The sequence below is a fragment of the Aulonocara sp. 'chitande type north' Nkhata Bay genome, linkage group LG17 (genome assembly GCF_057382095.1).
Source record: "Aulonocara sp. 'chitande type north' Nkhata Bay isolate Kocher_YH1m ecotype deep benthic linkage group LG17, A_spYH_male_GT1.1, whole genome shotgun sequence".
Lineage (NCBI taxonomy): Eukaryota > Metazoa > Chordata > Actinopteri > Cichliformes > Cichlidae > Aulonocara > Aulonocara sp. 'chitande type north' Nkhata Bay.
Window position 1 is genome coordinate 23,941,990 of NC_141360.1, and position 121,896 is coordinate 24,063,885.

At 40.1% G+C, this 121,896-nt stretch overlaps 4 protein-coding genes and 1 long non-coding RNA gene across 12 annotated transcripts; 2 read left to right on the forward strand and 3 right to left on the reverse strand.

The window, feature by feature from the left end:
* The first annotated feature begins 16,849 nt into the window (after positions 1-16,849).
* On the forward strand, positions 16,850-53,941 carry prkcq (protein kinase C, theta). 3 transcript variants are annotated; one of them, XM_086268980.1, is made up of 18 exons: positions 16,850-16,919; positions 25,419-25,796; positions 32,797-32,996; positions 35,638-35,698; positions 40,450-40,630; positions 40,726-40,757; positions 40,838-40,923; positions 41,268-41,397; positions 43,178-43,287; positions 43,907-44,036; positions 44,128-44,297; positions 45,260-45,433; positions 45,541-45,632; positions 46,754-46,816; positions 46,907-47,045; positions 48,099-48,287; positions 49,056-49,184; positions 51,494-53,941. In XM_086268980.1, the coding sequence occupies exons 2-18, from the start codon at positions 25,679-25,681 to the stop codon at positions 51,650-51,652; spliced, it is 2,163 nt and encodes a 720-aa protein (XP_086125106.1). In that variant the 5' UTR covers positions 16,850-16,919; positions 25,419-25,678; the 3' UTR covers positions 51,653-53,941. The 3 variants fall into 3 exon arrangements, with proteins under 3 accessions (XP_086125106.1, XP_086125108.1, XP_086125107.1); XM_086268982.1 differs by having other exon boundaries at positions 44,131-44,297; XM_086268981.1 differs by lacking the exon at positions 16,850-16,919 and adding an exon at positions 24,948-25,032.
* On the reverse strand, positions 43,905-56,575 carry LOC147310102 (uncharacterized). Its single transcript, XR_015125667.1, has 5 exons — positions 56,484-56,575; positions 55,846-55,997; positions 48,073-48,264; positions 44,115-44,311; positions 43,905-44,024 (listed from the first exon to the last, which is right to left on the reverse strand). It is a non-coding gene; the product is annotated as an uncharacterized LOC147310102 (long non-coding RNA).
* Positions 56,576-61,797: 5,222 nt separating this feature from the next.
* On the reverse strand, positions 61,798-89,149 carry tbc1d30 (TBC1 domain family, member 30). Of its 5 annotated transcripts, XM_086268622.1 has the most exons (15): positions 88,493-89,149; positions 83,219-83,383; positions 75,126-75,187; positions 74,509-74,574; positions 73,829-73,954; positions 72,397-72,582; positions 72,140-72,209; positions 71,229-71,327; positions 70,940-71,108; positions 69,402-69,507; positions 69,207-69,313; positions 68,594-68,733; positions 67,265-67,504; positions 66,140-66,229; positions 61,798-64,002 (listed from the first exon to the last, which is right to left on the reverse strand). In XM_086268622.1, exons 1-15 carry the CDS (start codon positions 89,004-89,006, stop codon positions 62,702-62,704), a joined length of 3,441 nt encoding a protein of 1,146 aa, XP_086124748.1. In that variant the 5' UTR covers positions 89,007-89,149; the 3' UTR covers positions 61,798-62,701. The 5 variants fall into 5 exon arrangements, with proteins under 5 accessions (XP_086124748.1, XP_086124749.1, XP_086124750.1 ...); XM_086268623.1 differs by lacking the exon at positions 66,140-66,229; XM_086268624.1 differs by lacking the exons at positions 83,219-83,383; positions 88,493-89,149 and adding an exon at positions 77,437-77,951.
* Positions 89,150-90,360: 1,211 nt separating this feature from the next.
* On the forward strand, positions 90,361-105,859 carry gnsa (glucosamine (N-acetyl)-6-sulfatase a). Its single transcript, XM_086268962.1, has 14 exons — positions 90,361-90,677; positions 93,369-93,428; positions 95,113-95,319; positions 96,548-96,613; positions 98,630-98,728; positions 99,138-99,305; positions 99,462-99,544; positions 100,170-100,288; positions 100,601-100,704; positions 101,564-101,665; positions 101,944-102,054; positions 102,168-102,278; positions 102,771-102,931; positions 103,311-105,859. The coding sequence occupies exons 1-14, from the start codon at positions 90,507-90,509 to the stop codon at positions 103,384-103,386; spliced, it is 1,638 nt and encodes a 545-aa protein (XP_086125088.1). The 5' UTR covers positions 90,361-90,506; the 3' UTR covers positions 103,387-105,859.
* A 513-nt stretch (positions 105,860-106,372) lies between these two features.
* LOC147310105 (adipocyte plasma membrane-associated protein) lies at positions 106,373-121,322 on the reverse strand. Of its 2 annotated transcripts, XR_015125760.1 has the most exons (10): positions 121,240-121,322; positions 114,851-114,940; positions 114,312-114,433; positions 114,122-114,223; positions 113,367-113,519; positions 113,173-113,288; positions 111,104-111,264; positions 110,767-110,962; positions 108,097-109,063; positions 106,373-107,972 (listed from the first exon to the last, which is right to left on the reverse strand). XR_015125760.1 is itself a non-coding variant. In XM_086269554.1 (9 exons), exons 2-9 carry the CDS (start codon positions 114,937-114,939, stop codon positions 108,854-108,856), a joined length of 1,149 nt encoding a protein of 382 aa, XP_086125680.1. In that variant the 5' UTR covers position 114,940; positions 121,240-121,322; the 3' UTR covers positions 106,373-108,853. The 2 variants fall into 2 exon arrangements, 1 of the variants encoding a protein (XP_086125680.1); XM_086269554.1 differs by having other exon boundaries at positions 106,373-109,063.
* Between the last annotated feature and the right edge of the window lie 574 nt (positions 121,323-121,896).

A 121,896-nucleotide genomic window follows, 5' to 3' on the forward strand; every position in this document is an offset into this window, starting at 1 on the left:
CCTCTGTTATTGCCAACAAAGGTTATGTTACAAAGTATTGAGTTGTATTTTTGTTATTGACCAAATACTTATTTTCCACCCTGATTTACGAATAGATTCTTTACAAATCCTACCATGTGGATTCATGGATTTTTTTTTCACATTCTGTCTCTCACAGTTGAATAATAATAATGGATTGGATTTATATAGCGCTTTTCAAGGCACCCAAAGCACTTTACAATACCACTATTCATTCACACACTGGTGGAGGGAAGCTACGGTTGTAGCCACAGCTGCCCTGATGCAGACTGACAGAAGCGAGGCTGCCATATCGCGCCATCGGCCCCTCTGGCCAACACCAGTAGGCAAGTAGGGTAAAGTGTCTTGCCCAAGGACACAACGACAAGGACAGAGAGCCCGGGGATCGAACCGGCGACCTTCCGGTTACAGATACGCTTCCCAACCCCCTGAGCCACGGTCGCCTCGTTGAAGTGTACCTCTGGTGCAAATTACTGACCTCTGTCATCATTTTAGGTGGGGGAACTTGCACAATCGGTGGCTGACTAAATACTTTTTTGCCCCACTGTATTCTGGCTTCTTGCTGGATTGTAGCCACAATCACCAACAAATTTTCTAGATTTAAAGCCATTAAACTGAGCATGGTGTTACTTCAGGTTCATGATGGTCTCTTTTCTGGGGTGCAAAATAGGGCAGATTTCCCAAAGGTGCCACCACTGCAGTTACACACAGACTGTACTTTAGCGGCTGTGTGACATGCCGGGTTTTGGCATTAGTCAGTCGGGGTTGTCACTTCCAACATGTCATGTTTCTGTGCGGTGGGCTACTGGTGTGACGAGTGAATTGAAACCAGCTCTAACCAAATAGTTTTTTTGTGCCTAAGCTGACAAACCAGGAATAAAAAGTTAACATTAGGTGGAGAAAAACAGCGAAACCAAATGTAATACCATTACTTTCTGGCTGATTAACCATCAGACTGACCACTGTCACTCCTCCAGCTTCTTTATGTAAAGTCTTCAAAACAGGACTGTTGGCTTTCCACACCAACGCCAAAAGACAAGACTCTCGTATGTGGGATGAAGACTGACCCGACTGGTTCATCTCCATTGGGGCGCACTTTTCATACACGTGTCAACCTGGTAAACCTGCCTTTATAAATGTGTTAACAGTCGCTGAGCATCTGCAAAGCTGGCGCCTCCTTTTCATTGACTCTCAGTGTAACCAGTGCCATCTCTGCTGTCATTTTTGCCTCCTGGCTCCATCCTGGGGGAGATCTTTGCTGCTGCTCTCTCTGCCTTAGGCTTTCCATGTGTGCACAGGAAGGGAGGTCCCAGAACAGAGCCACAACCCCCAAAAGATAAATTAGTGAAGGTGGAACTGACAACTCTCTTCTGGCTGTAATGGCGATGACTGGAACACATTTTTATGCATTTGCTGCCTGCTGCTTTTGATTTTTTTCATTTATGAGGGACCGCAGAAAGCCATTAAAGCTGCAGTTAAAAACACCAGCATATATTTGCTTTATCCAAACTCTCACCAAAGCTCTGCAGCATACTGTGATGAATTGTTTCTAACAAAAACAGCCTCGACCATAAGAGTTAGCTTAATATAAGATTGATGACTGTAAGAAACATGTTGCATGTATGCAATCAATCATCTGCCTCATAGCCATCATGTCAAATAATATTGACTGACAGACATCAGAATTTTAATCAAACACTTGATTGATTCCAGATACAGGACGGCCACCGCCTTCACTGAGCTGAAATTATTCATCGAAGGGGTCAGAGAGGTAATGCAAACCAGCAGAGAGGCGTTCATCCCTGGGTAAGAATATTTAAGTCAGAGGTATTGTAAATAAAAGAGGGAGCACAGTAAGAGTTAGCTGGACATGTTGAAATGCATCTTGCAAATATTAATTCATAAACCAGAAACCACCAGTTTGTTGATATTTTGTCCTTTTAGGAAGGATTACAGTTCACTGCAGGAATACAAGAAATACTCCGATCCTTTAATGACCATGTAAAAGGCCTCCGTTACATTCAGAACATACAAACTATTACCAGCCAATCTTCTGTTAGCAATGTTATATCATCTTGTTGAATGTTATGATGGCTCATTGGTTAAATTAGCATTTTAACATTACTACTTTCTACTGTGTGTTGAAAAGCCGGAGAGTCAAGATTTTTACCGACAGTAGGCATATTTTAGGAATCTCACACTCCTCCTGTGCAAAAAAAAAAAGGGAATTCTCAAATAAAAAATGTTTAAGTCCAGTGACTGCTGCTCACCCTTCTTCTCTTTTAATCATTTAACACCAAAGCAGCGGAACAATACAAACTATGAGGTGACGCCATCGGCCAGCTCGCTGGTTTGTAAAGAACAAAATTATCACATGCCTCAAATCTCCTTGGTGCCCTGTGCCGGTGACCTTGTCTCTGAGGTACTGGCAGTAACACGAGACCAAACCTGTGGTGATGCTCTGACAGGTCGATGTGTTACAGCTCTCCTTTTCCTCACTGTGTCAGGGAAATTCAATTCTCACCAACTAGAGTCACATTTGCAACAAAGCAACCTCTTTACAGTATTAGAAATTAGACCACCGGGTCTCCGCTGTAATAATAACAATAATAATAATATATAGGTATAGGTAAATTATTTAAAATAAAAACAAAACATTGTGAGTACTGATTATTTCCATTCTTTTTTATTATTTTAGTCATTATTTACTCTACAAAATGCCATAAAAATAAAAACATAAGCGTTCTAAGAATAGAGCATGGGTTAATTAAACTGTTGGAGTCCTTCAGGATAACACAAAAGATATTGAAGACCATTTCTAATAAAATAAAGCAAAGGCACATCATTCCATGGGAAGATCTGTGGTGCATAAAAGCAGCCCACTACATGACTAATTGATAATAAAATGAACAGACCATTTATTTTCAAGCTAATTGCTTCAGAACAACTAGAACTGCTCCATTTATAAGAAAAACTAAAAAATATTTAATTTTTTTCATATATATGCTGCATTTATTTCACACTGTAGGCATTCGTCGGTCCTTTTTAAAAAAAAAATAAAAATTGTGTTACACAATATTTTGTAAATTGTGGTGTGCCAATATTTTGGCTGGACTTTACTCCATTGTGGCCGATTGTGTTACATTGTATTAATTTTGCAGTGGCTAAATATTAAAAAAAAAACAAAATCTCTAAAATGAATTCGGTTTCGTGTTGCTCTTTTTGTACAAGAGGAAATAATTAATAATCATCCACAACAGCACATCTGTTTAGACAGCAGTAACGTAACAACACTGTAATCAAGTGTTTTATCTGAGCATTTGCTTATTGTGTTGCTTTATATTGCTACTTCACAAGATTTCAAACCTTTTAACATTATTACACTTATTCAGCAGCTGTGGGTGCTACACGTAGCAGATTAAACATATGACCACAGTTAGAGGCATTTTTTGTGCAGCTGTAATTTCTGATATGAACAAAGTCCAATAAAAAGCTAAATTTTAACTAGAAACAATGTTAAACACTGTTCATGACTCTGTGCATCAATATCAATAAAAATCTTTATTGTGATGTCATTAACACACTGTTTTCTGCCTAATTTAGCTGCAGACCGTGATAAAGTTGATGTTTCTGTACACTGAGTGGGTACTCAGATGCTCAGCTGTTTGCAGTCATCATGCTTTGAAGACGTGCGTATCAGCTAATTTTGTTAAAAGTGGAAAACATCACTTCAATCCGTTTCTGCACTTTTACCGACATGTAAATGTTGTGGTTATCTTTTGCTCTTAAATGGCTGACTCATTTCCTGTTGTCTCTTTATTCTGCGTCTTCATCTGCTGCTGCAAGTAGCCATGCACCAGCTCGCTGCATTGCATTGTTTGCAAAGGTGTGTATGTGTGTGTGTGTTGTGGTCAGGTAGGAGGTGAATATACGTGTGTTTGTTGGTTTTGTCCCTTTTTTTCCCCCTTTAAACTGTAAAAATACCGAGTGGTCGGCTTATCATAATCCATGTGCTGGTATGCAATGGAAATGTGCAAGGAAGGTGGGGATGGAGGGAGGGAGGGTGGTGTAAGGACGGGTGGGAGAAGGGAGGGGGGCAGCAGCTGGTTGGCTGAGGGGCTGGTTTCCATGGCAATGTGTGTAAAAAGAGTACAGCCTCTGTCCCTCAGTCCCGTATCGATGCTCTGTACAAAAGAATAGCGTTTTACAGTGACATGCCCTCCACTCTGCCTTTCTCTTCACTGGTTTATCTGAACTATATCTTTAAATAAAACTCCTCACATTTAAATTATGGGTTTCATTAATAGCCAATTTGTGGACAGTCATGGCCAGTCTAAGAGTAAGTATTTCCAAACTAATCTCCTCAGCCAAATGCATATTCTCTGCAGAATTCATTAGATGGGGGTGAAAGGCCTTTGGTGGATTTACTGCAGATTCAGCTCTTGCAGGAGGATTAATTTAGCACAATGCATGGGAAAACCCACTAAATATCTCTTGTGGTTCTGCTTGCAAAAACCACCCACTAAAGGGACTCTCCGAGAAAACGATATCGAGTCCCCGTCAGACCTGCAGCAATGTAATATTATCTCTGTGGACAAACACAAATGCCGGATGATTCGTGCTGACGCAGGTGATTATACTGCTCAGACTCACTGACCTTTTAATGCACGTATAACAAAACATTTCATTCTGATAAGCTTTTAAATTGTTTAAAAGGAACAAATTAAAATAAAAACCTTCAAAAAACAGCAAAAGAAAAGCTGAAATCATGAAGAAAAATATGCAATTCAAGAGGAAATAAGATTTATTCATTCAGCCTTTGGCAAGAGACATGAAATTCTGGTTTATGCATATAAAAGTTAAAAACAGATAATTTTACAAGATTAAAGACATTTAAAAAAAAAAAAAAAAGCAAGATATTGTAATACTAAGCAGATCTTACAGATTAAATGTGGATGTAACGTCCAGATCTGAGCAGTGAAGTCAGTGGCCAACAGGGGGCAGATCCTTTACTTGGAGAAAGAAGTCTGTTCATATGGAAGTCTATGGAAAAATGGCAGTACTGTTCACTTGATCTGTGCTCTCAGGAAACACTTTTCCAATGAGCTTAAGGTCCCAGTCTCCCATTTCAGGCTTCATTTAGCAGATTATCAGGTTTTTCTTGTCGCTGTTAGAGTCAAAAAGGAAGTTTGCCTTCCAGCTGACAAGTTCCTAACATATTATACAAAGATGCCCTTTGGTATTTCAGTTCGATCCCCCTGCTTGTGAATTTTGGTTTCTAAAGCCAAAGATGGCTTCAAAACAGGACTTCTAAACCCACTGGTTGCCACTTCCATCTTTTATTTAAAGTCTATTAGCTGGACTAGTTAATATTCAATCCTACAGATGAAGGTAATATACTTGAAAGTTAAATATTTATATTTATATAGATATAGAAAGATGAAAAAAGTGGACAGAGAGTATAAAAAACTAATATGGAAGCAGAAATAACTTCTGGCAGGTGTTTTGCATTATTGCCCACAAGCCTGACATCAGCTTGCTGAAGTTGACCGCTCATCTTGCAACATTCCTTCCTTGTTTGAGTCTCATCTTGCATGTGCTGCCAGTTTCATATCCTCCCACAACATTTCAGTGGGATTCAAATTGCTTTGACAAGAATCTTAAACCCTTCATTTCTGCTTTTTGAGCCAGTCCCCGATGGGTTTGTGAGTGTGATCGGGATTATTATCCTGGTTCAGCTTGAAACCTTAGACGGATGACCTCACATAACTTCAAGCACTTTTCGACATTATGGAAGATTCATAGAAGAGTTGACCTCAAGTTGCCAAAACTACATCATTGCCATCTCCATGCTACACTGGTTTACATCTTCTGTATCAAACACTGTTGCTCTGTGTTTCAGTCATCTGTCCAGATCACATTATATTACAAAATGCTTGGTTTTTACAATGAACATAAACATAGTATATGGTTTTGTTAGAGTGAAAGGCATCCTTCCTAAACGGGCCAAATTTGTGCAATCATTGTAAACACACGCTCCCTTTTACATCACGGAAAAGTTCCCTGCAGATCCTGTGACAAAATCTGGGGGTTTCAGGAAAAAAAAATTAACAGTGCAGCTAACTGCTAATAGGGCTGAATTTGCTGGGATACACTGTGGAAAAAAGAAAAGTCCAGAAAGTTAAAAAAAAAAACCCCAGAAAGTGTCCTGGTCGTTTCCTGTCAATACACTTTGTGACTTTTTTTTTAAACAGAAATTCATTGGTACTTCCATAAATTATAAATAAATAAACAATTCAGCGTGTGAATAAAATTATTAGTTAGTTAGTTAGTTAGTTAGTTAGTTAGTTAGTTAGTTAGTTAGTTAGTTAGTTAGTTAGTTAGTTAGTTAGTTAGTTAGTTTGTTTGTTTGTTTGTTTTTTGGGGGGGGGTATCTGTTAAAATGTTATATGTAGAAATACCTTATGAAACAATAAGTTGCATTTTTAGTGATTGTTTTTTTATTGCGCAAACAACAACAAACTGGCAGTTGGTTGAATCCTACAGCAATTTCAAACAATTTCTAGACCGTAATAGACGATGTACTTCATGTCATAGTTTTACATAAAAGTGGTTGCACCTGCTAAAATTTTTGTGTTCAGCACTGAGAGCACACGAAGTCCTGCATATAAATCAGAGTATATAGTCCTTTTCCCACTGCACTCACAGCACTTTCAGTAAAAACTATAGTTCATCTTTTGGGACACTGCTCCACTTTTGCCATTTCTTATTAAATAATTAAAACCAAGAAGTGGTGTGATACTGTCACTGTCAGTTATTGAGTATTAAATGTTTGTTTTTATCAGTCTGCTAAAAATCAGCTCAGAGAAACACTCAGAAAACGACCCTGACAAAGACTAAAGAAGGTCAGTCTTTCATGTCGTTCATCTGTTGGCACAGTTTCAAAGAGGATCAAGTGTTTGCTGGAAAAGGTTGGTTTTCCACATGACCATGTGTGATTCTGTCAGATAATGTGGAAATAATTATTTTATTGTGAAAAGACCTCATCAAAAACACGCCTGTTGACTAAAAAGATCAGGAATCAAAAGCATTAGTGGATGCCTGTGTTAAAAATGAATTATGAATTCATTGGGTTTGAACCATTTTCTAGGATAAAATGTGTCTGCAAAGGGTTGATGTGTAGCAACAGACAAAGGTATGAAACAGAATAAAGATTTAGAGCTAAGAGAGTAAACTGGATGAGACTGTTGTAAAGATTAGTCAGCCTTGAACAATTCTTGTACCGAAGCAGGTTTGGCAGGAAATCTGATAATTGTGTGTGCTGATCTATGGAATAGAACAAAAAAGCTGGAGGTTCAGGACTTACAGGGAGAAATGACGAGAAAGGAGAAGAAGCAGAGATGCTGCGGGATTCATCAAAAAATGTCTTGATGTGTTTCTGAGAAGTGCAGCTTCACTGTTTTCAAAATAAAGAAGTTATTTAGTTTCTGTGTGTGGAAAGAATATATAAAGAATATATAAAACCTTGATATTGTGACAGCCCCCAGTTTATTGGCTTCCATTTAATGTGCATTCGTAAGTTTCTGCATCCAAAAAGAGGAATGATTTGTTTACTCAAAAAAGAAGGAGATTGTTTTCATGTTTAATTGAACACCAATTTAGAAAAGTTTTCTTCTGACAAAGTTTTCTTCCCTTTCAAAGTCAGTTTTTCCTTCCCACTGTTGCCAAGTGCTTTCTCAAAGTGGCTCATTTGATTGTGGAATCTTTGCCTTTACAATATATATAAAGCTGTGGCGGAGGTGTGGTCACTGGCAGCTGCAGCGGAGGGGTGGTGTAGTGAACTCAAGGTGCAGTGCCAGGGAGGTTGGTGGGACAGGTGTGTGCTGTTTAGTTATTGAGCTCTCTCTCCCTTTGTGATTTAGTGAAGCCGGAGCCAAGAGTGGAGAGTGTGTGTCAGAGTGCAGCTGGAAAACTGCACGCATGGGTGCCGAGCCAAAAACGAAAAAGAAACTATCAGAAGTGTGTCACTGCAGTAAAGAAAAATAAACACGGACAGTTGTGGTCCTTCTCACAAAAGCGTCTTGAGGCAACTGTATGTTGTGATTTGGTGCTATAAAATCAAATAGAATTTGAAATTTGAAATTTGATTAGGTAACACAGTGAATGGGTGGTAAAATTCAAAGTAACATGGGCAATATTGTCAAAAATATCAAGGCTAACATTAAATTTTGCAAGTAGCCAAACTGGAAAAAAATGCTTCTCAATCCACTGGTTGGATCCACTGGTTGGATTGAGAAGCATGTCAGTTTAAAAAAATTTGTCCTTGTGTCTGATGTGGGCCTGTCTGATCATTACTGTGTTTTCTTTGAAAGTAAAATCTCAGCCCACACAAATATATCAACAACAGTGATCACAAAACGGTGTATAACTGAACACAGTAGTGCAATTTTTAACCAGGTCTTCCCATTAACACCTGACCTGTCCAGAGGGTCAGTCAATGAGCTCGTCAATAGCTTCAATGCTAACATGTTAAATGTAATGGACACTATTGCTCCCATTAAGGTGAAGGTTATCTCTGGAAGGAAAAAGTCTCCATGGAGAAACTCCACACTGGTGAAAAATGAAAAAAGAGAGTGTAGGAAAGCTGAGCGCAGATGGAGAAAAACAAACCTCCAGGTTCATTATGACATCTATAAAGAGAAACTTCACAATTATAATTTACAACTGAGGAATGCAAGGAGGTCCTACTTCTCTGACATCATCACTAAAAACAGCCATAATGCTCGGGTCTTATTTTCTACAGTTGACAGGCTAACAAACCCTCCTGTGTCAGTGGCAGCTGAACTTCATTCGACCATGGCCTGCAATGACTTTGCCAAATTCTTCACTGAAAAAATCCAAAAAATTAGACAAGCAATTGGTACATCAACAGCAGATCCAGGATATGTACTGTGTCCACCGAAAAACTGTTTAAACACCATGAAACAGTTTCAACCTATTAACAGCAAAGACCTGGAGGACATCTTAGGTCAACTGAACTCCTCCTCCTGCTGTTTAGATGTCCTGCCAACAAGTTTTTTCAAAAAGGTCTCAAAGACTTTAGAGTCAGACCTGTTACAGATCGTCAACTTTTCTTTATTATCAGGTGTGTTTCCAGAATCACTAAAAACTGCTGTAATAAAACCTATACTGAAAAAGGACAATCTTGACAAGACACAAATGAACAACTACAGGCCGATCTCAAATCTCCCGTTTTTAAGTAAGATCATTGAAAAAGCAGTTTCTCAACAGCTCAGTTACTTCTTAAAACAGAATAATTGCTACGATGCCTTCCAGTCAGGTTTTAGACAGAACCACAGCACTGAAACCGCTCTGACCAAAGTGTTTAATGACATATGTCTGAATACAGACAGTGGAAAAATGTCAGTCCTAGTTTTACTGGATCTCAGTGCAGCATTTGATACAGTTGACCACAACATATTACTCAAACGACTGGAGAACTGGACAGGTCTTTCAGGAACTGTACTAAACTGGTTCAAAACATACGTAGAAAACAGGAAATACTTTGTATCAATAGGTAACTTCACATCTGAGCAGACAAGTATCACATGTGGAGTTCCCCAAGGTTCCATCTTGGGACCCCTTCTGTTTAACATCTACATGCTCCCACTGGCACAGATTATAAACAACAACAAAATAAACTACCACAGCTATGCAGATGACACACAAATATATATCACAATGTCACCAGGAGACCGAGGCCCTGTACAGGCTCTTGGTAAATGCATTGAGGAAATCAATGACTGGTTGTGCCACAATTTTCTCCAGCTAAACAAAAACAAAACTGAGGTAATAGTCTTTGGCGCCAAAGAAAAACGATTACAGGTCACCAGAGAACTTCAATCTATACATCTAAAAACCACAAACCAGGCGAGAAATTTGGGTGTAGTGATGGATGCAGACCTAAACTTAGAAAAACACATTAAGACAATAACAAAGTCAGCTTACTATCACCTCAAGAATATATCAAGGATAAAAGATCTGATGTCTCAACAGGACCTGGAAAAACTAGTCCATGCATTCATCTTTAGTAGGCTTGATTACTGTAACAGCATCTTTACAGGTCTACCTAAAAAATCAGTCAGACAACTACAGCTCATTCAGAACTCTGCTGCTCGAGTCCTCACTAAGACCAAAAAAGTGGACCACATCAGTCCAGCTCTGAGGTCTTTACACTGGCTGCCTGTCCGTCAGAGGATAGACTTTAAAGTTCTGATGCTGGCCTATAAAGCTCTGAATGGTTTAGGACCAAAATACATCAATGACCTCCTGACCCAGTATGAACCATCCAGATCCCTCAGGTCATCTGGATCCGGTCTTTTATCAGTTCCCAGAGTCAGAACCAGACACGGAGAAGCTGCATTCAGCTTTTATGCTCCTTATATCTGGAACAAACTCCCAGAAAGCCTCAGATCAGCTGAAACACTCAGTTTATTTAAATCCAGGTTGAAGACTCACCTGTTCTCAGCTGCATTTGAATAAAGCACCAAATCCACACTTTAAGCTTAAATTTCAAAACTTACATTTAACTACTGATTTTATCTACTGTTCTGATTTTATCTGTTTTGATTTTATATACTGTTGTTTGTTTGTTTGTTTGTTAGTTAGTTAGTTTATTTGCTTGTTTTAATCAATTTTAAATCATGCTTTTTATTTGTTCTTGTTTCTAATGTCTCTGTAAAGCACTTTGAATCACCTTGTTGTTGAATTGTGCTATACAAATAAACTTGCCTTGCCTTGCCTTGTGTTTTTGGCTACACCTGACACAACATTCACACTCATGTCTACAGTAAGGTGTAACTGTAGAGCATTTTTATTCTTTACAAAATCCCACATTTTATCTCGTTGTGCTGGAATAACTCTCAGTTTCATTCAGTGATATGAAGGCAATTTTTTATAATCTCATGCCACACAAGTCACGAAATGCTAAGATGCGGTTGCATAGGATGGAAACTGAAGCGGCAATATAGAGTTATTTTTAAATTTCACACAGAGGGAAAATATAGTGTGATGTGAGACGGTCTATGTGTTGTTATTGGATAAAAATTGCTAAAACTTGCAGATGTGTCTCAAAAAGTTATGTCAGTCTATGTCCTCAGTCATCCAGGTCATCGTAGTCTAAGGAGCTAGGAAAGAAAAGCATCAGGACTATTCCACTCTGAAGAATGAAATAAAAGAGAATATGGGAGCACATAAAACTATTGCTTGAGACCAAAAGAACAAACATAAGCTACATTTTAACTATTGTATTTGTTGCTAAATGGCAATATGGTGTCAGCAATAGATTTATTCTATTTTTATATTTAATTTCGACATGCTGATGCATCCCACTTTGTCCCACACAAACATGTTTTCCCTCATTTACTTTATTGGGACCAGTATAGATTCATCAATTAGCAAAGCAAGCTTTGGACTGAGCCGGAGAACTCGGAGTATCTAAAGTAAAAGCAACGACAGTGCAGAATTGCAGAGATTATATCAGTGGATCGGGATCGTTGATTCATTTCTATGTACATGACTTAAACGCCGCAGCTGGTGATTATTTAAAAAAAAATCTGGAGGTTCTGTTGAATTTAGAAAGATAAAAAGACTGAGAAAACGCTGGTGTTAAGACACGGTCGTCCACTGTGAAATGATACAAAAGAAGGCAAGGCAGACACAGTGAATTCAAGAGAAATGCCTTTGGGTATTGTTGAGAAATGCCACTGCATTAACATGAAACAGACTGCTAATAAGATTTTTGGGAAGTTAATTCTTTTAAGTTTGGCAAGCAATGCACATCCAACTATTGTGCTTTAGCAAAATGTAGTTTAAGGAAAATTTCATACTCACAGTAGATTTTTTTCAGGTAGAACCTTTATACTGTGTTTATTTTTATTATTATGATATACAGCATGCTCCTGTGACATCTGCATGCAGCTTAAACCACAAACAAGGGTAAATTCAAAGGTTTTGTTGCGTTGCCCAGCATCACAGCTAAATCCCACAGTGTTCTCTCAGCTCATAGTTGAGGTTATGGAATTTAAAGCAGCGCAGAGCTTAGTTTCCAAATCTACTGCACTATGGGCTGCAGGCCAAGAACAATATTTGGCTGTTTAAAGAACTACTGTTCTGTACCACGTACTCAAAAATGGCTCCTATGAAGCACTACTCCACTGATACAGTGGAGGACGGTTCAAGATAGGAAATTAAAAGGCAGTGGAGGCCATTAAGTGGCCCAAAGGAGGGGGGGTTGAAAGTGCAGTAGACAGCTGAACGTGATGGTACAGAGCAGTAGAAGCAGTAGAAGAAAGTGTAACACATTCAGGATGGTGGAGGACGTGTTGGGGTGTTTAGTCACATGGGTTCCGGATCCAAAAAAAAAAAGAAAAAAGAAGATTTAGCAGAACTGAAAATGAATAAATCCGTACGCCATGTAGAGCCTGTATTACCATTTTTATTCATTTTGTGAGTGCAAGGCTGTTTCTCATTTGCTATTCTCAGACTGGGTCATCTGAGGTTTAAATTTAGAGGCCTGCAGTGGTAAAAACTCTTCTGCCTCTTTAATCTCTTCTTAACACACAGGAGAGAAAATAAAAGACTGAAGAAAAAGAGCGTAGATGAAAGAAATGTCTTCCTTTTCTTTTCACAATCATTTCACAATCATTCTGATTCACCTTGCAACACCTCGAGCTGCACAAGGGCTAGAAACCGATGTAGCAAAAGGTAAGAAAAGGAGTGCTAGAGGTGCAGGAGATGCGACATGGAAAAGTGCAGGAAAAGCACAGCAGTTCAGTATGGATGATGCAAAAGAAAGCATGCATCTGTAGACAGAAATAAAATATGGAAAATAAAGTAAAAGTTCATTAAGAAAATCATTGCTGAAGAAGGAAGAAAATGTCTTTAGAAGACAATGAAAGACAGTGGAAATGTTCCAAAACACACTACAATTTGATCAAGGACTGTAAAGCTCAGTGTGGATAAGGATGCACAATAAATATCTTCACGTGAAGACAAAAGTGGCCATCTGGGGGTTTGAGTGTGGCACCCTTTTTATCTGTAAGAGCTGTAATTACAACTGTTTCTTCTGAGTGCATGTGTAGGATTGTCTGAACAATTATTACAGTCACCAGAAAGGGAAAAAAAACACTTTAAGGTGCTAAACGCTCTGAAGTTACAGGAAGGAAGTGTGACCTCATCAACACAATTAGCACACACAAACACACACACACAATGACCAACTCTGCTCTGCTTTGAGATTAAACATGAAGACTTGAGCTTCAGCAAGCTTGATGGATGTGATTTGTGAAATAAATAATTAAATAAAAGGGGAGTGGGTCCGTGTTTTTGGCAGCCAGGTAGTGCTGCGGTGTTATCTGCACTTAGGCTGTGTAATCTGATCAGTGATTGGCTGTGGAGGCTCTTCGTGACTCTGAATGGGATGGAATGAAGTGATAGATGGGGGGATATATAGAAGGATGGTCAAATACTGAGAAAACTATAAGTGGACTTGAATCAGTCTCATGTGTATGATCACAAACATGTGATGAACCACCTATAAACATAAGAGTAACATGCTTTACCTTCAGTTTTATACATATTGGCATCTAACATGAAACTAATATGGTTTCTTTTTTTCACTAGTGAGTGATCATTTGTGCTTTCTCTAACGACATCCAAAATTTCCATGTATTTGCCTACAGACAGCCAAGGTCATTGCATGAACATTGGCACCTCCTGGTGGAGAAATTACAAATCGTGACGTTTTTATATTGCTGCAGAAATCTTCTTGTTTAAATGTAATGTCATCCATAGGTTGGTTTTAGACTTTAATAAAGCAATTTGCCTGTTTTTATTTTCACTGTACATCATTATAGAAAACAGAAACAGGACCTTTGTCTCATTTTGAGTTTTTATTTGGCAAAAAAAAGAAAAAAGAAAAAGAGAAAAACAGAAATCTGACATATTATTTTTTTAAATTTCTGTAGATTTCATGAGCCCTGTGATGTGGTGAAAATCTGATGTGATAATTTATTGGCTTGGATTTGATGTCCTTTTCTGTGTTCCTCCTTTACATTAATACATATTTTATTATATTTATTATTATTATTTTTAATAAGAAAGCACATCAACATAACCTTAACCTAATATAATGTACCCTTAACTTAATTAATCTAATTTGGGTGACATTATATTTGGGAGAAGTTTTGTTTTTGTTTTTGTTTCTTTGGTTTGTTTGTTTTTTTTTTGGGGGGGGGGGGGGGGGGGTTGTTAAATAAATGTGATGGCGTTGTGTTTGGTCGACTGTATGCATGAAACAAACTGCATTTCATATTTTAAGACTCATGATCCAAGTCAAACACGTTTTGCGTTTCATCGCATGCTGAATATGTCTGACAAAAAAACATTGATGTTTTTGCTTTCTAAAGTATTACATCCACGTTTCAGATTTGAGTTGTCACAGTGTTATGCCGTGCTAAAGTAAAATTAAAAAAAAATGTTTTAATAAAAATTGCATTCTTCATGTTTTTAAGAGGCTCTAAAACAGACATACAAACAATCATTCACACTCACGCTTAACAAGTTAAGCTACTGTAACATGCATGTCTTTGAACTGTGGGAAGAGCAGGTTTTCTGGGAATCCATCCTACCTGACAAACTATCCTACCCTTTGTGAACATTAGCTAGAAAAATACTTTGACAGGTAAAATTAAGGGCCAAACAATCCTACCTTTGTGAATGTAAGCATAATTTAACGGGTAAAATGAAGTGGCAAACCATCCTGGCTTTAAGAATATAAGCTACAAGCATACTCTGATGGGCAACGCTAAGTGGAAAACCGTCATACCTACTTTAATTTGTGCTGGAATTACTCTGTGACAGCAGAAATATGCAGAAACGACCTACAGTAGGACGTTTTGCCAAAGTAGGATGGTTTGTCAGAACACCGGAGCACCCAGAGAGGACCCACACAGGGAGAATATGAAGCCTGTCCAGGATGTAGCCTGCCCCTCACCCAACATCAGCTGCATTAGGGTCACCACATGGCCCTGAAATGGTAAGAGGGAGGGAGTGGAGGAGGGAGGAAGGATGGATGTCCTCCAGTTTCCATAAGTCACGCACACACAGCAAAATCTCCAGTGTTAAATTAACACTGGAGAGTGTCTATATGGGTCCACACCTCTGAGTGTTAAATACAACACTGTTGAGTGTTAAATTAACACTTTTGACAGTGTTATATGTTTAAAAGTAACCTAGTCAGTTTTAAAGATTAACAATGACTAACACTGAGCAGTGCTGATTTTCTAACACTGGAAAATTACTCAAAATGTTAGAAATAGTGTTAGTGTTAATTTAACACTGGAGATTTTGCTGTGCACACACACACACACACACACACACACACACACACACACCCACACACACACATATGACTTGCACCACTAATGTAAAGTAATATTGTTGAGTACTGATGATCAGTGTTTGCATCCTAAATATAATGACACAATCAGACAGCAACTGCACATAGAAATACTTTTAAGTACATTAAAAAATTGCAATCAGAAGTGTTGTGTGTTAAAGTACTGATCTAGTTTCACTCACTGGTCCTTTCTGACCCAGTGGTCTTGGGCACTTTAGTAATGAGCCCGGTCACCAGATTTTAAATTTAGTCTTCTTGAAAGTCTCAAATGGTATCATTTCCTTTTACTGAATCACTCAATGCAGAAATGAACCATGGTGGCATGGTGGAAATTATGAAGACATAAAATTCACGCTACTTAAACTCCAAATATATCCCTTTTTCTGACTTAATTACTACATTTCCTATAAATAAAGAAGCTTTTACGCTTGTAAGAACTCAAAAGTCTGAGGTTTGCTTTAATATATGTTTACCGTTACCACAATTTAAAGTGAGAAATGGTGAAAACAGACATGAAAAAATGACTACAGCACAACTTAAAAAATAAATACACTTGAATTTGTTTTCCAGTCATTGATACATTTCACAGAATAAATCTATTTGTCTTTTTCCTGTTTATCCACCAGGTAGCACCAGGTAACCACGTGATCTGGGTATTAATACTACTAACAACAGCATTTCTGTTTTTGTAGGATGTTCGCTCCTTTATCAACTCACCGAGCAGCCCAGCTTTACTCATAAAGGTTTCACAGTATATTAGGCAGTCAGCTGTACAAACCCACAACATATGAGCTACATGTGTATTAGAGTAGTCTCTCTGTTGACTTACAGGGAAAGCAGGCGAATAGCCCTGATATTTGGGTTTGATATTAAATATGCTAATTTGAGTGCTGCCTCGGAAACATTAGAAATAAAACTTTGCCATCAAAAATCTCTGAATGTGGCCTTGAAGTCAGGTTGTTTTTCTTTATGTAGTTTCACCAATAAGTTTCACTTCGTACTGCGCGCTGGGGTAGTTGCATTCACCGTCTGCTCGGAAATGTAACTTCTGCAAATAAATATTTCTAAGCGAATTGGAAAATCAGCTGAGACTAAAACTAGTGAAGGACAGAGTTGTGCTTAGATAGGTATTTGTTATGATGCATTTCATTTAATTGGTTATAGTATTTTAATTTTGACCACCTCTTTAAAACTATTTATTTATTAGTTCAAATGGGCAGTAAAACAGAAAAACTGAAACGTCATCTGTGCTGTTGTATCAAATTTGATTGATCACTTCAGACCGCTTTCATGAAGTGTGAATATTCTTACAGTCCGTGAACGCCACGTGATATCACGCTTAAAAGCGTCCACTGTGCTCCCTCCGGTCTACAAACGCTCGGATGGAGAGCAGCTTCAGCTGCAAGCTCTAAACTTCAGCGGGCATTGCTGTGTCTCTAAGGTCAGTACACTTTCCTTTGGTTTCCAGCCCGAGGTTTCTGAACTTTAGTCAATAACTAGAGAAAAGCATTTCTCCCTACTTTTTAGGTTTTAAGCGGCTGCTTTGCAATTTGCGAAACGCGTGTTTGCCATTAGGTGGTGATGTCATTTTTAGAAACACAGAACGGGTGAAAATAATCTACATTTATTCACTGACACGAAAACATCTGTATTTAGAGTATTATAAAGTTGTGTAAGTGTGTGGGTGTGCGTGGGGGGGGGGGGGGGTGAGTCACACTTAACACCTTTAGTAACTATACGTTTGTATGAACACAAATACACTAAAAATACACAAAAAAATACTAAACTAAAAATACTTACATGTAGGCATTTACTTGTGGATTAACTACTGTATTATTATTATTATTATTATTATTATTATTATTATTATTATTATTACTACTGTGTAAACAGGAAGCTGGTCTGGGGTTACCTAGTTTGGGCCATAATACTGTACAACAATATAAGGCATAATTTATTTATAGGTATCTTTCAAGACATAAAACTAACAAAATCATTCTATAAATAACAAACTCACAAGTAAAGGTGATAAAGTAAAGGTAAATACACTCACAGCATTTTACTGTCTGGAGCTGATTGAGTGCGAATTCATTTGAGCCAATTTACACAGTAAATCATAAGAACCTGATCAATACTGCTGGATTTTAGGGTCTGAAACTGAGAAGCTGGGGGAAAAATTTTATACTTATTCAGCTGCCCATTTTTTAATAGAAATATTCATGCAGTCTGATAGAGTTACATTGAAATTAAACAATTATGGTGTTATAGTTTAGTTTTGTCAGCGCTGAGTTCACAGTGCCACAATTTTTTCCATGATGTTATGCAGAAAGTTCCCAGAGTTCCTCCTTCACCACTATGTCTGTAATAGGCTGGTATTGGTCTGTAATGTGGGCCAGCACTGTGCAATATTGTGTCTGCATGCTAGCTGGTTTAGCCTCTAATGAAGGCATTAGTGTAGGTTGACCTTTAAAGGTTTTGAACTGTAGTCCCAGTGTCAAACTAAGCAGCTGACGTTAGCTGCTGAGGGTCAACTCTTTGTGTGTGCCTTTAAATGAGTGACCGCTTCAGGGATGCTTTGAGTGTCGAAGCAGCAGCTACTGTATGGTGAAAGGCCTTTGCCACACACGGACACCTGTCAGTAACAACAAAGCTCTCCAGCCTCCTCTTTTAGCTGCTTCAGAAAGCAAACACACGCTGTGCTTTGATGTTGCTGGGTACAGAGGGTCAGGTGGGAGGCTCGTTAGACTTTGTCCCCTCTCATGAAAGCTTTCTGAAAGGTCTCCAGCACCAGATCACTCGCACTTGACCTTCTTTGTACCTCCATGAGTGGGTTTGAGGATGGGCAGGGGCTAAAGGGGGGGGGGGGGGGGGTGGCATTTGAGCAACAACGGGTGGTGGCACCTCAGATGCCAGCACACATTGCAGTGTGCGCTATGAGAAAACACAATAAAGTCAAGTCTATTTATTCTGTATTTTGGTTGTTTGGAAGTAGATAAACATAAGCTGCACGAGTGCATCACAGAGATCTGACGGCTTCTGTTCGAAGACAAACACAAAAGTGTGTTTGTCTTCTTATATGTGAGGGAAAATAGTTCTAAGCAGTAATCGAAGGGATTGGGGCAGCTTATTTCAACAATGACCCCTGTGTTAGTCCTGTTTAAATCCACTTAGGTTTAGCCATAACGTGAGTGTTTCATGAGCATCACACCACAGAGGTGTAGGAAACACAAACATCTTCAAGCTTGAAGCCTTGAGGTTGTTAAAATCAGCCTTTTTCTGACTGACCGACAGCATCAGTTCGTTCCAACTCTTTCAATGCTGCCACTTTTTCCTGCAATTTTCTTCTCAAAAGGAAATACATTCGATGATTTCTGCATCATTGTCCATAAATTTCACAGCACTGGAGTTCAAGGTTTGCTCTTCTGGTTTGAAGAATGGGTTTAAGTTTGTAATGAGCTCCCCGGCTGCTTGTTATCGCTCGTCATGCAGATCAGTGTGCTTTAAAAAGAAAAACTACAGGTGGGGGTTCCTTCACTCTTCTTTTATCAGTAAAACAACAACAACTGGCTCGCTGCACCTGCAGTTGCAGAAACAGATAGATTACTGGGTGATTCCGTTGCAGAATTACATTTCCTATTAACATGCTTCTTTTCAGTCTAATACGACCCTGAATTTGCATTTTCAGTACAGCACTGCCTGGAAGATTTTGCTGGTAGGTGACTGACTCATATCACCAGGCCAGTAATTGGAAATGTGGCATATGTAAATTTAATCCGATCAAGTCAACTTGGCTCTCATTTCAAATCTGAAGTAACACCTCACAAATAACTTTCACAGCTATCAGATAAAGTTAAGAAGTACAAAACTTAGCAAAAACCTTATTTACGGTAGGTGTTATTAAAAGCAGGCTTTAGCTTTTAACAAAAATAATACATTTTGTTGATGAATTACAGTTATTTTTATACTTAGTCCCCTATTTTTATGTGTAAAAGAAAAATCTGATTTAAAAGCAGCCTGTGTGGACTTTCATCGGTTCTATAAATTAAGCAAGTAAAATATGACCTGTATTTACACCATAACATGGGGTCAATGGAGCCGGTAATGCAAGTGAAACAGGCTGCAAAAGCAAAACCATCCCTACTTCCACCATCAGAGGTGGAGCTTCAACTTTACAAGTAGAAAAATTTTTTTTTGATAAAATTAAAAATACATTTTATTGGGATTTTTTTTTAATATTTTGTGCTTGGCAACACAAATAAAGACTAGAAGACCACAGAGACAGCAAGGGTGGATGATCTCAGGATCGTTTCCACAGGGAAGAAAACAAGAGCCGACCACTACTCTGGAATAAGCCCGATCTTTATCCGAACGGCATTCTTATTTAGCTGGAAGCAACACTTTATGATCTGAAACGATATCCTCTGGAAAGCACAGCGGAAAGAGCGTGATGGCATGAACACGCATACCTTCCAAAGGCATTGGTCACAAGTGTTATTGATGATGACAGGAGACAGGAGCAGCCTGCTGAATTAGTGTCGAACCAACCCAGGAGCTTTTCTGCAGTGTCCACTCACACGGGCCTGGAGACTGCTCAGTGACCCCCTGACAATCACCTGGTCGCTGGGTAAAAATGCCTTTGCCATTGTGGTTGCTGGTGAAATTGGTCACAAAGAGTGCGCTGCACCAAAAACATTCTTGTAATTGCACCGAGGTTTTTGGTACAGCTGTGTAAACTTCACGAAAACCGATTTCAGCTAGCCAGTTTGCTGGCAGCCTGCAGCAGCCACTCAGAAAATAACCTGTGGTTGGCAGGGAGTCACTGACAACTCTCTAGACCTACTCGACTGTGGATTTAACAGTCAATTTCAAATTGACTGCCATCACCTCGCCAACTGGTCGGGTAATAGCCATGTTTACCTAGCAACCAGTGGTTGCCAACCGGTTTCTAGACCTGTGTGATTCAGGCCAATATCAGTCATTTGTTCTCAACCCAGCTGGGCTGCATTTCACTGAAGACAAGGCTAAAGGCCAGTAACCGCGTTTCACAGTTGTATTTATACCCGCCGTTACACGCAGGAAGCCGCCCCAGTATTGTTCTCAACGATAGATGTCGCCACTCAGACAATATCCCCAATCAGCGCTGATGTAGGAGGAGAAGAAGTGAAAACCGGAAGCCAAGACTTTGAGTTTGTTTTTTGGACAAACTCTAAAGTTTGCAAACTGTTCCAACACCTCCCTCTGTATACCTGTATGTCTCTGAGCTTCTGTACTGGGACATAATTAAAATGACAGTAAAAACCATCATGAGCGTACACTCACATCTTCAATCCAGCTGCGGTGGCCTTGGTTACGAGAATCGAGAGGTGCACGACCAACGCCACAAAGACCGTGTCCTTCAACAGATGATGTCACGCCAAAATTGGCACGCAAAACCCACGAAAGGGAGAGCATAATTGGGCCATTAGACAGGAAGACCCAGAAAGCACCACAAAGGAGGAAACTCGTTCTGTGGTGATAGACTAAAGGCCACCATTCCCTGCAGAGTGTTATTGGCAAATATTAAAAATTGCGATTTTATTTATTTTTAATCTGTTCACTTACATTTAAGCACCTGGAAATAAGTGACCTTGTATACGAATGGCTGTAATTTCTCAAAAGTTAAGGGAGTGCTTTTGTTGTATGACAGCTGCTTTCTAAATGATGCATTGCCATGACACCACCATACAGTATCAGCTCATTACAACAAAGGCTTTTCATTTGTACAGTTCTGAGAAAACATCATAAAACCTTTGGAACTGGAACTGGAATATTATCCGATGTTCATTGAAGTTACAGTTATATACAAACTCAATCTGACCACCCCAATAGTAAAAAAAAACAAAACAGTTTTGACCTTCTTTGTACCTCCTTGAGTGGTAGTGATAAACCCATCCAGCAATCTTTCACAGTCGTGCCTGGAAAAACCAAGTGAACCTCTGCTGCTAATTACCTTGACAAAAACAACAGTGGGAGTAAAAAGTGGAGGTTATACAGGTGCCCCTCCCTGTAATTTACTGACTGTCTGCACTTTAAAGGAGTTCGAACCAGTCCTCAGTCACAACAACTTTCACTGGACCTCAGAAGAGAAGGATCACAAAGACAAGAGTAGCACCACAACACCTGGAGACATTTCTGTGGCTAGATAACATCCTATAGTTTTAAAAGACCACCTGGATATTTCACAACACTTCTAGGACACTTTTCTGTGGACAGAAAATCCCTGGAGGAAAAAAACTGAAAGTAAAAGGGACTCTGCAGGCACATAACATAACCTCAGCTCAACTGTGAAGCAAGGCGGAGGGAGCAACATGGTTTCAGCTGCTTTCCTACCTCAGGGCCTGGATGGGTTTCAATCATTAGGAGAGCAATGAATTTAAAAAAAAATGTCGTTGGCAGGAGAGGTTTAGTGTTGCTGAACTAAACCAGTCACATAAAAGGGAGTGGTCCAGAAATGTGTCATCATTGTTGCCTAAGCCTCATAATCAGCTACAGGAAACGTCTGATTAAAGGTGTTTCTGGTAAAAAAAAAAAGGTTCTAGACATTACTAAATTCAGACGTTCACGTACTTTTTCCAGCTAAAGTTATTACATTATGTTCACATATTATTCAGTTATTATGTGTTTGTGTGTTTGACTGTTACTGCAACACCAATAACGATCAGTACTCAGACCACATTTTATTTTATGTGGTCTAATAGAAAACTTCTCGCAACTGTAGGTTTAATGCAGATGTTCCAAGATCAGTGTACAGCTTGCTTTGATGCAGTCAGGTTAAAGCTTTACATTTCACATTTATATGATAATCTACATATAGTTTCTAACCTAAATCTTCCAAACCCATCGCAAAGAAAACTTTCAGCTTCGCGTCGCTTTCTCTATCCTCCTCCCGCCTTTTTGAAAAATTTAGAGCAGCAGGGTTTTGGGTCTGATTTTGTTTTTCAATCTCAAATTTGCTACAGCCCCACCTGTCAGGCTTCAAAAACAAAAAATTAAACCGCTCAGAAACAGGAAGTGTGGTTGCACTGATGTAACAGAGCACCGGAAGTGTAACTCCTCCTGCTTGAACGCAGCCTTTTACAACAGGTTCAACCTACACGAAAAACTGCGAGGGAGGGCTGCTGCTCTGCATATTTCAAAAGTTTGAATCTGTGATGTTAGTCTTGTGTGGGAGTGTGTGAACGTAAGTGCTGGCATGCACTTGTGATACTAACATCAGGGCCAAGGATATACAGACGAAGCGCCGAATGTTACTGTGTGTATAGGGACGTAACTACTTATCAAAACATGCTACATTAAAGTAAAAAGTGAAGTCTAACCTTCACATCTTTCAGGCTTATTCAAATTGAGAGTCTATAAAGTTTTCATAAACGTATTAAAAACACAAGTATAACTGTGTCCTAGTTTCACATGCTTAGCATTATCAGTATTATAGTTCTCAGTATGTAAGAGTTCGGGAAAAAATGGCAACTTCAAGTAAAATGAAGATTATTCTCAAAAAGGATGAAAGAAATCGAAATTTATGTAGTAACAGCTCAAAAAAGTAAGTGGTTAGATAATTTCTACCCAATGGTCTATGATTCAGAAACTGCTGTATGTGTGATAGAGAAAGCTGTCAGGGATTAACATGTGGAATAACTGCTGGGTTTCTTCACCCTGTGTGATACCACGCTGACTAGTTCAGTGGTTTAAATGGAAATTTAATGGTATTGGTAATGGAATCTATACAGCCACTCAAACTAACGTAATGTGAACAAACCAAGCAAGTTCAAAGAGGCCACAACATTTCCGAGAGTAAAGTTATACCTGGTTTACTAAAAGTGTGCAGTATTTTAGTACCTGGTAAATCAGTTTTGTTTTTTGTTGTTGTTTTGTTTTTTTTAAGAAATGGCTCATGAAATACTGTAATTGTGGCTTCTGAGCTGCCAAATAGTTTGACATTTTGTGCATAACAAATTTATATTTTTGTTTCCCTCCATGATGATAAGCCTAATGTTTATTCTCCTTTTAGTTCGAACTGTCTGGGGAATATATATCTTTAGCTTCAGCATTATACTTTTATAATGCACAGACTTTGGGGGTGTAGATTTTCCCAGAAACTGGCTGCTTTTTTAATATTTTGCAATGGGAGTATTTTTACAAAAATGCACAATGGGGGGCACTGACGGAGGGGGCTTCACACTGGGAGTACCTGGAGTTTGGAAGAGTGTATTTGCGACAACAGCCACTTACTCAAAAGGCAAGTTAACATGGCTTGGATTAGCATGTGGTATGAGCCAAGGTAGCTGCATGCCATTAAACTGTGTTCGCATAGAGTAGCATTGTATCAAACATACCTCAAACATGCACTATTAAAAAGCTTTCATTCTTTTGTGTTGACTTTCACGTCTATTTTATTTATAGCCTAGCACTAGAGACGTGAAGGATGCCCACCTTGGTTTAAAACTAAAACTGCATTCATTACAGCTATCCGCTGACACTGGGGGAGGGGCGGGTCAAACACAGCAACCAAACAGAGAAAGCCCTCACGCTTTCAGCTGGTTTTATGTACAGTTTTTGAATCCTCCACCTGATGATGCCGGTCAGGTGTTAAGTTTGTAGTCCAGTGTGGTATTTAAGGACTGTGCTGAAAGCGATCAGCAGATGTGACCAAAGTACAAAACATTGGACAAAAGTTGCCTCTTAAAACAATGCGATAAGCTGAAAGATGCAAAAATGCCTTACTGTCGAGCTGAATGATAATTATATGATACACGGTTGATTAGAAATCAAACATTTTTTTGATTTGTTGAGTTAAAAGGACCCAACAGGAATGGATGTGCCATCTCTTCCATGTTGTCATTACTGTCCTACATCATACATAGCAGGAATTTATTCTGATCTTCAGTGACCGGACCTGTGAAACTGCATGATAAACCTGTTAAATTACAGAAAAAGTTATACAATGTTTTTGTTATTTTAATGCTGGTATTTAATTTTTTATGTCTCAGTTAACTTTTCGGGTGAAGTATGAAAATGTCAATTAAAAGTTCAAAATTTATACTGGTTCACATTTCTAAATCTGTCCAATGTCATCACCGGGCTGATTTTGGCCCACCGGGCTAAGCTTCCGTTAGCTAGTTCGATTTGTTCAACTCAAATTCTAATTCTGCATGAAACACCTCGTGCTTTACTTTGGGAGCTAAAAAGTTAAAAAATTCTCTTTGTTAAGATGTTGAACTACGCTGACGCAGTGTACACAAGTTCACATGACGCTACTTAAGCACAGTAAGCTTTACAGTAAAGAATGATGATGAATATTGCAGACTCAGGCGCATGCTGTCATATATTCCACATCTGCGTTTAGTATTTCAGCTCTATTAATAGTCCCTGTCTTCTCTCCACCACTGGGACTGATATTGACACACAAACACACACACACAAACACACACACAGAGCTCTTCAGCAGGCCTCAAATGTCACATCGGCCTTGACCGAGTCGAAGACACTGCAGCGGTCGCAGAGGAAGTGATTTATAGGTGTGTTACTGTGATTATTAGCATGGCTGATCGCACAAAGCAAAGAGATTATTTGTTTACAAGCCCTAAAGTTATGAGAGGTTGGGGTTTTTTTAGGTGCAGTTAGGTTTAGCAGGCTGCTTTTTTTTCATTGCTCGCAGTGCTTTATGTGTGAAACTCTGCAAAGCATGGCAGATGCGTTCCTGTCCTCTCATTAAATGTGTGGTTTGAGACATTTTATCAGGGGGAGAGTGTACGAGAAGAAGTTCTGTTGTTGATTTGATTTTAAAACTTGCTGTAACAGCCAGCTGGAGCAGATAAAAGTTACATGTTTGCAGGGAAAGAGCTTGTGGTTACGGCGTCACGGGTGATGAAATGTCTGTGTCTCTCTCTCTTCCTTTTTACAGGTTCTTTAAAGTGTCAGGGGTGGAAAGAAAAAACTCCCTGCCTCCTCCCCTCTGCTAGCCCATCTTTCCTGTGGAGGAAGAGGGGCAGTCGGTGCATGCTGCAGTGGAGGAGAGGTGGTTCACACCAGTGCACGAGCTCTCAAAGCTCACAAATCTCATCTATTTCTCATCTATTCAAACTAAGAGGACTTCATCCGGAGCGCATCTGTGGAGGCTGTTTGGATATTTGAGCAGCGGTCAGACGGTAAAAGTCTGCAGACATGTCGCCTTTCCTGCGGATCGGATTTTCCCACTTTGAGATTGATCCGGGTCTGGCTTATCATGAGGAGGTGCTGAACCCATACTGTGCTGTTTATATGAAGGAGGCCGTTGACACAGGTTAGTGACTATAAATAATAATCATTTTAATTTGAGTCCATTCAATCAAGTGAAAGTTGAGCATTTAATTGAACAGTGGTTACAGACACTGGAATTGTGGATCCACAAGACCCTGACTGTAACCCACTGAGGTCTAAGTGGTCGCTGGTGACCACCCCAAACCCTTTTTCTGCCCCTTGATGGCCAAAATTGGAAGAGCAACTTTAAAAAAGGACAAAAATGACATAATCTGATAGCACAGGGTTGGATTTAGGGTTACGGTTAGGATTAAAGTCCTCATCGATGACAGCTTAAACTTCAGAGGGTTAAATTACACAGTGAGGTGGAACATTTTGGCATGTGTAATTATGTTTTGGTTTTGGCGATTGCATCATCTTTGTTTGTTTGGGGGGGATTTTGTAGCCACACAAGCTCAGAATTGATTCAGTAATTTAGCTATTGATCCAGAAAAACACCAAACATTGACTGCTTTTATGTTCACAAATGTGACTTTGTTTCTTTTCTTTGACACGTATGATTGTAAAACTGTTCGCTTTAGATTTCTAACAAACAAACAGTTTGAAGACATTATCTTTACATGTGGTTGACTTAATCCTTTCTTTTTTAACTTTTTGAACAATTAGATATTTATATATAGGAATCAACTTCAGTAATAATCTCTGTGCATGTTTCCACAAAAACAAGTTTGGAACAGAATCTAATTATTTTCAACTCATTTTAACTTTGAATTTTGCAGAAATACCATAAAGACAGCTTGTCAAAAGCTAGAAATGTTAATTTTATTAAAAAGCTATCCTCATTTTGCTTCAGCTACCGTGGGAACATGGGCTTGGTTACCATTGTGCAATGTTGCTCACCACTTTTAACAGCAACACTCTGAGTGTAAGTGTTTGAGGCCTAGGGAGAGCAGTCGTTGCAGTGCCGACAGTGTTATAAGCTTGGTGTAGGTTTTAAGATGATCAGCAGCCTCGCTTTGGCTATTTTTTTAGTTTCAAAAACTGGTGAAATGTTTTTGAGGTGTGAGCTGCGGGCCCACCAGCTTACACCGGGACTCTTTTACATGCTGCTGTGCAGACTGATGCAAAATGTGATTTGGCACCATCTTACTGAATCTCCTCGGGAAACAAATGGTGTCACGATGGCAGCGTGTGTTGATGGTTCATCATTAGCGCTGCCTTCACAAATGTTAAGAACTAAATGTTACCCATGCCTCAAGCAACTATACTCCTCTTTATCCTCACTGACACGGACTTTTTAACTGAACAAGCCTTCAGCTCTGAAGAAACAGATATCTGTGATTTTCATGAATTCAAATTTCTAATCAGTCTGATGACAAGAAAGGTTTTTCCAGTCGCCTCAGTCCATCCTTAACGAGCTCGTGTCCAGAGAAAGTGATCTGGAATTTCAGGATCTTGTTGTAGTTTAATTTGTTTGTGTGGCAGAGTTAAAAATAAAGAGCTCCTGAGCCCAAGCAGTCATTTCCACTACATGGTCATGCTGTTTATATATTTACCATATATAATGAAATTCTCAGTTTTTTTAAACATTCACTTTTTTCCTTCTTAAAGACTCTTAAATACCTCTCTGGTATCTTTTTTCGTAAAAGAGAACACACAACTCCCATCCTCGCTTCACTCCATTGGCTGCCTGTATATCTTAGAGTTCATTTTAAAATTCTCATGTTTGTTTTTAAATGTTTAAACAGTCTTGCCCCAACTTACCTCTCTGAGCTTCTGCATCTTTACTCACCCCCCAGGTCTCTCAGGTCAGCTGACAAGCTGCTCCTGGAGGTACCCAGGTCCAAGAGAAAGCTCAGAGGGGACAGGGCCTTCTCTATTGCTGCTCCTAATCTCTGGAACAATCTGCCCCTGCGCATTAGAGAGGCCCCTTCACTGTCCACTTTTAAAACAAGTCTTAAAATCCATTTTTACTCCTTGACATATGACACAGTATGACCCTGATTTTATTGTTTTAAATCTAATGTGCTCATTTTATTGTTTTACATGTAATTCTAATGATCATTTTATACTATTTTATTTTTTGCTATTTGTGCTGATTTTATTATTTTAAATGTCATTTTAATTATCATCTTATTTTTTAAAATTTTTTATCTTTATTTTATTTTTTTTAACTTATTCAATGTATCATTTCTGGCATGTCAAGTGTACAACACTGTGTGTTCATCTGGGAGTTGTTCTGAAAGCGCTATATAAATAAATTGCCTGCTTATATGCAACTAAATCCTAACCTGATGAGGAAAGTCAAGCGTTACGTGACTTTTCTGGTCTGTATGTTGCTCACATTCAAATCGTAAGGATGACATTTCTTTTTATATGTCGTCTTTGTATTATTCTAGCTCACATATGGGTCATTCCATCTCACATTAGCATAGACTGACATTTTTGAATATATCTGTCCCAAATTACAGATCTTGGTTCATTTGGATGGGAACAAAAATCAGGGAGAATATTTGTTTGTTTGTTTTTAAATTCATGTTCGCACATGTTAATCAAAGGGGTAAAAGTGGGTTGACAAACCTTTTTCTTTTTAATATATGTTGTGCAACATATTTGCAGTCGTTAAACATCTGCAGACTTTTTTAAATGCAAATCTGAGACGGTCATGTTGAAGGCCCACGTTGATTTGCGATGGACTGACCCCTTTAGAATTGAAACATCTTGTAGATCACTCATTCTCACTAAGTTTATTATTAAATATTATTTAATATTTCACAGGATCGCAGCCCTTCTGTAGACAGGGTTGCCATAAAAACCCACACTATGCTCACTGGGTTTTTACCAGAAAAAAGAAAGAAAGAAAGGTTTTCCATGCAGCACAGGAAGTGATGCTCAGGAAGTTTTCAGTGAAGCAACAACAGTGTGTGTTGGGAACAGAAAATGTCGACTGTGACTGTGGTAGTAGGTTACAGCGTAGAACGCTTCACTGATTATCTGTAACTGTTTTCATAGTGAATCAGCTATGTTTACTTTCACTTTGAAGGACGCTGACATACAGTTCCAGCAAGTCTTTCCGGCTACGTCTGCAGAATCTGAGGTATTGGATGGCTCATATAGCAGGAATGTTCAAGGACTCAACAACATTTTTAAATAATAGAAATGTTAATGGGCTTATACTGTAAGCCCAGTATGCCCTTTAAGCTCTCTTTTGGGTTGTTGATTCACATCCAGTGTCACAACTGTGGGAAACTTCCCAGCGTGATATAGCCTCACAGCAGAAATCTTAGTTCTGCATCTGGCTAAGTTTAACCACTGCTGAGTATGAGTGCAGGATAAAGTTAAACACAGTGTGTGACTGAGAGGAAAGAGGAGGGTCCTTATGTTTCTTTTCCTCTTCAATGTAACCGCAACGCTCGTCCTACAGGGTAGCAGAGCGACACTCTGTGTGTGTGTTTCACTTACACTTTCACCGGGGAACTAAATGTAATTTAGTTTCGTTTCACTTTACTTTGGATTAAAAGTATATATTTTTAATGCATGAGTCATAACATTGTGAAGAAGCAAAGAGTGGACGCGTCATTGATCTTATGATGTGCTTAAACTGAAATACTCACATGAAGTGAAGACATCCACTACTTCATCACAAAGAGTACCCTTAAAAAGGGAAAAGCCGTTTATTACGTTAAACAGTGTTCCAGTGTTTATGAGGAGCATATGCTCGCTGGCAGCGTGAAATGAAGAGCTGATTAGAAAAAATAAAAAAACAGTAGATAGCTCCCATCAGGCCCCTTTTGGCTCACTGTGACTTATTTCATCTTCAAATAACAGTGACTGAAGTCGCCTTTAGTCGAGTGTGTTCAGGCTCTCTTTAGGTTTCTCCGTTTTCGACTCTGCCAAGCACAGCAAGTCGTCCACAAGTGCAACACTTTAAAGCCGCATGATTTTCTGTTCTTACAGTGCTGTTTTTTCAAAAGTAGCGTTGGCATGATGGCCAAATAACTCGTGTCTGTTCCTGTATAATGAAGTTTATAAGGCTTCCAATGATTCCACTTTTAGATTTCTTGTGTAATTTAGTCTGGAAAAGTTAAGCCCTTATTTAATTCTTATATGAACTATGTATGGTCTCAATCGCTGCTTTTAAGTCTTGCTGAACACAACAAGGGTACGACAAGGGTAGGTCCTAAGATCACTGGAAGCAAGATGCAGTGGCTACGTCCATTTTTTATATACAGTCTGTGATTATGGTAATCAAGGAGAATTTCTCATGTCACTGATGTGTTTTCAAAAGGCCTGGACAACAATAGGACTCTGTGGCATAGATATCAGTTCTTGGAAGCACAGACAGTACTGGTTAGTTAAATCAGCTCATTGTTGGTTTTGCTTTTCACAAACTACGCTGACAGCAAGACATGTATTCATGAAAACTCAACAGGTCGTTCAAACAGCGAATCATTTTTAGTGAATTCCACTTTAGAATTTTATTCAAATGAGGCAAACCTGATGAGCCAGGGATCTGAAGCTCAAACACAGCAGACAGATTTGCTTTATTGGATGGATTTCTTTCTCATTGTCCCATTCAGTGTTTCTGTGCGTTTTTACCGACAGTATATACAGAGAGGGAAATGTAAGCCCCTTCAAAAGAGCGAAGACATGAGAGCACAAACTCTAAATAGCACTTTGTGCTTTTTCAAAGAACACAGACTGACAACTGCATGGAGCCAAAACATCACCATGCTCTTTGCTTAATGCTGCAAGGAAACCTTTAAAATAAAAAAGACACCGTCTGATAAATCCTGTGCGTCTGGGGAGACAAACACACATTTTCCTCTCTTTGTGCTTTAATCAGCTCTGACAGCAGCTGGCAAAGGCGATGGACAGAAAGGCAATGAGCCGATGAGATGGAGAAGGCAGCGGCTCACTTTGGGAGTAAAAAGCTTAGAGGGCTTTATTGTTGAAGCAGCAGGATAGCATGTGGCTCTTATGTAAGTGGATGTATGAGATGTTATTGCAGAGAAAAATCAGCAGATGTGAATTACAAAGGCTTTCTTTCCCTCCCAGCCATATGATGCAATTGAAAATCTGTCAACATTCAGAGTGAATGGTAGATGGTCTGTATTTGTATAGCGCTTTACTTGGTCCTAAGGACCCCAAAGCGCTTCACACTACATTCAGTCATCCACCCATTCACACACACATTCACACACTGGTGATGGCAAGCTACAGTGTAGCCACAGCCGCCCTGGGGCGCACTGACAGAGGCGAGGCTGCCGGACACTGGCGCCACCGGGCCCTCTGAATGATGATATAATCTGCTTGCTGGGTGGTCAAATATTCAAACATAGTGCAATGTCTAACAGCACTAACAAGCACATGGGATCAAAGACGGTCATGAATCTGGCTTTAAAGAGCAGCTTGATACATAAACAAATAAATAACATTTTTTGTTTTTTCACTGTCTACTGTAGAAACTTGTGATTTTTCGCAGTGGGCCCAAAGTTTTTAAAAAAAGAATTTCTGTCAATTAACTAGAATTTTACATTTTATAATTAAAGGGCAGAATGTGCAATGAGCTTTTGATGAGTTTTTTTCTGTAATGTTAGACATTTATTTTTTTCCAATTCAAGCTCAAAGCACCTCTTTTTGTAAACTGAGATGTAATGTTTAAATTGCACTTTTTCTTATAATTAAATATCTCGGGAATAAAATATGTAGTTAAATCTCTCTACACTGACAAATACAAGAGTTTTAATTGTCCAGACCACTTAAGATTAACTTATTAATTTCCTTTTTCAGTGTCTGTAATGGTTAAAACAGTCAAAAACAGCAGTGTTTTCTTTTCTTTGTGGTATTTTCAAATTTGTTATGGGACAAAATCTCCAGAGCTTGTGATTTTGTGATGACATTTTCTCTAGTGGTCGAAGTGTAGGTAGCAAAAGACAGGTTAACCTGTCCCTGACACGCAATGTCATCATTCCCAGCAGATGTTCTAAAGTGCTGCAGGCATGACTTTTATTTTGTAGGTCAAACTGGAAGTTAGCATCACCCCACTTCCTTGGCTAAAAGCTAATGAGATTTGAGCAAGATAGCCTCGATGAACAGGTGTCTCTTTTATGTTTTTTGAAGCATGAATGCAATTGCAAGAAGCAAAACACTAACAGTGGGCTGTAAACAAAAACACCACCCCTGCAAAGTTCCCATGTTCACCTACGTAACAGTAAATTTTCCCAACAACTTCATCAGAACCATTTAGCCACTTGTTAGCAACCACATTTTGTGGGACTTCACCAACTAGCTTCAAAGATAATGAGTGGGGTACTTCATAAGAGGCTGCAGAACAAATCATGTAAAACATGTAATAACCAGAGACTGTATTTCAGTCTTCTAGCTAAAAAAAATAAATTAAAAAAATTCATTGTGATGTTGTAAGTAATTCATAGCAAATAATGCTAACTCAGTTCTGGATGTTTAGGAGTTATGCTTGTGGTACTCTTTTGGATAAAAGCCAGACTTTGGAAAACTGTATGCCACACAATATTTTAAAAGTAAATGTTGATCAAATGTCACATCATGAGCAAATGGATAAAAATACAGTCTGTCACCTGGCAGACATCTACCTAATGCTTTCCACCTTTCTTATTCTCATTCTCAGAAACATGCAGCCACTTATTCCAATTGAAAATGTAGGTGTTTGCAAAATCTACAAATAACTAATTTTTCATTTTGAAAATGAAGCTGAGCAATACACCAACAGCTGAGCGCTGTTTGCTTTTTATCTGCTCAAACAAGAGTAAATGTAGTCAGTATTTCTGGAAGCAGGACAGTGCGTGGAGGATAGAGTCGAAATATCCTTAGGAGTGTGTGTAGAAGTGTGCTTCATGTATCTGTTTCTTTAATAGTTTCTTGACAACACTGGAGCTCTGTGGTGTGGACTATGAAGTGATTTCTGCTGTCAAAAAGACTTCTGTGCAATGAAATAAGAGTCAATTTTATCTCATGTCCTACCTATAAAGAAGTGGACTTTATTTCTTTTTTTTTCGTTACAGAGAAGGGTCAAGTGTACAAGCAGAAGAAGCCCACCATGTATCCGCCCTGGAGCACCACATTCGATGCCCACGTCCACCGCGGGCGCATCATGCATGTGATGGTAAAAGACCGGACAGCCGAGCTCAAGTCTGAGGCCACAGTAGCTCTGGACTCGCTGGCAACACGGTGCAAAAAGGAGAACGGCAAGCTGGAGATTTGGGTTAGTGCATCAGGATGGATTGATGCGTGCGCTTGTTTGAAGTGACAGACCAGCTGTTTAGTTACGCAAGCAAAAAGAAATCCAGATGTGCAGATGCGTTTAAAGGGGTAATCCTCCTTTAAATTATTAAAAAAATAAGAGGTTTTTTTGTAATAAGCATCATCATATGCACTGAAACCAAAACACTAACGGCTTTTAGATCATAGCAAAAGAAGCCTCGGTTAAATTAATTACTTTAATGATGGCTCTAATCCACGTCCTAGTAAGCAAAGTCAATGAGCCAGTGCACACAACACCATCAACAAGCAACATCTGTGCTTCTCCTGCTGTGACCGTTTCAACGTACTGAGAACAAAGTTGTCCCATATTTTCATGGTAACTCATTTAGATTATTTTATATCATGTCTAAACAGAAAGCCAAACAAGAAAATCCTTTTATTTCTGTTTTATTACAACCGTTATTTTCTTATGATATGAAACACAGATCGTCTTACAATCAACACCCAGCACAACTTCAGTGTTTTTAACTAATTACCACAGATATTATTACATTTTTATTAACCTTTCTGGATCATATTATGATTGTGACATAATTATTGGCATCATAACTGCTCTCAATATGAGAAAAGAAGGCTACATCACAATGGTATCATTATAAGAAATAAACCCTTATCATGCAGCAAAATCCAGCTTCTTTTATGGAAAACATTAACAGGTTTAATCTCTTGGGAAATGTTTACAGGTTTCTACTGTAGACTATATATAGATATATGACTGATATAATCCACCATCACATTATCCGTTGGTTCCTGAATGCTGCTTTTTGTTAGCTTTGTGTTTGGGTCATAGGTGAGTTGTTTTTTGTTGTTGTTTTTTTTGTTTTGTTTTTTTTTTTGGGGGGGGGGGGGGGGGGGGTTAAGCCAGAAGCATCTATACTTGACCAAGAGGAGAAAGTGCTATATTATCAACTAACACAGCTAGCTTGGTTAGCAAACTGTATCCATAAACTTGCCCATCCCTTGGCCACACAGGCCTAGAGACAATTCAGTAACCTACTCAGGGGCAGCCTCCAGTTGTTAGGAAAAAATGTGTGTTTCCTGACCAGTTTGCATGTGGTTGTTGGAAGTTGATGTTTTTGGTGAAATCAGTTGAAAAGAGTCTCCTTGGGTTTCAGTTGCTAGCAGACTGGCACAGTCATCCATAGTCTGCATGGACGACACCAACTTGTCTGCAAACACTTGCTAACTAATCACTGAGTAGTAGAGAAACCTGAAAAAAACCCAAATGAAGACTGTTCACCTTCAAAGTAAAAGTTGTTTCATATTGCAAAAACCAACATGGTTCAAAGGGGTGCAGGCTTTACTTTGAACGTGAATGGTCTCAGTTTCTGGTTTGCATCACACTCTTCAAAGTTTAGCAACAGTTTACAGAGAAGCCACCAAACTTTGGGCACTGCTGCAATCTACTAGTGGCCAATATAAACACAAAATGTACCTTGCTGTGACCAATTTTACCTAGCAACAGCAGCCAAACTCTCACAACAACTGGTTGAATTTTTCACTACTTGGTTGCTGAGAGGTCATGTAATTGACGCTTAAGTGGGATTAATATGAATTATAATTTTTCACCAAACAAAACCTTGCTGGAGCCATGTTATTTGTGAGATAGTTTTATTTCATTTCCCCAATTGCATCAACCTGAATTCGCTGAGGTGTGGCCTGGGACGCAACACCATGCTGTTGACACGCACCTGTCATTCAAAGATGCTGCACCCCAAAGTTTAAGATTTAACAGCATCCAAATGACTGAGTTATAAAAAAGAAGTCACCATCTGTGCAGTTTTTATAAAGAAAGAAACCATCAATAGATGATATGGAGACTGGCTCACTTTTGGAGTGAGCCTCAAGTGGCCATTAGAGGGACCGCTTAGGTGGGTTTTTTTGTTTTTGTTCTTTTTACATACGTGTGTCTTTTTTCCCCAAGGTTGCTGCTTGATTTTCCCGCAGGCTTGTATCCAAATAGACTCTTTTGTTTAGCTGAGTACTACATCTGCCAACCAAAGGAAGCGTGAAGAACTAACATTACAGCTCAGCCGAGGCAGGACTTCATTAATGTCTTCATCTCGTCACAGCTGTCACAAGCATGATGCTTTTTTTCACGGGTAGATGCGCCCCTACGTCTTGTACTTCTGTAGTTAACTAGAAAGAAAATAGTTCCTCCAAGAAACTGTCCAACATAAGATTTGCTGATTGTTTTGGGGCCATGGATTTGGGCTAAGCTGTTCTTTTAATTAGATGCAGGTCATTCGGTGAAATCTGCTGAGTTTTTTTTTGTTAGAGAGAGCAAGAGATCACTTCCTGGACAGACTCGGTTGTGAGTGGCACTACACAACATTTCACGGCATGATCTCTTAAACCAAACTAATCAAATACGCTCCTTCAGCCTGTTCTTTATGCGTGTGTGTTGTTGCCAGACTGTCTGCATGTGTCACTGCCTCTAAGGAGCATGACGTATATGCATCATCCTCCTGAATTCACATCCTTCCCTTTTCATTTTGTCATTTTCTCATGAATTTCTTTCCTAAAATATCTCTTTTTGTGTGTTTCTGTCTCCCTTTGTTCTTCGTTTCTTTTTCTCTCAGTTGGAGCTGAAGCCGCAGGGACGCATGCTCATGGAGGCTAGATATTATCTGGAGAAAAGTGGTGAGTGAATCAGACCTTCAAACCTCAGCTTGCTGCCCCTCGGTAGTTATTTACTGAATTCGCAGCCAAATAAGAAGAACTGCCTCACAAAATCTGATAAAATTACAGTGAGAGCCACTTGTTCTTATGTGGTTTACATAATAGTCTCTGGCACACACACAGTGCTGTAGTCTCAGGAAGCAGCCTAACAGCAACTCCTCTGGTGTTGTGCACTAACAAGACAGGACAGAGAAACCAGAAGCACAAAGGACGAGCTTTAGAAGTGTTGCCTAGTATTGTCGCCTGTGGGTTTAATGCTTAAACTCAGATTTACATGTGACGTGGTTCGACTGTGTAGAAAGATTTAAACACGGGAAGAAAAACCATTTCAGCCCTTAAAGTCCAGGGATTTCAAAATCTGACTAATCTATAAGTGATGCGAAACATCTCATCCTCACCCCTGGGGCAATTAGTGCCCGTTTGTCAAAACCGCTAGTGTGGTTTGTTTACACAACCTGTCCTTAAGCGTCTGCCCCGACACGCTGGATTATATCAGTTGTGGTGAGTATGGTCACTACTAGCTCATCTTTTGTCAGTAAGCGGGGTGTGAAGAGACCAATTTTAAATTGTGACCTTTTCCTGACTCTAGTTTTTAGTTTCTGAATCTAACAGGTGAGTGGAAGCAAAAAAGGTTTTACATAGTCAGTCGTCTGTCGTTACAGAGACAGTGTGTTCAAACTGCGTGCCAACTAATGACTTAACAGGCTCAGTGCTTATAGATGCCCACATCTGTATTATGCAGGGTTTAAAATGGGAATCCCTTCAAATCATGGTTAATTATAGCTAATAAGCAACCTAGTGCATGAAATTAATGGCATCTCAGGACCGCTTACACGTAAAGGTCATGGTTTGTGTTATCCCTGTGATGCCTTCATAGTGGAGAGGCAAGATTGTGGTCGCAGTATCAAAGAATCTCACTAGTGGCAGAAGAAGCAGAGCCGTGAGCATTAATGGAGCTTGCGACTTTTCAAACAGCTCAACAAATATCAGCCGATAAACTGTTTTTGTGCAGTTTTCCACACAGCAATGTGTCTGTAAGCTAAAGACAGCGATGCTTTACTTCCTAGAGAGAGAGAAAAAATTTATGTGCAACACTGAAGGAAGGAAAAGTATATAAGAAAGAGAGGAAGGAAGAGTAAGATACAAGAATATTTTCAGAAATGAGGACTGCTCAGCAAGTGAAAGTTTATAAATGGGAAATGTAAATCCTGCATGATTGATGGAGACCGTACCAGATTTAAATACTGAGATACTGGATGTATTAATCATGTGCTGCTGAATTTTGTTTTCATTAAAAAAATAGAAGTTTCTTGCAGAAGAAGTTCTACTATTTTTTTGTTATTCAGTGGTTGCATGGAAACTGTTTAGCGCACGCTACACATGTTAGTTTGTGGTATTGTGGTAAAGCTTGCAGTGATGCACTATGTTGGACTGGTTACATTAAGGGTAGCAGACGTCAAGCTGTATTTAAGCTGATTAGATTCAGTCTCTGAACTCTACAGTTTATACAGTCTTGTGCAAAATTTTGAGCCACCCTTCATTTCTTGATCTTTTCCAACAAGCCAAACTTTTTTGTGATTTTTTTATATCGTTTTGAGTGATTGATCTGTAGTATTTCTGAAGGTCTTCCAAAGTTGGTCTTTAGCTACTTTTTCACTCTTTTTCAGTCCAATCCTTGTAACTTGACCATGCAGTACCACCTGGAAAGTGTCTGATTGGCAACAGCTTCATTTTTCAGCTTGACAATAGTCCCTAACACACTGCCAATGCAGTAAAAACACACCTGTTTTCCTATTACACTGTGTTGCCGTGTAGGTTTACACACATTTCAGTAAATCTCTACACCTATTTCCCGTTTTCATAGCAAAATATACAAAATGAAAGATGGCTCCAGACTGCTGCACGAGCTCACTCGTCTCTACGGGCTGGAAATCAGCCATATAGCTTCTGTAACATCTGCTTATATCTTGTTGAATTCAGTTGGTTATATCCACAAAGAGCATTGAGCTTGGGTGTAGCATCACAGAACAGCTGATCACAGTCTGTACAGACTGTTAATGTACCCCCACCTGCCAAATCCCAGTCTAAAACCTGTTCACACCGTTCCTTCTATGATCCACGAGGAAGAATAACAACAAAATCAAATCATTTTAACTTGTTACCCTGAAAAATATCTATTATTTTGAAAACCAAAAGTTAATTGCATATTTTTTCCATTTATGTCAGCATTATTCTGTAATTAACCACAACAAAAAGCAAGGAAAGTGGAAAACAAAGGGTGCCTGTGGGACACGAGACAAAGTCTCCTGGCTATTAAACCTGTAAATTACGCCTCTGTCAGCTGTGTAGGTCTCTAAAAAGGGACAGTTACCGTTTACCGGCTGTTGTGTGTGTCAGAGCACCAACTTTTGTATAAAAAAAGTGACAGGTAAGTTTGATCATGAAAGACCTAAAAGGAGCCTGATATCAGAAAAAACTCACCTTTTTAGTCTTTGCTTGTCTGAATGTAAGAGTGACGTGATAATATAAAATTAGAAACAATGAGAATGATCATTTTAAAATATACTGAATTCACAGAGAGCCTTCTTGCATTATTGTGAAATTCTCACCTGGTCCCTCTTTATGTGCTCCTCAGAGTTGATCAGCTTCACTTCTAGAATTATGCACATAGGTCCGCTAAACTTTAATATGCACTAAATTAGTATTTATTTGAAGGTTTTTATGAGTAAATAGGCAGGTGTGTTAAAAATACAGAAACCAGTTGTTTTATGTTTTGTTGTTTTAACTTCTGTCTTACCCTGTTTTTCCCTTTCTATTCTCAGTATTAATGAGATTCCTGTATAAATGCCGAAAGTGGCGTGCTCATCACTTTTGTGCGGCCAGACAAGTAGCTGGCAGCCAGCTACTGTGTCCTAGAGGATTATTAATAATCAAGTAGGTGTAAAAATACAGAAAAGTGACTGTGAATGTTCATTGTCGAAGGCGCACCCGTAAGTGTCTCATCATAATTAGATTTTCTTAAGCTAAAAATAAGAGTTTTGACCGTCTGCCCCCTGCTGGCTGTAAGCTGGTTGTGCGGGCGCTTTGTGCTTTCACTGGTGCCTTCCTGACATTAACACCATGCCAAGCACTGAGACTCAGAAGTAAGAAGCTGTCTCGTGTGTCTGTAAATATAGACCAAGCAAACAGGAAATCACTGCAGGGAACAACAGGTGGCATAGTGATGGGTACACTTCCTCCAACGAGCAAACACATACTGGTGTCTTCCTGTCTCTAACTGAAGGATAATGATAGAAATTTAACATTTTGAGCTGATTCAAAGTCACATGCAGTGTTTAAAGCAGTTTTAAAGGAATAATTCAACATTTTAGGATCATTTTCTGCATGTTTGCTCTCTTAGAACACATGAAAGTCATACTGAGCTTTGGTCAGTCAGTTTTTAGTCATACATGATGACTGTGCTTGATCTAATACCAAACACTATGATGGGTGATGACAGTAGAAACTGCAACACAAGCTGAGTGGAAAAGACAACAGAGGTCCCAACAGATCAGCGATTACAAAGCAAAAAAAATAACAGATTTATTGATAACAAAGAAATTAATGCACATTTTTTGTTTTTTTAATCCAACAACAATTTTATTTGCAACTAATTTGCTCACTCATTGACTGTTAATACAGTGTCCTGTCCATGTGCACAGACTGATCACCAGAACCAGTTTTTTAAATATAAGCAACAGTTTGAAGCCATTTACTCTGAGAAACGCATCTCAGAGGAGGACGTTTGTAACTCTTCCCTCGACGAATGTTTTCTGTAACACTTTTTTTTTTTGTAATCGCTAAAAAGATTTAAAAGAATTCTTAAACATGAAATGTATTCCCTGGAAACAATGTCCAGCCCGCTTCTCCGATGTTGTTAATAAAAACTAAAGTAAAGATTAACTGGACAATAAACAAACACTCACAAACTGAGCACCGAGCAGCAGTGAAACTTGAACAAGACACAAATCAGAAACAGAACGTGTTTCGCTCACAGCGACCAGCATGCTTCAAAAAATGCAAATGTAGGTGAAAGGTCCAGCTTGCATTGCACTTTTCACACCTTGACTAGCATTTAGTGGAGTAGTGGTCAGGTGCATGCCGGCAAGTCAGCATCTTGCACGCAAACTTCAGGTGACCACAGAAGGCTGCTAGCTAACCAAACCAAGTCTTTTCCTGACCCAAACCCAAAAGTTAGTTTGCAAACAACAACCGGTGTAAACCAAACACATAACGTCCACAATCTGCATTCACAAGCTACTAAAACAGCTGTTCCTACTCAGCTGTTCATAAACACAAATTGTATAATCAGTCAACTGAGGTGAAATTTTAAAAAATTCAACATGAAATTAATTTTCAACCAAAGCTAATGTCAACTCAGATAGGTGAGGCTGTCTGCTGTGGCGACCCCTTGTAACATGAGTGTAAGTGAAAGAAGCTTTAATGAAAGAAATCTAGGCTTTTAATGCTGAAAAGGAAAGATTTATTTTCAACATAAAATCTGCTGTTAGTAAGAAACACATCTCAGGAGGTGAGAAATTGAAACTTTGCTGTGAAATCCTGTGTTCTTAGCGGCGTCTCACCACTCTGTCCACAGAAGCCGAATAAAACTGTACCTTTTTCCATTGTTTTATTTTTCTTCTTTGAAATTAAAGTTGTAATACGTGTTTCAGATGCTGTGGGTCACACAGACGGAGACCCGGAGTCCGAGCGTGAGAGAGAGGGTCTGTTCACCCTCCACCAGCGACGCGGCGCCATAAAGCAGGCCAAAGTTCACGTGGTCAAGTGTCACGAGTTCAGCGCGACGTTCTTTCCTCAGCCAACCTTCTGCTCTGTATGCAAAGAGTTTGTTTGGTATGCAAAAGACCAAGAAGTCACAAATCTTCACATTAGTCTTGTTTTTTTCCCAATCGTATCAGTCATTTCATCTCTCTTTCTTTCCACTGCAGGGGTCTTAACAAGCAGGGTTACCAGTGCAGACGTGAGTGTCGGTTCATTGTCCTGTAATCTACCAATTAGCCTTCGTAACTCTTCCTCACGTGGTTATTCTCTGTCTTTTAGAGTGCAATGCAGCAATCCACAAAAAATGCATAGACAAAGTTATCGCCAAATGCACTGGTTCAGCCATAAACAGCAAGGAAACAATGGTGAGTGTCTGCTTCACATGATTTGCTTCATGACGCTGCACATCTCTTCCAGTCCGACAGAAATTCCACAAGTGGTGACACAGAGCGAAGTGTGTGAGCTGATGGTTCTGATGCTTACTAATGAAAGAGTTGCTTTGTGCCAAGGTATCACCACACCAGGCGCTCCGGTCTCATGTCATCTTCTCCCCCTCGTTTCACTTCTCCTCAGCTCCATGTCAGCGAGAGTTCATGTGTACGAAAGCATGAGAGAATTTAACGCCAATAAATAAATCTCGCCGTTTACATATGAGAGGTGTTTGGTTACTGACGCCTTCCGTGTCAATCTGTGTGCGATGTGTTTTTAGATCCACAAGGAGCGCTTCAAGATCGACATGCCTCACAGGTTTAAAGTCTACAACTACAAAAGTCCCACCTTCTGCGAGCACTGCGGGACTCTGCTGTGGGGGCTCGCCAAGCAGGGGCTCAAATGTGAGGGTGAGAGGCGGGAGTTTTTTGTTTTGGTTTGTTTGTTTTGTGTGATTTTATACTTTTTTTTTAATGTCTGCAGGGTAAGACAAAACACAGCAGTGACATCACAGACATAAAGCCACACATACAGTGTCATAACAGAAATTTTTCATAACGCAACACTACGCCATTAAATTTATTTCTAGCTCAGTTTAGGAACTGAAAGGTCCTGGTTTAAGAGTTAAGGAAAACTGATGCTGGCGTACCGTTAAAGACTAAGACTGATGGTCGTTTAAGAGTAGAGCCTCTACTCCTCCACATCAAAAGGAGCCAGTTGAGGTGGTTCAAGCGTCTGGCCAGGGTGCCTCCTGTTCCCCTCCTACGTGAGGCGTTTCAGGAATGTTATACTGGGAAGAGACCCTGCAGCGGTCCAGGACACGGTCAGGCTGGTTTGGGAATGTGTCAGTGTCTCCCCCTGGAAGAATTTAAGGCAGCCTGGACTTGGTTGCATGGATGGATCATTCAAAATAAAGCACTATAGCTCAGCTGAGTCTAGAGGACTCATTGCTCCGGCAACGCCCTGCTCCAGCATCCTAATGGTACGATCTCGGTCAGGTTGGCCCAGTCATGGCATTCTTACAGACGTCATTTCCTCCAAACTTCTTGTGCTTCGTTATACAGTTGAGTGTGTTTGACAGAGGAGTGGTTATGTGGGATTAGTTGGATGAAGGTATTTTGACTTCTTTACCAAAAATTGTGTTTTCAGACACAAGACTAAGTGACAAAAAGCAAATTAAAATGGCACAGTTTTGACTGAAGTTACAAGCTCTGTGGTATTCAGTCTTTTAATTCTTCACTCTAAAATTAGTCCCGTTTTTCTGGGAGCTGCCTTTCAGCACAGTTGATCAGATACCGCCGAGCAGCAGGGAAACCCCTTTGCCAAAAGATTAAATGTTCTAGACAACATTATGCAGATATCTGTGGGTTTTAAATGGCTTACGCTGCATTGCAAATGTTTCCTTATTTTGGACTTTTAAGGCCCGAATCATCGAGGAAGAAAGAGTCATTCGTCAAAGAATTTTGCAGCAGTGGCTTTCACAGGTTACCACGAAAGGGTTTCTTGGTTCGGCACAGCTATATTACTCCTTCACAACACCATCAACACACTCTGAAACACATGCAGCAAGCAAACTATGGAGCTCCCTTACCTTGATCTGAAAAATTCAACTTGACAAAATTTGATAAAACATGGTTTTCACCACATAGATATGATCATTTAATCCACAGCATTACTCAATATATTTCCAGTAGCTGAGACAACAGTGGGCGTTCAAACCTTTCCCAGCATAAATATGCGCTGCATGTGTTGGCCTGTTGAACAGAAACACAGCACAGCTGCCACAGCAGGTGCAAAGTATAAAGTTCTCCCTGTGAAATTAATCATATTTCCAGTACAAGCCAGCTGACTGAGGGGTTAGGAATGGGAAACATTATTATTGTAGATGTGTGAGAGTTTGCTAAGAAACAGCACAGTTATATAAGGAACATGTGCAAACATTAAAGAACGTGTGACATGAAAAAAAGGTATCAAGTGAAAAAGAAATTGGACTCTTTAGCAACATTTTTTACATATAAGTGCTTTTTTCTGTCATTGTCATTATAAATTTTAATATTGCCCCATTCTGAAGTAAAAGCTGATACATTACCTTTTGCATAACTAATAATAGTGTAAATATTGCCATCTTGCACTGCTTTAAATGTTCTTTATGTGTTCAACTGAGTTTACATTGTGTTTGATGTTGTGCAGAATGCAGCATGAACGTCCACCATAAATGCCAAAAGAAAGTGGCTAACCTCTGCGGGGTCAACCAGAAACTGATGGCTGAAGCTCTGGCAGTCATCGAGAGCAAGCAGCAGGTGAGACCAACAAACCTTCGGTACATGAAGCTGTGCAGTCTTTCAGAAATGCCTTCAACCAGTTCAATTGTTTCCTCGTTTTTATGCTGCTTTTAGTGACTTAAACACCTCTTAAAAGGGACGTGTTCTCCTCAGTTCCAGCTGAGTAACTTTGCATGATTAAATAATCTGATGAAATAATCTGGGGGTGACTGTAGCTCAGGAGGTAGAGCAGGTTACCCTACTGATCGGAAGGTCGATGGTTCGATCCCTGGCTCCTCCTTTACCAATCCCAATTGATCTGATACTGAGTTTTGGTGATGCACCTTAATTCATCCTTGATTAGAAGTTTTAACTTCTCCTCCTTTAAGCCAACTTTCTGATTGCTCCTTGCAAAGAGAAGACTTGAATAGCACGAGATATTCCATCTCTGTGACATCATGCACCTCTAACAGGAAGACTTCATTATATGAAACTTTGTTTAATGAGAAGATCTAACATAAGACTGTGTAACACTAGATAACATAAGAAAAAGTAAAGCAAATAAGAGAACATAATTGTCCCCTTTAATACTAGTAATTAAGGAATATTTTACTGTGGAAAACTTCATTTTGAAACTGGATCTACCTTTTGCTTTAAGGCGAGAAGTACCAGAGACAGTGACATTATTGGTCGGGAAGGTCCAGTAAGTGTTGCCCAGCCGGGAGTGGTGCGAGCACCATCCGGGCTAGTTATGGGTTTACCAGCCACAGCTACACCTGCAAGCAAAGGTATGCAACTTCTAAAATGTTCCTTTCCGTTAGGCAGGGATACATACTGCATACTTTATGTCATTTGTGTTTCTCAACCTGCTTCTTGTAGCAGATTATCAGGGTGTTTCATGGGAGGGACCAGGAGATGTCAGCAGGTCGGTCAGCGAGGTGCTTCCAGAAGAGCCTCTGTACGCTGTCCCGAGGAAAGAGCACCAACCCAAATTTACCATCGACGACTTCACCCTGCACAAGATGCTCGGGAAAGGCAGCTTTGGCAAGGTAGCAGAGGCGACCTGATTCAAAAGAGGAAAAGTAAAGCACGGAGCAGAGCATGCATGAAGATGTGGCATCTTTGTCATGTTACTTTATATATCAACATATTAACAAGAGCATTCAAAGTTGCACAACTCCCCCGAAGGGCAATGGCTGTAGAAAAACCTTTTATTACAACATGCAGATGTCTGATCTTTGACCTATGACCTTGGAGTATTACATACTAAAATGGTGTATTATCTTTACCCATATAAGTGGAGCAGAATTTGCTGAAATCATCTACAAGCGTGAGGTTTTAAGATATTTTGGTGCAGTGTGTGAATTTGTGAACTTTATGGCATTATTGTGACATCATAGGGCGTCGTATTAAAATGTAAAATTTGTTTTACAGCTCTCCACATGTTCTTTCATATGATATATTACTTGACATGGTTTAAAGTTTTCACTGACATTCACATTTGGTGTGATCTTGACCTTTTCATCAAAACTGAATGTGCCCGAGCTGTTTTTGGTATCTACCATCACAAAAAAATTAAACATGATATCTTGAAAACTGTGGATGCTTAACTGCTAACAAAGAGACAAACAAACAGAAGTGATTACACACTCCCTTCCCTTAAAAACTGCATGCAACAAAAACTAATTATTACCCTTTTCTTAGTGGAATTTCTATAAGAACACAGTGGGGGGGGGGGGGCGTTTTCTGCAAATGTGTCAAAGCATCATATTTTAGTCATTCTTGCCAGCAGCTTCACACAGCACGGAGGGCTTTACACAGCACTCTGAGGCTTGTGGTCAAATGTGTTGTGCAGCCAGTTTCCACTGAAAACCACCTACTTCTTGTTACTTCAAAGTCTTGCAACACAAAGAGCTAGCTATGGTAAATGACTGGGCAACAGGCTACAACTCTATATGTCCAAACTAAACCTGTTTTTTAAAGCTTTTTATTTGTCCTTCGTCTTCTCCAGGTGTTTCTAGCAGAGCTGAAAAGGAGCGGTGAATTTTTTGCAGTAAAAGCTCTGAAGAAAGACGTGGTGCTGATGGATGATGATGTTGAGTGCACCATGGTAGAGAGGAGGGTTTTGTCTCTAGCCTGGGAAAATCCCTTCCTTACACATCTTTACTGCACCTTCCAAACTAAGGTGATGACCCATGTACACTTGCACAGTCATTGCATGCAAGTAGGTAGCCACTGAAAATAATTCTCTGGAAACAAATATAGCCCTAACCTCTGTGTTTTCGCATCCAGGAAAACCTGTTCTTCGTCATGGAGTATCTGAATGGAGGGGATCTTATGTTCCACATCCAAAACTGCCACAAGTTTGACTTGCACAGAGCCACGTGAGTCAAAAGACGCAGCTCTCACAGTGACACACAACTGTAGTTTTGCACTGTTTGGGTCTGGATGTAACCGCCAGGTTTGAAAAGTGCCTTCACTGCAGATGTGCCTTTAACCTGCATGATTAATCATTACCAGCATGGGGGCAAAAAAAACATCCATATACCTCAGTAAACTATTTTCTAATTGAGTTTTTGGTTTCCATCACTAGTTTCACATCATAGAAAAATGACACTCATTTAGGAAATTACAGTCCAACTTAGTGGAAAATAGACAACAAAGCAAGAGTTGATTGACCCCTGAATACACCCGACGCCACATTTGTAAGCATCCCAGAAGCTGCTACACAGAGTAGGCGACGGGGGCAGGAAGTCAGATATAAAAGCAGCATGGAGAATGTGGTCAATTTTCAAAATAAAATACCCAATGCAGACTAAATGTTCTGCTTCTGACATGCCTGTGGTGTGACTTGATGCAGGACTGAGACATGCGTCAGACAAACATCTGGTGTACTTCAGTGGTTAGAGTGCGTCTAACCACTGAAGTACAAGTAACCACTTGAGAATTCGCTACCAAATGGCCGTGCATTGTCCTTGGTTTCTTGGTCTTGTTTTCTTGTTCGTCACATTAGGTTTTAATAGATCTAATCTCTATAAACATATTATCTGCAGTTATCTATAGATTGCCAGTGGTTTTCATTTTTAGTGCAAATTCTACATTTTAGCATCCTTTAGTTACACGTGGGTAAATAGTCTGTGTAGAGAGCAAATAAAGGGGCTTACAGATATACAATCTGGAAGCCACCGGTTATTTTTTTTTAAATCTATCTGCATTAGTAAAGCATGGCTATCAGTCCTGGAAAAATGACTACCCCAGAAGCTAAGGCCCCCCTCAGGCTTCAAACTTACAGTCTCTTATGGGGATTTTTATGGTGCTCATGTTAATTTCTATATACAGTCGACATGTGATCCTTATTTCTGTGACATAATTGTCTTTTAAGTTTGTTGATTTTTTTGGTTTGTCTATTTCAGAATTTCAACTAGATTGACCTAGTTTGGCCTAAATCTGATCACTCCTGTGAATTTTATCCTCTCTTCTCACATACATCTGTGTCTCTTTACAGCTTCTATGCAGCTGAGATCATCTGTGGGCTCCAGTTTCTGCACTCTAAAGGAATTATTTACAGGTAGGCGCTCAGTGAGAGCCAGAAACAGGACTGGAATTCATGACATGTAATATATAGTCCAAGAGGAATCATTTTCTTCCACCTCTGCAGAGATCTGAAACTGGACAACGTGCTGCTGGACTTAGATGGTCATATAAAGATAGCAGACTTTGGCATGTGTAAGGAGAACATGCAGGATGACGTACGGACCTCTACCTTCTGCGGGACCCCAGACTACATCGCCCCAGAGGTGACATCTTTTCCATGCTGTAGTAATGTAAATGTTGTAATAAACTGGTATCCTTTTGAATAAAAGAATCAATCAACAACAGCTGGCCACCAAGTGATACGCATAAAGGTCTAAATTCTAGAGACGTCTCAAAGAGGGCTTTTGATGCTAGGTCTGTACATTTATATTTGGACTCTGTTAGAGTAGCTTTTCTTATACAGGCTATTGTGCAGCCAATGAGTGAAATAAGCCTCTAAACTGCCCCTTTAAAATAACAAGTTAAACCACATTTTAAAATATTAAAGAGTAGAAAAAAACTGTAAGCTGATAATCTAGGACAGAGGTGTCAAACATATGGCCCCAGGGACCAGAATCAGCCACAAAAAGATTAAATCTAGCTCACTAGACAGTTTCGGAAAATGTGAATGAGCACATGCATTTTGGACTTTTAACAGTATTTGCAAGTTTTACAGATTTTCCTGCTGATAAAGACCTCCCCCACTACTCCAGCGTAACAAAGCAATAGATCAACAAAAAAAACATTTTTACCACAATCATCTTATTATTATTTTTTTATTATTATTATTATTATTACAGGATATTCTGGGCAGTGAGCTACTTTTTCTGCAGTTTTACACATTATTTAATTACAAATCAGTCCCAAAAAGTCGTGCTGACAGATACTGCAGCATTTCTCTGTCATATAGAAAAAACTGAGATATACTAAAATTACACTTCTTTTTTATATACAAAGATATCTAAGGCAATTAGTGTGTGGTTAGACTTATTTACACAGACAGAAAAGGGGAGTTTCCTTGGTCTAGCCCGCTTAAAGATCACAGTGGGCTGTCTGTGACCAAGGACGTAAAATTAGTTTGACATCTAGAGCAATCTGAAACCCAAGATCTGACTGATAAGGACTTATTTTCAAACGTTATTGACCTCATTCTTTAAAACTCTGGCCATTTAAATGTGAACATCTGCCACTGTAACAGTACGCGCATGACAGAAAATAAGAAAAACCCACACTTTAACTTGTTCATTTTACCAGTTTGTGTGATCTTTATGTATCAGATCCTGCTGGGTCAGAAGTACAACAGCTCTGTGGATTGGTGGTCATTCGGAGTGCTGCTGTACGAGATGCTGATCGGTCAGTCTCCGTTCCACGGCCGCGATGAAGAGGAGCTGTTTCAGTCCATACGGACAGACACCCCCATTTATCCCAACTGGCTCAGCAAAGCTGCAAAGGACATACTCATCAAGGTCAGACAAGTGCTTCAGTGGCCAGTTTAAATAAGATCAAGCAGGAAGAAAAGAAAGCAAGGATCTGGTCTTTAAATTGATGAAACTGATTCTTACTGTTTCCTACGGAGCCCCGCAGGGGACATGGGAGAAAAAAAATTAAGACGGACTTTTGCGAGATCTCGCAAAACTAACTCGGGATCTCGCAAAAGTTTTGCGAGATCTCACAAAACAAACTCAGGATCTCGCAAAAGTTTTGCGAGATCTCACAAAACAAACTCGGGATCTCGCAAAAGTTTTGCGAGATCTCGCAAAACTTTTAGCCGCATTCTTCGGATGCCGGCTTGAAGCCGACCGGGAGTTCGAGGCACGATGTGCCGGGAAAGCGGTGTTCCTCCCGGCTGTAGTGGGCCTCAACCTCCCGTTAGCTCGAAGCTAACGGGAGGTTGAGAATGCGGCTAAAACTTTTGCGAGATCTCGCAAAAGTTTTGCGAGATCCCGAGTTTGATTTGCGAGATCGCGCAAAAGTTTTGCGAGATCCCGAGTTTGTTTTGCGAGATCCCGAGTTTGTTTTGCGAGATCCCAAGTTTGTTTTGCGAGATCCCGAGTTTGTTTTGCGAGATCTCGCAAAACTTTTGCGAGATCCCGAGATAGTTTTGCGAGATCTCGCAAAAGTCCGTCTTAATTTTTTAAGACCTGCAGGGCTCCGTAGTTTCCTGTATGTTCATTAAATGCATACATATAGCTCTCAGGGCCCTATGGCTAAACCTCTGTGCGTTTGTGCCTCAGCTGTTTGTGAGGGAACCTGAGGAGCGGCTGGGAACCAAAGGCAACATCAGACATCACAGTTTCTTCAGCAGCACAGACTGGAACGCCTTAGAGCAACGGCAGGTGCCGGCACCCTTCACACCAACTATAGTAAGTACAACAGGGAACCACTTACTCAACATATCCACTAATTTTCTCAGTTAAAAACTGGTAGCTAGTAAAAGCTGTTTGGCTGATACGGCCGACGGGTGAAAGTAAATATCATCTAGAAAGTTGTCTACACAGTAATTGACTATAGTGGCTATTTTCAAACTTCAGACTGCTGTGCGTGTTTGCAGAGTGGAGTCTGCATCGATAGCCTTAGTGTCCTTACTTTAAGTTTGTTCGCAGCCCATTTGGGGACCACGGCCCAGCCTTTGAAAATCACTGTACTGCAGTATCCATCCATCCATCCATCCATCTTCATCCGCTTTGTCCGGGGCCGGGTCGCGGGGGCAGCAGCCTAAGCAAAGAGGCCCAGACCTCCCTCTCCCCAGCCACCTCCTCCAGCTTATCCGGGGGAATACCAAGGCGTTCCCAGGCCAGCCGAGAGATATAATCTCTCCAGCGTGTCCTGGGTCTGCCCCGGGGCTTCCTCCCGGTGGGACATGCCTGGAACACCTCACCCAGGAGGCGCCCAGGGGGCATCCTTGTCAGATGCCCGAACCACCTCAGCTGGCTCCTTTCGATGTGGAGCAGCAGCTGCTCTACTCTGAGCCCCTCCCGGATGGCCGAACTTCTCACCCTATCTCTAAGGGAGAGGCCAGCCACCCTTCGGAGGAAGCTCATTTCTGCCGCTTGTATCCGCGATCTCGTTCTTTCGGTCACTACCCACAGCTCATGGCCATAGGTGAGGGTAGGGACGTAGATCGACCGGTAAATTGAGAGCTTCGCTTTTACACTCAGCTCCCTCTTCACCACGACGGACCGGTGCAGCGTCCGCATTACTGCAGCTGCAGCCCCAATCCGTCTGTCGATCTCCGGCTCCCTTCTCCCATCACTCGCAAACAAGACCCCGAGATACTTGAACTCCTCCACTTGGGGCAGGAACTCATCCCCGACCCGGAGTGGGCACTCCACCCTTTTCCGGCTGAGAACCATGGCCTCAGATTTGGAGGTGCTGATCCTCATTCCCGCTGCTTCACACTCGGCTGCGAACCGTTCCAGTGCGAGCTGGAGGCCCTCACCCGATGAAGCCAACAGAACCACATCATCTGCAAAAATCAGAGATGAGATTCTGAGGCCACCAAAGCGAAAGCCCTCCGCCACTTGGCTGCGCCTAGAAATCCTGTCCATAAAAATTATGAACAGAACCGGAGACAAAGGGCAGCCCTGGCGGAGCCCATCACCCGCCAGGAACGAGTCCGACTTATTGCCGGCAATGCGAACCAAGCTCTTACAACGGTTGTATAGGGATCGAATGGCCCGTAGCAATGGGCCAGACACCCCATATTCCCGCAACACCTCCCACAGGACACCCCGAGGGACACGGTCGAATGCCTTCTCCAAGTCCACAAAACACATGTAGACTGGTTGGGCAAACTCCCATGAACCCTCAAGTATCCTGGAGAGGATAAAGAGCTGGTCCAGTGTTCCGCGACCAGGACGAAAACCGCATTGTTCCTCCTGTATCCGAGGTTCGACTAACGGACGAACTCTCCTTTCCAGCACCCTGGCATAGACTTTCCCAGGGAGGCTGAGGAGTGTGATCCCCCTGTAGTTGGAACACACCCTCCGGTCCCCTTTCTTAAAGATGGGGACCACCACCCCGGTCTGCCAGTCCACAGGTACTGCCCCTGATCTCCACGCAACATTGCAGAGGCGTGTCAACCAGGACAGCCCTACAACGTCCAGAGCCTTCAGGAACTCGGGGCGGACCTCATCAACACCAGGGGCTCTGCCACCAAGGAGTTGTTTAACTGCCTCAGTGACCTCGCCCCCGGAAATTGGCGGGTCATTCCCCTCATCCCCAGACTCTGCTTCCTCCTCGGAAGACGTGTCAGTGGGATTAAGGAGGTCCTCGAAGTATTCCTTCAAGCCGAGGGGATATTAGGATACCCACCCCAGCCCGCCGCCTCTCACCAGAGGCAACTCCAGACTGAGACAGAGTCCAGCCCCTCTCCAGGAGACTGGTTCCAGAGCCCAAGCCATGTGTAGAGGTGAGCCCGACTATATCTAGCCGGTACCTCTCAACCTCACGCACTAACTCAGGCTCCTTCCCCACCAGAGAGGTGACATTCCATGTCCCTATTGCCAGTCTTGGCAGCCGGGGGTCAGTCCTCCAGGGCCTCCGCTCCTGGCCGCCACCCGGCACACAATGCACAACAAGTAAATACTGTACTGCAGTATTTACTTGTTAATCTACTCGCTGGTGTATGAAATATTGCATGTAATTAAATATTTGCCCTTCATCCTCGCAGACCTCACCCAGCGACTGCAGTAATTTCGACAAAGAGTTTATCAACGAGAAGCCCAGACTATCGTGTGCCGACCGCACGCTTATCAACAGCGTAGACCAGACGATGTTCAGAAACTTCTCCTTCGTTAATCCTGGCATGGTTCGGATCGCAGCACGCTGACCACCGGACAAAAAATGGCTACAATCTACAAACAGGCTGCTCAGTCACAACCAGCAGTGACTGTAACTGGAACCTACTGTAGAACCCGAATGTGGCAAAACTCACATACATGATGATGCTAACCACTAAAGGGGTATAAACCGATACAACCAAACTGTGACCGGATCTTTAACTTTCAAACAAATACCTTTAAAATGTACCTGTAGTCAACTTTGATACTTTAGAGTTTAGTTGACTAAAGGCATACATTTTCTTACAGTGTTATTCTAACAGCATGTAGTTGGTTTGGTTTTATTCTGTCATAAAACTATTCACACATTGCACACTTGTGCAAATATGTGCAAATATTCAAAAAAAAAAAAAAGAAAGAAAGAGAGAAAGTGTACATCTTCCATGTCTCGAGGCATGTACTGTGAAGCTAGATTTGGGACTTAGCGAGGTAACTTCAGGCTTAAGTCTAGTTTATATGGAGTCAGGAAGCCAGTTCTCATCTTACCAAAGCCAGATGGTACAAACCTAACCTGCTCCGGAGCATGTTACATTTGGGACTCATCACTTCCTGAAAAAAAGCACCACTATTTCTGGAAGAGCCCTCGTACTAATTATTTTTACTCATATTTCTTGTCTTTCCACGACGAGCATCAATAAGAAAACCAGATCTTGAGGAACAATTTCATTCCTGCTTTTTTCTGCAAGCAATAGCGCACTAAATCCCTGTACTTAACGGCAGCTAAAGCTCGCTGAGGGAAAAATATGTAATCTCCAACCAACTGGGGAGGGGCTGCTTTGTGAATTTGGTTGCAAAGGTGTTGGATCAGAAATCTCCCTCTCGTTCTTTGTTCATCCGTAGTTTGCACTGAAGATGCTAACTTGTCTCCAAATGCTCAATGAGTGACATTGCACCTTAAACGTGTAACTTTTACTTTGAAGCAGAACTGTTTATATCACCCTTTTCAGAGAGTTTGTAGGCAAGTTGGTGTCCTTTATGCTAACTGGCAACAGTAATTACAAGGTTTTTAGTGCAACACCCTGTACCTCATTGCAACCACTTTCACCAGCCAGCAACTTCCAGCAAACCATCGCCAACTGGTCAGGGAATACATTTTTACCGAGTGACCTGTGGTTGCCGTGGGTGATGCTGACTGACCTCTAAGCCTGCCGGACTGAGGCCTAATTAATTCAGTCCGTTGGCCAGTAAACTGGGTTTATTAACCTTCAAGTGATTGCAAAGTCCAGCCGGATATTTATGTGCCATTGAGATTTTTTTAAATCTAAAAAATGTGTCCTACCGTGAATCATCTTCTCCTACAATTTTTCATATTTGTTTTTTTTTCCCCAACCTGAAATGGTAAGGATGAAAGTTGTATGGAAATATGTTTTGTTTAAAAAAACAAAACAAAAACATTATAGGCTTAATTTTATTGTAATTTTCAACTTTTAATTACTGCACGGTGATGTTTTGCCAACAGACCTAGAGCAGCAAGATTAACATCTTTTTGCACACAAATTATTTCATAATTAATTACATTGGAACATTTTAATACATCTATTGTTGGTAACGGAAACAGGGTAAATAGTAATAAGTAGAGCCTTTAACTCTCCAGACTTTTCTAACAGTATATTTTATTCTTCCTTAATAAATGGAAGAGTAAAAAAATAAATAAATGGAGTTTTGCTGCTGGTATAATGATCTTTTCAACTTTTTCAAAGTGGTAGATCTGTCCACATGTGTCATTGGTCATATGCTGTCCTGTGAAGATGCTAATAGCTACCTTGGGAAACCCTGAGTGGGCTTATCCAGTTTATAATTACCTTCGATTGCAGTGTTATTGTAAATGAAGACAGATACGGTAAGCTGAAGTTATTCGGTAGTACAGGCCTCCTACTTAATGGGCTGTGTGTTTAAATAGAAAATGTGCTTGTAGTGATTTTATGGTGCCTCAGAATAGTTTAATGAAGTTAACGTCTTCAAGTAAAGTAAACTGAGAAAGTCGCTTTAACCAAATGGAAACTTAGTTTTCTTGTCCTGTTCCTTTTTATTTTTTATTTTATTGTCTTTTTTTTTCTTATGTAAATAAATTATATAGTCCATCTGATATGCTGTGTTGTTACTTGGTTGTAGATCTGTTAATGTACTGAGGTTTAATAACTGGGTTATTGTTTACATGTGTTTTCCTGTTGTATCTCAGGAGTTTTGTTTTAATGATGAGCTACTCCCTGCATACTGTAGTTTTGATGTTCTCCTCATTGTGAATTCTGTTCATTAAAGTGTGCACATTGTGGGCTTTTTTTTTTTTTTTAATGTGTTTGTTTCGGTGAGGGACAACATGAAAACTGCTCGGTCGTGTAGCGTTACATCAGAATGACAGAGACCAGAGGTGGAGGTGTTAACAAAAATAGCCATCTCAGTTTTTCCACTTAATTTGAAACTTTACCATCTTTTCCACTGTTACAGACATTTACTCAACTGATGGCTGAATTATTTTAGCACTCAGTGTTAAATATAGACTACCTAAGAAAGAATGTCAGAGGCTCTTTTTTTCCATTAAGGTGCTACGGATGGCCCAGATGTAGGACTGACAGCCAAACAAATAATCGAAAACAAACCTTTAATTAAGTGTAGTAGTCCAAGTGAAACAACATCCAAACTTTAGAATATGTTTCTAAACAGACAAGGAACAGACAGACACTGACAAAAACTGAAGGAACACTAAAGCTTTAAATACACATGAAGTGATAGAAAACACCAGGGAAACAAGACACAGCTGAAACTAATTAGGACAAGACAAGGAAGCAAAACTAAATGCAAGGCACAAAAGACAACTATTAAAATAAAGCAGGAAATGAAGAACAACCACACTGAAACAAGTATTCACGACGCATACATGAACTGAACAGAAGGGGAAAAGACAGACTAATAACGCCACAAATGTAAAACATGACAAGTACTAAAGCCTCATAATGCTCAGGAATGAATGAAAACCAAAAATCCAAATCATAAACAACACAAAGAAGGAAATACAAAACAAGGATTAAATCTGGGAACCGTGACATAATGTTAACATGTTGAGAAAAGTGATAGTACTAATATTTATTATCACACTGTTTACCTGCAAAAACAGGAAAATATCCTTCACATTAAAACAAACTTAGGATTCCACCAATGCATCACCAGTCAAGCCCCAAGTTTGACATGACTTTCAAACTTATAGCTTTACTTTCCAATTTTAAACTTTATTCCCAAAATTTTGGCTTTACCCTCAAAGAAAAGTATTTTAATTTTTCTTCAAAATTTCCACTTTAGACTTTATCACTTTGTCATGGTACTGGGCCGGTGACCCAGCGTTTTGTGTTTCATTTTAGTAACATCTTCTGTTTTATGCCGATTCTTATTTTGTATTAGTTCTTAGAGTTTTAGTGTTCTCCCTTCTGTGCTTTGTTCGTGTCTCTGAGTTTGTTTGTAAAACTGTTTGTGAGTTTCCTGTTTTACTTTGAAGGTCTGTGTCTCGTCGTGTTTAATTGGGTTCAGCTGTGTTCCCCTCTGGTGTGTGATTCCCTCATTACCTTGTGTGTATTTATAGTGTGTGCCTGCCTGTGTTCCTCGTCGGTTCCTCTGTGTTATTCTGTGTAACTTGGTGACAGTCCGTCTCTCTGGTCTTCAGTCTCGACTCCTCATCCCCTGTGTTACCTCCATATGTTTTTCCCAGCGTTTTATTCTGTGAGTTATGGTTTTGGGTTTTGTTTGTTACTAGCTTTCCCAGTTTAGTTTATGTCTAGCTTGTTCCTCATTTCCTGTTTGCCACTTGCCACACTGTAAAGAAATTTCACTCGCATTACCGCCGCTGTCTGCAACTTGGGTCCTCCTTCAAACTGCTGCCCGAGCCTGAAATTTTTAATACCGACGCCTAACATTCCAGGTTCCTCAATTTTAAAAAATATTTAAAATAAAATGAAAATGACAAAGGAAAAAAAAACATTCGGATATTTTGTTAAACTCAATATTCTCAAAATGTAAAATGATTTTTTTCCTGCTATATACAATACTCCTTCAAACATACCAGCGTACTGCTGCTTTAACAATTATGGATTTGAGATCCCTGATACCAATCTTGGTTTGAATATATTGACAAATAATCTGAATATGCATGAGTAACACAACATTTGGGAGGGACAGGGTTAAGATTTACGCTGACCTTGCAAAAAGATTGGGTTGTTGTTTACTTGGCAACATGAAGGGGCTCTGTCTGCTCAGGGAGGATGACACTATTCTACATGGGATACAAGCAATATTTGGACTGGGGTCAGGTCGCCCTCTGCTGGAAAACCAATCACATTAGGGATGCTCCTGAAAAAGAAATTCCCACGTGATTACATAAAGAAGAGAAGAAAATAGAAGAACTCATACTAATCAATTTATTCAGAATAAGAAAATAGAAGAGTTGTTGTTTGTGTGTAAGAACCAATTAAAAGTGTTTATCACATTTTTCAGTAAGTCACTGATTACTGAAAGAAAAACTAATCATAAGAGCAAAGAAAGACATTTTGATGCTAGTAGTTTAGCTATGGATATGGGTCAGTTATTGGGTTTGTTTTACTGTATTTAGCTGTATTTTTTCTCTGATTTTTGAGAATATGAGTTTGAGTTGGGGGTTAGTTTTATGGGTTTTGCTTGTTTCCTTGTAAGTGATCATACATACCTGTCAAAAGTGTCACTATTTATTGCTCGTGATGCATGTTTATATGCAAGTCAGCCTAAATAACACGGATAATTTTGTAGGTCAGAATACCACAAAACCCCATGTCTTACCCAATTTGCTTGTTTAGAACTTACCATTAAACGGTGGTTGTTTTTGAGGGCTGCTGGCTGCCAAATATCTTAGCTCTGACGTGTCAAACTTATTTTAGTTTGTTTTTACGCACTGCGTCAGAGTTTAAAACAAAACAAAACATAGCAACAGTATCTGTTTTACATGTGCATTACAATTTATACTAGCTCTACAAAGATAAAACTGTCACATAGAGAAATGAATATTTTTGCTTTGCATTATTTATGATTAAAACAACTTCTCAAGACCTGGAAATACATGTATTTATTAATGCTGAAGCTTTTTGGCATCCAGTTTTGGCCCCATGTCATGTTTAACATCTGTGTCTTACATCTTTGGCAAACAGTTAACAGGTTGCTAAGGATGGCTAAGACAGCACATGAAAAACATATCTACGAGTCCCAAGCAGCCACATGAACCACTTCTTTAAAAAGATAATGTATTTATTATTATTTATTAATTTGACAACAAATGTGTCTTACTGCTTCCCCAGTAAGACTGACGTCTTGACTGCTCATGTAAGAGGTTGTTGTCAGGCTGGAGCCAATCATCTACAACTATTTTTTCACACCAGTCATAGCCAGATATTTGCATGTGACAGAGACAGAAATACAGAACAAAAAAATTATTTTTTGACACACACCAATATAGATGACATGATTACCTCCAATCATTGTCCTGAATCACATTTTATTTTAAAATGACCTTTCATTTTAGTGCAAAAGTCTAATATATATCTAATATATGTTCCAATATCTGTGATAGAATAGCTATATATTTACAGACACTTTTTTTAAATTAAACTTTCAAATATTCCATTCTGATCCTTTTTTATTTGATGGAAGATTCACTGATAAAAGTTTAAAGGTTTAAAAATTTAATATTTTTCTAAGTTGCTCATTAAATCTTTGAGAACATAAAAACCTGTCTGTTGTCCCCATCAACCAAACAATATCAGGTGCTCTGTAGCACCTGTGACCTAAATAAACTTCCTTTACAAAGAAATAGTACAGTATAATAAGTGGTATTGGGGTTTTTACTGTGTAGAGAAACTGTTGGTGGGCCCCAAAGAGGTTTTAACCAGAGCTGAATACCTTGTTCAAACAAGGTAACACAGATTCACTGTAAAGCTGTGACACCACGGGTGCAGTGGGTAGATGATGGTCCTTGTGTTGGCACAAGCAGCTGCACGCAATGCAACCGATGCTAATCTTGTAGTTGTTGTGCTGAGATCCATACTCGCTCACTCACTCACACACACAGTGTAAAATTACAAATTTTTTTTTTTTTTTAAAGTGCAACCAAATCAATTATACATGCAGGTTTGACAGTCAAAATCTATTTGTCTCATATTTCACCTTCAAGTACACACGAGACTGTTCTTCTGCTAAACCTTTTTTTCAGCAGGTAGCCACCTGGAAAGTTTAGCCAAAATTCACTTTGAGTGGGGAAAAAAAATCCCATTGTCATTCCAAGGACTTCAGTTAGTGGTGCTGTGTCAAGGCTGCTGGTGTGGCTCACTTGAGCTCTTAACATATTGTGTTCTGACCTGAGACAGACCTGGGACTCACCTTATTTTTGAGGGTGTTTTTTTTTAAAACCCTAAATCACAACCTCTTCTTAAACCTCATGAACAAGTGAAATCCTAAGTAATGATAAAGCAAATCCAAATGCAAAACACAGCTCAATGGCGTGATGAACCTCTGACTTATTTAGCCACCACTCCCCCAAACTCCTAGCACAGACGGTTGTCCTCTAAACAGGGAGCTGTTACCTCTCAGTGACCTCCATAGCTGCAGCCAGTGCAAAAACATAGCCTTACGGCCTGGCATGAGAATAATTGTCTGTTTAAATACTTTCTCAAAGGTTGAGAAATGACTGACTCACAGGAGCCAAGAATTAAACATAACCCATATGCAGTTTGAGAAAAACTAACTAACCCCTATGATTCAGTCTTGTAGAACCACCTTTATTGATAAGATCTTGAAATAATCCTTTTCTGTATAATTATCAGTCTTATTGTGGAGAAACTTTAGCTTGTTTTCGCTGCGGTTTGCAGCCATTCATTTATGCACAGCTGTTTTAAGGTCTGACCACAGCATTTCAATCAGGTTGAAGTCTGGACTTTGGCTTGGATATTGCAACACCTTGATTCTTTTCTTTTTCAGCCATTCTGTTATAGATTTGCTGCTGTACTTGGGATCACTGGCCTGCTGCATGACCCAGTTTAGGCCAAGCTTTAACTGTCAAGCAGATGACTGCATATTTGTCTCTAGAATAATTTGGTAAGAAGACTTTATGGGTGACTCAGTGGCTGTGAGGTGCACACTTCCTGTAAACGAGCATAAATCATCACCCTTCCACCACAGGTAGGCGGTGTTTGTGCTGATATGTTGTGTTTGGTTTTCACCAAACATAGCAGTGTGCATTATGGACATCTGTCATCTGTCCAAAGGACATTATTCCACAAGTCTTGTGGGTCTGTTCCATTGGCTTTGCACCCTACAGCTTGCAATACATTTTATTTTTAGACAGAGGCAGCTTTTTTTCTACAAAACTTTCCAAACAAGCCATACGTGTTCATAATCTTTAACATTTAACATGATAATTAATTTCTGAGATGCAGGTTTTACAGCTTTTTTTGAACAACACATGGCCTGACCTTGGTGTAAATCTGCTGGGCCATCCTCTCCTGAGAAGACTGTGGTATTTCATTAACACACACCTAAACACTCCAGACCACCAAGTGCAAAAGCTGCTCACACCTGCTGACGATTAGTTAATCAAGTCCATTTGATTAGCAGCACCTGGCTGCTCTTAACTTCTATGGAAGCCTTAGCTGTGTACTTGTTTTTCACAGCACTCTCTTTTTCTCAAGACAATAACATCCAATAAGGAAAAAAAATGTCTCAATAAAGCCGAGCCGCCTCTTGTTCTCGCAGTACTTCTTTATTTGGAGTGTGTAAATTACACTACATCAAAACTCTTTACAGTAACTGAGGATAGTTTGGTGTACAGTACGTGGTAACATATCCCTTTAACACATCATACACAACATACGACACAGCTGCTGCGTCACATGAAACCAAATACAGTGTTTTTGTTGGCAAGAGAATCAGGGGGAAAATGACATGCTATGCAGAAATGACAGATGTTTTCGTGATACTACGGCAAAGACTCATGATTTTAAAATGTGACCGTGGAAACCAGATACAGCAGCTGTGCCAAATGCTTTTTTCCCCCCCTTACACTTAAATGAGAAAATAAACTCAAATGAAGTTTTAAATGAGATAAAGAGAGATCATGGAGAGATCTCACTAGAAAGGATGTGAAGCAGGTTAGGATGAGGATAGAGACAGAAACATACTAAATGAATTAACTGATGAACTCTGGATCACACCTGTGGTCCCAGACAGGTGCTCAGACTTAAATTTCAGTAGGGAAAACAATCCATGCGTCTCCAGTGGATTACTGGATTTGCTTAACTATGCTAACAATTTCACAAATTTCTGCAACTATGGATAAAAACAGCAGCTGTGTGTGAGGCTGGACAATAAAGAAGGAGAAAAAGACTTTTACTTCTAGGCAGAGAGAGATCACACTAGAAAGGATATGCAGCAGGTTAGGATGAGGATCGAGACAGAAACATACTAAATGAATTAACAGTGTGTTAAGTTGGAAGGAGTACTTTAAGGAGCTGATTACTGAAGAAAATTAAAGAAGAAGATAGATGAAGGAAGAGGATTGGTAAGGAGGAAGTGAGGGGCTATAAAAGTGATGAAGATATGGGAACGTTGTTGGCAGAAGTGACAGAGACGTTCAAGATAGGCCCTTTTTGCTTCCAACAGTAATGGACGGGTTGACAGATGAGTTCAGGCAAGAGTATGCATGGTCTATGATGATTGCAGACAAGACTGATCTTTATTGAGAGTAGAGAACAGCTGTAAAAGAGGCTGAAGAGGTGGAGGTATGCGCTGGAATAAAGAGGAACATAAGTGAGACAGAATACATGTGTGTGAATGAGAGGTGGAATGATGAAGCTGCAAGGAGTAAAGACAGTGAAGGCAGATGAGTTTAAATTCCTAGTATCAACCACCCAATCCAAGAGATTGTGCACAAGATGGAGTGGGAATGCTAAAAACAGCTTGCTTTAATGGCTTTTTTCTTATCTGTCCCCCTGTGCAACGCACAACTTCCATCAATGAAGATTTAAAAATAAGAAAATGAGAGAAACCTAAAGCTCTAAAGCCAGCTCTTCTGCAGCTCAGCTTTAGACTGAGCTAAACGTATCACATTTAATGACGAATCCTTCTCCACATATTACATCATAGTGCAGCTGTTTGTCCTACATTCGTAACCAGCTCACTTTTTGTTCTTTTTGTTACATTTGAAATTAAATGCGTAGGCTTAGCTAAATTAAATGTTAGCTAAGCATAGCAAGCTATTTATTTAAAATCACAAAAGCAAAAGTTTATTTTTAAAGTTGCGCCATGAAAGAAAAAGTGTGCTCCTCTGGGCCAACTTGGATAATGCATGAAAAACAGAAGCACACAACATTCACCTGACTGCAAGCATACATCATTTCCTATTTTCCTGAATTCATGAGACAATTGGGGCATGTGAGTTTTATAGATGGTGCTGTTACAGGCTATTAGCTGGATAATGCAGTGTTTCTGAAGGCATCAGCTGAACTAATAATACCTCAGGATGCAAGCAGCAGCATCTAAAATGCATTCAGGCTGACAAACACGTCCGTCTCCCAATGTTTCCAATCTAAGCCACAATAAAACTCAGCCAATAAATCAGGCAGGGGGTAACAAATTCAAGCACTTAATAGATATATGCACTTCTGAACTCTGAATAAGTCTTGTGAAAGCCTCAATGAAAAATATTCCTCAGAAAATCCAAGATAAGAGATTCAGAACAACTGGATGTCTTTATGTCAAGTGAAGTGCAGTACACGCGTCTGTGAATTTGGCAGTTTTGTCATAAACCGATATAAAATGAATAATATGTGCATAAATACGTGAAAGGAACCAGAATCATTTCACAAGATAAACCAATTTCACAAAAACTGAGGATATTTTATAAGTTTTGGCTAAATTACAAATAAGCTATCAGAACCTTTTCTCTTTCAGATGCAGCATTATTAAGCGGTGTAATGATTGTCACACTGCAGTAAATGCTGTCTGGATTATTTGTATAAGTCTGACTTGTATCAACTTATCGGGTTGATTTCTGAGACTTGAACTGAATTAGAACTTCAAAATTCTCAAAGGTCATAAGCATACATCATAAGAACTGTACTGTGGCTTCTCATGCTGGAATCCTCATTTATTTAGGCAGCTGCATTGCAGTAAAAGCCCAGTGAAAAGCATTCCTGTGGTTGAATACTTGTACTGACAAAATTCAAAGTGCTGACACAATAAGTGTTTCTGCCTTTGCCTTATAAATCATCACATTTGGAACTACTGTAAAACAAGAGCTCATCAATTCCAGTAACCAGTTTCAGAACAAATGCTTTTTATATTTAGATTAATTTCATTTACACAGCCTTCAAAACAAACTAAGAAAAAATGCCCCTGATCTTCATTCATTCTTGATGACTGGTAGAAACAAACAAACACATGCACAGATTTTAACATTACAACAAAAATGTTAAGTGCTTCAGGACATCATTAGGCAGTTCTTTTCATTTCTCCATTACAGAAATTCTTAGGTATGTCATGTTTCGTGTGTACTTATTATTTTTAAATACTTGGCATAGAAACAACTGGATGGCTATTGTGCAAACTCATAGGAAAAGATACTCCACTGTATTGGTAAATATGGTCCAAGGAAGTCCAGAGGGAAGAATCTGACCACAGCATCTTCACGTTTCAGTCCAGGAGAACAAGCTGCTACTGAAGAGATGTGTATACACTTAACAGATGGAGCCTCTACCCATGGAAATCTTTTTTGTTGTTGTTTTTTTTTTTGTTTTTTTTTTAAATCCATTATGGTCAAGAATGACCTGCATAGGCCACAGTGAGGGTCTGGATGCTGTCCCAAGCTCCTCAAATGTACTAATGCAGTGGGAATCCCCCCCCCCCAACAAAAAAAGTTAACACTTAGTTACTTCTTAAACTACAGCTGAGTTTCAATCTTTTAGACCTTATACTGTCGGTTATTATTAAGTGTTTTCCCTAATATGCAGGAGGCAACATGGTTCAGTCAGGACTTTTCATCGCCTGCCAGTCAGTCCGGCTGCACTACTGCGGTTGAGGTTGCGGCTGAGCTGAGGGAAGTGGACGGTGGGAGTTCTGGAGGTGGGACCATAGAGGCCCAGGTTTCTGGCTGCGACAGACTTCCTGGGCTGCTTCACACAAGGGAACGGGGAGAAGACTTGCTGTTTAGGAATGGAGGAGAGCCCCGGGGTTGACGGGGAAGAGGAGAGCCCCGGGGTTGACGGGGAAGAGGAGACTTGGGATCTAGAAGATGAGGAGATAGAGGAGAGGGAGGGGGTAGAGGGGGAGGAGGTTTTGTAAAAGGTGGAAGAGGCAGGAGGAGAGAGCGCAGATAAGCAATTAGCTGATGAAGAAGGTGGTAAGGAGGAGGTGGAGTTGGGTTTTGGAGTGGAGGTTAGTGTAGGAGAATCTGAGGAAGATTGATCAAGAGAAGGAGGAGCTGTTGGAGAGTGGGGTGTGCTTGGTGTGGAAGGTGATGAAGAAGAGATGCAGGAGTTGGAGGAGTGGTGAGGTGGTGGAGTAGTAGGAGGAGAAAAGCATCTGACAGAGCCAGCGTGTCTTTCTGATGAGTCAGACTCTTTATGTCTGATGGAGGATGGCGGTGGAGGGAGGAGAGGGACTTGGGGTGCAGGTTTAAACTCTGGTAATTTGGGTACTGTATCTGGGTTTTGGTCGTTGGGAGAACTTTGATTTGATTCACTCTCTAGAGTCAGGGAGTCCAGCTGCACTACCACATCTGCAACTTCTGCTCCTTTAGTCTCATCTGAACCCTGTAAAGCCTCTTCACATGCTGACCCCGTACCAGAGGAGTCAGGAGACAGAGGTATAAAAGAGTCGCTCGCCTCTTTCTGCTCATCATCCCATTTATTTTCCTCACTCTGTTTCTCCTCCTGCTCCTCAGCCTCCAACTTTGCTGATTCTCTTTTTTCCTTCTCCTTTTCATCTTCCCTGTCCTCTGAATCTCCAAATCCCAGCTGAGCTCTAGCCCTAGCTATATTCCTCCGATGTTGCCGAACATGAGCGCGCCAAGGTGATCCTCCACCTCCTCTGGAGCTTCCTGGAGATCCAGTGCTATTTGAGGCCAGGGAGCTACAGCGCTGCCTGGCTGGGGAACCCGGAGGAACCGGACTCTGGAACAGAGAACTAGGTCGGGCCCCTGGTAAAATGGACGTTGTAGCAGAAGTGGGTCTGTAGCCTCGAGCACCTCCACGTGGTTTTCGGCCCAGGAGGAGATGGTTTATCACTGAACTGGAAGGGTTGAGCTGTGAGGCCAGGACACGGGTGGCAGGACACTTATCTGGAGGGGAGGTGACAGTTCAGAGAGAATAAAACAAAATGTATTAAAACAAGCTTACAACAGATGCTCTCTGAGCTTACCAAGAAGGCATAAAAATGACAGAATTCCATGAGACATTTTTACTTTGCCCTTTAACCAGAGAAACAATTTATTTAGCTGACCAAAGTAACTACTAAGGCATAAAATAAATTGTAAACATAATTTTGTTGTTGCTGTGCAAATCATGACTGCTGCATGCTATCATTATATGAACACCATTAAAATTAGGGGAGAGGATTAAAAAACAAACAAGATAACATGAGCAAAGATAACTAAAGCTAACTAGAGCCTGATTTTTGCTCCAGATAGTTATGTTAAGCTTTTGTTAGCCCTAGTTAGCTCTCTTTAGCTCTTAGTAACTCGTATAACCTCCAGATTAATTTAGCTAGCCACATTAAGATACCATCAACACCTGTTCATTCAAAATAATTGTTAGTTCTGAGTAGTTTCTTTTAGCTTCAATTAGCTCATGGTACCTTCAAACATACGCTTTTAGCTTCAGGTACCTACTGTTAGACATCTAGGTACAGTTGCTCTTTTAGGCTTTCATTTGTTGCCATTACTAATATTGAATACTATTAGGTTCAGATAAGTTCTGCTAGCTTCTTTTACCTATTTTCTGCTCACATTTGTTCCAATTAGCTACCATTAGCCCCTGTCAACCCCACTCAACCCTTTTTAGTTTTCCATTAGCCATGTTAGCTTTAGTTAGCTTCTGCTAGCTCTTCTAGATATCTAGTTTTCTCTCCTGTTAGGTTAAGACAGCTCCTGTTAGCTCAAAAAAATCTACTGTTAAGTCTTATTAGCTTATTTAGACCCAATTAAACCATTATTTGTTTTTATTTCCTCTAGATAACTAAACCTTCATTCAATTTTAACAACTTTTACTTTAATTTTTTATAATTATTTGATACAGAAACCATCAAGTAAAGCTTGATGTTTTAAAAATTGTATATAACTGCATGTTTTCTATTTTAATAATTTTTTAAACATTTTTTAAACACTTAGCTATTCCAAGCAGCAATATAAGATATCAAACACTAGGGGCATGCGGAGCTTTTGGTTTATGCAATAATGAGATTCAGAGAAGATGTGGACTAGAGTGAAAATTATTTTTCTCATATTACATAATATGTACAGTGTTAAGGCCCATTCCCAATGTAAATAAACCATATTACAGTACAAGCAGGACTTTTTAAAAACAGATTAAAGTGATTTACAGAGCGTGTTATGCACAAATGTTTACAGCTGCAGAGGGAAAACACCAAATGTGACTGTAATACTTTTGCACAAGCCTTATAAATCATGTGTGAATACGACATGGAAGGAGCTGCAGCTGCTCATCAAGGTTAGTGTCACGATTACCCAAAACAGAGAAATCCTCCAACATGCAGGCAAAGAATGTGAATCATTGACCAAATCAAGTGTAACTGGAAACATCTGTCACTACAGAGCATTTTGATAATGTATACTGTACACTTCATATAAGAATTAAAATATTTAAGAGCAGTTAAATGTATACAAATATTATTTATGCATGTAAAGGATATTATTTATACATAGCAGTGACAGGTGCCTCCAAATAAACATTCAGAATACATATATAGGTGATTGATTGTGTATGTCACCTGTAACCAGAGCAAAACCATCACCAGTTGTAGCTACAGTAGTTCATTTTCTACACTTATTTTTGATCCAATATCAGTTATATAAAAGTAGAGTGTGACACCTGTTTCCAAAAGGCTCTCAAAATACCAGACAACAGCTGTCAAATTTATAAATAAAAGCTTTCTTAGCACTGCAGACACATGTGTGCACTGCACAGCATTTTGAGAGCATCATCCATCTGCAAAACAGAGCCAACGAAAACCAGAATTTTGTCAAAAATCAATCATTTTTATAGATATACACCACTAGTAATCATTCAGTGGTCTTGCAAGATTTCCCCAGAAGAATTTAGTTCTCTACTTGTATTAGTTGTGTCTGTGGTAAGAATCTGTTGATTCCAATAAAGACCATTTCTAAAAAGTCGAACACCAAAGATTGCTCAAATAATCCCCAGAACACCCAATTTCAGAATGGCTGTTGACACAAGTACCGTCAGTGTGCTGCTCAGTAGTGCTGCCACTCTGTTTGCTGGAAGCCCCCTGAAGAACCCCTGGACTTGTGGGCGCTACAGGTCCAGGTCCTGTGAGTCACACGTCATAATCATCATCAACAGCTGGCTTTTTGGTTTCTTTATTCTCATCCATGTGTACCATTTCACTGGCATTTTATTTATTAAAGGGGACCCATTAGTCTCGTTTTCAGCTCCACATTTATCTTTTAAGTCTACTAGAGTAGCTTTGCATGATTAATATTTAAAAATTAGCCTCATCTATCTTACCATCCTGTCTGAAAGAAGCTAATTTAGCTCCTCTCCCTTTTAAGGCAGCCTTCTTCTGACTAGTTAAATATCTTTGCACTGATAAAACGAGGCGTTTCACTGGTCTTGCCCAAGATGTAAAATTAGTTTGAAATCCCTGCTCTAGATTTTCACGGTCTAGTGAGGTTGCTGTTGAAGTTCATTTCAGTCATCGATGTCATTTAGTCGTGTCAAGTCTCTCATCCCACGGTCAAACAGACCTCGGCTAGTGACAATTGATCTTTGGAGGAATATATATATGGTTTTTAATTTACTCTTTTATATTCTAACGCTTGGGTGTGTGCTTCCTTTGATATATGTGTATTCTCTCCTGCCTCCTTATAATGACAAATACTACATGAATCTGTGGGAAAAGCTGAGCTATATCCCTAAAATGACCATATTTAGGGATATCCCCTAAATATGACATCATAAAGACTAAGGAGTAGAAAAACAAAGTGTCTAAAACTGCTTAACTGAAGCCTGAGCTAGCATTTCACAGGTATTACTTGTACTTGCTGACATCATTACTTGAAACTTTGGTCATGTTTGATACAAGCATGCACAATTGTAACAGACAATAGGAAATGTATAATAGGTCCCCTTTAAGAAATGTTCTGGTGTGTCTCGACAGCAGAAACACACAAGATTTATGCACTGAAGAAAAAAAAAATGTAAAAACATCCTGAAAAAATAAATAATGAACATAATGAAACGCTTTTTTTTTATATGAGTGTCTTTGAGCAATACAAAAGCTCAAAGACATTCATCATCTTGGTAAACCAGCTGTGTGAATGCTGTTACTCATTTCTCACTTACCTGTGCGGATGTAGAGTTGCATAGCCTGTTGCTGCTGCCGTCGTTTGATGCGTGCGTATTGCTTCTTCAGGGCGTAGATGTCGGTGCTCATTCTCTCCATCATCATGCCGTTAATGGCTGCTTGATGCTCTGCCCTTGCACCTCCTCCTCCTCCTGATCCTCCACTACCAGCCCCTCCTCCTCCTCCTCCCACTGCTCCGGGGCTCAGCTCTGCAATGCTTCCCTGCTCGCCTCGTTGGTCTGAATGCAAGAATACATGTAAAACCAGAACACATGCTTTATTATTTCCACTTGTTTGGATCTATTTTATGACTGAACATGAAATAAAGTGATTAGAGTCAAATTAGCTGGTGGTTCAAAAAGGCAGATGGAGCAATTTAAGCAGAATATACAAAACAGGCCAAATCCAGCATGCCTTTTTGGCTCTTAAGCTCTTTTTCATACTTATTTACTTGCCCAGTTTGGCTTTAAATCAAAATCAGCTGTGCACTAGAAACATCAGATTTAGTACAAGCGAGAGAAAAAAAAAAAAAAGCTGCTTGATGCTATCGATAGATGATAACATCTGGAGCATTCACTTAAATGTACACAACATGCTGCATTGTCTGATAGTGTTTTGGAGACTAGAAGTTACAAGTTTCAAAGACTTTCAAAGTAAGCCCAGCGGGCTGAGTCACTCTTTCCTGTTTTCTTTGCCTCTGATGGCATCACAATCATGGCGCTTTTAGACAAGCAGCCTTTGAAGATGACATAAAATGCATTTTGTTGAGTGAATTATTGTTTGTTTTCTCTTCAGCTTCACTGAAAGTTGGAAGTTATTTTCCATCTCAGCTCTTCCAGCAGGACACAACGAAAAATCCCCGTCAAAGACAAGCAGCTCAGTTTGTTCACTGTAATTACTCTGCTGTCTCAGAGCCCCTGTGCAGGCGATTGATTGATGTTCTTTTCCTTCACATTGCTTCCAAATATAATGAGCAGAGTTTCCCTTTTGAAGTAGGTTAAGACAGTTGTACTGATATCTTCTTATGAGGTTAAAAGTTCAGCTCAGGTTTGGAAAACAGCTTTTACAGATCTTAACCAATGTTTTTAACTAAAGCCCCCTGGCTGGTTTCAGCTTTTTCATGCTTGTACGAGTCCTTGAAGAAGCAGGAAGTGGGGATTTGTCTGGAGGAAACGGATCAGAGTCTGTCAGTACTTAGAGTCATATTAAGGGCAGGACACGAGGATTTGGGGCAGCAGTCCATCTGGAACTGCTTGGCTCCTGACTGTACCCACACTGAGGGTCACCATTTAAATCCCGTGTGTGTGTGTGTGTGTGTGCGCGCTGACCTTTGAGATGTTTCTGGTATCTCTGCAGCTCGGGGGCCAGTAGGCCACCCAGGGGACCCAGACAGCCGAGCGCAGTCACCACAGAATCTTCATCGTCCATGTCGGCGTCATCATCGCTCTCCCAGCTGCCCAGACCACTACTGCAAGAAAACCATCACCACCACCACAAAATACACATATTTATCTGTACAAGAGGCGAGATGTCAGACAGACAGAAAAAAAGAGTGTAAACACACTTTTGGACTGAATGTTTTGGTTTTCTGAACATTTGCTGACGACCAACATTTTACTGTTAATGTTGAATATTAGTGTCAGTGAGCAGAGTTGCACTGCTTTAATTTACAATGAGTTAATTCTGTATTAAAATTATAGTTGGTGATTACAAAGAGGCTTTACTGCTTCCTATACCGCGCCATTTTCCTTCTGAAAGTAGTGACCATCAGTATAATACAAGCATCTGTCCCATGGTCACACCTCCAGGTCATCACTAGCGGTCACAGAGAACATAAAAATGTCTTTAAGAGTAGTAAAGTGGAAAAATATTGAGTTGTGTTTTTTTTTTTGTTTTTTTTTTTACACACAGCACTATTGATCTTCTGAGTTTAGAACAAACCTTCCATTGGATTTCACTGACGTAGGAAACGGAGTGATGTTGTAGGTGTATTTCTCTCTTAGCTCGGCTAGCTGAGGGAAGGGAAACACCGCCATGGAGTAAACCTCCTGACAGACACAGAAAGGAGACAGGTGAGGAAGCCATGATCACAACATGTACAGCATTAAAGTAGTGTGTGTGAAGTTTGCTCACTACCTGCATGAGCTCTGTAGGATCGATGAGGTTGTGCTCCAACATCTCTTGAGTGAGACAACCCATGGTGCTGTAAAACTCATCTGCTGTCTGACAGTACTCTATCCTCCTGAAGAAAGAGGAAGTGAGAGAACCAAGGATGGGTTTATAATTTGATTTAAACCATCAGAGATGTGGGATACACGTAAAAAGTTGATAAGCAATTTTTATTTATGTCAGAATTTATCAACAGTGTTAGCAGAATATTTTATCACTTTAAACACGCTTTTGCAAATGGTTGCCTTTTATTTTGAAAATTAACCAGATTAACTGTGCTGTTCCCATGTCTGACGTCCTGCCCTCTTCATCTTCTCTGTGAAGCTTCTGCAAAACAATAGACTTGAAGGCATTTTGAGGGACTCAAAACCATCAAAACCACTTTCCATCTGATATGTGGACTCACATCCTGTTTGGATGCAATCAGCTCCAGCAGCTGAAACCCCACAGGATGCATTTCCGGGGTAATTATTATTAATAAAATAGAATAGCAAGGGTGATATTCGCTTTCAGTGGATTTTTAATACCAAGGGAAATTAACTCATTCACTGCCAGCCATTGGCAGTGAATGAGTTAAATTCTCTTGCAAACACTGAAAAAAAAAAATTAGGTGGAGGTATGTAGCGCAAAGCTACATAACTCCCTGAGCACCATGCATGAACTGCAGTCCTGGACACAGACGAATATCTTGATTATTTTGTGATATTTTCTTGAGATGCATGGTGCTCAAGGAGGTATGTAGCTTTGAGCTACATACCTCCACCCAGTTTTTGTTTTTTTTTTATATTTGAGTTTATATTTTATATTATAATATTCAGTGCTTGCAAGAGAATTTAATTGCCCTTGCCATTAATAAGCAGCAGAAATTTGCTTCCTCTAAAGCAGGGGTGTTGAACTCCAGGCCTCAAGGGCTGGTGTCCTGCAGGTTTTAGATATTACCCTGGGTAAACACACCTGAATGAAATGATTAGTTCATTACGAAGCTTCAATAGGATATCTGGACTGGATAGCGTAAGGACCTCAGTCAGTTGGGAGGGGCCCGAAGCCTCTACTCTCTACACACCAAAAGAAGTAAGCTGAGCTCTGTGGTTCAGGCTTCTGACTGGAATTCCTCTAGGTGAGGTGTTTTGAAAATTTCCAAATGGGAGAACCTGGACTTCTCTCAGCTGGCTTAGGAATGCCTCAGTGTCCCACCAGAAGAGCTGGAGGTAGTGGCTAGGGAGAGCTACTGACCCAGATGCATGAATGGATGATGTGAAATGTCCAGTTTTCCCCTATCCTAAAGGGCTAAAAAAAATCTTGATATAAAATCTACTCCAGCAGCCAATCACTTTTTAGTTACACGTAAGCTACGCCCCACCTCTGTTCATAATGTGCATGCATGAGTAACACTGCAACCAAACAGCCAAGCCACACCTGATGTAACATCTGCAGCAGAATTACCAAAACATACGTGTTTGGGTGTGTTCTCTACACCAGGTGTGACTGCAGGTAGGTTCACTTACTCTCCCAGTCTCTCCCAGATGGCGAGACCAACTCGAAACAGCACCTCTGACCCCTCAAAGAAAACAGAGTCCCAGATCTTCAGCACGGTGGGTGCCGGCAGGCAGGTGGCAAACATGGTCAGAAACCACTGCATAGTGAAGACGTTGGTCAGCGGAGGCTCGTAGCTGCCTGCAGCAGAGAGACAAACAGATATTAAACATACATGAAAAAGTTCTTAGCCTCTCTGTAGGATGAACATCTAAATAGTTTACAGACTTTGTGACCAAATATCCCATATAGCAACTGTACCTCCAGCCTCTCGGTTGGCTGCTTTCTGAAGGTGGTGGAGGTGCTGGGAAAGCCTCGGCAGCTTTAGACGCAGCAGGTCTCTGAATACCGCCATGTCCACTGACAGGAGGAGACAACAGAGTAAGAAATCTAGCGTGATGAAAAGTTAATGGTATTCATTAATCCTCAGATTAGATCCCCAGATCCACAGTTTTTAAATTTACATAACTATTTTCATTTTTCACTGGAAAAATAAACCCAATTTGATATAAAATTTATTCTGTCAAGTCCATTAAATCACTAGTGTTTTCAAATCCAGGTAGGACCCATCTGCTGACTTAGACTCTGGGGGCGTCGGCCAGTTTTTGTAGGGCTTCAAGTGTTAGTGGATGAAAGAAATTCAGATTAAGCTTCTCTTTTTTCCCTATTTACAAATTTAAAAAAAAATTATGAAACAACCTTAATTTCAATCACACAATAGCCAACCCCCGGGGCCTGGCCCTGGATAAGAGGGTGGAGGGAGGGATGGATGATAGCCAATTACATTTCAGGAAATACAATATACGACTGAAGCTGAGACGTCACTACTCCAGGCCTACGTGTGGACTACAACATACAGGAATGCATTTATGGAGATTATTTCATCTCCAAATCAGATAAATGTACCCAAGGGAGTAAAAAAAAAACAATCAAAAACAAAACAGTCATGACTCTAAAATGCAGACAGATAATCTCCTGCATCTCTAATTGCTGCTGCTCTGTTAAGCACTCTGTATCTGCCCTGATGGAGTTCCTGCAATTTGGTGTCCACTTTCACATTTTTACATTTGGCACGACGATATTGTCATTAGCATCTTTTTAACACATAAGTGTGAAAATTAGATATTATGGCAGCCAGTAAAATCTTAGGTGTACTGTCATAGGCTGTTTACCTGATAACGCTCGCAAGTTGTTGGCAAAATAACTGTCAGGCAGCACTTTATCGATAAGATAGATCATCACCTGGATATGGATGAGTGGGGAAAAAAAGAACAGAAAATAAATAAAAAACATGGTTTAAGCATGGTTATGATCATTCAAAGCAAATTAAGCTACTTAAAAATGTTTTATTTTAAAATCCACCAGCATATGTAAGCAGACTAAACTCAATGACCTGAGTTTGATTATATGGTTAGATTTTGGTGTATACCTTCAGTGCATCACTTTCATTGCCTTCTGTAACCTCCAGTATAAGAGCAGCCAGTACATTGAATCCTTGGCAGTAACCCACAGTTTTATTCCAGCGGGCGTATGCCAGAAGCACCCTCTTCAGCACCACCCTGTCTTGTTCCCCTTCCTGGCCACAATAAGAGCTGCAGCCTGTCCTGTGTAGATCCTGTGGACGAAAAGGAACAACAGCTTGGATTATTTTATTACAAGGATGTGCATTAACATTAAACAGGATAAATGATGACTAGACTTTGCCCTGTTTACGGAAACAGCCGTTCCTCTGTTGAATCAATGAGTCAGTGAGAAACAGCAAAGATCTGCAACGACTCAGCTGACAGAGTCATCCTGTGTTCTGACGCACAAGTCATCAGCAAACAGCATCTAAGCAGGTACACCTTCCGAGAAACACATATTTTATTGGTAGCTCGAATAAACTGTTGAATGCACATAAACAGCCATTACGGATGTATGCACTCACAAAAACAGCTCATCATTTTTTCCTCAACAGGTTGAGGAAAAAATGGTCAGGGGAAAGATGGAATGTTAATAATTATAGGTCTTGAATCCAGTGTAGTACTAAAGTTTCAAACACAGACTACACTGAGTGGACTAAATGCTAGTTTGATGACATTCACACCCAGTCTGGAGGAATAATTTACCTTTAATATGCTGACGTCTACGTCATTGCTGACATAAGAACTAAGCCTAGCCCTTAGTTTTACAGAAAAAAAAAAAAAAACTTTACAGGAATAAATGAAATTTTTAAATTCGTATCAATCACAGCTTTTTAAGTTTTTAAGGCTTTTTTCTGTGATTGTCAGGAAACATTTCAAAACCGCATCATACATTCAGATATTCTCATAGCACAGGTTCAGGGGTTTTGTGTTAGGATTACTAGTCATCAACACTAATAATTTAAACAGATAAATGGATTAAATACATAATGAAAATTCTTGCCTTTGACAGCCTAGTTGCAGTTACAAGTTTAATTTGAAGTTGTAGATTATCCTGGACATTTCAATACAGGGGTGACGCGCTTTTAGCACCACAGAATGGCTGTATAAGACGGATGTAGCTTCAGGGTCTCCATCCATATACATCCTAGTGACAGCATCCATCTTTTATGTAAAATGTATGCTAGGAGCCAGCCTCAAGTGGCCAATTACAGAACTGCAGTTTTTGGCATTTCATTTATCAAAGCCAGGACCTTTCTTTTAAAGATACAGGATCCAAAATGTTTAGAATAAAAGAGCTTTATGAATGTTTGTATGTGAAGTGCTTTGAGTGCTCCGTGGAGTAGTACCATGCCCTGCATGTGACCCTGAACTATGTCTACATTACACTTCAAAAGGTATTCAGTGGTCTGCCTGTTCTGTATTTTATGCTATATTCTGCAAATACAATTTGGTTACCTTGACGATCTGGATCCCAAGGGAGTCATCATCTGGATTGCTGCGTTCATTAAAGGCAAAACGAAGAGTCTTCTCCCAGTCAATAGAGATACTGTGGAGGTACTGGTCTGCTAAGGTTAGCCAAACCTGGATAATGACAACAGCAGCCAATAAACAATGAGTCAGTCGGTGCTGTGGTTTTTGTAGAAATCCAGCCAACATTTAGACGGTACTTTTACTTCAATTAGGAGCCCCTGTTCACTGTGACTCCCATCGTTTTACATCCACGCAAGAGAAAAGCTTTTCATTTTCTGACAAAATGAAAGTAATTGCTTCCATTTCTTCATACTTGCATCAAAAAAGATAAAACTGGGATGTGTGTAAAGTATCTCTACACGCTGTTCTTTCATACTACGCTTTCTCTCTCATGACTGTAAAAACTTGGCCCGAAGGCTGACGACAACAAAGTGAACAGACGTTTCTTGCAATAGCACAGCTGGGCTCTCGCTTTTATTTGCTTAACACCCCGATGGCTTCAAAACACGACCAGAGAGGAAAAATGTGTAACGCTTTGTTTATCAAAACACCTTTTTATATGGAAGCAATTTTGTGCCCAAACAGAGAGAGTTTCTACTTTTTTTACTCACTGAGTATGACAAAGTTCTTACAAAGCTTATATTTGGGTGGTTAGAGCAACATACCCTGTTCCTCCATTCCTTTGGTATCCCAGTTGGAAGTCTTGCCACAGCTTTGAGGGCATCGTACCACTGTGGGGAAGAAAAAGCACTCAGTTTAATTGGTTTATCAATGAAAATACCCAGAATTATAATTTTTATATGCTTACTCTATTAAAGAAAAAGGAAAAAGCTATCCAGTCTCACTCACTATATGTCCATCTTCTACATAGAGTCTAAACATGCACGTAGTGGAATGTAAACATAATTTCAGACCAACAGCTTTAAAGTAGTAAAAAGAAGATGTATCAAGGAAGGATACTTGTGGTATCGAATAGAGTTACTGGCTTAATAGCATATAGATTATATTCAGTGCAATCACGTTCATCCAACTTTATATTTAGTGTGACGATTAATGTCACTGGTTGTCTAACTGGTTCAAGTGTGCTTAAAGATGTGTAGTTATTTTTATAATGAAGATGAACTGAAAAGAAAAAATATATATTCAGTATTCGTATGGTAGACATTTTTATTTTAACATGTCTATTTGTCTAAATTATGCATTGCTAATATGGGGGGAGGGGTATCTGCAGAATAATCTGAAGGTGTACTTAATATATGGGCAGTGTATCGTCACCCCTCACCTGCTGAAATCCATTCTTTCCCAGAGATGGTTCAATGGTAAACTTCAGCCTTGTGTCAACCCCTACAAACAAACAAACAGCTGGTTAGAGGCACCTTCTACTTGATGTTCAGACTTTTTCCAGATACAGAATTGTTTTTTTGTTTAAATGTGTACACATGCACAGAAATGTTATCTGGAAATCCCACACTTAAAACATAAGGTAGTTAATGAACCCAAGTTATTGATCTTCATAATTTAAAACCCACATTTATAAAAACGTTCCAGAGAAACATTTTTCCTCAAACACCTTTGTGTACTTCTCATTTCACTAAACAATCTGCTTAATGTTTAATGTTAAAGATCTCAAGTCTTTCTGCTAGTTTTAGTCAGATACACCCAATGGCAAAATGGCTACACATTTTCACGTGTATCCAAAGGAAAAATGGACATCTCATTTCCCGACTGTGATATTTTTTGGTTTGCTTTGGAGCTGTGAGTCGCTCTCCACTTCCTGGTAGTGCTGAATCCGCGTTTCAGTCTCCATTTCACTGATTAAATATCGTCTAAAACCTCATTTACAGCAGAATACAGCCCTACGAGAAGACTACCCGGAAGAGAAATTCTCATCTGAAGTTAAGAAGCCGTAAAGTCCTGACATGCCAGTTCTCTCGGCTCAACGCCAACAGCTCCGACTACGGCCATTTGCCTTCCCGTCCCCATCCAGCTCAGCCTCTGGAGGATTGGTGTCGCTCACGCGGGACACCTGCGTGGTTTTTCTCTACGATGAAACTCCGAACATAAGAAATAATGGCTTGTAACCTGAACGGTCCGCTTCTGCCGTTTTGTCGTGCGCCATTATGGATGAGCGCAGTTTTATTCTGCAGTGTCCTCTCGGGGCTTCGGGAGAGGATTAACGCGGAAAACCCTCCTACTTCCCCGTCACAGATTAGTCTAACGCAGCCGATTCAGTGTGGATACAGAACTGCAGCTAAGGCCGGCAGCAGCAAAGTTCAGAGGGCAAATTTAACCAGTTCTCCACAGTGTACGTGACATAACCACGGTAAACACGAACATAAACAAGGAGAGTGTGAAATGATGGGATAAAAGAGTCCACGATTCAAATCTTATTCTGAAAGTCTGTAATTTGATCGATTATCAAGGTAAAGGTAACGAACCTCCACCCAAATACAGCAGCGGTTTTAACAATCTCTTACACTGCCGCACATGTGCCAGAGAAACGTCTCAGTTTTATTTCAAACCTGGAATCTACTTATTCTTACTTTCACTGCGTCTCGTTTAGATTTCGACTTGCTCTGTTACCCCCTTTTCTATTTAAGTGATCTCGAGTATTTTTAAGGTTTTTGTCTTATTCCATTTTAATTGTCAATTCTACTTTAATGAGCTATGCTATAAAGTTTTTTCCAGCCTGTATCATAATGATTTCCACATTAACAAGATTCAAACTAAATGTGGGTCAAACAGTTTTAGTGGGACACATTCATGCCTGAAATTTTAATATATGTATCCAGCCATGACCTTTTGTCGCTTACATCACATTATTGGTATTTTCATTTACAATGTGCTACAGTTCACTACTGTAAACTGTACTGTAATATTTACATATTACAGCCATTTACTATTGGAATTACATTATAATAATGTTTAATGACAAAAATCAAACCCAGTGCATGGGGTTGACAAATATAAAAATATTTTACTCCCATTATAAGTAAATCCTATGAATGCAAATCAACAGCAACCCCAGCCACTAAAGATGTGCCCATTCATTTTAGCACCTGGTGTCTGCACAACACTTTCCCATGACCTCATATGCCATATATACCATTTCTTTGGAAATAAATAGCTTGTTTTATGTCACCTGCACATATTTGCTAACCACATGTCTGATGCATCAGACATCCGCAAATACACAGAAAATAAGCCAAGTCACTCATGACTGTTCGCTATGCTGGTTAATCATTTCTTAAAATGACTAACACACAAATTATTGTTTTAAACAGTCCTAAAGGATCCATTCTTAAAATGTTTGTAATACCACATTAATGCTTAACTGTGCCATTATTTTGATAATCATAATTGGAAACATATTTCTTGAATGTGATCTTTCTTGGCTTACGATATGTAAAGGAAAGTATGATTTTTTAAAATTGCTGCACCCACATGACCCAAAATCTCCAACAACAGCGTGGACTTTATTAATATTATTAGATATTTCAGCCCAACATTTCGTAGTATTTTGGCATGTATTCCTTTTTTAGCGCTGCTCTGCCTGCAGATGTTTAAAATAAGCCCATATACTCGAAGGTCACCTGGCTCTAAGGTGCACAGCAGCCGGGGTGCACTCCTGGATATCCCGTTGCGCTTCTTCAGGACGCTGCTGATGATGTTACCGACCCCTCCCGAGCTTTGCTGCCGCTGCTTCACGCCCGCTCTCGGCCTTCTGCCGGCGGCGGGGAGCCGTTCCTGTCTCATCCCGGAACCAGAGCTGTAAACGCGCTCAGTTACCTCATCGTTTGGTTCCGCTTTTACAGGCACTCCTTTGATGGGGGGCTAGAAGACATTCTGGCCGCTCCTCCAAACGCTCTCCTGTAAATCAATCGATTAAAATGATGTTTCAGCCTTCTTCCGGTGATGTCTCGTTCTTCTGATTTATTCCGGAGGAAACAACATATCTCCGACGTATCAGTAAGTGCGGTACTAAATCACCCAGCACGCCATGTTCAAAGGCTCCAAGTGATGCATTAAACATAAGAAAGGTAAAAAATAGCCGAAAGTAACCGTTTGTGCTCCTTTAGCGCCGCTGATGCTGCACGCCTCCTCATCCTCCTCCGATATGGCGTCACCGGGAGGAGGCGCACGGACGGAGGGATGCGGTAGGATGGAGAGACATGTGGGGCAAGATAAAAGGATGAGGTAATGGTGGAGGAGAGCGCATGGAAAGGGGAAGTGGAGATTCAGTTTTGTAACCCACTAAATCCTAGCGCACCTAATACAACAATGTCATCTCGCTGCTTACATCTATTTAGACAAAGTCACATTTCCTTTCACAGTGAACTGAGATGAGCAGACAGCAGTGGGCAGACTTTATCTGACAGCAGGGCACAACACTTCACACGAAGAGACAGAAGACCTGCAACCAAGTAAATGCCTTTCCTATACCTACAGCAAAGATTAATTCTCAGACAGGAAAACCCTTTCTGGGGTAAGGTCAAGTGTCAAAAAGGCAAGGCTCTTCCTTAAAGTAGCAGCTCATAGATACAAAGATACACAAGAGTTTTTTTCTTCCACAAAACTTTAAAGTACACAGTGAAAAGAACGATTACACCATTTTCCTAAAGATTTTCGGCATTGGGTAACTTATCCAAGTGTTTCCCAACCTTTTGGGGCCACGGAACATGTCACATTAGAAAAACCACACGGCACACCACCAAACAAAAAACATGTCACAAAAAGGATATTGATCTTTTGACACGCACCAGGCATAGCGGAATTGCCTCGGTTTGTCCCCAGTATACCCCCAGTACTTTTTGCTTTCATTACTCATGCTAGGGCCTTCATCTCGGTCGGAATTTTCTCCAGGACCAGGTCAGATTGACTACTTTTTCTTTTTAAATATTTATCCATTGCTATTTCGCGCTGCCTTGTCTCACTCGCAGCATGACTATTGTGTAATTTCTTCTGCGTCTTCTTCTGTTTTACTGGCAGTTGGCAATCCATTTGATTAGAGCAGGTAGTTGTACTGCCCTCTAGTAGAAAAAAAAAGGTAATTGTTCTGCCCGTTACTCACGCCTGTCGCTTAGATTACTAATCAGGTGGAACCAAATAATCTTCCATGGCACACCTGATCATTTCTCATGGCACACCTATGTGCCACGGCACAGTGGTTGGGAAACACTGACTTATCCTACAATTCAAACAGAAATCCTTTCCTAAAATGTGTATACTCTCCCTCCGTTTAGTTATCCATCTTCATAAACGTTCTAAAACAAAATGTGGCAAGCAATCAAAGAAATCTTTGCAATGAAAATCAATGATGCTGGCATTATGATTCAGCCCTAACAGGTGCAGGAAGTGCTTCCTGAGTGGAAAACATTTAGTCTAAATGAAATTACCTGCAACAGACTTTACATAAAAATAAATCAAGGCCTTTGTGGTGAAACTGTTCAGCCGGTAAAGCTTCATGATGAATTACCTCAGCTCTAGATGTTTATGTTCCAAGGACAGCACTAATAACAAATGTGTTTCTATCATGGAAATTATTTTGGGGCTGTACACATCTGCTCATGTACAGAAGCTGCTGTTACACAGCAGACAGACATCATTAAAAGATACTGTAAGATAAATAGTTAACTGATAAATCTTTAATGTCCCAGTTTGAAAAAGCTCTTTCCAGCCCTCAGGCAAACATGCCCAAATTAACTGAAATTTTAATTAGAGTCAGGAAAAGTACAATCAGACATTTTATGAACTAGTAAGATGCAGATGAAAAATTATACCACACATAATTCAACCTGATTACATTTTGACTGCATTTTTCCTGCTCTGCCTGCTGCTGCTGCTGTTGATGTTAATATTAATATAAAAATATTTACGCATTACCATAGCGACCAGAGAGCATTAAAGGGCTGAGAGGAGGATGTTACTCTCAATGTTGTTGCCGCATTTCAGGAGTACACTGCTAATAAAGTTACACAGTGAATTCGCATTTATTATTATATTTACAAAATACCAGTTTGTGTCTCGGTCGTATCATTTTATTTTGTTGTGTTTATCTGCGACACCTTAAAAGCCGGTCAGTGAAAATATTCTCTGACATTAAACGGGTCCATGGCGCAAAAAAGTATCAGGACTCTTTGGGGACCCTAGCATGAGTAGTGGTCAGAAGAAAGCAAAAAGGGTATACTGGGGACAAACCGAGCCAATTCGGCTATGCCTGGTGTGTGGGGAAAAATTAGCAATATCCATTTTGTGACATTTTTGTTTGGTGGTGTGCCGTGTGATTTTTCTAATGTGAAATATGTGCCGTGGCTCCAAAAGGTTGGGAAACACTGCTCTAATGCAGAGACACACACACACTCACACACATCCTGTAGTAACAGATGGTCTGTTTTTCCCCTGTAGGAACAATTAGATCATAAATTGCTATTTGTTATGAAGTCATAATCTTGATATAAACACGTTCATGTCATTTCATGCAATAAAAAGTAATAAAGCATTGACTGAAATTTATTGTTTAGTATTTTCTATGTCACCAGCAAAAACCATTCAGCCAAATCACAGCCTTTGCAGTGTTCAACAGGAGCCATATTACCATATTAATGTTCTGTGTTGTGCAACTGACCACCTAGTGTACGACTGGCCTGGTCATAAAGTCTGTAAATGGAAAGCAGCACTGGAAAGCTTATATTCTGTTATAGAGACCATGATGGGAGCCAATATGATGCACAGTGATGGAAAAGAACAGTCTCAGTAAATGCATAATAGCTATTCAGTGATATCTTCACTTCTCTGGCCAGGCCTGCCTCTAGGTGTCTGATAAGTGGAGTTAATCAGTGTTAAGGCCAAAATCTACAGTTCCTGTAGTGGCCACATGAGTATGGAAGCCCGTTTCTGCCACACACACACACAAAAAAAAAAAAAAAAAGTATTCATAACTCGAAATTTCAACTTATTAACTCAAACTTTTGAGAAAAGTAACTCGAAATTTCAAGTTAGCACTGCTAATCAGTAATCTACGTGAATTACATAATTTTCTTGTTACCCGGAAGCTGAATCCCTCAGCTACAAATGCTACAGCTAAGCTACCAGTATTACAGCCAGTCATTAATGCCCAAATTGCTGGATATTTTCAGCGTGGCTTTACACATGATGAAATCATTGTTTTATTAGCAGAATCACATGGCATTACTATCAACAAACGCACTTTCGAAAGCGTCAATTTGTTGTGATTCGGTTTTGAGTGCGCATTCCAGATTACTGATTGACAGAGCTAACTCGAAATTTTGAGTTATGGATACTTTTTTTTTAAAGTTGCAGAAACGGGCTTCCGTACATGAGGCTGTTACAGCATTTAAAAACTGCGTATTGCCTGGTATAGGAAGGTAAAACAGTTTTGGTCTCACCTACACTAATTAAATTAAATTAAATTAACTGGACATCTCCACTTTCATACATTTTAAAGATTATTATCATTACTTTTTTTGTTGTTTCGGCTTCTTTTTGGATCATAAATTGGCATGTTTTGGTTTAAACTCCATTTCTCCTGTTGTTTGACAAATCTGGTTTGGATCATGTCATCCACGATTTGTACCTCTCAGTTTTAAGTTGTTGCTCTAGTTTATTTGCGCCTCCAAAGACCAATGAACCCCTGAGACGTGCAGACACAATCCTTTCTGTACTTTCACTCTGAGAATTTCAGGGTGAATTATTTCACTCTGTCATTTCTGCTGTCAAACTTACTGTTTCCAAGATGTAAAAGATAATCAGTATAGTCAGGATATTCATGTTCATGCATCTACCATTTGCTTAATTCACAACCTGCTTCTTGAAAATATAAGAGTGTAATTTTGATACTTCAGGGAGTTTGACTACAAAGAAAAGGTCCCACAGGATGAGAAACCTCAACCATCTAAACCCCAAAAAGGCCACAGAAACAAGGCTGACATGTGACCATTTAAAAAAAACAAAATGGCTCTCATGTGTGTCTGCATCTGATTTGCAGAAAAGGACAGAAAAAAGTGAAATTAGTAACCATGTTTCATTTGCTGTGTTGTCTGGTAATTATTCAGGTTTCTGTAGGAACGCCTCCATTAGCTGCCATTTCTTTCTTTTTTTTCCTTTTTTTGAGCGACAGGCTTCTCATGATTCATAAATTGGTGGCAAAAACATGGAAACCTAAAGTTTCCTCTTAAAAGTGAATCTTTGACCTCTTTATTTTTTCAGTGAAATGAAATTTAAAAAACAAACAAACAAACAAACAAACAAACAAACAAACAAACAAACAAACAAACAAACAAACAGGGAATTGATTTTCAAACAAAGGGTTGCTCTGAAAGTCTAAATGTGAAATTCAATTAATGTACAGCGTTACACTAAAGCCAATCAAAATGCAGGATACTTTCTGAACAAAACACATAATATAACATATAATATGGACGAGTAGGACAAGGGAGACAAAAAATGGTGTGCAGGAGAGACACCTGAGCACCCTTACAAGACCTGTATAAATGCATTTTTGTTAAAATAAATTTAAAAAAAAAAACAAAAAACAAAAACACACACACACACACACGCGCACACACACACACACGCGCACACGCGCACACACACACGCGCACACACACACGCGCACACACAAAAAAACAAACAAACCAAATTCTACTTCATTTCTCTTTCATGATTTATGATATCGGACTAGGTGTCACAAAAATATTTTAGGTCCTTTCAGCACCCATCCATAATTATTTTGTTTCCTTTTTTTCCTATTCTCAGCTTGCATGGAATTGAAAAAGCCATCCTTAATATGGTCATCTCACCTTCTACCTACCTGCTGTTCAAACCTAGTGCTTACGATGGGCAACCAATAAGAACAAAGAACACCTTAACAATAGAGCAACTAAAATAGCCTCCTTCAAAAGACACCAAGATTCAGCATGAGATAAATACAGATGATTTTAAACCATGAATCACACAAAGCTACCCTAGATGAGTCCAAACAAACATCTGGAGCTGAAATGGACCATAATGACCAATAACTAAATAACACACCATAATGGAATTAGTGTTAACATGTAGATTTTTTAAGAAGTACACTGTGTTAATACACACTCCTGAATTCAGATGAAATAAACTCATGAGACTTTTCATAATTTATTCGAGAGAAAGAATGTGAATAATGATACACATAATTTGTGTTCATTTTCAGCCACTCATATTCATATAATTTTTTGAAGGATGGTGCAGATTTTGTGGCCTTCCCAGCTCAGTGCAGTCAGCTAAGAGGACCTCCACCTGTTGTTTCACACAGTTACATCTCCTGTGTCACCCTGCCTGGTTTGCTATTACATAAAAACAATGAGTGTATAGTCTTACGTCGTTTTTGTGACACGGCCTGAAGAAACGCTGTGATAATGTCGTAGTTCTTCTGCAGTTTGTGGCAAAGTCGGTCCCGTCTCTTCAGCTGGCGAATCAACTTGGCCGACTGAAGGCCTGTACGATATTTCACCTCCTGGATGATTGAATGCAGCTCCTCTGGGGCTGAAAACAAACACAGAAAATTGGTGGTACAAACTCCACACAAAAAAACCCTGGCTTGATGGTAGAATTGAACTCAGCACATTTTTATTGTGAGGCAATATTGCTAACCACTGCTCGACCTGTGCTGCCCTTACAGCATTTATTATTATTATTATTATCATCATTATTTTAAATGCCAGTAACAGCCCAAAATTACGTCATCTATTGATCTCTAACTTTTTCAGATGATCACATTTTAGGAACATGTGTCTTTCTTTAACCTACCGTATTTCCCGGACTACAAAGCGCACCTGAATATTAGCCGCACAAGCTAAAATCAGGGGAAAATCCTGTTTTGTACATACATTAGCCGCACCTGACCAAAAGCCGCAGGTGTTTCAATATTGACTTATCATATGTAAGAGAATATGCACAAAGCGAATTGTCAGGAAAGAGATGGCTGTTTGGAGACACACCCCTTTTATTAATATTTTGAAAATCAAGTTATGGGTACATATTTGCACATGTGCTGTGCTTCATAAATGAGTAACAAATGTAGTACATAACAGTAACCTACAGCACACCAGAAAAATAGATTCAGACTACCTTTTAGGCTCAGGTGCAGTGACATGGCTTTAACAAGAAGAAAAGTCAGTCATTCACCACCATCTTCCTGCGCACTAAACCCACCAAAGTCCTCTTCTCCAGTGTCGGATATGAACAGGCTCAGGATGGCTTCGTCATCCACTCTCAGCTTCTTTCCTTCGTTGTCACTTTCAAAACCAAAGATAATCCTCATTGTCAGTGTCGGAGTCGAACACCCTCTGAAGGGCCGTGGCGGTGTCCTCCTCTCCATCATGCAGCAGTCCAGCCCCTCGAAATCCGTTGGTGATCGTGGATGTTTGCACACTTTTCCACGCTGTCAGAATCCACCGGTAGAGTTGAGCACAACTTGCTTTTCGCAAGTTTATCGCCGCTCATCATCCACGCCTCCCGCTGAATGCGTAGCGCTACTTTGAAGTTTGTTTTTCGCGCTACTTGTACGGCACTATGTTGCCTGGCGGATGGACATGTGACCAACATACCACTCTTGAACCCCGATCCTTCCGCCAGGCAACGTAGTGCCGTACAACAGCGGAACAAACAAAACAAATCGTCTTATGATATCACAAAAATCATGGACAATCTATAGAAAAGCCGCACCTGACTAAAAGCCGCAGGGTTCAAAGCTTGTGCAAAAAGTAGCGGCTTATAGCCCGACAATTACGGTACATCTTTTTCAAACACATATTGTCCACAATAATATGTACTCAAAATAAAGCCGTGGCACAGTTTTGACACACCCGTGATATCTGCAGTCCTCTGATAAATCATAATCTCACACTCATTAGCCTGTTTTTCCAAGCTGCAGGCAAAGGAGGAAATGAAAACCAGATCAGCAGTGCCACATAAACACAAACCCTCCACCCATTAATGGAAACATGGCGTTTAAAATCTGATCACAGCAATAGATCTAAGGAAAAACAGGGGACACTTTTGGTTGTTTTTCTCATGTGTAAAATAAAACAGATACAAGAGCAGTTAAAAGTAGTTCTTACTTCATTGTGATATACATCTATTAAGGATCGAAGGATGGACGGACAAGCCATTCAAATAAATCAATAACTTTTTTTAAAAATTATTAATCCTGCTAACTACCACACAGACAAATCACATAAACTTTGGATGTTATGCATTTAGCTTTTTGGTGTGTGTATTATTTTTGCAAATACATTTGGATTAAAGCTAATAAAAATAATATATCCACAGACATTGTATCAATTTTCACAACTGTAAGAGTCTAATGCAGCCAGTCACTGGTTGCCAATTAGGGACGCACAAATCTGATATTTAGTTATTGGTCAGATCCCGACTCAAAATGGTGGATCTGGTATCAGTAAAATCTGTCCATCTACTTGATTCAATTATATGCTGTTCTGTGTTTGCTGTACCAGTAGTGCGCTGGTTGCTAACAGCAAAGAGTCAGCAGTTTGGTGGCACAACCGTTGATGACACTTGTGGCTTTTCTGCAGTAGTCTGCATAGAATGACTGAATGTAGTGTAAAGCGCTTTGGGGTCCTATGGACTAGAAAAGCGCTATACAAATGCAGGCCATTTACCATTTACCATTTAGTCTCATTTCATTCATCCTGATACCTGATCCTGAAACTATGCTCTGATTTCATTGAAATAGCCCCCACATCACCACGCTGATAACCAGAGTCGGCTTTGCTGTGTTGCAGATTTGAATGGCGAGTGGTAAAACACACACTGACGGCCTTCATGTATTCAAATGTCCAACTAACTGTTCAACAACACTGGTGAAGATGAAGCTTTTCTTTTTAAGGGGAATTCATAGTACTGTACTGTGCCAGCTTGAGTAGGTACACAGAATGAAATGATCTGAAACAAACCAGCGTGTCCAAAAAGCAAAATTAAGGTCTTGCAGTAACCTAGTCAAAGCCAGGACTTTGGTTAAATTGAGATGCTTTGGCATGACCTTAAACAGGCTGTTCTTGCTGGAAAACCCTCCAGTGTAACTGAATTAAAACAATTCTGCAAAGAAGAGTGGACCAAAATTCCTCCACAGCAACGTGAAAGACTCATCACCAGTTATCACAAATGCTTGATTGCAGTTCTTGCTGCCAATTTTCACACAAGTTCAGGTAGGTGTGGATAACTTTTTCCCCTTATAATTGAATTAACCTTTGAAAACCTGTGTATACTCAGGTCATCTTTGAAAAATAAAAAAAATTTGAATGATGGTTCAAATTTGCCCATTCTGGGTAAGGGACGAGACACTGCCCCAAGTGGAGGAGTTTAAGTATCTCGGGGTCTTGTTCATGAGTGATGGGAGAAGGGAGCGGGAGATCGACAGACAGATTGGTGCAGCGGCTGCAGTGATGCAGACGCTGTACCCCACCCTGCCTTTTTTCTTTCAAAGTTAGGAGAGCAATGTTTACATCAAGCCTTATTTGTAAAAAAAAAGATTCCCAACCATTTATATGCTTGTGAAATTAACACTTGTATCAGATCAGTGGTCTCCATCACCATATACATGAATTCAGGGCTGTGTAGTTATTTAAATTTTACATTTCAAAAACAAAAAAATATATAAAAAAAAAAAAAAAATCCTTTTTTCATTTTTTGTTTAATTTTACCCATATTCATTATACCTTTCGCATTAGCGTGTAAGAAGTTCAGTTAAGTTTGCATTTACAGTTTTATTTTGTTTTTTTAGCTGAACCACAATTTAGGTTAAAGGAAATGTACTTAATTAAAAGCACAAGTTTCTGCCTTTTTAAGTGTAATAACGCCAATATTTTCCCAGCATAATGGCACATGAAGCCAAGATATCTGTAAGTTATCAAAGCAGGGAAAAGTTGGATATGTCGATCCCTTATACAAACGAGAGTGCGTAAGCGTAGCTAATAAACTGTGCTGCCCTGGAGCGATCAATAAAGTGTAACATTTACCAAAAAGGGTTTTAAACTTTTCCACGGACCATTCCTGACCAAACACAGGAGCAAAGCGAGTATGCATATTTTGGCTGGTATTTCAGGTATTATTTAAGAGTATTTCCTCTTCCTGAGTGGCAGCCCTGAGCATTGTCTAACTCATACCAACCCTCAGCAGTGGCGAGTGCAAACACTGAAGTCACAGGTCTGCCCGTGTTGACTGAAGGATTCCTTTAAACGAGAGGAAACAATGGCAGCATGGACCTCACAGTAACATGCCAAGTGGGAATCTGGGGCAACAATGAAGGACGCGAGTAAATGAGCTGTCAGTGCATTCTGTCTCTGTCATTGTAACAGTCTGAACACTGAGCTTTACCCACATTACACTCAGCCTGCTCGGCTCACTCCAGTATCTGATTACACTTACAGACAAATCAGCTATATATCAAGATGTATCTGTGAATTGGAAAACACACACACACGCCTTCCTCATTACAGAGACTTCTGGAATGAATTATAGAAGATTTGGGATGAAGCTTTTACAAAAATAAACAAAGATAACCTCAAAGCTTAAAGAAAAGCTCTGTTAAATGTCTCAATTAGAGAGCAAGAAAACAGTAACTAGATCATTTATAGGTGTGAATTAAAAGACAGATAAAAAGCCTCCAATCAACAGGGTTTGTGATCTCTGCAAATAAATTCTGGCACCCACTGAAGCATTTTAGATCTTCTTTCAATGCAAAAACCACCACAATTGTGTTTGGGATTCAGTGTACTCATGTTTAAAATACCCTATTCTGATCAAATGCCCAAATGAAATAACAGAAAAATGCACAACTTCTGTTCAGTCAGGTAAAATGCACACTCTGTCTAAACAACATGTGGACTAGTTGCACCTGCATGCATACTCACCTCACAAAAGCTCAATTTGAGCCAGGAAAAAGTGAAAATATTCATAGTAAGGAGGTAAAACCTCCCCCTACTTAATTAAAAAGACAACAGTTACTGTATAAAATAATAATAAAAGAATGCTAATTCTGAATTTTTCCATATTTGGGAAAGATTTTTATGGAATGACCCTTCATAAAATATCCAAATTTCTTTGTCCATTTGACCTATAAGGAATACAATACCATTTTAAGATCCTTGCATTTCCATGGTATGGTTTTCTTTTCTTTATTACCTCATTCAACCTCTATGGTCATTTCAAACTAGCATTCGTTTCAGTGTGTGAGACTGAGCATTAGCCAGGTCAAACTGGAGGCAAAGGAGTTTTTCCTCCCCACTGTTGCCAAGTGCTTGCTCATAAGGGCTCATCTGTTTTTTGGGGTTCTCTCTAATATTGCAGGGCCTTTCCAGATAAAGCACATTTAGACACCTGTTGTTGTGAATACGATTTGACAGTAAATTGTGCGATGAAGTGGTGAAAGTCTTCAAAATATGCAAGATTTCTTTTTTATATAAATGGGCTAAAGAACATGTCTTTGTTTCCTTACTTGTTAGTGCAATAATGCAGGAATAAAACGGACCAAAAACACATAATATCAGCCATAAAACAAACAGGTGGTAAGCATCATTTATAGAGGAGGAAAAAGAGATAATCGGTGGTTGAGTTTGAATGATCAGTCTGTACCTTTCTGAGCCAGGTAGTTCATCTGGTGCCTCCTGGTGTGCTTCTCCTGCAACTCCTGCAGGAAGCTGGACCCGGAGTTACTGCGGCCCAGGAAGGCATCGGACCCGGACGCCTCCGTGGAGCTGTCCCAGCTGTCCGCATTCCTCCTGCTGCCTCCGCTGTATGTATCATAAAGCTCCACCAGGAGACAGTCCACTATGGAAGCCCTCGGAGTTCTGACTGCATCTCCCACAGATTCAGAGTCGCTGTCACCGGCCGCGTTGGTCCTTTGGGTGGCAGTAAAGGTGCCAGGCGGCTGTCCACGCTCTCTGGGCACCTCCTGCTCTCCCGGACATGATGATGTGTCATTCGATGACTCGGTGGGGCTCGTCCACTGCTGAAAGCCAGAGAAATCGTCCTGCAGGGAGGCAGCAGAGTGGGCATAAACCTCGCTCTCTTCCTCGGAGCGCAAGCCACCGTCACATATGTCAACTTCTAAAAGTTCATTCCCGTTTACTTTCACCCTCGACGCCATTGGTTTTATTAAGAGAAAACAAAACGAATGAGCTCTCTTATCCTGCTGCAACTGTTTTAACAGTAAACTGTCATTTTCCTGACTTGCTTTAAGTTACAAAGTTAGAGCGTTTCGAAGAGGATAGAGTTCCTGGAGCGCTCCATTTCTCACCTCAGAAAGGTGGAGACTCGTCTGGCGGCTTTTACTTTCCTTCCTGAATATTCAGAACTGGAATTCACTGCTCCCCCCCCCTCCAGGACTACACAATGGACCAGCCCACTACGCTGAACTTCTCCAACTGCTGCCAAACTTTCTTCAGGTCGCGCGACAGGTGCGACAGGTGCCGGGAGCTGCTCCATTGGCCAATCAGAGATGAGCCCAAAAGTATCTCGACCAATCCGTTTTCACCTTTGAGGACCAATTCATTAACGTTTGCACGGAAATTCGTAATGTGACTCCTCTAAACGTTCAATATGTGTATAAATAAAGATTAAAAAAAAACAACTTTTCAATATGTATTGATACATTTATTTTAAATAAACAAATAAAGGCTAAAATGAAGTAGATATGAAACATATACTTTTTACCCAAATTTTAATACAAGGCCCATCTTTTAGCAGTGAATCTTTCACAGCTTTCCTTTCATATAAAAATAACTTCAGGTCTTTAGATTTTTCAAAATCCTTGCAATGTGAGTCTAGCTTACAGGAGTTTTGTTTTTGTTTTGTTTTTTTACCTTGGCAAATTTCAATGATCTGTAACTTATATTCATATTCTAACAGCCCAGTGTCACGGTAAAGGATGAAATAAGCATGAAAAAGCACATCTTGTGTTTGTTTAAAAATGTACATTTCTCTTGAGCCTGGTTGATTTTCATGCTAACTGATACAAGAAACATAATAATGCAATCAAAAATATGTCCCAGCAGTGAAATGTATACAACCCAGCCCCAAATGCGGATTTTTAAAAACTCATATGAAACTGTTCTGAATTTTTACGTTTCATAGATTCATAGAAATGTAATAAACATGTGCATTTTTGAAAAGGTGATTTGATTACATAAGAGGTGATCACAAAGAAATCTCTGAATTGACGTCAGCTTGGCATTAGAGTAGAAACTAAATGTTTATCGCAGTCTGGTACGATAAAATCTTTGGCTATATTTTGATTGCTAAGAAGCAAATCTGTTTAAAAAGCGAAGTTAATTGAAGGATTGCTCTTGAATTTTATTATTTTTTTTACAGATAGACGAAAGAAAGAAAGAAAGAAAATTAAAGCATAAAATAAAAGCTGTAGTCATGAGGGGCGGGTATACGCCACTGACAGTCACTGGTACACGCCTACAAATCAAATGATGCGGGCTTCCGTACACCACGTGGCCAGCAAACAGGGAAGCGTTGAGTCAGGGTTGAGCTCGTGCCTGTGTTTTTGCCGTCACGGAGGAGCGGCCTCTCCATTTCACGCTGTTATAAGGCGCAACGTGGATGGTAGAGACACTCTGCTTCAGAAGTTTGTAGCTGGATGAAGAAAATGGGCTCTTTTCGCTGCTCCGGGCCGAAGATGTTCAGCTTTCTCCTGATCTGCGTCACTTTGTGGAGCCACCTAAGCGGGAGCAGCGGGGCCAGCTCTTCCCGGAGACCTAACATCGTTCTGATCCTCACCGACGACCTGGACGTCGCTATCGGGGGTCTGGTCAGTAGGAGCTTATCTGAGAGTCATGACATTGTCTTTTTTTTTAATGACATTAAACCAGATCGGATAAAGCTGACAGCTAACATTCCTGACAGCAAACATCATGCAAGCATCCGACAGAGTCAGCAGGCTTGTCAATCCATCACCACCAATGTTTTTATTATAATTTAAAAAACAAATCTAGAAGAAATGTTTTTAGCCAGCCAGAGGATGTTATGTTTATAAAGACTGGGTCTACGTAAATGAGTTGTTTGTGCTATAATAGCCAGTCTGACAGTAATGGTAATGCATAATAATTACAATAATCCCAAAGTAAACACTTTAAATCTGGTCTGTCAAACAGCACGATCTGATCTCAAGTGGGCTAGGCCCGTTAAACTATTACATGCACATTTATACACATATTTAAAAAGAAAGAAGTGTTATGCTTACAGAAGGTATAAAATGATTTTAACTGACCAGCTTTCATTTCTCCCCACTGGGCTTCCAGGCCCATTAAATCAGGCTTTTACTGGCCCAAAAACGATGCTAAAATAATTAAATTAGCAGTATAGAGCTAGATTAGTTAGCAACTTAAAGTTTTAAAATAAATGTCATGGAGACCAGGTGCGGTAAATGCGGTGCCCTTCTTTAGATTCACCTCTGCAGGTAAGAGTGCGAAAGAAATAACTGCCAAATTTTAAGATCATGCCAGGTTCACACCCCTCTTAAAAATGTGTAGAACATAAGCCATTATTTTAGGTTACATTTACTTTCATTTCATGAGAGATTTGTTTACAAACAGGTAATGAATAGCCCAAGATGTCTTTAAAAAAAGGCAAAATAGACCTGTGATCATGTGACGTGCATTACAGTTTACAGATGGGAAAGGCACAAAACCTCGGCAACAACATTATTTTCCCATCTTTAAATTAAACCAACTGATTTAAAGACACTTTCCGATCATTTTTACCCCTCCATGGTAAATCTGGCATCACTATCACACCAAGAACGGAAAATCTTTTTATTCAGAAATTAGTGTGATTAATGATTTCACTACAATGTTCATATTTTTTTGACCCACTCCTGGTCTTTATGCTGTTTAATGGACACTGCTGTTTAAAAGAGTAAAACATAACTCTGTAAAGTCACTGCGGAAAGTAACTGATGTGAGACAATAATCAAAACAAAAACTGCTGATACATACAAAAAAAAACTTGTAGGTTTTCTTATTTCTCGTTTCATCTGCTGATTCAAACCCACATGTACTCAGACTGATAGCTTGTAGATATGCCATCCAAAAACATTAAACTGCTGTGTTTCGCAGGTTAAATGTTGTTACATCATCAATGAAGGTCAGGAGTTGTTGTGCCTTTATTTCTACTCTTAACCTGTGTGTGTCCAAAAACTCCTGACTACATGTTGATGCTTGACTTTGATCAAATTTACATCACACTGGTGACTTTCAAGCCACATCTAATATAAAGCTACTGATAGATATTGCCATTACCTAAAGAACAGCTTAATTTAAACATGATGCTAAATTTATGTATAAAATAAAAAATCATAACACATGCTGAGCCTTATTTTTGTCTTTAGTTTGAGTAAAGAGTCCAACTTTAGATTATTTTGTGCTGTTTTGGTACAAATTTTTCAGTTCTGAGTATCTGAACCTAGTATTACACGAATTCACCTTCAGTTGTAGCAGCAGTTATATTACAGAGCCACAGTATGTTAATCCATTTATTTTGTGCTGATTAGTGCACAAAATGCTCAGTGTTTTTCCAGAGGTGTGTAATCTCTGCTCTGTCTGAGACCACAGTCATGTGAAAAAGTGAGGGCACCACATGGAAACCTTTGGTGTTATTGACATCTTTGCACAAGCAAACATGTGGTCTGCTTTCAAACAGGATCTACAGATAAAGGTGAATAGTACAACAATGGATAAAATACTTTGCAGTTGAAAAGACTCTGTCATTGGGATCATGAGGTAATGCTGATTGCCCAGTTTAGCACAGATCATATGGGTGTTTTTCTTGATTGTCCACCAGTCTCAGACATCAGTTTGCTGACACTTTTGACAGATTTTGGTGGTTTTAATTGAAGTACTTCCTGTTTTATATAGTCCTAAAGCATTTCAGTTAATTAATCATGTCATAAACCTCAATTTCTCCTTCTGAGCCAATCCCCAATGTACATGCACAAGTCTGCTTTGGGCTTCTTGGAGACTTTGTCAGTTTTCTGACAGCACTTTTTGAGGATTTAGTGTTAGAGCTGAAGCATTTCTTCAAATTGTTTCGAAAAAAATTTTTAATCCTTTGATAACAAGTGTTTTTTAAACCCTAAGAGAGATCCAGTCATCGGCATTTAATCTGAAATCCTTGATTATAATTTCATAAATGGGAAGATGTGATGAATGTACGTTTACTTACTTCTCCAGTGTTGCTGTTCCAATGCTGAACTAAACTTTGTGTTATTTATTATAGCATTTCACCCTCTGAAAGCACTGTTTCAAATAGATCAAATATTTGCTGGTCTAAAAAAAAAAGCCGTTTCTATGACAGCGGCCTTCTCAATAGGACAAAAACTACATCCTGTTATTGCTGATGGCCAAAAAGCAAACAAAGAGTTTAAGTGCAGGTAATTTAATTAATGTCAGCGCATATAAATAAATAAATAAATAAATAAATATAAAATGTGTTTTCCTTTCAGAATCCACTGAACAAGACGAAAAAACTCATTGGTGACGCAGGGATGACCTTCACAAACGCAGTAAGTATAGCCTGCCTACTAGGGCTGGGCGATATGACCCAAAATTCATATCTCGATATTTTTTAGCTGGATGGCGATATAAGATATATATCTCGATTTTTATTTTTTATTTTTTATTTTTTAAAGCCATAAGTTAAGAACAAAAAGAGAGTTCTTAGTCACACTGTGTCCCAGATGTCACACGGGCACTTTTATTTACATACAGCGTAGATGTACATGAAGAAATTACTCAAAAATAAATTATCAGCATTTATTAAATAATCATGGTCCATAAATAAAAGAAAACAATGTTGTTTTTGTGCATAACAAAAAGCTCACAATTGTGCAGTCAAAATGTAAACTAATAGACGCTGAGCATAATAACAAAGACAGATTTCACAGCTGCACCACGTCTCTGAACAGGGGCCATTTGTGGTCCTTATACACACACAGTACGTATCACTCCGCGAGGCTCCTCCTCGGTAGCCGTAATCCTCCGACAATCTATCAAGCGGTGCAGCTCCGTAGCTTAGCAAAGTCATATTAAAACATTTTTTGACAGATTGCTGAGCGCTGTGTACCACATAAAATCGGTTCGCGGTCAGTAAGCACAACCAGAATTCATACATAAGGCGCACTGTCGATTTATGAGAAAATGAAAGGATTTTAGGCCGTGCAGCCCCTCCGGGCTGCATGTCGTTAGCGCGGTTAGCTCGTTAGCACGTTGACGCCGTCCAGCCCCACGCACGGTAACTCGCTAACGGAGATTTTCCGCTTTCATCTTGTCATTGCCTGCAGGTGAAGCTATGGGGGAGGCGGAGTTGTGTTCAGTGAAGGAGAGGCGAGGCCGAGTAACGTTGCGTAGAGACAAAAGTGGACGAGAGAGAGGCAAACCTGCGGCTCCACAAGTATAATTATAACGTAACATAGACTATATCGATATAAACGATATTGTCACATCTTGTATCTCGTATGAAAATATATCTATATTTAAAAAAAAAACTCGATATATCGCCCAGCCCTACTGCCTACATGTTCCTCTTGTCATCAGCATAGACTGTATATCAAAGATGGACTTAGCTACTGTAATATCACCCATTTGATTTGTGAAATCTTTTGAAACCTGAGATCGTAGCTTCACGGCACAAATGCAGGAAGGACCAGGTTTTAAAAAACAAAAAAAACAGATATGCTACATGCTAATGCAGCAAGCTCCTAATCACAAGGTAGCTTAACCCTAAAGTAAACCCTGTTTTATGGTTCTTTTGGACACTAAATAGGACCATAAAATTTCAAATAACCATATGAATATAAAGTGAGACTTGACTTGACCAACTGGGACCATAAATTTATTGAGAAAGTGTTTAAGGTAATAAATTAATCAAGTAGGGAAAAAAAATTCTCGCCCACTTCTATATAACTTCTTTTTGCAATCAGAGTCGCCGCCCCCTGCTGGCCATTAGAGAGAACGACATTTTAAGACATTTTGCGCTAGCTTTACTTTTCAGACCCAACATTTTGTACATCTTTTATATACAGCTTTCAGGGACTATTAAGTGTATCGTTTTAGCCCTGCTTTGCGTCTGTACATTATTTTGTAGCATTATCTAAAATGACTTTACATAAAAGCTGCATGTAGAGAATCACAAGTCAAATATAATTAAAGAAAATCCTTTCAGTTTCGTCTCGCGTCTTTTTCCCTCAGTTTGTTGCCAGCCCGCTCTGCTGCCCCAGTCGTGCCAGCATCTTGACGGGGAAATACCCCCACAACCACCACGTCATCAACAACACCTTGGATGGAAACTGTAGCAGCAAAGCCTGGCAGAAGAGCGAGGAGCCGCACACCTTCCCCGCCTTACTGAAGGCCTCCGCTGGCTACCAGACATTCTTTGCTGGGAAATATCTCAACCAGGTGAGTGTCTCTTTTTTGCCAGAATCGGTGACTTGCCTTTAGTAAGAGGTTGTCCCCCTTTGTTCTTGTACTGCGCTGTTATCTGAAGAATGAAGGAGCTAAAAAATAATTTGTTGGTGTAATTCCCCTGTAATTAAATGGAATTGAAAAACACAGAATATTCTTTTTTTGTTTGTTTTTAACCACTACATTTCCAGAAAATTAGCTAATTACAGTTGTTTACAGTACTTAAAATGTGGAAACGTACAGTGTCATTTATCTCTTGTCCTGTAAAATTAGTTATGCACTACTTAAGTTTACTTAAAATATAATTATGTGTTTTTCTTTTCTATAAAATAACTTGGGTTATCCAATATCTAAAATTACTTGCATTATATTTTATTTAATTTTTCCTGTATGAACCAGATTTGTTGCCTCTTTTTCTAGTATACCTCTCTCTGAGTAGGTAAACTTTGTACATAAATATCATTATATTGTAATTTCAAATAAAATATATTGAAGTTTTAAATCGTATGCATGTGTCAGAGATGCATAAAAGTGAGGCATCTTTACTGCATTGTTCAGGAGACTGTCATTAGATGTGCAGTCATACGATCTATCATCTGAGGGTGAAGGTTACATCTCCCCTTGTGATTAACAGATGGTCAAATAGAGAACCAGAACGTCCTGTTTGTTAGGACGTTTAAAGTGTCACCAAAAAAGCCACTTGGGCCTGTTTTGCTACTTCTCCTTTTCACTCTGTCTTTGAGCATTTATGTACCAGAAAATGAAAGAACATTTTCAAACTGGATTGAGCAGGTCGAGTCCTGCAGAATAAACACGGCATGATTCACGTCATTGTACAGTCGCATACATCAGGTAGATCAATGTCACACAGTGTGGCTCGCAGGGAATTTGGAAGATAACTAAAAATCTTGCAAATGTCTCTACATGGAAATCAGCTGTGATGTCATTTATGTTTCAAATAAATAAATGATTTTCAATAAAATGTATTTCAACAAAAAATTAAACTTTTACACTTAAATTTGGTTTAAATACTGTTTTGCTGAGCAAATCGATCCTGTCTGAAAGGTGGAAATCTTTTTGAAACGTGGCGGTGAGGTCTGAAATGGAAACCATGAAGAACATATGCGTTTATATGTCGTGCTCATCTATTTTTTTTGCAGGGTAATTCTCTTCATCTCGTCATGCAGAACTGCACATACTCAACATTTATGCTATTTTGCAGTATGGGCACTCGGAAGCTGGTGGAGTGGAGCACATTCCTCCAGGTTGGAGTTACTGGGTCGGGCTGGTAAGTCTGAATGTTCACATTATTTGCTTTTATAGATCATGGACCAGTTTTAGAGCTTACCTTATTGTCGGAGACAGTCATGCAACTATAATCTCAAAACTATACCATTTCAAGTTGGACTGACTCCACAAGTTTCTGAGAAACTCAAATTCCTGTGGTCTGAGGAACATTTGGCCCTCTTTGTCTTTAGAGGTCTTATAAACCTAAGGGTTAAACTCCAGAGTAAAGAAACAGCCGTGAATTTGAGCTGTCATGTTTCACTGCAGCATCATTTTGCCTTGTGTTCGTCTGCTCTTCTATTACTGCTTTTATTCCTCAGCATTTTTCTTAGACAATCCAAAGTGTCTGTGGCTTCGCTGCTTCTTCTGAGAACTTGTTTAGAGACTCGGCTGCCTTTGCTGATTGGAGTCTTACGTTTTCTATTAGCAAATTCTGCATCTGCGATAAAGCTGCTCGTCTGTCTCTGTGAACAGTGATTGATGTATTGATCGTCACATGATGTGGTCATTTTGGGCGTCTGCCTGTTGATGCTATCAATCAAACTGAGTTTATTTAGTTCAACATCTGAGTTAAATGCTGCTCCAAAGGAAAATTCAGCTCCTGGAAATGAAGGCTTGTTTAAATCCTAAAACCATCATGTTTACTGCGAATTTCCCTGAAAAGTTAGGATTAAATCTGTCAGAAGAGAAGTCATTTACAAAGCATCTTATCCCTTAATTCCTAAGGTGCAAACCTTAACTGTTAATGCCGGGGAGAAGGACATATAAGAGTTTTAGATGTAGTACCATGGGAGCGTATCGAATTAACTCTCTGCTACTCTTTCCTTTCAAGTGAGGAAATAAAGTGCAGTTTGTATTCTGCGGTTAATGATCTTCTTCAGCTTCAGATGGTCTGCGCAGTACAACCAATGTAGTTCTTTCCCTGCTACTGATGGGAAATAGGACAAGTTCAGTATCAGAAAATTGGTCAGAAAATTGAGCATTATGTGTAATTTTTAAATCTCCATGACTTTGCAATAGAGATCTTGACTCAGCTGGTTGTATTTAGGTTATTCTTTATTAAAGCGAGGTTGCAGAATGTCTGTCTCACTTTTATCACCATCTTGACACACAAAAGTTGTTTGTTTTTTATCCATATTTTTCTTTGTTTTATTATTTCCATGAGTTCCCAGTTCATATTTAATGTTGCAAAAATGTGTATTTCTGATTAAATCAGATCTGATATGAAGCTACCTCACACACCACTGTGAAATGTAGGCAGTCATGTGGCTAAATAAGGAGACAGACTAATAAAAAGGCTAAAGTTAGATTTGTGTGGATTTACAGAAGGTCTCTAACTGGTTTGCAGAAGTCAGAGGTCACGTCCAGACTGCCGTGCAGACTGGTTTATCTTCACTGTCACTGGATGAACAAACACAGATTAGAGCCGTGGTCCCATGACTTGGAAGTTTATCATAACAAAGAGCGAGACTCATGCGATTTATATGATTTTGGCAGTTTAAGCCAATAATCCTTCTGGCGCTGCACCAGAGTCACTATCACTATGCTTTGAGGGAACTTTTAACAATATGTTTCCATGAACTGCAGCTCGTCTCTGATCATTGGTGACTTCATGTGATCAGCTGTGAGCAACAGTTGTAAGTGCTGTTTTTAAGAAAAATAATTAAATTTTAGTCAGTGCGAAAGAGGACTTTTTTTCTGAACCCTGAAGGTTTCCAGGTTTCTTAACCCTAACCCCGTGCATGGTTCAAAAATAAATATCAGGCTTTTTATATTGACTTCTTAAAATTCACTTCAGCTTCTTAGACCAAGATTATATAGATACATACATATAATACACACCTGGAAATGATTTCTTCCACTAGGTGTTTTATTCTGTGTGATTTAAGGCTGGGAAATCTGAAATGAAGAGGATGGTACATGTGCTTACGTAATAATTTGCAGTTCTTTACACATGATCCGAGTGGCTCTTTAAACCTGAAGTGTTTTACAGAGTCGTGTCGTTTGTGTTTTCCAGGATAAAAACTCTAAATACTACAACTACACACTATCAGTGAATGGGAAGGCTCAGAAGCACGGAGCCGACTACAGCAAAGATTACCTGACAGATCTACTGGTGAGAGACCTTTGATATGACTGCACACCGTCCTTTACTTCATTTATATAGCCACAAATGTAAAGCATCCTTATCTTGTTACTTTAAAGACAGTTTTTGGTTCACACTTCCATTTTTAGGGACAAAATAGAAAAGACAGAATTCATGTCTGCTTGATAAATTACCGTAAAGGTTTTTGGGTGAAACCCCCCCCCCCCCCCCTAGATTTTAAGAGAGGGCTCTACTCCGCTTTTTTTTTTTTTTGTTATGTTTGACTTAATATAATGTCAGAGAAAAAGAGGTAACTTCTTTTATATTGTTGGTAAGACCAACAGTCTGACAGAGAGACAGCCATGTACAATGATGTAAGGGTCACATGCAGAAATGATCAGCGATCAAAGGCTCTGATCACTCTCTTCCTCGTTCTCAGGCCAACATGTCTCTAGACTTCCTCCAGTATAAAACCAGCTACCAGCCGTTCTTCATGATGGTGTCCACGCCGGCCCCCCACTCCCCCTGGACGGCAGCACCTCAGTACCAGAAACGCTTCAACAACACCAAAGCTCCCCGAGATCCCAACTTCAACGTCCACGGGAAGGTAGAATTTTTTTTTTTTTTAAAGTTCTTGCTGAATTTCGCTGGTTCCAAAGTAAGATGGAAGAAAGGGCTCTGTTAATAAGTTCTGTTGGGTTACATCAGTCTCTACGCTAAAGAGGACCTTGCTAATCATGATCACTTTCATTTCTCCCCTCAGGACAAACACTGGTTGATCAGACAGGCTAAAACTCCCATGTCAAACTCCTCCATTCGGTTTCTGGATGATGCCTTCAGGGGACGGTCAGTCGCTTCACCTCCTCACCTTCCTCTTTCTTTGCTCCACTTCCTTATTTCCTTTTTGAAACATCCTCCTCAGCTCCTTACCAGACCACTGCTTTCTGTCACCTTTCACATCCTCCTAATTCTCCTCCTTTCTTTTCACCTTCAGGTCTTAACATAGTTTCCCACAGATTTATCTTGTTTTTGCAGCAGTGTGTGTGCAGCTCCTTTCTGGCCACCAGCTTTCTTAAATGAGTCAATATTAATTTAAAAATACCATTTATACGTTTCTCCACTGTAAATATTTTATTGGCCAAGTTTTTTCTGACATGAAATATAATCAGCTGCTTCATCCCCGAGTCTGTCATCCTTTGCTTGGACTCCACCATCACATTGTGCTTTACAGCCTCGATGAGCCTGGTGTAGTGGCCCAGAGAACACCTCTTAGTTTGTGCTATAGCCGACCAATGACAAGAAAACAGTCCTACAAAGGGTCAGCAAATCATCCAGAATGCAGCTACGAGGCTTCAGTTCAATTCAATTTTATTTCTACAGCACCAAATCACAACGACAGTCGACTTAGGCACTTTATACTGTAAGGTAGACCCTTACAGACCACTCATTCCCGGTTTATCTCGTCCTACAGGTGGCAAACGTTACTGTCAGTGGACGACCTGGTGGAGAAAATAGTGAAGAGGTTGGAGGTCAGAGGTGAACTGAACAATACCTACATCTTCTTTACTTCTGATAATGGATATCACACAGGTATGTCTGTGCGAGCGCTTTTTGTTTTTTATTTCAACATCTACAGTTTTTCAGAGGATAGTTTAACATTCACAAGGTTTTTAGTGTGGTAGGGTTTGGTTAGCTCTCACTGCTAATTGTTTCCCACCCTTTTATACCTCCAAAGGTTTAAAACATGAGAAACAAAACTGCTTTAAAATTGTCAGTACTGTTGAAAATGTGGCCAAATCTCAGTCACAACCTAAAAGTGACGTCTCAGATGATAAGAAGTGCGTGAGACTTGTTTTTTGGATGCAGAGTAAAGAAAATGAAAGGACTCTGTTCCTGTTTCAGGTCAGTTCTCTCTCCCAGTGGATAAAAGGCAGCTGTATGAGTTTGACATCAGAGTTCCTCTCATGGTCAGAGGACCAAATATCAAACCCAACCAGACCAGCCAGGTACACACACACACACACACACACACACACACACACACACACACACACACACACGAAAGATGAGATGCCCTTGCTCTCTAATCAATATTTAGTATTTATCATTATTCACTGATCCTCTATTAATACAGTTACTGTTGAAATCATATTCTCTGTCTATATTATAATCTTATAACCTCTGACATATTTAAGGAAATGGTTCCAGTATAGGTTTTTTTTTAAAGCGTTACTATCATAAAAATTAAACGGATGCTATATTCTTTCAAGATCCAGGCCAGTGTTTAAGTTTCCATTCACTTTAAGTTATCTATAACTCCCTCACAGATCACTGCATTCTGTTTTTGTTTGCATTTTACACATATTTAGTTTATTTTGGACATCGGGGTGTAAACTGAGAGCTAAAAACTGAAACAATTAACATCATATCACCAGAAACTCAGTGGAACCACCCACAATCCAGAAAGTTTGAGAACATTTGCAGTTACTTCTACCTGCATATGTTTTGGCTGAATATTATTATCCTTGTTGCTGGTAGAAAACATTGACTTTAATTGATGTTTCACACTTTGTTGCCATTGATGTTTTTGGTATTAGTTCTTGGTTAAATAAAGTAAAAGTAATAAAGCAGTAAATATTAGTCACCTATGTGTTATAAATAAATGCATATCCTGTTTTTATCTTGTTAGTGGATTTATATTCAGTGTAGCAGCATGAGCCCTCCTGTTGGTCCCAAAAAGAGGAAAAGCAGCAAAGAGAGGAAAAAAATCTACTTTGAACAGATGCACAGGATCTGTGTTTAGAGATGGTGCATCCATTTTGCTGGCCACATTTGTTGGATTGAGTGTTTCTTTTGTCTTTCCAGATGTTGGTAGCGAACGTTGACCTTGGCCCGACCATCCTGGACATCGCCGGGTACAACGTCAACAAGACCCAAATGGACGGCATGTCGTTTCTGCCAATTATGGTGAGAAAACTAAGCTTGTGTTCTGCTTTTGTTGTCTATAATACAAGGTAAAGGAGACGGTTGAATATTAATATGCTTAGTCAGACCCAAGTACACAAATAAATCCTTTTATTTGTAGATATTTTTACATCATCAAATGTTGATCAATTGCCACATCAACACATTACTAATAATATAATAAGAGGTAAATGACAACTTATCAACAAAACTCAGTAACGATTATTAGGTAACAAAATAAATTTAAAGTCACACTTGTTCATATCTGTGTGTGTCACCAGGAGGGGAAGATGAACGGCAGCAGTTGGAGGACAGACATCCTGGTGGAGTACGAAGGCGAGGGCAGGAACAAGTCGGACCCTGCCTGCCCGCTACTGGGTCCCGGAGTGTCGGTATGGAAACAGGGATGAAGTAAAACTTTGTTGTTGTTGTGGGTTGTTTTGTTTTTTGGGGTTTTTCAGCGGCACCAAAAATTAAACACCAATAACAAACGTTTTTTCTATAGGAGTGTTTCCCAGACTGTGTGTGTGAGGACTCTTACAACAACACTTACGCCTGTGTGCGCACCATCGCCCGCTCTTCCAACCTGCAGTACTGCGAATTTGATGACAATGAGGTATAGTATTGTATTTATTTGCTTTTGATTTTCAGTCTTTAGCAATTTGTCAAGCTAGCCAGCTAACATTTGTATTCAAATGTTATTTTTGTTGGCACTAATGTTAGGCAAGATGGCTACGATTAGCTGTGCAACTTAGCTGTGCTGCATTAATCTGGTGACGGTTAGTTCATAAAGCTGAACTAACCAAAAGTGCTCCTTTTTATATTTTTGTGTAAGAAAGTGAGCACATATCCTTAATATAGAAATCAGTCAAGCAACTGGGACAGTTGGGAATGTCTCACTTTTAAGTTAACATCTGTTGCAGCGCTAGTGATAAAAGAGGATTTACCATGTGAAAAATGCTTCGTATAGCACGTTTAAAAGCGCTGTGTGCAGGTTTTGAAAGTCTTTGATTTGCTGGCATCTAGTGGTCAAATCGAGAATGGCATGTCCTTGAGTTTCTTCAGTTTTGAATCATTAGCATATTTCACAGATGTCTATGTTCTGTAGGTTTTCGTAGAAGTCTACAACGTGACTGCAGACCCGTACCAGCTGACCAACATTGCAAAAACCATTGACAAGGAAGTCCTGGAGAAGATGAACCACCGGCTGATGATGCTGCAGTCCTGCTCCGCACAGTCATGTCGGACACCCGGCGTGTACGATCCGAGGTCTGTTCAGCAAAAATCTGCATTTTATCTTTTTTTTTTTTTTTAAATCAATAAAATTATATGTAAATTCTCTCACACTTTTGGGAATTTAAATGTTTATCCCGTGCATTCACTTTTTTCTAAACTATTTAAATCATGGCTATTGTATAAATACACAATTACTGTGTACTTTTCAGTATTTTTCATGTAATGAGTTGTGATTTCTTGATAAATACCTTGAAAATAAAAATATCCTGTTACTCAAGAGTTCTATTTAAGTCAGCAATTAGTTTTTAATTAATTAATTACATTTTTTTTTTACCTTTCTAGTAAAGTTTTCCAGGCTCTATTAACACACAAGCATTAATTATTCTACCCTGTGATATTTTCCTCCCCTCAGGTATAAATTTGACCCACGGCAAATGTTTACCAGCCACAGCTGGAGGCTCAGCAGACTCAGGCAGACAGTGAAGTAGGAAGACTGCGAAGGATGTGGGGAAGCTGGGGAAGAAAGGCTGCGTTGAGTGATGTATTCAGCCTTTCCTGATGTTGTTGCCTTGTTGTCGGGCCTCCTGAGCCAGTCTCTTTGTAAGATGAGGATGGAGAAGGGATCAGGTGGGGGTCATATTATGGCGCTGCTGGAAGATAGGAGGCCCACCTTTTAAACTGTCTGTTTGGACTGCTTTTCAATTATTTTGTCAGTAGGTGTGAAAGAGAGCCAGATTATTCAGAACTGATTTACACGGGGCAAGCCATGAATTAAAACCCTGTTTTCATATAAGCCTTACTTTGCACTGAACATATCACTTTAATTCCTTTCAACTACTCACTCTTCTAAATGTTTAATTTATGGTTGAACACTTGAATTTATCAGAGAAAGCTACAGAGCCCTTACTTTCCCATTAGGTGTGACTGTTTTTCCCCCCCTATCTCATGCACTCATTTTAAATTTTACTATAAATTCACTTATATGACTTGGTCACTGTGAATGGCATAAACTGCAGTTCCTCTAATGGCCACTTGAGGGTGGCTTCAAAAGTGAGGCAGTCCCAATAGATTCCCCATGTTAAAATGTCAAACTTAGCACTAGAAATAAACACATTTACAGGCTGCTACAAAAAGCAGTTCTGGTCTTTACCGTTAATCTAACTCTTCATAACAACTGTAAGGTAGTTTAATTTAAAAATAACCCATTTATTTTAGTTATATTATGGTATAAGGATTATATGATCAGGCCCTCTTTAACTGGTGGATGCCAGCATAGATTTACTTCAGGTACTTTGAGTAACTAAACCGGAATTTCAACTTTATTTTTAATGCCTTTGTTCATTGTAGTTGTTTGACAAATAATGTGACCTGCTGTGTAGTTAATGATACAAAAGTCTGTCCAAGAAGTTTCTACTCCAATTTTAGTTGTTGTTGTTTTGGGGTTTGTTTTCTTTTTTTATTTTGCACCAATTAGTAAACTTGTTTCTATTCAAAGCAGTAATCTAATCAATGGAGCCATCTGCGTAAAACTAGAAAACAGACTAGACAGTATTTTTTTTTTTCCTTACAATATTTCCCCTGAGTAAAAACAAGTGCTGACGTTAGCTGAAAACTTAGGTTCATCCTCCAGTCCAAAGACCAATCTTGCAAACCACTACCTAACACCGTAAAACTTTCTTAGGTCAAACTAAAACTTTTTTAGCAGATTTTTCTCCGTTATACTACAGCTGTATGCATTCATTACAGACACGTAGGAGTTTATAATAAATAATCCTGTGCGTACGATAAGGAAATGGCACCTTAAGGGACTCTAGGGGCTCTGCAGAAAGTTGTACTTGAAATACTTCGGCAAATACAAGCTCTAAACTGCAAACAAGGCTCCACTTTAAGATTTTCGTAAACAGTTCATGTATTCAGGTTAATTTTATCAGGTTTAGAGCAAAGTTCTCAGAGCAAAAGAGGTTCCTCTGACAGGCCGAAACAAATAGATCTTACAATTATTTAGCAAGTAAATTTTAAATTATCAGAATTATACGACTGATTAATCAACTCAAGTTCAAGCCACAGTCACATTACCCTCTCAAGTTGCCCTGCACATCCTCCTGTGATGAAGGTAGCAAACAAAATTTGATCATTTCAGTCTCCCAGGTTTTATATGGTAACTCTAACACGATCCCCCTTCCCAATTTAGCACAATGTCCAAGATAAACAACTTTTAATTTTAATTAATAAGGGTTTTTTAAAATTAAAAATAAGAGTTTGCTGACATTATTCTGCCGACCCCTCAATTAAACTCCGATTGAATCCTTGGCACAAGACGAGATATGCCACAGGTTGCCAAAAATAGGAGGACAGCAAGTCAGATGTAGCAACAGTACAGAGCATCCTGTAATCTTTCAAAATAAAAGACCGTGCACCAAACAACCCTTCCAAAACCATCCTAGTGGGGAAAAGATGGAGCAAAACTACATTTCTGATGCACTTCTCAAACTTGAGACACACAAATTCATGGCCTATGTGAACTGAAAACATTGTGCTGATGTTCAAACTTGTAAAATTTATGTTCAGTAAGATGTGTGCAGATCACTCTGAGGTGGAAACCTCAGAGGGAAAATGCTAAACATCTGTTTTTAAAACAGACTGCGTGTCATGTTGACTGAGAACCGAAAAGACTTTCCCATGTTCTACTGTCTTGTTACTCTTTAATAATATTATTGTGTTCATGTATTGCCTCTTGCTCTGTATTCAAAAAACTGGACTGAATTCACGTGATCATCGAAATCCTCCACTGGACTGTTTTGCCGCCTCCCCCATACAACTGATCACTGATCGTATCTTGGACTCACTGATGCACTTTCCGCTCTGTCAGAACAGTTCAGTCGTTTTGGCACCCTTGAGTAGTTTTTGATTATGTATTTTTGGCTTGTGTTTTTGTCCAAATAAAGATCTATTCTAAAGCAATCACGTTCTGCTTCAGTTTTTCACTTTAAAAAGGTCCCAAAGTGTCCCACACTGCCTGAAATATTTATTAAATTACATTTCTGACCTGCCTCAGTCCTACTGTCACTGCAGTTAATAGCATTAGCTGTGATCCTGCATGTTACCAGAAATAACATCGTTAGTGACATCATACAGAGCCAAGAATAGAAAAAACTGTCTGAAACAGCATTTAGAGCTGTGTAAAGCCCAAGCTTTTGGCTCACAGGGATTAACCTTATTTAAACATTTTGGGATTTAATGTACAGCTATTTTGTTCTTACCTCTTTTCGTAACGTTGTTTACAAGAATCTCCAGTGTCTGTAAAATGCAATACAATACAAAATAAAATATAAGTTATAATTGGATGGAAAATTTTGGTCATTTTCAAATTTGTTACAAAAAACTAACAACGTCCAAAATCCAAAGATTTGTGGTTTAAAAATGTATTTTTAAAAAAAATTTGAATCCAAGGACAGAGTCACAATGGAATGTTAAATAATGTAAAAGTTTTATTTAAAAGACTAACTTTTCAACATGATATTAACAGTAAACCTCCAAGTTTAAGACAGTCCAAAATTCACATTTATTAGGTTCATTTCAAATTCTGTAGAAAGAAAAGTTAGCGAAATTTGACAATCCAGGCCCGCGTCTCAGCAGTAATGGTGAACCAAACCTAATGGATTTAACCCAAGAACAGTAACACTATCACCCAATTTTACCCAATATACCCGACAAAAAATACTTCCCATCAAAATATATTAAAGTACAACAATATATGGCAAATTGAAGTACTCTTCTTTTACTACCCCCTATTAAGTCTCATAAAAAGAAAAAAAAAAAGGTATGCGGGGACCCTGTACCCCAGCGGTCCCCAACCCCCGGGTCTCAGACCGGTACCGGTCCGTGAGTCGTTTGGTACCAGGCCGCGAGAGCTGAGGCTCAGGTGTGAAATGTATGGTTTTCAGGGTTTTTATCGGTTTTCAGCGTTATTTTGTCATCGTTTTTATCGTTAACTCTGTTTTCCTGGGTCTTTTCACATGTGTTATGAATAAATCTTCTTTTTTTCGGTACCGGTACTAGTTTTATTTTGTTGTATTTATCCGCGACATCTTAAAGGCCGGTCCGTGAAAATATTGTCGGGCATAAACCGGTCCGTGGCGCAAAAAAGGTTGGGGACTGCTGCTGTACCCTAAAATTAGTGAAAAATTAGGGAATGGTTAACTAAAAATAATAAAAATAGAACTGGGAACTTGTTCTTTGGTCCATACATACCTGGGACATGTAAGCCCGGGACAGTTCAAGTTCAAATTTGTATTCGCCACATGCAGTGGCAGGTTGCCCTGCAGTGGAATGAACCCGCCCCCCGACCTTACACACACAACACAGACATCACATGGGGATACAAGTCAGAGAACGGTTGCATTACAGAAAAACCACTGAAATGGACACTACAATGGGAAAAGTACAAGAAGAAAAAAGAGACCTCTACTCATGCTGGGCTACAGGAGGACAGCATGAGAACAGGAAACAAAAAAAAAAAACTCCTCTGCACAGAAAAGCACATAAATGTCCACAGTACAACATTATAGAGCACGTGACCAGCAACAGGGTTGGGTAGGGGATAAGGAGTAATCCCAGGCAACACAGCAGCCATCCTGCCACTGCGCCGACTCTCCAGCGCGGGCCCAGACCCGCCTCGTGTTCCCAGGAGGCAACAAGCATCGAAGGCATTAGAAGGGGAAGGGAAATGTGTGAGTGCTTATCAGTGTAAGTGTATGTGTGTGCGTGTCCATAGTTCAGCTGAGACAGTGTCCTTCACCCTATCAGGCTAAGTAAACAGTCTGCTAGCCAACCCAGGTGGCCTTGCATGGGATGGGAAGAATTGTCATCACACAGTTGTTATCAGGGAGTTTTTGTTCGGCTCCAGCCTTGGGCCCGTGCAGCTGGCGCCGTGGTGTCCGCATGTTGATGTTGTTGATTTTTCTTTTATGCGAGCAGCTCAGGAGAATTTTAAAGCTGTTCTTTAACACTCCGACACTGGTCTCTCAATCTCCCGTTGGAGAGCCGCGAGCCTCCCCATGATGGTATCAAACTTCTGTTCCGTGAAAAGAAACAAAAACATTTAATTTTTTGATCAGCTGACGATAAAAGTTTTTGTTTACCAAATGAATTCTCTTGGAAATTGCCACCTATTTAATAACTGGATGGGTGAAAATCACCTGAAATTAGTGTTCTAGGGTTAACGAGTGATGATATTAAAGTCAGTGATGGATGGAAAGCCACCAGGTGTCTCTACAGTTGTGTTCCAGTTTTTCTCCTGCAGTGCAAAAACAACTCGTAAGCTATTTACGTGAGGATATATTTATCCCCTGTTCATCGCAGGTTTCTAATCTGATTTCACATCTAGAAAAAGACACTTTCTCTGCTTTTGATTGTTGAGTAAAAAGAGGTTTACTTTAATCTGCTCAGTAATCCCATTCCCCAACTACATCGTTTCTAACCTACAGTGGTCAGATATGAACATAAGTCAAACATAAGTTTGATCATTTAATTACATTTTATTTATATAACACCAAATAAGAACAACAGTTGCCTCAAGGTACTTTATATTGCAAGGTAAACACCCTAAAATATTTGCAAGAAAACCACAATCAGATAGCCCCTATGAGCAAGTACTTGGCAACAGTGGGAAGGATAAACTCACTTTTAACAGGGAGTGTAATTATTATTATTTCTTTAAACTGAGCAGTATTTCAGGGATTCACCCGTAGCCCTGTGTTTTTTGGACACTACGTGTCTTTAGAGGAAAAGATTCGACATTCATTATTTTTAGGGGTGGATTCACTGTGTCTTAAAATGTCTTCAGGTTATCATATTTTCTTAGTTTACTGCTCTGGAAACACTAGTGGTTGTCCTAATGTGAATGTGAAGAACCCTGCATCCACATAAAACGAAAAGAGTCTTTATATGTCATCATTAGCTATCCCAGCCTTCCAAGATGGGAAGGAACGGCAGGTCGGTGCTGCCCAGGTAGGTTCTCCCTCGGTGCTGGAAGACATCGCTGATGGCCCATGTGAGGCGGCCCTCCGGGTCATGAAGCGTTCCCATGAGTTCGCCATCCAATCCCAGCTCCAGGACCAGAGCGTAGCGTGGCAGCAGAATGTTATACCAGTTCAGGGGAACCACCTGGAAACACAAACGCATTGAATGTTTACTATTAGTGCTAAAGTGTAAAATAACTTTAGCACTTAGCTCAGAATAACTCAGAATATACAGCTAAAATCTGGTAATGTGACAGTTTCCTGCTTTACTTCATTACATATGACAGTAGACAAAGAAAACTTTAATGGAGTACTGCTATTAGCAATTTCAAGACATCAATTTGGACTCCTTTTGTGCATCTTACAGACTACAAAAATCTATGAATTTACAATAATCAACCTAATGAATTGCTAATAATAGAAGACACATGACATAAAGAATGACTTGTGAAAGAGTTCTTCAAAAGTTTTCTTGTTCACTTGAAATAAATAATAAATAATAATACTATACACATTTACAGTCTTCCACTTTTTGTTATGCCCCCCCAATAATTTCCAGATAAAAACCAGACCCGAGGCTTACAGCTACTAACAACACAGGACACGAAATGATGATTAAGGAGAGGAGAGAAAAAAAGAAAGACATTAATACTTCCTGTTCCCTTTTTTATTAAGATCTTTGCATGGAGTGCTGTCTTTGTTTGACTTAGCTTTGCATACATGTGGAACTATAACCGGAGATGGTGTCAGGCTGCAGGGAGTGGCAGGAAACAACATTAGACAAAGACGTGTCAGTGTTTTCTTTCATTCAGACTAAAATTGAGATATGTCCACTGTGCTAAAATCGTATAAACTTAAAATAAAAGCGAGTTTTTATTTTCCTGGGAGATCAAATCGTGTCTGAACTGAACCATTTCTTTTGTTGCCATGTCTTTGATTTAATTTTCACCCTTGAAGCAGTTCACCAACAGTTCAGATGTGTGTCCTGGGATGAATTCATTCAAGTGTGTCCGTGTGTGTCGGAGCAGTGTATTTAGTGTCTGTGTGTGTCCAGCTAAAGAGGCCCTGACCCTGTCCTGTTAGATTTCACACTGTCTCGTCACCATGCAGTCAGCAACAAAGCTTGACCACACTATAAATAACTGAGAATCACGGAGACCAGATGCATTATGGGAAAATAGATGAAACTACACTGCTTCTCAACAGAACCTCTGAACTTAAGCTGGGAAGCAGCTAAAACCTTTCATTATTAATTAATCTGCATTGAGCTTCTCAATACAAAAGATGTCCCAGCTACTAACAGCTTATTTGTTACTTTACAACAAAAAATAAACATTTAAGTGATTAATACTTTACTAAACTAAAATGTTCAGGTGATAGTTTAAGCTGATCTATATTTATCCCTATTAGTCAACTGACAACTTTTTTTAATAGCTTTGTTTTTATCATCGGCATTTTTGGCCGGATCTTTTAAATACTCAACTCAATCCAACATCACTAATTTCAAATTTTATTGTTGCTTTGGGGAACTGAAGTCATTTCGCAATTCCAGCCAAACAATATTTTAACTGGTTATTTGCAGAAACTACAGACTTTTTTTCTGTGTATTTACATCTTATATTGACGCCTTTATTATTAAATTTAAATAATCTTAATTTAATTGGACTGAGTTGCAGCTATCAACACAAAAACCAGGATGAAATCAGCACTTATCTGAGATCTTAAAGGCTGTTTTAAAAATAGAGCAGATCCTGTTTAGTTGCCAATAATCACACAAGTGAAGGTTTGACTCACATTTTTTTCTTATCACCCATCAGCACATTATCCTCATAATCAAAACTCACTGACCTTGGCAAGGAAGCGTTTGATCACTGGGTACGGAGCAATCATATCCAGGAAAGGTGGCATGAACTTCCGAAAGCGAGGTGTTGTTATGCCAACCAGGAATGTACCGTGGTCACTGAGGCGGATGTTGTCGGGATAACCAATCATATTGTCCATGATGACCTCCTTGGTCCCAGATTTTGGGCCTTTTAACCAAAACCTGATATACAACAAAACATTTTTCTTGATTTGAGTTTTTCTTCCTTTTGGGGGGAAAAAAGATCATTTTAAGGGAAAAGCTTAGTTTAGGCCTCCAGAAAATGAATGCAACTTTGTATAATATCCTCTAATCAATCCAAACCTCAGTATACGTCCAATGCTGGTTTCCGCCAGTAGCAGGAAGTCTTCGTCAGGTGACAGGACGATGCCGTTCGGCATGTAGAGAGAGTCCAGAAGCACAGTCACACTTCCTGACTGGGGATTGTAGGAGAGAAGACGGCCAAGGCTGTTCAGCTCGATCACCTGAAAAACAATCAGAATTGTTCAGTTTGAACGGTTTAGCACAGCTTAGCCTGATTTTGTACAGCTCTGTATTTAATGTATCCAAACGCCATTTATATAAAGCTCCAGTTTATCTCTTTAGTTTACATAAACTCATGCTGCTCATTTTATCATCGCTCTGCTTTGTTGAATCACCTAAAATACACAAAAAACTACATTTGTTTCTTTGCCTGTTTCACTTCAGTTAGCTTATTTGAACAAATCGTAGCTTATCTGAGATACATTTACTTTTATCTTCATTTATTAATTTCTTACTACTTGAAAATAAGGAAGAAACTATCTCCCTCTGCTCTCAACCAGTCATGACAGATGGCCGGCCCTCCTGAGCCTCGTTCTGCTGGACGTTACTTCCTGTTAAAAGTGAGTTTTTCCTTCCCACTGTTGCCAAGTACTTGCTCATAGGGGCCATCTGATTGTTGTGGTTTTCTTGCTTGGCTTATGAAAAACATTTAGAAAAATGGTTTTATTACATTATTTTATTACATTTAATAATAATAATAATAATAATAATAATAATAACTTTATTTATAAAGCGCTTTCAAACAAAGTGCTGTACAACTATTTGAAACTAAAAAGATAAAAAAGAAATAAAAGCAATACAGGTAAAAGACACAATACAAGTTAAAAACAGTAAAAATTTAAAAACTAAAAGCCATAAAATTAAGACATGTAAGATAGGGTGAACAAATGTGTCTTCAGCTTAGTTTTAAAAACCTCCACAGAGCATGCCTGCCTAATATCTTGAAGGAGGGTGTTCCACAGAAACGGGGCAAGGGCAAGATTGCACAGAGAGGGTGGATTCTGGTTGTGTTATAACTCCCTTATCCAGAGAGTGACATTTAATGACCGTAATAATGCTCACTAGAGAATCCATCAGCTCTGTCTTGAACAGTAACGGTTCCACCTTATGTTAAAAGGGTTCTCACTATCTACCACCCAAACTCCACATAAAATAAAACATGGTTGTCATGGTCCGCGGCCCGGCGTCCGGGGTGCTGCTGGGATGTCCACGCCCACGAGCGTGGCTGCTAACCCCACACCTGCATCCCATCCCAGGCGATCACCAGGTGGACTATTTAATCCTGCCCTACCTGCTGCTCCACGCCAGTCTGTAGTCGCCTCTCAGCGATCACAACTCGGCGTGTTTTTGTTTTCGAGCCACCTGCCTGTCCACCTGTCCGCCTGAGATTTGGTTCACATTCAGCTTCGCCGTCTCGACCCCTTTTGGAGCTCCACCCCCCTCTGGTTCACTCGGCCCGGCTATCACCCCTCTCACAGCCCCGCTCTCGGCGTTCCCTGTGCGGTCCCTCGGTTTCTTCTGGTTTCATACGTTGTTTTTCTGGCTACCCTCACGGGACACCTTTAGTTGCAATAAAAATTACTTTCTTTATTCGCTCCTACCCTAGTGTGTGGGTTCTGCTACTGGGTCCTGCCTGCGCTCGGAACTTCGGTTCATGACAATGGTCATCCCTCTGGCAGTCGACTGCCACGGTGAACCAGGAAATCATATTTCTAATTTACATAATTACTGTGAGAGGTTAATCAGATTTTAAAGTGCTTCCTGAAGCCTCACCAGCAGGACTGAATGGACTCTTGTTGGTTCCTTTTTTTTGGCAAATTGGGCAGATGAACAGAGACAAAGAACTAGCTTAAGTGTCCTCTTGTGTTTTTGAGTGCTGTGGTTACTAAGCAACTCTGAAGGGGAAAAAAAACAATCCTCAATGGCGCTTGCTTGCATCAGCAGTCCTTTTTGCGATCTATTAGAAGACCAGAGCTGCTGCCCACCTTTGTTTCCAAATCTTCTTTGTGCAAATCTATAGTAAAAATTGTGTTTGGATTATTATTTTAAAGCCCAGACCTCCTTCTCACCTCCAGTTTGACGTGCCTGCGTCCCCAGCGACTGGAGGAGTCCGTGAAATAGATGATTCCAGTTTGGGAGGAAATCTCAAGCCCGTTTAAAAAGGTAAAGGGAACGCCATCAGCTCCTGAGGACAAACAGAATGACTTTACTGGTCTTAAAGGGATTCATACAGCATGTGGAGCACAACTAGCACACTCTGTACCCTCTGAATTAGCCAGGAGTAAAGTCTTTTCTCCGGTTTTGGGATCCACGCTGTGCAGCCCAAAGTAAGAGTCAGCAACAATCAGCTGACCGTGACGATCCAAACGGATGCCATGAGGGCGACCGCACACAGGTTCATAGTCTGTACTGCTCCCTGCAGACACACAACATGTGGTGCTGTGAAAACATTCAATGTTGTTCATTTTTGTGTCTTTTTGACATGCAAAAATCAACTTAATGATTTCCATTAGTCTCATATGTGCTTTTAAATACTAAAAAATAAACCTCAAATTATAAATAAAGGTTTACTGAATAATTAAATGCATCACCTTTAATATTCAGGTTTCATGTGTGCTGCAAATTACATTTTTCCCAGTGTTGTTGTAGCTAAATTCAGCGAGTCATCTGGTTTGGGTTATTTCCACTGAGGTAAATGAATCCTTGTTAACTGCCAAAGTTCATTATCATCCAATTTTCTTCTAACCAAATGAAGCACTGAGCTACTTTGACTGTCCCCTTAGACATACGAGCTCCTATTAGCCCTCTGATACTCAAAGTTAAAATTTAACTTTAAAAGTCATGTGAAGTCAGCTATTAAATGCCAGCTTTTATCTTCATACTATTTAAAAAAGATGAACTGCTGATTTGAAGGACATAATGTCACAGATTACAACAGCTACACAGTAAAGTTATCAAGACCACAAAAAGTTAGGAGGAAAGTGAGGAAGGATCAGTCATCCCTGAACAAACACCAACCGCATTCTGGTAGATTTTGTCCCATGTGAGTGATGAAGGTCAGGCTGTCGTCAGGACCGATTCTCCACAGCTTCCCGTCCACTGTGCCCGTGTACACATTACCTGAAACACACACTCCATCAATATGTAGCTTGCACGTAGATGTCTTCACACAGGAATAAGAGAGAAGGGGGAAAACAAACTCTCTCACCATGCTCATCAGCAGTGAAGGATTCCGGTCCGTGTAGTTTCCCAGTGAACAGCCTACGACCCTTCTGCAGACGGGTGTTGACAGCCAGCGGCCCTTCCAGAGCCGGAGGTGGCCCCTTCAGTCTGAGGAAACAAACCGTGGGTAACAATACAGGAAAACTGAACAGCAGCACAGAGCTAGATGAACTTTGTGTTATGAGCTATTATAATAGTTTTTGAACCTTAAATGAAAGTAAAAATGTAAATACATGGTTTTACGAAAGCTACTCTCTATATACACAGAGGCAAAAAGCATTTTTGATTGAATTAAAACATAAAAATGCAATCTGACTTTGACTGGTCTGCCCTTAAACTCTTCTCCTTATACACATCTGATCCAGTGGTTTCACTTTGCTTGTAAAACAGCAGTTTGGTTCTTGCACCCGCTTTTAAAAGGCTATTAACTGTATCTGCTGCACTTCCCACTATAACCATGTTTGCGGGCCTGAAGCGCTCCGCAGTCACGTTGGAGGGACTCCAGCTGAAAGTGTGAATACTTACACATGTGGTTTGGGGTCGATGGGAGACGGCAGCAGGTAAACTCCAACAGCTACAGCCAGGAGAGCCACTAACAGAGATCGCCTTCCCATTCTGAGCGAGACAGGAAAGAAAAAGCACTGGTTACTACAAAATTCATGACATCATAACACAGCTGCAAACTATTTGTGGCCAAATATTTCTGCCACCCTTTGACATTTTGTTGTTTTTCACTGGTCTATTGACCACAGAGCTGAATTGTTTTAAATGTATTTTAACTTAAAAAAAAAAAAAAAAGAAGTATCCATAAAGGGGAGACAGTTACTATGAACTTTGGATGCCTACAGATGTGAATTTCGGGGAGTTCCAGCACGATAACACGTTTTCCAGCAGTGACCTTTTAATGCCAAATCATGACTCGTGTTCTTAAAAACATTCATTCTAACACCATGAACATGATTATCTCCACCAAAAACAATGTTGTGACTTCAGTCAGCAGCTCCACACACGCTCCTCCTCCTCATCTGCTCTGACAGATTCATTAACCATGAAGGATCCAGAAAGGGGAAAAAAAAAAATAGAGGTCGTCCACTATTAGAACATTTCATGCTTTCAGGCAGCTTCATGGACACAGATGAGATGTACATGATTAAAATCCCCCCATAACGAGACATTTTGCATGTGTAGATAATTTTGAGCATAAGTCAAAGTAGAAATGTTAACATCCACAAGGAGATTTAGAATTAATTCATTATTATTAATTAGTTAACTAAAAACGTTATTTGTGTAGCATTCATGCAGCTAAAATTCCATCACGATTTTTCGAGAAAATGTGTGATAATTATATTTCTGATGATGATTTCTATCCATGTTTGCAACTTACAGGAAGCTGCAGCTGCATTATAGCACAACACTATTAACACAGCATTCAATCCAGAAATGTGCATCCCCCTTTTTCGATTACAGCACACAGAAAACAAATCAAATGTTTAAACTGAGAATATTCGCTAATTTAAGAGAAAAAAAAAAAAGAGCCTATTTGGATTTTGTGGCCATGTTTCCCCCTGTGTAGATTGCTGATTCATTTTTACAAAACTGTAGTCTTAGGCTGGCACGTGGCTCTCAGTCTCAGATATTCCCGGCTTTGTCTTAATGTTGTGAGAGTTGCTCACGAATGGCCTTGCTCTATGTCATATGGGTCAGTCCTAACACAAAGTAATAAAACAGCATCACTATTAGCAAAAAAACTGTCACAGAGAATATATATATATATAAAAAATACAAATACAATTTTTTTTTAATAAAACAATGAATGTATAAAATAATTCTGGATAAAAATAAAATAAGAAACAATAAATAGAATAAAACTACAAACTACTTACAATAAAGTAAATAAAAATAAAGTAAATCTGATTAATTGTCTTCAACCGACAGAAATCGCTACCTTATCGTGGTGGAGGGGTTTGTGTGTCCCAGGGATCCCAGGGGCTATGTTGTCTGGGGGCTTTTGCCCCCTGGTAGGGTCTCCCATGGCAAATTGGTCCTGGGTGAGGGACCAGAGAAAGAGCGATTCAGAAGACCCTTATGAAAAGAATATCGAGGGAACAGTTTACCCTTCCCGGGATAGGATTACCAGGGCCCCGCCCTGGAGCCAGGCCCGGGGAGGGTGCCCGAGGGCGAGCGTCTGGTGGCCGGGCCTTAGTCCATGGGGCCCGGTCGGGCACAGCCCGAAGAGGAGACATGGGCCCATCCTCCCGCAGGCCCACCACCCGCAGGAGGCGCCATAGGGGTCGGGTGCATTGTGTGCCGGGTGGTGGCCAGGAGCGAAGGCCCTGGCGGACTGACCCCCGGCTGCCAAGACTGGCAATAGGGACATGGAATGTCACCTCTCTGGTGGGGAAGGAGCCTGAGTTAGTGCGTGAGGTTGAGAGGTACCGGCTAGATATAGTCGGGCTCACCTCTACGCATGGCTTGGGCTCCGGAACCAGTCTCCTGGAGAGGGGCTGGACTCTGTCTCAGTCTGGAGTTGCCCCTGGTGAGAGGCGGCGGGCTGGGGTGGGTATTCTAATATCCCCTCGGCTTGCTACCGGTACGTTGGGGTTTTTCCCGGTGGATGAGAGGGTTTGTTCCCTGCGCCTTAGGGTCGGGGAACGGATCCTGACTGTCATCTGCGCCGAGTGGCAGGCAGTTCGGAGTACCCAGCCTTCTTAGAGCCTTCGGACTGCCTCGATGAGTTCCTGCCCCAAGTGGAGGAGTTCAAGTATCTCGGGGTCTTGTTCGCGAGTGATGGGAGAAGGGAGCCAGAGATTGACAGACGGATTGGGGCTGCAGCTGCAGTAATCCAGACGCTGCACCGGTCTGTCGTGGTGAAGAGGGAGCTGAGTGTAAAAGGGAAGCTCTCAATTTACCGGTCGATCTACGTCCCTACCCTCACCTATTGCCACGAGCTGTGGGTAGTGACCGAAAGAACGAGATCGCGGATACAAGCGGCAGAAATGAGCTTCCTCCGAAGGGTGGCTGGCCTCTCCCTTAGAGATAGGTTGAGAAGTTCGGCCATCCGGGAGGGGCTCAGAGTAGAGCAGCTACTGCTCCACATTGAAAGGAGCCAGCTGAGGTGGTTCGGGCATCTGACAAGGATGCCCCCTGGGCGCCTCCTGGGTGAGGTGTTCCAGGCATGTCCCACCGGGAGGAGGCCCCGGGGCAGACCCAGGACACGCTGGAGAGATTATATCTCTCGGCTGGCCTGGGAACGCCTTGGTGTTCCCCCGGATAAGCTGTAGGAGGTGGCTGGGGAGAGGGAGGTCTGGGCCTCTTTGCTTAGGCTGCTGCCCCCGCGACCCGGCCTCGGATAAAGCGGATGAAGATGGATGGATGGATGGATGGATGGATGGATGACAGAAATGGTTTTGTTTAAATAAACAAAACCATTTCTTCTTCAAGCTATTTCAGAAAAATGTACAACCTGGTACACAAAAGTTCACCAGTATTCAGGAAAATTGCAAAGCTTAAAACTTCCTTGGCGTCGAGCCTCCAGACACTCACTGAATGTCGCTTCCTGCTCAATATCGACTGGACAAGACGCACATATCAGCTCAAATATGAAGCACAACAAGCTGCCTTTGTTAACACATTTTATGGTTACGCTACAGGACCTGCAGTTAATGAATGCTCGGAGTGTACTTTGGCTTAGTGTTGATTACACCAAGCTCCTCTGATTCCTTTGAACATAAAGGAAACACTGTGGAGGTTTTTCTTGTTTCCTCACATCAGGTGATGTTAATCAGTCAGAAACTCAGATGTGGCATTTGAGTGTCAAGTGGAAAAAATCTGACATTTTGCAGTTGTGACAGCTTTGTAGGAATGAGAGAATTCCCAAAGAGTGAGCTCTGGGGAACAGTTGTGCAACAGATTGCTGGATTTCCAGCTAACCTCCTTAAATTTAGAGGCTAAATAACAACTTGTTCTGCACATTCTCCTGCCCCATATCAATAAATAAAAAGTCAGGAGACTTTGTTAAAATGAGTTTGTTACAATTATTTCCCATTATATATATATATATGTATATATATATATATATATATATATATATATATATATATATATATAAATAAACACCCAGCACGCCCCTGCGGGCGGTTTATCCTTCAAGCTCGGGTCCTCTACCAGAGGCCTGGGAGCTTGAGGGTCCTGCGCAGTATCTTAGCTGTTCCCAGGACTGCGCTCTTCTGGACAGAGATCTCCGATGTTGTTCCCGGGATCTGCTGGAGCCACTCGCCTAGCTTGGGAGTCACCGCACCTAGTGCTCCGATTACCACGGGGACCACCGTTACCTTCACCCTCCACATCCTCTCGAGCTCTTCTCTGAGCCCTTGGTATTTCTCCAGCTTCTCGTGTTCCTTCTTCCTGATATTGCTGTCATTCGGAACCGCTACATCGATCACTACGGCCGTCTTCTTCTGTTTGTCTACCACCACTATGTCCGGTTGGTTAGCCACCACCATTTTGTCCGTCTGTATCTGGAAGTCCCACAGGATCTTAGCTCGGTCATTCTCCACCACCCTTGGGGGCATCTCCCATTTTGACCTCGGGACTTCCAGGTTATACTCGGCACAGATGTTCCTGTACACTATGCCGGCCACTTGGTTATGGCGTTCCATGTATGCCTTGCCTGCTAGCATCTTGCACCCTGCTGTTATGTGCTGGATTGTCTCTGGGGCATCTTTACACAGCCTGCACCTGGGGTCTCGCCTGGTGTGATAGACCCCAGCCTCTATGGATCTTGTACTCAGAGCTTGTTCTTGTGCTGCCATGATTAGTGCCTCTGTGCTGTCTTTCAGTCCAGCTTTGTCCAGCCACTGGTAGGATTTCTGGATATCAGCCACCTCCTCTATCTGCCGGTGGTACATACCGTGCAGGGGCCTGTCCTTCCATGATGGTTCCTCGTTTCCCTCCTCTTTCTTGGGTTTCTGCTGCCTGAGGTATTCACTGAGCACTCGGTCAGTTGGGGCCATCTTCCCAATGTATTCTTGGATGTTCCTTGTCTCATCCTGGACTGTGGTGCTGACACTCACCAGTCCCCGGCCCCCTTCTTTCCGCTTAGCGTACAGCCTCAGGGTGCTGGACTTGGGGTGAAACCCTCCATGCATGGTAAGGAGCTTTCTTGTCTTTATGTCAGTGGCTTCTATCTCCTCCTTTGGCCAGCCTATTACCCCAGCAGGGTACCTGATCACGGGCAGGGCATACGTGTTGATGGCCCGGATCTTGTTCTTACCATTCAGCTGACTCCTCAGGACTTGCCTGACCCTCTGCAGGTACTTGGTGGTTGCAACCTTTCTAGCGGCCTCTTCATGGTTCCCATTTGCCTGCGGGATCCCCAGGTACTTGTAACTGTCCTCTATGTCTGCAATGTTGCCTTCTGGTAGTTCAATCCCCTCAGTTCTGACTACCTTCCCTCTCTTTGATACCATCCGACTACACTTCTCCAGTCCGAACGACATTCCAATGTCATTGCTGTATAGCCTGGTAGTGTGGATCAGTGAATCGATGTCTCGTTCACTCTTGGCATACAGCTTGATGTCATCCATGTACAGGAGGTGGGATATATATATATATATATATATATATATATAGTTATTTCTTTTTTTCTGGTATTTGTTAGTTGGTAAAGTAACAGAATCATGTCTGAGTAGTTTACTAATTCACAAAAGGGTTTAGTCCTGATGATAAGGAGAACAGTGGTCCCTGTATGCAGCACATAAAAATTATTAATTAATCAGCTTAGCAAGGTGACTGCTGTGCTCCGGGGACAGGTTGACATGCAGAAAGCTTGAGCCAGCACAGATTCTAGATCAACATTCATCAGCCCATCTCAATCAGTAAAAACCACTGTAGAAAAACTGTATTTAAAATGCACACATAAATAAAACAAACTTTCCCCATCTTATTTTAGATATTCCTTTATTTGATAAACTTCAATTTTTACGAGTCTGCTATTGTAAAATAAAAACTTGCCTTTAAAATAAAGTTTACGCTGACTCAGTGCACCACCTTCTGGTACAAACTGGTATTACACAAAAGTACAGCCTGGCCCTAGTTGGACTTCTGTTGATTTCTCTTCAACACAATATATGGATGTTTTGGACACTGTTGATTGCTTTAGTTAATTCTGTAAGACTTTAAATTATTTTTAATCATATGAATTTACAGTAAGTGCTTTTAAGTGTAAAAAGGTACATTCTTTAGTTGTTCACCTAAAGAAAATATGCCTGAGTGCAAGACAGGGTCTTCTTACGCCCTTAAAAAATGCCAGATAACATAACAGCATGTTTCTGGGACCGCATGTTTGTCACCCATGTTGTATCGTTAGGTAATGAAGCATTATCTGGTTGCAACGGTGCGTTAAGGTTCAGCTTTCACCACCATGTATTACGTATTCAGACCATTTGTTCTGGCCAGTGGAAGCTCAACTGAAAACCATTACAATCAAACCTGCTACACCCGAGAAGTTTTTTTTTCTTAGTGGGTCATAAAAAAGTCTTTAACTCGCTTTCAATCTTTTAGGATAAAGCAGGTAAACGTATAGCCACAGATGTTTGACGGGAGGTTTGTAGAGCGCAAAGAGAACATTCCCACTTGCTGGTCGTGCGTGCGTTTGGTAACATGAATCACTGGGAATAAAAACCTTTTATAAGTATGTAGTCGAAGCCGAAATGTAGTCCAGAGCCTATTGAATTCGGGGTTTTTTTTCAAGTTGTTATTCTCCTAAAATAGAGCAGATTCAATTAATTTACACATTTTTAAGCGCAATCTGGCACAGGGCTCACAGAGAACGGTCACTTTAAACTCGCGTTCGGTGGATTAGTGACTGTTTTAAATGAGCGCGAGCTAAAAATGAAACGAAGTATCAAACTTACATGACTGAAGTTCTGAGCGCGCGACTCCTCCGTCTGCTGGATAAGCCTCCGTATCAAGCAGAGGCGAAGCGGTAACGTCAAGACGACCGGAATGTACAGGAGCTTATCCGGTTTGGACCATCAAAAATAAAAGCCTCATTGGCGATTGTTTTGGAACCTATTTATGTCTTTGCTTAACAGAAATCCAGTGAAAAGAATTACAAACCCCAAAATTTACCGTCAAAGATTTTAACGTCATTTAAGTTAGTATAAAATTTTGATTGAGGACATTTTTCCAAAAATGGATTGATTTACAAAATATATCACTCTTGCTCAGTTTTTATTTTGAAAGTGGTATTGACGTTACTCCCGTATTTTTCCTGACAACTTCATACAAGAGGTTGAGTTCGAAAGAGGGACTCCCACATTTATGTGAGGTTATTTGAGTTAGGGTCAAACAGAGGACGAAAGGAGGAGCTGCTGCATTGCTACTAGTGATGGGATTTCCGGCTCTTTTTAGAGAACCGGCTCTTTCTGCTCGACTTACTAATAAGAGCCGGCTCTTTCGGCTCCGAACCGGCTCTTCAGGTTGTTTTGTTGCTTTAATTAATTTATTATTACAATGATATTAAATTATGCACAAAAGGAATTACTAATGTAAAAAAAGTGGTTTTATTT

Coding starts and splice junctions, on each gene's coding strand:
- prkcq (XM_086268980.1), top strand. CDS start 25,679: ATGTCGCCTTTCCTGCGGATCGGATTTTCCCACTTTGAGATTGATCCG. Junction 25,797..32,796: donor GAAGGAGGCCGTTGACACAG/GTTAGTGACTAT, acceptor TTTTCGTTACAG/AGAAGGGTCAAGTGTACAAG. Junction 40,758..40,837: donor GCAGGGTTACCAGTGCAGAC/GTGAGTGTCGGT, acceptor TCTGTCTTTTAG/AGTGCAATGCAGCAATCCAC.
- tbc1d30 (XM_086268622.1), bottom strand. CDS start 89,006: ATGGCGTCGAGGGTGAAAGTAAACGGGAATGAACTTTTAGAAGTTGAC. Junction 69,508..70,939: donor ATCTGGGAGAGACTGGGAGA/GTAAGTGAACCT, acceptor CTCTTTCTTCAG/GAGGATAGAGTACTGTCAGA. Junction 64,003..66,139: donor TACTGAGCAGCACACTGACG/GTACTTGTGTCA, acceptor CCTCCCCTCCAG/ATAAGTGTCCTGCCACCCGT.
- LOC147310105 (XM_086269554.1), bottom strand. CDS start 114,939: ATGGGAAGGCGATCTCTGTTAGTGGCTCTCCTGGCTGTAGCTGTTGGA. Junction 114,224..114,311: donor CTTCACTGCTGATGAGCATG/GTGAGAGAGTTT, acceptor TGTGTGTTTCAG/GTAATGTGTACACGGGCACA. Junction 113,289..113,366: donor ACTCCTGGCTAATTCAGAGG/GTACAGAGTGTG, acceptor GTTTGTCCTCAG/GAGCTGATGGCGTTCCCTTT.
- gnsa (XM_086268962.1), top strand. CDS start 90,507: ATGAAGAAAATGGGCTCTTTTCGCTGCTCCGGGCCGAAGATGTTCAGC. Junction 93,429..95,112: donor GGATGACCTTCACAAACGCA/GTAAGTATAGCC, acceptor TTTTTCCCTCAG/TTTGTTGCCAGCCCGCTCTG. Junction 95,320..96,547: donor CTGGGAAATATCTCAACCAG/GTGAGTGTCTCT, acceptor GCTATTTTGCAG/TATGGGCACTCGGAAGCTGG.